General features: G+C 38.4%; 3 protein-coding genes across 4 annotated transcripts; 1 reads left to right on the top strand and 2 right to left on the bottom strand.

Annotated features, from left to right (window-relative positions):
* Positions 1 to 22,636: 22,636 nt before the first annotated feature.
* FGL1 (fibrinogen like 1) lies at positions 22,637 to 41,090 on the bottom strand (the record flags this gene model as incomplete). The annotated part of the gene is made up of 7 exons (XM_081999126.1): positions 22,637 to 22,796; positions 26,706 to 26,893; positions 27,459 to 27,547; positions 28,507 to 28,604; positions 31,256 to 31,415; positions 35,215 to 35,395; positions 41,025 to 41,090. The coding sequence occupies 7 exons, from the start codon at positions 41,088 to 41,090 to the stop codon at positions 22,637 to 22,639; spliced, it is 942 nt and encodes a 313-aa protein (XP_081855252.1).
* Positions 41,091 to 58,994: 17,904 nt separating this feature from the next.
* On the top strand, positions 58,995 to 98,030 carry PCM1 (pericentriolar material 1; the record flags this gene model as incomplete). Of its 2 annotated transcripts, XM_081999124.1 has the most annotated exons (34): positions 58,995 to 59,090; positions 59,696 to 59,941; positions 61,141 to 61,314; positions 65,602 to 65,779; positions 69,359 to 69,468; positions 69,895 to 70,111; positions 71,337 to 71,535; positions 71,818 to 71,994; positions 72,745 to 72,902; positions 73,109 to 73,320; positions 74,189 to 74,343; positions 74,425 to 74,558; positions 75,280 to 75,407; positions 76,923 to 77,113; positions 77,649 to 77,846; positions 78,800 to 79,022; positions 79,140 to 79,285; positions 80,249 to 80,442; positions 81,616 to 81,796; positions 82,462 to 82,817; positions 83,366 to 83,524; positions 85,610 to 85,782; positions 85,867 to 85,995; positions 86,590 to 86,710; positions 87,022 to 87,159; positions 87,407 to 87,540; positions 88,639 to 88,773; positions 89,398 to 89,595; positions 93,811 to 93,949; positions 94,684 to 94,832; positions 96,069 to 96,144; positions 97,137 to 97,390; positions 97,608 to 97,700; positions 97,819 to 98,030. In XM_081999124.1, the coding sequence occupies 34 exons, from the start codon at positions 58,995 to 58,997 to the stop codon at positions 98,023 to 98,025; spliced, it is 5,778 nt and encodes a 1,925-aa protein (XP_081855250.1). In that variant the 3' UTR covers positions 98,026 to 98,030. The 2 variants fall into 2 exon arrangements, with proteins under 2 accessions (XP_081855250.1, XP_081855251.1); XM_081999125.1 differs by lacking the exons at positions 71,818 to 71,994; positions 72,745 to 72,902; positions 73,109 to 73,320; ... (22 more) ...; positions 97,608 to 97,700; positions 97,819 to 98,030 and adding exons at positions 61,813 to 61,983; positions 62,158 to 62,274 and having other exon boundaries at positions 61,042 to 61,314; positions 71,352 to 71,699.
* Positions 98,031 to 101,753: 3,723 nt separating this feature from the next.
* Positions 101,754 to 104,932, bottom strand: LOC309404433 (general transcription factor IIE subunit 1-like; the record flags this gene model as incomplete). Its single annotated transcript, XM_081998904.1, has 4 exons — positions 104,453 to 104,932; positions 103,311 to 103,512; positions 102,556 to 102,782; positions 101,754 to 102,148 (listed from the first exon to the last, which is right to left on the bottom strand). The coding sequence occupies exons 1-4, from the start codon at positions 104,898 to 104,900 to the stop codon at positions 101,754 to 101,756; spliced, it is 1,272 nt and encodes a 423-aa protein (XP_081855030.1). The 5' UTR covers positions 104,901 to 104,932.
* Between the last annotated feature and the right edge of the window lie 9,066 nt (positions 104,933 to 113,998).

The raw sequence follows: 113,998 nt of genomic DNA, 5'->3' as shown, positions 1-113,998 counted from the left end.
CCAAGTTAAAAAGGTACATCATGTTCATTGTAAGAACGGGCACACAAACCATAGCTGATGGATAAGTTCATAGCCTTTCATGTTTCAGGGAAGTTTATTTACCAGCCCATACTCTTTCCCACAACTCTATCAGATTGTCTGTGGGCATACACATCCTTAGTTCCCAAACCTTCCTGGAATGATAGTGCAGCAAAACCCTCCTGTTTTCTAAATTCTTCAGACAAGATTATTCAGTCTGCTGCAATTCAACATCAGAGACATGACCAGTCAGCACCTCTCTCCAGTAGCCTCAGCTATGACTCCAACAGCAGATGAACAGAGGCAAAACAGAAGTCTGTAATACACCCAGCACCAAACACTCACGCTCAACCAAGAGTACAATCACACTCGTTCAGGAGCACGACAACTAAAAGCATTTCTTTTTTGGCCAGTTGCATAGCTTGACAGCTGATCTCACAAAGAAAAAGGAGCACCATTTCACAGGTCACTCCATTCAGACCTCACAGATGTCAGCTGATACTACCAAATTAAATTATCAAGTCCAGAACACACTATATGGACCTCATAGATTGCCAGGGGACCAGGGAGAAAACAGAGTTACTTAATATAGTGACAAATGCATTTTTCAAAGTAATGAGGCTTCCTCTTTCAATAATCCTGGTTTTGATTTAAAAAGGCCTGTCCACTTTCTTCACTGACACGAATGGGGCAAACACAGCAGGGAAACTGGCTCTGGAAGCAAGTTTTTCTTGTTTCTTCCCATTAGAGATAGTATATGGACCATACAGTAAAAGGTATTAGAGTTACTAGGATCACTAGCCATTGGAATAAAGTGATACACCACACATACTCGGGAGTTTGCTGATGACCACCGTCACTAGGCAGAAAGACAACCACCACATGCACATTCAGTGGGGTATGCGGTAGGAACTGGCTCATCAAAATCCAGTGTGGGTCACAACACCTCGACTCCCAGTGCTTTGAGTGCACTAGTTTCATTTCCTTGCAGGATTCCCATATGGTCTGTCCTATTCCCAAATGGACATGTACTATTGCATGGTAGTGTATATTCACATTTAGATTAAATGCAAAAATAAGTGTCCATTTTTTAGTAAGATATTTAAGATTGTAAAAAGAAAATGTAATTGTGAAATCTCTATATATTTGAGGAGTGCACATTGCAATGTAGCATTTAGATTTCAGTAAACTGGAAGAGCTAAAATAAATTTTATGATAAAGTCAAACAAAATGACAGACCTAAGGGAACCATCTGAAGAGGAATGACAACAGAGACTGGAGAGTTGATACAAGAGGGTGATGCACAGATCACATCATAGCCATCCACTAACAGCAGCTTTGGCTCTTCCTGATGCAAAAAATAAACAGAATACTAACTGAAGCAGTTTGAGGTAAGTAACTTATGTGGAAAAGTGCCAGAATCATTAAGGGTTAATGCAATTCATCCAAAGGAAGGAAAAGTCAATGAAATAAAACTGGAGTTAATATAGGTGCTAGGAATGGGGAAAAAAAGGAACATCATACTGTTCAGTGGAAAGGCAAGTCCTGGCACAACTTTCTGGTACTGGAAAAAGCCCACTAATGCAGAAAACTAGGACTCAGTATTATTTTGCCACTTAGAGGACAAAGAAAATGATGAAATAGTTGGGTTTGGTTTTTTTCAAGTAATACAGTATACCTATCCATAGCCAATGTACTTTGTGGAATAATCTCAGTGACAACAGAAAAAGCAGGAAAGCAGAAAACTCTTCCCATGGCTCTATCAGTGCAACTGCTGAGTCTAAAAACCTCTTCACACATGAACTGGGAAAAGGAAAAAAACTCCACAGTGCAAGTACTCCCTCAAAAAGAACTAGGCTGTTATCATTCTCACTTCCATGTTTGCTTAAAAGAAATTGTAGAAACAGCCAGTTACACTATACAAACACTGAAGAAACACTAACTCTTGTTTCCCTTTCCACAAGAAATCAAGCAAAGCAGAATAAAGAGCTTGTCCAGCTTTAACCCCAAACTACTCCACAGTCCGAGCGTTCCACAAACTCTCCAGGTAATCCTCCAAATTCATGGGATAAAGGCAACTTTAAAAGGGCTTTATTTTCCCAATTAAACAGTAAAACAGGATATACTGTGAAATCAAATGAAAAGAACAAAATTACCTAAACAGAGATAGGGATTTTGGGGCAGGCAACCACCTCAGCAGTTTCTGCTGGACCATTTATATATATATAATGTATATATTTATACATGTATAAAATGCATATATATGTATTAAAACATATGTATGGGGGCTTTTTTTATATATATATATATATATATATAAAAAATCAGTCCCACACCAGCTTGCTAATCTGCATTCCACAGTTCCTATTACAGGACTAATTATTTTGCTAGATTACCGACTTCATTAGTTACTTGACATGTTAGATTTCAACTCAATACTAAGTCCTATAATTTAAAAAAAAAAAAAATAAAGCCTCCTGACAGTTGACATTTTTCATAACAATCCACCTCTGTGCAAGAATCTTGGCTCTTCGTAAAAAAGAATCCCACTTCTTCCATACGTGATTGCAAACAAAAGTTTGAAACCACAAAATGCAAGAGTTAGAAATAGGAGCCCCAAATGCATTTAGAGTGTCATTACTCTGCCAATTCTTGACTTTGTAAAGGCCTTTACATTGCATTTTTGTAGACTTAGTCTTACAGCTGAAATCAATACCTCAGAAGTGACTCAGTAAAACACATGAAAATCAGGAACAGTTATGCATCCAGCAGTAAGGCTTGCTATTTACTGAATCTAATTTGCTCAAAAAGATACCAGGAAACCCATTTTAAGGTGCCAGCTACTAAAAGCTTAACATTTGTTCAAATATTTTCAACTTTTGGAATCTGTACACACAGAATCGTGTTTACCTTGGATGGAAAATTATGCTGGATAAAGTTTCAGCATCAGAGTGATCAGATTATTATCACTATTTTAGCCACAGTTCTGAAGCAGTCTGACCTCAGCCAGAAATCAGAACTCTGCAATAGTTTAAAAGTGACTATATGAATTTTAAATACAGCCTTGTATTTACCACATGTACAATTAAGCTCATATAAAAACAGAGCTCAAAAAGCAACCTATTGCTCACCCAGGATAATTAGCATTAGGAGAACTAAGTTAGCCCCAGTGGCTGGTATGCAGTCACGCGAGTCAGCCGCTACAATGCATCACTGTAGTTCCACTGGAGCATGGCGCACGTCACGAGGAATAAACAATTATTAATACCTGTCTTACTTAGTAATCCAGACAGTCAACTCCATCATACTGGTCACCACCATCCACTCTGAAAAATCTCAGTTATATCAATCAAGCTTTTCAGCTCCCACAAAAATAAGTTGCATTATGAAAAGCTTACCTCTCCTCACTTTAGAGAGCGCGGTATTACTGTGTATTGAGTTCATTTAGAAAAATGCAAAGGAAGAAAATTATTAACCATGAATATCTATTCAATAGCATAGGTATCACCTGATTTGTTAGGCTTAGTATTAACAATATTTTACACTACAGCTCCTTTTAGACTGTTACCAACCTTATAATGCATAGCCAATGACCAGTAATGATTTATTTTACCTAAGTGAAAGTCATGTACCTGCCACAGTGTGAGACTTCATCTTTTGGATAACTCCCTGGTGTGGTGTTTTAACCAGCTGTACTGTCCAGCACATCACAGGCATAAAGCAAACAAATGAAAAACCCCCACCAAAGCACAGCCTTAATCCTGGTGGCAGGCTGTCAGAGCCATGTCTGAAGACAGACCCTACACATCCCCAACGAGAAGGGGGATGCTCAGTTCTCTGCTTTGACCATAACCTAGAAAAACACAGGGGGTGAGGAAGAGTTGGGTTGTTTTGAGGGGGGAGTATTTGCTGGGGCTTTTTTTGGTTTGTTTCATTTTAAATATCCACACTCTCGCCTTGGCCTTGGAACAATGGTATCAAGTTTAAGCTCAATGTCCTTTTCAAACGCAGGCTCTCCTCTCCTCGCCAGCCTTGAGTGGTATAAATAGCAGCAAGCGGAGGAGCGAGCATTAAAGATACTCTTAAAATCTCAGGAGAGCTAGTGCTGCTACTGTGGGACCGAAGCAGTCCGGGTGCATGGGTGCAAGCTTTATCAGGTTTTAAACATTTCAAACATGATGTCAGCGTGCAACTAGCCAAGAAGCTACGCCAGCAATGTACAAGTTACGTATCGTCACGTTAAAAACAAACAAACAAACAAAAAACAAACCCCAAAACCCACACAACTAACCACCCCTGAAGCTTCCACTCCTCCACACAGGGGCAAGGCCCCGCCGAGCGGAGCTCAGGGCAGCGGCACCTGCGCTCCTCACCACGGCCCTGGAGCACACCGGAGCGCGGCAGGCGCCTAATCGCCAAGAACAGAAAAGAAAAGGGAAAAGAAAGTAAGAGAAGCACAGAGCGGCGGTCGTCGCCGGGCCGCAGCGCTGACCCGCTGCCACTGCCACGCACCTCAGCTCCCAGGCAGACCCGGCCCCGCTCCCCGTTATCCGGTCGCCCCGGAGAACCCGCGCTGGCGTACCGGGAGGGGAGGAACTAATAAGTTAAAAAAAAAAAAAAAAAAAAAAGTCGGTACTTACACGGGGCCCCTCACTTGTAGCCGGGTCGCACAGGAGAAAACTGCCCCGAACCGCCCTGCGGCCGCCCCTGCCGCCGGCACGGCGGCCCCCGCCGAGGCCCCGGCAGCGCCGCCCCCGCGCTCAGCCCGCTCGCTCCTCGCCAGCGCCGCGGCGGCGTGTGCGACTCCCCCTCCCGGGCTGTCCCTCTCCCGCCGCCTCGCCAGCGGTTCCGCTCCGCGCCCCGTCCCGGGCCGGATCGGGCCGTCCCGAGCGAGGCTCCGCGACCGCGCTCCGGCCGCACCTGCCCCACAGCAGGCCCCGCGCTCCGCTCCGCTCCCCTCACCTGGCTCCGGGCCGCGGGGCTGGGCCGCCCCTGGGCGGTGCTTTTGTCGGCGGGGTCTGCCGCCCTCCCCGGGGGGGGGGGCCCGGCCGTGCTGCGGTGGGCGGTGAGAGAGGCGCAGGTAGCTGAGCGGGGGAACTGGGTCAACGACTAAAAATACGGCGCGGGAGCAAGGAGAAGGACCTCTCCGCCGCGCCCGGGGAGGCTGCCGCCCCTCGCGGGGCTTGTCGGCGGTGCCGGCGCCTTCCCGGGCAGAGCGGGGCCCGGCGGACGGGGGGGCCGCCCCTCCCTCCCCGCAGCCGGGCGGCGGCAGGTGGTCGCGGGCAGCCGGTGACCTTGCCCCGGCCGGGCGAGGTGCGATAGTTGAAATTCGCAAACGGCGACGACCAAACCTCTCCTGGTTTTAATTTTTAAACCGCGTGTGGCTTCATAGACGGGCCTCTGCCTTCGAGCCCGGCGGCCGGGCCTGAGGTAAATCATCAGCCTCCGGGGGGCGGCCGGTCAGGACGGGCCGCATTCTCCCGGCAGGGGCCGGGCCGGGCCGCGCTCCCTCACGCCCCGGGCCGCCACGAGAGGTGGCGGGCTGGCACCGCCGTGCCCAGCGCTGCCGTCGCAAACGGGGGAGCGTGGAAAAGGCGGATTGTTCCTGCGAAGTCAGCTGAGCGCTGTCACGGGTCTGAGGTTAGCGTAATGGCGCGGGGCAACGCTGAGGTAATGTTTGGGTTACAACAACGAAAAATCCCAAGAGGTGCTGGCTTAACGTTCCCGATGGCCTAAGCTGCACAATGCCGGCCTTGTGCGAATCTTTGCATTTATGCAAAGCAGCGTACACATGCAAACCACATACAAAGCGTCTTGAGTTTAGTAGTGACTGGCCACAACTTCAACTCTGCCTCTTCTCACCCTGTCCGCGGTGTCACTTGCTGCCACTTCTTTGTACTTGACATCCTGGATTAGAGTGGTTGTAGAGCCAATGCTTCCCTCCGGGATCTGCGCTCTCGCGGCTTTTGGTGGGGAAGGTGCCTCTTGTGGCAGTCTCCCTGACCCCATGCAGCAGCCGCTGGGGATTCAGCTCCAAAGTGGTGTCTTCAGCTGGTGATGCTGCCCATAATGGGAGAGGGAAAATCTACTCATCTTTACAAAGCCCCCAAAAGTAAGTTTTGCCTATGCAATGTCTAAGGAGGAGCACCTTTCAAATGCCAGCAAGGTTGGAGACGCTTACCCGGCGTGTCTGGTGCACGAGGGCACAGCAGCCTTCAGGCTCACTTGTGGGCCCATGTAGGACTCTGTACCTGAGACAGAATTGGTGACTCCATAGGAAATGCTTTCTTGACAACAAGCTGATTCCCTGACCTCCTCCTCCACCCTCCGCTACTATATACAGTTGCTGGCTATTTATATATGTGATGAATGTGATTCAGAATTAAACATGCCAGGAAGACACTGAATCTTTCAACCTAATAATTAAAAAAGGAATATAGCATGATTGCTTTGTTTCATCACCACATGAAAGAGAACTATTTATTTTTATTGTGGTTAGCTTAGTAGTAACAAACAAAATATTCCCATCTGTGAAAAGCAATCTTGCCCATCTTTATGGGCTTCATCCAAAGCGTGCAGGAGTCAGTAGTGTTCTGCATGGGCTTTCGGTTAGCACATGACTGCTTATCTAGTAAGCTGGATTGGCGCAAGAGTGCTTTTGGGCTACAAGACTGAGCACTGTACAAGACTTGGGCACCCCAAGAGGGAATAATGCCGATCTTTAGTGAGGGTCTATAGGGTGCTCCAGACCTTGGGAGACAAACTCTTCAGTGGCCCAGCTGAAGCACCCTGGCAGGCGTCCGCTGCTGTGGCTGGACGTGTGGAGCGAGGGACATCGTGAAATCTTTGTGGTGTCATTAGATTACGGTTCATGTGAGACTGAGTGATAGATAGTTTACATAGCCAGCCTTTTAGGAAGTTCACAGGCATGGGTCCAATTGTATGTATCGAGGCTAATCTCAATTACAACTTAAAAATGCCTCTGTCTTTGTCACTGTGGGGATGGTCTGGAAAGTAACGACTGATTGCTATAGCTGAAAGCTTGTCATGTTGATCTTTGTCCCACCAAAGATCACAGTTCATTCAGTGTTTGCCACAACCATTCCACTCTGATGGCTCTTTTCATTTTTCCTGGTTTTGTTGTTTGTCTAGGCCTTTCATACAGCAGTAATCAAGGAAAAAAATCCATTTAAAAAACAGAGACTTGGATTCTTTTAAAATGAGACAATAATGAGGGAATTAAGGACAGTTGCACTGGCATGCCTTTAAAATCCTCCCACCTGGGAAAATGGTATTCTGGTTGATGGTGATAGTTGAAATCACTACATGGTGGAAAATTTTGTCAAATCTCATCAAGGAGGATTTCAAAGAGGCCAAGGACTCTCAGTGCAAGGAAGGAGAAGGAACTAGAGAGGCCACCGAGGTCTGTATAATTTCCATTTTCTGCACCATTTGTTCTTGGAAGTACCTTTCCAGGGATTCTAATCAAAAGCCATTGGAAAACAGTTGTTCTGATCAAAACCTCCTGCAGCCCTTTCTTCTCTTGCTAAGTAGCCATGAAATTACTTTTGCTTCTCTGCCTTTTTTTTTAGCTCCTCAGATCTTCTGATCCATGCATTTTGAGTTTCATAAATTTAGGAGAAAGGCTGCACTATCATGTCACTTAATGTTGAAAAAGGAGGGAAGGAAAAGAGAAGGATGAGGGAAGAAAGGCAAAAAAAAAACCTTACATAAGGAACAGAAATGGAAGACAAAGGATGAGGGTGAGGGAAGGAAGGTAACCAAGACCATAAAGAGGAATAAAGCACGGGAAAGAATTGGAGACACCAGAGCAAGGGGTGAATATCACAATAGGTGGGAAAGGGAAGAAATAGAGTAACAGACAGTTTTTCATAGCCTTTCCTTATTTCTTGTCAACAGGAGTTAGTCAGGAGTAGGCTCCACAAATGCCTCTGAAAGGACTGAGAAGAAAACCTACCCTGAGATGGGTGTCTATCTGTCTTTAATAATAGATATGATTGCAGCAGGTGTAAATAATTTGAAATAGTACCAGGTAACTTGAGTATCAAAAGCAGTAAAAATGCAGTAGCACAGGATGGCCAAGTCTGTGTCCTGTTGGTATCCAGAGTAATGGATGGGTTTGAATAGGTTATTAGGGAACTCAGTTTTTGCTCCTGACTCTTAATGGTTGCTTGTGTACTTTAATATCATATGGTAATTGGCTAGAAAAGCAGCCTTGTAACAGGGATTGAAATTCAAATTTCCCCATTCCTAGCTAGATACCTTAATTGTTGCATTGCAAAGTGATGCCTTGCTTCCCTGGCCCAATGAATGTGGATTAGTTTGTTCAGAATAACAGCCTTTCAGCAGGCACAATGAAAGGCATTCCTCCCAGCTAGCCTCTGGCCTGGTGACGAAGGGAATTTCCTGGGAAGTGCCAAACAGGGATGCAGTGTTGTCCTCAGGACTCTCCAGGTCTAAGCTCTACCTGTTGAGCTGCAGAGAGGACCTCTCTTTCCTGCTGTCGTGCTTTTGAAAGATGCCAAAGTCTAAGTGCAGACCCTGCTCCAGCGTAACTCAAGTATTAAATGCTTTAGATGCCAAGAAGGTTGTAGTTGCAGTGTCAGTAATTGGCAACCCAGGTGCTTCTCATGCTGGCTGTTAGATATTCTGGTCCAAGGTACAGACACTTGTGGTGTGGTGGGGAGTGGAGGCACCTGGCTAGGAAACTCTTACCAGAACTTGGGGATTGCAGCTCTTAACACTGCAACAGCTTGGCCTGCAGAAGATTTATAGTCTGTGATAAGTCTTGTCTTGGCTGTATTTGGGAAAACACCATGTTGTGGATTTGTTAATTTTACGCTGCAGTGTGTTCATGGGTAACACTCAACATCACCAGGCTGACTTCTGCCAGGTAAAATTCCAGCAGGCTGGAGGTTAATGTACTCTGTTGTGATTCTTTTTTTTTCAGGTGGGGAGGGGGCCAGTGGAGACATGTAGTGAATGTCGATAACTGTGTTTAATTTCTTTGGCAAGTGGTAAGTACTGTTTCCCTTTGTTTACTTGTGCAGACTACCTTTAAAGTACTGCATAATACAAAGCAAACCTTTCTGAAGGCCAGTGCCAATTTTGGTTGAAGAAAAGTACAGTACCACAGCTGAAAGTCTTCATTATCTTCTGAGGCTCAATTACTAATGAATATTCTTTAATTTTTGTTACCACACACTTCACATTCATATGACTTCTTTTCAGCCCAAGGCCTATTTGATTAAAATTGTGTACTTCATGCTTTGACAATGTACTGATGATGTATGCTAGAGAAAATCATTAGAAGTAGTCCTGCTGAAAGTGTCTTTGGATGGTAATTTGGGCTTGATTGTGTAATTTTACTGGTGATTCTACCTGTAATGGCTACAAGTGAAATCATTCTAAGAATCCTTAGTATTTCTCCCCCACAGTTCAGAAAAGAACTGGACAGACTGTGGGTATTACCACAAAAAGTATTGGTCAACAGATCATAGATCTCTGGGATAAATTAATCCCTTAAGTAATTTTTTTATATGCTTTTCACTAAAACAAGAATGAGTCCTCTTCTTACAAGCAGCACTGGTGGAGAACTAGAAAATACTCCTAATGCTTTAACCATTAGACTAATTGTAGTTCACTTGATTCCCTAATGTAATAAAACTCTTCCTTTTGTGGGCCATTATCTGTTAGATAAACCCCTACATTGTATGCGTTATTAATTATTTATTCCTTCCATTATAAGAAAAACTCTGTTCAATAATTTTTGAAAGCATTTTCTTATGGCAAATAAAAATAGTAAGGAAAACAGTAAGTTTCATCTTCTAGAGTTCAGATATCAGTTTAACTATTTTATTCCTATTAATATTTTGAGAAATCTAAATAGGAGTTTTTTTCTTCTTGATATTAGTGATTGAGAATTTGTAGACTCTCTTAATTACTTTTCTTTTTTTTCCAGTTGGAAAAAAAATTTCCTCATTTCCACCCCTTACTACTTTAGTGTCATTTCAATGAGCTGACATAGCCATATGACAACTTTACTGTTCTGTACCTACAGTTGTTACCCCTTGGTATTTTCCACAGATACTGCTTCCTAAGCAAACACACTTTCACATAAGTGGATTTATGCAAAAATATCAAATATGGCTATTTGTCTATTCTGAGAGGAAAAAAAGGAGATTGTATCGTGAATATGATGGCCCAGCAGTGTTATCTTTAAAACAGTATTTTCAATCCATGTGAGTACAATTGAGAATTTAATTGCCTTTGTCAAGGCAATGGGGGAGCGATATTACAGCGAGGGAGACAGCTAAACCTTGAAAACATATACTGGCTGGGAGGGTGGCTGCTAGGAAAGATGTTTGAGAGATTTGTATATTGACACAATGTGAAGATTTCCAGTCAAACCTGCCCACTTACTAAGAGAATAGTGGTATTCTTCGTAGATGTCAAGCAATGACTGAACAGAAAGCAAATTTAGAATCCTGGTTTTAAGTCATGCTGAACTGGAACTGATGTTTAAATAACCACAAGGGTACTAACTTGATGAATGACTTGGTGAGAGGAAAGAGAGAGGGAGGAAGAGACCTGTGGGAAAAAAGTGCCTAGAGATGGCTGGATCTCTTTGCAGGTGGGGCTATTAGATGTGATAAAGAGATGATGGTTGGCAACAAATTTCTGTGGCACCCCAAAACATATTAGAGGAGAAATTGAAGGACCTCTCCAAACAAGATGCTGACAGATGAGTCGGAGAAGCTGGAGCAGGAGTGGGAGATAATCTAGCTATTAGAGACAGTCAACAGGGAATGGAAACTTTCAGTCTTCAGTGCAGGATGAAGAGCAGCCAGCGCCACACATTCTTAGTTTTTTCTCTTACTGATTGATTGTTTCTTTGCTGCTTTTTTTTTTCTTTAAAGGAAAACACCTTTTGTTCTAAAAGTCCCCCTTAAGGCCTTTCTGTTCAAGGAACCATCTGCAGGAAAGAAATGAAAGTGAAGATAAAATTCCAAGAAGACACTTGCACAGACTATTTGAAAGTGTTTCTTGCCAGGAAACAAGTGCTCCTGAGCCTTTAAGGGCTATGCCTTTGCAACAGCTCCAAGATATTCTTGCCTTCAGCTATATAAACAGTGGTTAACAGGGGAAGAATTATTGGCACCAAGATTTATTTAAGGGAAACTAAGAGAAGGAAAAGGTTACACAATCAGTTTCTTTTCCTACTTTTCAGTGGTTCCATCACTAGCTCACCATAGACTTAATGATTTGAAGAAAAAATGGGATCAATTTTTCCTACTTTTCAGTGGTTCCATCACTAGCTCACCATAGACTTAATGATTTGAAGAAAAAATTTTGCTGAAGTAAAACCAATTGCATTCTTATCTGTAGCAGGTCAGCTGTTTAAATGGTGCTAAATATTATTTGTTTCTGTGACTCAAAAGTGATTAAGGAACAAATAAATCATATTGCTATTGCAGCATCTCCCCAGTGTGAGGCTTGGATGTGAGATTAAATTAGCAGGGTTTAGCAAATATTATTTGCACAGTGGTAAATGTGGACATGGGGATGAATAGGCTCTTAGCCAGCAGCAAATAGATGGTGATGTGACTTGTTCTGACAGGAGAGAAGGCTAAGCTAACTTGCACACAGTTTGCCTATAGCAAATGCAAAGTAATACATGCTGACAATTTCTGCAGACGAGCTGATGCATAGCAAGTTGTTAATAGGTGCTAACTTGATGGTGCGTCTGAGCTCACAAGACAATGTAATGTAGTGTACCACATTGCCCTTTGCTTAGACCCTGTTCTATCAGTAATGGGATTTTTCTGGTCTTCCAGTAGGCTTCTATGGGTTTCTATAGTTTCTATAGTTCTCCATGTATGCAAATGTGTATTGCATTAGACACACAATACCTTAATATTGCAAGTTATGCTAGTGCTCATACTGGCTGGAATAGTCCTATTCAGTAGTAGGTATGGTATATGTAACGGGACAGAAACAACAGAGAAATAGGAGTAATTGTGACAAAGTTAGTGGGTACTAAACAGAAACTTGCACCAACAAAATAGAGAGGAGAAGCTTGAAACCGGTTCTGCGTGTCAACAAGATGTCCCCATGTGAGCCTTACTGCGACAGGATGGAACGAAACAGTACTGTGAGGAAGCTGTGTTGCAGCAGCCTATGGCAGGATTTAGCACTGATTGCTCAAAAGGCAATTGCCAAAGGTGAAAAGTCAGATAAGAGGAAAGGCTTTCATTCTCCAGTTCTCTTTCCCCATCCTCTCTAATACGGACAGATGAATTCCAACATTAATGAAGGGACAGCATGTGCTTTTGATTTGCTGATTGAAACTGAATGGTGTTCTGTATGCACAGAAGGTTACTGAATGGACAATAAGAGACTGGGGGAAAACAAGTAAAGAAAACGCAGAACGAGCATTTTCAGCATGTCATTTTTAAGAAATTATATGCATCCAATGGGACCAAGAAAATGAATGTAAATTTAGGATTTTTTCCCTCCTGGGTGGTAACATAAGCCAAAGGGAAGAAGATGAGAAAACACACATGGGATTTAGAGTGAAAATAATCCAATGGGAAAAAAACCTAGACATTTTCGTATTTGCAGTGAATGTGTCCATGTGTTCTATTGCAGCATAGATCACTTAGAGGTCTTACATGAACTCATGTCTGAACCAATCCTTCTTTTCCTTAGAACAGGTCTGATGTATTATTTTTGCACTCCCAATACTTGTTCTAATTGACCAAAGGAACTTCGCTAGGGAAAAAACCCTACAACTTAAATGCAACAGCCTGGAAGACTGTTGTTCTTGGCATAGTTTTAATGGCTGGACAGGCCTTACATAAGAAAATGTAGTCCTGTCTAGGGCTCAAGCCACCTGACTTTACAAACTGGACAAGATTACTGTTGAATCAGGTGCATCTGAAATAAGAGCAACATTATGTCGTTGGCAAATTGCAGGTAAATGAGAAAGAACATGCATGTATTATGTGTCTACAGCACTCTTCACCTGGGATGCAGTAGGATTTATCTATGAAATTGTGTTGTTGATATTTCATGCTCTAAAGAAATCATAAACAAATGAAGTTATTAATAAACCATATAAATTTTAATGAATATTTTAGATGTGTTATTTTGCCTATTGTGCAGTCTTAAGGATTAACTGGAAGTATAATGCACTGTAACAAAAAAGAAAGTCAAACATACAAAGTTACAAAATCATTACCATTAACATTGTGTGGGCAATCTATTTTGTTCTTTGTTTTTTCTTCAGTTCCTTTTTCTGGTAGGCCAGAAGTCCTGGATAGTAGGATGAAAAGTTAAATTGGAGTAGCAACGAACATGTTAGTTTCTTCATTGCTAGCTATGTGCTTTCTCTTAGATGAACTTAAGGCTAGCATGTAGATAAGCCACCAAGATGCAATGTCGGAATCTTTTGAAGGCAGAAGTCAATTATTTGCACCAGGGATTATAAAAACATGTATGTTTTCTATTGTGACGAGCTTCTGAGTCAGAGCTGGAATGTGCAGCAGAAGAGTACTCATCCATACTGTCCCACATGGCGCCCTCCTTAACCACAATCTCTTGCTCAGCCTCCTATTAGTGGGCTTTTGTCAGTTTTTATAATTTTCCACAGTCTAAAATGCAAACTGGAGTAACAAATAGCATTTTCTAAGCCCCTATGTATTACTAGAATTCTCCAAAGGAATCCTTGTATGCCTGACTTTTTTTTCCCTGCTTCGTACGTATCACAGAAAGCTGACTGAAATACCATACCCTGCATGCTGACTTGTACTTGTCGGTTTCACTTGCCATTTATGATGAGCAGCTTGCAATGTGTTTAAAATGGCTATAACAGGCGGTGCTTTTATTAAGAGTTACTGATCCTGTCTCTGAATATTCTTACAATGGCTGGTGGTGCCAACTAGAGCTGATAACTTCCTGCTCTTCAGCGCTGCTGCCTCTGTGGAAGCTGAAGCTGCAGACTTCCTTAACTAATCATGCCACTCTAGAAACTGAAGACATTAAGGGCTAAGTATAGTGGAGCCTTCTGCTATAGTCAGCATTTCTTTCCTTTAAATGCACAGCTTGGATGTAAGCTAGCAAAGGTAATCTTTCAGGGAGAACTCTTGGCATTTTAAATATACTCTGAAATACTTGCACTGTACACCTCTCCCAGAGACTGAATTCATCGTTGTGGAAAATGCTTCTAAAATGGAGCCATTCTGCTACCTTAAACCAGTATGCAGACAGTGCACAGAAGCCTTAACCTTTCTTCCTATGGTGTATATAGTTTAGGAACTGCTGCTAGTAAGGTTTTATGCAAATGAAAAGTGTGAAGATTCCTGATTGGACAGGGATCAGACAGAACTACGAGCCTACGCTAATAATAGAATAAAATGTAGTCCTTGAATTACATGTTTCCTGAGGAGGTTTCAAGGTGCTCTGTAAAATGGTTAAATCATATTTCTCTCATACATGAGGAGAGTATCAACGAGTTCAGTGAGTTGCTACATGATACAGAAAAAAACGAGAGGTGATGGGGGAAGACATTTATTCTCACTCCTACATCTAAGAATTCTAGGTTTCACTTCTTAAACTGAAAATGCATATATTTGTTTTTTATTCTTCTTCATATTAAGAAAATGAGATCCATAGGTCAGGAGGGGTCCAGATTATCCCTGCCTTTCAAAATCCGTATGTCCCAAAGAAGGGATTTTAATTTTGGTCACTTGTTCTCTTCCCACTATGATTGGACTCCTTGATGGTAAAATAGGCAGTGAAATAAACAGTACTGCATTACTTTTTTCTTTCAGAGAATAATATAGGCTTTGATTAAACTACTTATTTTTATCAAATAATCTAAGAAATGCATTTGTAGATGAAGATTTATGTCACAACATTTTCAAGAAGCAGTCTGCTGAAACGTCTTTGTTTTTAATGAGTACGCATAAATACACCCCAGTGAAGGCTTTCTCTGGTATCACATCAGAGTCGCTTGCATTTAAATTAGTGGGTCAGCAAGAAAGGACAGTGGAACCTTTTATTAGCAGCTGACTTCTCTTGAGTCTCATTTTACATTTTTGGTTGCAGCACTATTCAGCTGAAAGGAAATACTGTAGGTAGAATAAAGGAGGTGAATAATAGAGACAAGGCAGCTGCCAGACATCAGCTTCCACTGTGTTCTTCAAAAATTTCTATATCCTCACTGATATTACAAAGAACCACAATGTGGCATGTTTCCTTGTGAATCAGGCAGTCTTTTGTATTTTTTGGTAAGAGCTTTTCATGAGCAAAGTCTAGGATACAGAGTTCAATATTTTTTTAAAGCCGTCTTAGATGAAGAGGCTGCCCATCAAGTAAGATACAAAGGTAAATATCCATGTAAATTATATTTCACCCGCTAAGATCATTATGCTATGTTCTCTAAGGAAGTCCATATTTTCCCTACAATCACTTTGTGATGCACCAGAAGACCTCAAAAGTGAATTTGGTAACATTGTTACTTCTTATCAGGAACTCTTCCCATGTTGGACATCCTGATGCTCAGTCCTCATCTTTAGTGATGGTGTTCTTTGAAAAGCCGCAGGCTGTCTTAATTTCTCTCAACTTTTGGTTTTGAGGGTTAATTACTGTACAAATGACAGAGACATTGTAAGACCTATATAGAGAACATCACATGCATCAATATGTAAGTCTGAGATTTCATGGGCAATCTCTTCCTTTCTCACTCTAGCTCTTTCCAGCTCTAGCTGGACATAAGTGCAGATATTTTTGTTGTTCTGGTAACACAGGAGAAGGTTGTTGATCATTAGTATATGATGAATTACAGAGCACATACAGACTTACAGGGCTACACTCCCTACAGAATGCTATGCATAATGAATATGGCGGATACGTTTTTAATGAGAAACTAGAATCAGAGAAATTATTTGTTGTTAAAGCTGTGTTTTCTTTGGGATACAATGTAAATGATCTGCTTGAGGAGCAGATGACAGGCCTAATTCATCCCCAGTGTAACTTTACTGGACTCAGTTGATTTGCACGAGATTAATTTTGTTCATTCTTTTGGGGAGAGAAAAAAAAAAGTTCAGAACTACATAGCTGGGAAGGTGTCCAGTTAGTATCTTATATATTAAACTTTTATGCCAGGTTTAGAGGCTCAAGTGCTTTAGTTTAATGTTGGGGAGTTAGAGAGAGATATAAAGTAGAATTTAAAGTAATTGTCATGGATTGCAAATATTAATTACTTTTTTTTGAAGTTGTGTAAACATAAAAAGGAAGCCCTTCCCTTCCTTCAATACTCTAGAACTTTTTGCTTAGAAACTTCAGGTTGAGTGACTTGTATTCTTCCAGATGGGTGTGATTTTTCTGTTTTTCTTTTTTTCTGTACTGAGTCAGAGGGGTAGTGAAACCAACTCAGAAGCTGCTAAGCCCCTTGTTAGGAAGAGTCAATAAGAGGAATAGGTGAAAACTGTGCTGAGATCTTTAATTAAGCACGCTGCATAACAGAGGTAAAGTGGATTCAGTGACAGAGGACTGGAACAATTTGAATTAGCACTATTTCAAGAACTTCCATGGGATATTTAAGAAAGTCATTCAAAGTTATTAGAAAATAAGAAACAGGAGATGCATACAACCTCTCAAATCCCCTTCATGACAAGATAAAATGTTTGTATATCTTGCAACTGTTAATAATTCAAACTTAGATACTAGCCTATAGAGTGAGACTTGCAAGACTTTCTAGCAATTACTTGCAGCATGAATTTTACATTTGCCGAGTGCCACATGAATAACCCACCGATTTCAGGGAGGGTGCTTTTCCCAGATGGGTGTATGGCGTCTTGGCAGGAGATGGATTTCCTGCTCTTCCTGCAGTGAATTCACCCCGGCATAAGCACCAATTCCATCATGCTGGTGCCACAAGTGTTCACAAAACCTGTCTCTTGATCATGAGAACATTCAGATTCTTTATTATTTGTGTTATGATATAAATGGGCCTCACTCCAGTAAAGTTCCCTTGAATTTCAGGGTAGCTGAGACATGAAAAATAGAAAGAGTTCACATCAGGGAAGAGCAGTAGAGGAATCATAGCAGGAATACAGTAGTGCAGATAGATACATTTATTCAGGTAGTGTTTGGAACTTGCACAGTTTTGTTTCTGTTTGCTAATCAGCAGAAGATACGAACTACTGCGGGAATGCAAGGCTTTTTAAATTAAAAAGACCACAATTAAACTGCCTAAATGTGCCATACCTCAAGATAATTAGATGCTGTGAATTTCCATAGGGTTTAGGTAACCTTAGGAACTCATGTATGATTTCCAAAGTGAATTAAGGACTAAATTTACTTATACATTTTTCACTTGTTTTCTATTATATAATAGTTAACTTAACCAGGAGAAATGTTCGTACTCATTTACAAATGTGGTATTGCCTAAGAAAATACATGTACAGAGCACCATCTAGTGCAGATATCGCTAACATAAAAGCCTTTCTGCTCTTATGTGACTTGTCTGTGTTTAGCTAATTTAGTATGAACTATCATGTTGCAGAAAGTGTCAGACCAGTGGCTCCTGTGGCAATATAATTTTGCAATTACATGAGAGACCATGGATTGAAAATTACTTGGGACCTTTTGCAAGGACAACAAAACTGGATGCACTGAAATTCAGGTAATCATTTGTGAGAACCATATACTTCTAAGAGGAATCTGCTTATCTTCCGGCCCAGAGTGTTGGGTGATATATTCATTAAATAATTCAATCCAATCTGTTTATAAACTAGGTTGGACACTGACTCTTACAATAGATTTAGAGACCCAACTGCCATTTTAGGTGCCTTAAGCACATCATTTAGCTCCTCAGAGACTTTGCTCAGCTTCTGCAGAACCTCAGAGCTACCCAAGTGCCTTACAGGCATGCAAACCACGACTAACAGGCAAGGTTAATGATCTGACTGTCATTAAGAAGGGAAGAAAAGAAGAAACGAAGGAAGCTTAGATTCCATAGGAGACAGGTAAAAGAAACTTATACATAGGTATTTACGAGTTGCTGAGGAAGGGTGGAAAAAAGTGAGCTACGGGTGTTTTTTGCAAAGGCCATATTTTGGTTCTTCTGCAAGCAAGCAAACATATGAATTTGGCCCCAGGGTTGTTTAATCAATGTTTGGATATCAACATTATGTTTCTGATGCCATCTATTTAGCATTAGGGTACGATTAAGAAGAACTGTCTTAGTTAACTGAAGATGTAGCAATGACAAGCGGGATTTCATCCTGCACTAAACAAAGGTTTTGTATTCAACAAAAAACTAGTTAAGCATCAAAGAGCCATTATCACTGTAATGTTTTACATTCTCTTTGAAACTAACAGAAAAGGGTAATTCCTCTCTCTCTGAGGATACATTGCATACAGATTTTGTCTGAATACTTGAAACCTTCCTGATTTCCAAATTCTCAGACCTACTCTGAGAAAATGGCAAGCATATGCTCATATTAATTTCAAAGTACTTCCTGGTTTTGAATTGCTCTGTTTTTTGCTTTCTAAGTTGATCTCTTAATAGACAATTTTAAAAAAAAAGAAATAAGTGGAAATTTTTGAAAATTTAGATGCAGGATACTTTCCTGGATACTTTTTCTGGTCTTTCTACCTCTTTTACAACTGCCAGAGAGAACCTACTACTGAAGAAAAGCTGAATTTTTGTTCTTTTTGAGCTAATGAGGCGTAAACTGAAGAAACATGACAGGAATGTTCACAGACCTGGCAAGCTGTGGTTCAATTCACCTTTCTGGGTATACCATTTTGCTAACAGCAAGGAGAAGTAGCTTTGATGGAACAAAATGTTATACTTACAAAAGGCATTCAATAATTGGTGTCAGGAGTAGCAGTTTTGAGAATGGTGGGGAGAGGTAGGCTCTAGCTAGGCAGTAGAGGCTGAAGAGAAGAGTCTCCACTGGAAAGAGATAGGCCAGACAGCAGTACCTCAACCCTGTCAATGCAAACTAGACATTCTAAGGAAAACAAATGTTGTGGCATATCAGGCTCTTTTATTGCTCATTTAGTTCACCTGAGCTTGTGGTTTTCATTCTTTTAATCTCCAATACGTTTAGCAAATGGACAAAACCAGAAATAGATAACAGAAAATATAAAGGTGTTTCTTTTGAACAAATATTACAAAAGATGCATTTTTGATTACACGTTGCTGGTAGCTATCATTATGCTATTTATTAAATCATGACTGACAAAACATTTTCCTTGTTATTTCCTTGATTATTGTTGTTCTTCTGTTGGGTTATGATTTGTATCAAATGGTATGTATTCGTTTTCAGCTCTTGGGGAGTTATGATGTTGTTCTGTCTAATGTCTGAACAAATAAACTGGCCTTTGTTCTGCTATCTTGTGAGAATAAAGACTACCTTAGAACATGTTCATACATGTTGAGGAAATAAATTAATACAAACAGGCAAGCCAGGCAGAGAAAGAATTCTCTTCCAAGCTGTACTCTCTTGTCTAGTAGCTATTTAAACTTGCCTTTTGGAAATAAACGGTTTCTTTAGTTGAAAACAATTATATGACCATTTTGAATTACAACAATTTCACATTTTTTATGTGCCAAAAGGATTTATTAAAAAAAGAAAGGCCATAGAAAGATGGTGGGAATTAAATACTGTATTTGCATATTGCTAGCAGTATGCTAGATGCTTTTCAAACAGCTAGGATATCAAAGTCCTTGTTCTGAAGAGCATTCAGTCCAAATAAACATATAAATGCATTGTAAGATGTACAAAGAAAGATTTGATCCTCCATTTTTTCCAATAGAGAAAGGGAATCAAATTTTACATCAGAATATGACAAAAGCACCCCAACTCAGCTGAAAGATTTAATTCGCATTCTCATAAGTAAAGAGGATGGATTTATGCTGCAGCAAGCAAAAAAATTACTGCAGACTTTATGAGCACAATCGGTACATGTTAAGAGTCTTTTTTGTGTGCTAGAGATCCAACTTTGCTGTACTGAAATCTTCCATGTCTTTTATTTAAATTATGTGGAATATGATCTGTCTTGATACTCTCCAAATACATGAGCTAATCTTTCCATTTTCCTGTGAAAAACTAAGGGTATTTTTACAATTTCTACGTAACGTCATCAATGTTTTTGCAAAAATTAAATCCTTTTCCTCTTAGAGTAGCAAAAGAATTTAAAAATCATGATGGGAAATACTGCACTTACAACATCTTTTTAAACTACTCCAAAACTTGTATTGTGTTATCAATGACCCATACCTACAGATCTGATCATAGAGTTACACAGGAACCCATTTTAAATTCTGTAATAAAACTGGATAAAAATACATAGCAGATGTTCTGTTTTAATGTTGAAAGCTAAATCTCTCTCTCTCTCTCTCTCTCTGTATGTAAGTATACACATACATACATACCCACACATACATAGGCTGATATGCCTTCCTGTTAGATACAGAATTTAATTTGGTTTAACTGATTAAACAACGTTCCAGATAAGCAGCTGTAGAGCCATCCATTGGTCCTCTCATGCAGGGTTACAGGGATGTGCTAAAGGCTAGAAATCTCTAGCACAGTATCTATTGATACATCAAGAAAAAGACTGGATTATCTAGAATACCTGCTATTACCACAAAAAGCACAGACCTCAAAATCCCTATACTGCAGATTTTTATCAGCACCATTTTTACATGATAATGTTCTTTTTAGTTGCCTGAACCCCTTTTTTTTTCTCTACTTAATTCCCCTTTTTTGTTTAGGTGTAGTCTGATATACCTTATTGAGTGAGATTGTTTCATATGAACCTCTTTTCCCTCCCCGCCTAGTTGTTCTACACATCCTCTCTCCCTTATTCCATGCAATTCTTCCAAGGATTCTTGCAAACTTCTGGTTTTGAAGGATGAAAATGGAAGGAAAAATGGCCATGCAGGGAGTTATCATTCAGCTGATGTGTATTCATATCAATGTAGTTATAAACTGACTGATAGATTGCCAAAAGTTAGTTTCAATTATGTTAAGCTTGATTGAAACTGGCTGCCACGTTCAAAAACTGTATTTGGACAGAGGGAGAGAGACTGACAGTCCAACCACAAAAGCAAAATTATTTTAGGAAAGCAGGGAAATAAAAGTGCCCAAGTTTGGCTCAGATCCATGTGTTTTTTAAAATCTTCATTTGCATGTTCAAAAAACGTGTGGATGTGGCACTTCAAGACATGGTTTAGGGGACATGGTGGCACTGGATTAATGGTTGGACTTGATGATCTTGAAGGTCCTTTTCCAACCTAGTGATTCTGTGATCTGCTCAGCAGAAACGAATTGCATTTCATCAGATGGCTTTCTACTGAGTGTTCCTATCCTCCCCATGGCGGCAAGCACTAAGCAATTCTTGTAATTACTGTCTGTTAGAGGCTATTGTAGTGCTAGGCACAATAGCCAGGGGTAGGCAGAGTCTCTCTTACGATTTTTCTTGTACAAGAAAAACATGGATCTGCAGCTTGAGAAGGGGAAAAGCCCAGGGAGCCAAGACAAGCACATAGGAAAAGGAGAAGATAAAAAGCTTAGAAGCAGAACCACTTTGAAGTGACTGAAGAGGACATTCGAATTTGGAGAGTTGTGGAGTCAAACAGATACATAAAGAAAGTAAAGATTTATAGAGTCAAGCACTAAGAACCTCTAAAATGCCAGATTTTAGTTGCACATGAAATACACTTTCCTCTACACAGGCATTATGTTCAAACTGCAGTTCACATTAAAATTAGTTGCAGCTTTTGTTATTTAGCCTTTTGGTAAACTCCAAATGTCAATACATTAAAGTCCAGGTTTTGTTACCAAATGTTACCAAAAAAAAGGAAGGTGTAATGGTTACCAAGAAGAAGGAGGGCATAATACCGACCATCTAAAAATGTTAGATTGAAATGATGTGACCAGCCCTCAAAATGCTTCAGCAACAACAGACAATCCACTTCCGTATGCTGAATTCAATTGATTCTAGCCTAGTAGCATTCCTTCTCTTCCTTCAGTTCCCTGCCTCATTCTTTATACTTTTTATGTATGCTATGTACACAACACATGCAACAAATAAATTGAAGGAATTTACAGGCAACTCACTTCTAAAGCCTTGAACCATTCCAAAGAAACTATGTTCCATCCACTGATTAAACCAGCCTTATGCTTGTATTTAAATAGTTTTTTGGTTGTAATAAGTACAATTCATTTTCATTTTTGAGACAACACAGTGACAATACTGTTTTTTTAAAAGGGGAAAGGATTTGTAGTTACTGCAGAAGCCAAAAATTCTCCATGTTGATAAAAACGTCCTCATTCCTAGGTGAACACCTCCCTTTTTACAAAAAATCCCATACACATACTAGCGCTAGTATTTGTATCTACAGACTATAGGCCAGATTGTCTTCTCATTTACATTTCATAAAACTACTGATTGCAGAGGAATTATTCCAGATTTATATATGTATTTAAGAAGAGCAAAAATCTGCCCATCTGTTTTAAATTCAGATTGATTTGCTAAAAGATTAACTCGATAAATCGTCTTAATAAAATACTTAAACAATATTAGGTTCAAAGGCTGCTGGTCTGACCTTCATGACAACAGATTTCAGGGAATACCACCACCCATGCCAAGTGTACCAAACAATCCCGTTGTCTGTCTTTGCAGTATAGGGGCCTTTGTAGTACAAACCGTTCAAGTTGGCAGAGTGACACCTGGTGGAAAAGTAAAGGAAAACAGAAATAAGGCTACTTGTGGAAAAGTCGCAAGCATTTCTAGTTTCTCTGTGAGTGAAAAGTTTCACCATGTTGATAACAGCCCAGTTTGACAGCTGCAAAAATTTGCATTTGTGGACTTAAGTGCGCCGAAACAATAACAGTTTAATTAGGGGACAACTGCAAGTGCTCTTAGCTTCTTTGAAACCAAAGTTCTTTTTTGTTCTTTCTACACATTTTCTGACATTACTAGCTCTCAGCATGCCTGCTTATCTGTTTCAGTGGAGAATTACTCCAGAGTTGTTCAGGTCATGTGTGACAGCAAGGCATACAACAAGCAAAACTCTGGGAAAGAAATACCGCTCTGCTTTTTATTGTTCCAGAGTAACCCCTATTAAGTTTTGCAGTTACCCCACGTAGTGTTTTGTATGACAAAACCTGAATACCACCATCAGTTTGCCTATTCAGCTGTGGAGTTCTATTTACAAGTAGATGAAATCTGACAGCTAATTAAACATATATGTACCAATTCACTGGATCGTTGGAGCTGGCATTTTATTTGACTAGATTAAGTACTTTTTTTGGTGGTGTTCTTTAACACACTGAAGCAGAAATGCTGCTGCAGTTTATTAAATACAGTGGTCAAAACAAGCAAACACCCCCTGCCCCCAGCAAAACCCAAAAGGCTTTAATAGGTACCAGCACAACCTCGATACTCATTTGGTTTCTAACAAGACAGACATTTAGATCCTTATGTGACCATATGGAGAGCAAAACGGTTGTTTCTCTTGCAGCACATTGTAATTCATCAGCTCGGTTTATCTGCCAATTCAGTATTCTGTTATAAGTGCTTGCTAATATCTAGCTGTTGAGCACCACGATGGATTTCAAAAACAGACTTCAGAAAATATGCAAACAGACAACAGTCCAAACGAACCTTATGGATATTATTACTGGCAAATCTTAGTCTCTTCAGCTTTGCTTACACTTCATTAACAACAGTTTTTGAGAACTGAAATAAAAACTGTGATAAAAGCGTCACAGGAGATTTCTCATATATATGCTTATTTATTGCTTAAAATTTTTAAGCTCAATTTTGGTGATGTGTTGGTTGAAAGCTTATAAACTGCAGATACCAAAAGTGATTTTGAGAACGACAAACTTGTATCAGAGCTGACATATCTTTCTAGCCACACAAATTCTGTGTTGAGCAGGCACCATCTACTTTGAGTCAAAACATTTCATTAGAAGAATCATAATTGCTAAAAAGTATCTAGATCAACTGAACCCCTTCTTTACTTCCTTTGATGGAAGCAGGCAAAACACAATTTTGTCAACAGCAACATGAGCCAGTGACAACTCTTAATTAGTGCTGGGAGGCACTAATAGCAAAAATATATACAGTATTCTGTAACCGACTGGATTCTGTCTGAAGTAACCAGACATACTAAAGAAACAACTGGTATGTGATCATTGATATGATATTCTGAAGCAACATTCATTATTCAAGTCAATAAACACCTTAAAGTTAGCCTATGTTCCTTCCTTTCTGTTAGGCTATTTTTTAAAGTAAAAAACGGCACTGCAATAGTTTCAGAAGTACAGTCAACTCTCAATTATCCGTAGATATTTTATCTGAAGTATATACTAACTGTACAACAGATGCAGAGAGATGCAGCTGGTTCCCTGAAGAACTGTTTGAATTCTGCCTGGACATACTGACTCCATTACAGCCAGGATGTAGCCATGCTGTCTGCAGGATGACTGGTGAGGCAGGAAGCCCAAGTTAGTGAGATACATGGCCCCAACTTGATGCCTGGCAGATCTACTGTGATCATCCCTGCGTGGTGTAACTAAAACAGGGAGTACTGGGGAGAGAATGAGCTCATGTCCAACTAGACTTGTTAGCTCTTCTTTTACAGTTATGAACCTATTGACCTTTGCAACACCCTGGATGCAGGAGAGCTTATGACCTGGGTGTAGTACCAGCGTGAACCCAGCTCTGTGGATTTGCATCCAAGCTGAAAATCCCTTCTACAGCTTTGCTCACAAAAGAAGGCAGAGAGGCCATTTTTCTGCAGAAGTCCAGGATAACAAGTGCTGAGCTGGAGCAAGACCAGTGGCTCTAAACTAGATCTGAGGTACTTCCATGTGGCCTCACTTGTGTCACATCCCTTGGTATTCATATTATCTGGGCGTTTCTGTATTTCATTAGTCCAGACAGCATAGAGCTGGCTATAAAAAATTCCTTCATAGCTGGGAGTTCAACCATAGCTGGGAGCAAACCAGCCAAGAGCACTAATTCCTTCTATGTTTGCTAATCTGTGCATGATAAATAAGTGTTCTGAGTGCTTTCATTTCTCTGCCAGTACTGTTCTTTCAGGCAGCATTTAAGGATACTGACATTTTCTAGTATTTTTCAGTATTCAGTTTTATGTTAAGCTTAACACTAAAAAGTCAGTAGCAAGGCAGTGGGAATAACACTATTAGTAACTCGTTTTCATTATCCAGATAGACTGTCACTTTAAGAGCATGAGCTACACAGCCATACTAGGAACTAGTCTGGTAGGAGTCAGCTATCTTTTGTAGCTACGTAGCACCAACAACAAGATATTAATAACTGTCAAGTTCTTACTTGACATACAGTTTTTTGACCAAAAAAAAAAAGTTTTTAAAAGACAAAAAATGTATGCAGTTGATGAAAAATAGTGATTCACTCTTAATGAACTCCATGACATGGTATCAGAGTTTCATGCTACTTGAGGACTAGATATTCCTCTAAATCCACAAAAGTTCTGATTTCAGCAGAAAAGGATCTCCGGCACAGTTGCCTTTCCCTTTTATATCTTAGCTTTTGTGAGAACTGCAAAAAACCTTTGTCTACATGTGATTTTTTCCATGTCTCAAACATTCTGCTGACCCCCTATCCATGCAAATATATTAAAATGTATTAAAATAAGTGATTAATTGTGAAACACTGAGTTAGTAGCTACATCATATCAGCTAAGGTGGCCACAGACTACTTAGGGAAACAGAATTTGGAAAACAAGGAGTTAAAAGACAGAAACAAAGGATGACACAACAGAGAGAAACAATGGAGTTGATCTAGCCTGGCAGCTCTTGCCAAGTGAACTGAGATCACAGTGAGAGAGTAGGATGCTTTCCCGAGTTGTATTTTAAACCTCTTTATTACACAGCTAGATTGCATAGTTTCTCTTCATGGCTATATTTATCTAATTAATTGAGGGAAAGAACATAGCTGCCTATAGAGATAGTGCTAAGGCTACCAGTTTTATCCTTTCTTTTTGAATTGGTGTTTTTGTATGTAAGCAGGATTTTACAATTCTTTTACTGAACCCTATTTTAAAAAGTCTTCCCCTCGGTCCAGCCATGTTTGCTGACAGGAGCTGAGTGGATGCATTCGCATCTCAGTATACAAGGAATAAGAAGAGTGAGAAGCTGTGAACTGAGGTGGAAAAAATGAGGCTTAATAACCTGGCACTAGCTTAACTTGTCAGATATTCTGCAGTACTGCCACATCTGGTCTAGTGCGATGCAGGAGAAATGCAAGAATGAAGTACAACAGGGATACATCTGCAAACTCTGCATGACCTACTTGTGTAAGAACTGGTTACCTTAAAGGGGCAGAAATATCTTCTCCTTACTGTCTGATAACAAGGATGACCAAACCCTGTGGCAAATACCATTATCACAGAGCAGCTTGATCTGTGCAGTAGGTGCTGTCCCTTCTAAGGTAAGTCTTAGTCTTACTAGCACTGAGATCTCTGGTAGGTGTCAAGGGCAGGTTGCAAATATAATAATGCCAATCCTATCTTCTACCATATGTTATTATTGTATGAACACATATGAAGCAGAATAGTTGACAATACTGATATAAAATCAAAATACCTATTAAACCACCAGCCAGCCTTTTCCTCTTCAGCACAGTTCCCTTCATAGTTGTCATTGTCCCTGTCTCTAGTACTGAATTTCATTCCTTGATGATCAGCCCACCATTTTACTTCAGGATGAAATCCACCAGTAAGGGAATCACCAGCTGTACCAGAGTATTCACCACAACTCATCTCATAAGAATGCTAATGAAAAATGTGAAGAAAGGAAATAAAAAAGAAAAAAATTTCCAATATGTCTTTAACCTTTAGCATGTCAGAGAGTGAAACCAAAAAGAGCAAACTAAACTGTTCCATTTACTACTATTTTTATGCTCAGAAATATCATGCCACTTAAACATTGTGTACTAGATAATGAAAGGGTGTAAAGATGCTTACCAGGTGTAAAATTTGTCAATAACCTTATGTACAAATGATATAATAAAAACAATATTAGAGTTAGTTTGCAGTACATATTAACAAATCAGAAAAACATGTACTGTTAATGTTGGTAATTCCAACAAAAATAGAAAAACTGCTTTTATCCATTGCTGCTAAACCAAATGATTCGTACACCTTACAGACAGTGTGACATTGATATATCAATGTAAACCACTATTATTATATATTTGAAAATTCCAAGCATTTGTAAGAAAGAAAATATTATAATAAGGTTCTACATAAACCTTTATAAAAACCTGTATGTTTATTGCCTGTCCACAGAATCCACATTTTCATTAAAACCTCTAGTCATTATTTAATATTTTATTACCTCTTCATCTGCAACACTGAATCTTGCATATTGTGCAAAACGCCGTTCTCCTTCAAAATCAGTTAGATCAATTCTTAAAGTATAGTTCCCTTAAGAAATAACACCACAAATTATTTTGGTTAAACTAGCCTATCTCAATACTTTTCAGAACAGAGTATTATAGTAGAAGATTAAAATACTAACTATGTTTTTATCATGAACCTCATCTCTAAGATCACAGCATATTTTATGTATTTTTATCTTATTTCTTTACCCATATTAAAGCATATCTTGCTATTTTTTATCTTTATTCACCTGATTCAGCTTAAAAACATTTTAGAATTATTCCAATACAGATTTTCAAGTGTAGACAAAAAAAAAAAAAAATTTTAAAAAAAGGTCTTATGGGCTTTATGTTTTAGTAAGGTATTTGAGGTGGTAATGAAAGGATAGTGAGAATCACTCAATAAGCATACACCTAAGAAAATTAGATTTTTATACTCTGAAGATAGAAGAGTTAATCTAGGACCACATCTTGGTGGCACTGATTTCCAGCTAATTAGCTGGCTAAGTCAATGGGTAAGTTTTGTATAAGCAGCATTCTACAGCAAAGCAGAAGTTATCTTAGATTGAGTGACTATTAGAAAGATGGAAATAGCTTTCTAAGTCTAGCCTAATCAACAGGACAGGCCTACATTTACTTTCATGTAATAGCCCATGCAGCCATGTAAAACCCTGATTAAATGAATTGGTATAGCATAGTATCTGACTCTGGACTGTTAGTGATGCTGGCTGTGAAATGGGCAGACACAATTCTTTTAAGGTATACTCCTGTCTACTGTTCCCTGTTTTGCAGGGGCTCCCTGCATGCCATTGGCCCAATGGCACTTTTGAACCTTTTGTTAGAAAACATATATTCAACTGTGTTTTGTTCTGAAACTTGGAGAAGTCCATGCAGACTAACAACAGAACTCAGGATTTATGCTAACAAAAAGGGTAACAAAAAATGGCCTGGAAAGAGCAAAGAAACAGAAACAATAGAAAACTATCATTACAATACAAATCTTACCTTGATTAGTCAAATAATGAAGATTTTTATTTCCAAGCCAATATTCACCATTTGTCAAAACGAAATTTCCAAAGCCTTCTTCATAGTCAGTCCAGACTCTGAAAAGAGTACAAATTATTAATTTATCAAAAAATCAAGTTTGCTTGGATGTTTATTTTATCATACAATCATAGATCACAGAATAATTCAAAATGGAAAGAACCTCAGGAGGTAATCTAGTCCAATGTCCTGCTCAAGGCAGTCAGCCACGAGATCAGAGGAGGTTGCTCAGGGCTTGTCCAGTTGGATCTTGAAAAACTCCAAGGATGGTGACTGCACATCCTGTTTGGGCAACCTGATGACTATTCTCACAGTGAAAAGGTTTTTCCTTATATCCAGTCTGAACCTCTCTTGTTTCAACTTACGTACTTTGTCTCTCATACTCCCACCAGACAACACTGTGAAGAGCCTGTTTACTCAGTGAGGTCTCAAACTGCTCTGTTTTCCTCTGACCTCCTTGTAGGCACAGGCAGGCTACTATTAGGCTCTGCTGAAGCCATCTCTTCTCTGAGCTGAACAAGCCTTAGCCCGTCCTCATAGGGCAAGTGCTCCAGCCCTTGATTGTCTTTGTAGTCCTCTGCTGAGCTCTTTGTAAGTTCACAGAATCACAGAATCATTAGGGTTGGAAAAGACCTTTCAGATCATCAAGTCCAACCATCAATCCAACACCACCATGCCCACTAAACCATGTCCTGACATGCCACATTCACATGTTTTTTGAACACTTCCAGTGATGGTGACTCCACCACACCCCTGGGCATCCTGTTCCAATGCTTGACTACTCTCTCCGTAAAGAAATTTTTCCTAGTATCTAGTCTAAACCTCCCATGGTGCAACTTGAGGCCATTTCCTCTCATCCTATCGATAGTTACTTGGGAGAAGAGACCAATGCCCTCCTCACCACAACCCCCTTTCAGGTAGTTTTAGAGAGCGATGAGGTCTCCCCTCAGCCTCCTCTTCTCCAGCCTGAACAACCGCAGTTCCCTCAGTCGCTCCTCATAACACTTGTGCTCCAGACCCCTCACCAGCTTCACTGCCCTTCTTTGGACACACTCCAGCACCTCAATGTCCTTCTTGTAGTGAGGTGCCCAAAACCGAACACAGTATTCGAGGTGCGGCCTCACCAGTGCCTAGTACAGGGGCCCAATCACTTCCCCATTCATTATATATCAGAACATTAATAAACAAATACTTTAGACTTTATTATCTTATTTACATTGTTGATCTTCACAGAATTCTTTCTATTTCTCACATGTGAAAGGCTGAATCCCATACTACACTGGTCACTGAATCCCAGTCCAAAGAGTAGTCCTAAGAGGTACATTCAAAGTGGTTTAAGATTAACAGATTTTAAGACCAGAAGAAGACACATTAGCTCAGTCCAATCTCTGGTATAGCACAATTTACCCAAAGTTGAAAAATTTTTCCTGGCTAAATGCAGGGGATCTAAGTGAATGTGCAGGTATATCACAAGCACTGTTTCTTTACTTTGTATGGTTTGATTAAGCTGTGAAACTTCTGCAGCTGGATATATAATTTTGTAAACTGAGGTAGTAGCTAGCCATTTCCAGCTTTGACTTATTAACTGATTCTAACAGATTTTCAACTCATACTGGTGCATAGTTTCAAGAATTAATGTATACACTGAAAGCATTGAATCTTTTCCCTGTCTACAGTGGCTTTGAAACACTTTATCAGTAGTTTTGGTTTCATGACGTGTTCTAATGGCAACAAAAATATGATCTACTTCCTTGGTGAGAAGAAACCATACTTCAATCAATGGATGAAAGTATTAGGCTGTGGACTGGCAGTCATAAGAGAAAGCAGCCTCTGTGAATTAAGTAGCTGGTTGTCTCCAGCAAGGGAGAAGAACAGGTGGTGTGTGGTGGTTAACAACTGTAAAATGCCACAGGTTGTTTCTGTAAGTTTTCTTGGCTGGACTGCAGTTTTTCATCCTCTCTGGGGGTCACTTCTTTATTTCATAAGGGTATTGTAAAGTTAGTTACAGAAATTATAAACACAGGTAAGACATAAAACCACAGAAGGATGCAGATATGTGGAAAGCAAATTGGGCAAAGCAGATGTTCTAAAAACCTTCTTGTTGCTTCTAATATCTGTAAATATTTGTGGTTTTTTATATTCAAGTCTCACAGCACAAAAAAATTTCACTTCTGGATGTTTCCCAAAAAATGCTTGAGTCTTGGCAAAGGTGAGGAGGTTAGGTGTCCACAAATCAAGCTCTCACCCGTCTTATCTTTCCTGGAGGCATTTTACCATAAGCTACAAATTGCAAATTACAAAAAGTGGGTTTCTCTCATACTTGTTTGCTGATGGTATTTTGGTTCAAGCAGATTGCTTACTTTTGCTTTTACTTTTTTAGATTTTTACTATTTGCAAAAGACAAGGTAGTCCTTTACTTGTCATTAAGAGTTCTTGCTCCAACAATTGTTAATGCATTTGACATTGAAGTGTCCTTATGTAAAATGCACAAGATGTCAGAGAAAGACTAGAAGAGATGTCTCCCAGAGAAGACAGCCAGAGCCAGAAGTGGTATCTCATCTGGAGGCTGTCCCACAGAGTAACCATTCCTCCCTTTTATGGGGATAACAACTTATTCATATAATTCTAAAATTAAGATTTAACTTAGATCCATCTGGTTTAATGTTTCTCCACTTTGGTTCCAACTTTAATGACTAAGTCTAGTACCTACCTATCAAAATTCTGGCTGCCATCAGAACGTCTCTGAAAAACAGTCCAACCACCCCCTTCAGACATGTCACAGAAGGCAAGGAATTCAGTAGGACTCTGGATAGGTTTCATCTTATAAAATCCACTTTGTTTATGGCCATCGTTGTAGATGTCTGCACAATCTGTTCACAAAACATTCATTGGACACAGTTTTTTTAGTCCTATACTTACTGGCAAAATCAGAAATCAAGGCAATAACAGAAATCAAGTCATGTCATGAGAGAGTCACATATGAACCAGGCTAATACAAAGGAAAAACATCTGCAAACACATTTCTATGACTTTCGGGCATTTTCTTCTATTTGTGTTGCTTTAAAACTTTATTGAGCTGTAATTATTTTGACATTTCTTTAAAAGAATCTTTTTTCCACCATAAATGGCACATGGAGGACATGGAGATGATTCAAGACTGCCAGCTTCACCAAGGGCAAGTCCTGCCTGACCAACATAGTGGCCTTCTAGGACAGAGTCACCACATCAGTGAACAAGGGAAGAGCTACTGATGTCGTCTATCTGGACTTCTGTAAGGCCTTTGACTCAGTCCCCCCAACATCCTTCCCTCTAAATTGGAGAGAGATGTATTTGATGTTCAGGCCCTGAGCAACCTGGTCTAGTTGAAGATGTCCCTGCTCATTGCAAGGGGGGTTGGACTAGATGATCTTAAAAGGTCTCTTCAACCCAAAGATTCTATGATTGTGGACTGTTGGATGGATGAGGAATTGGTTGGATGGTTGCATCCAGAGGGTAGTGGTCAACAGCTCGATGTCCAGATGGGGATCAGTGACGAGTAGTGTCCCTCAGGGGTCCATATGGGGACCAGTACTCTTTAATATCTTCATCAGTGACATAGACAGTGGAATTGAGTGCACCCTCAGCAAGTTTGCCGATAACAAGCTGAGTGATGCGGCTGACACACCTGAGGGATGGGATGCCATCCAGAGGGACCTGGACAAGCTCAAGGAATGGGCCCATGTGAACCTAATGAGGTTCAACAAGGCCAAGTGCAGGGTCCTGCACCTGGGTCGAGGCAACCCTTGGTATCCATACAGGCTGGGGGATGAAGGGATTGAGAGCAGCCCTGCTGAGAAGGACTTGGGGGTACTGGTGGATGAAAAGCTGGACATGAGCCGGCAACGTGCACTCATAGCCCAGAAGGCAAACAACACCCTGGGCTGCATCAAAAGAAGCGTGGCCAGCAGGTCAAGGGAGGTGATTCTGCCCCTCTACTCTGCTCTGGTGAGGCCCCACCTAGAGTCCTATGTCAGCTCTGGAGCCCTTAGCACAGGAAAGACATGGACCTGTGGGAGCGGGTCAAGAGGAGGGCCACAAAAATGATCAGAGGGATGGTGCACCTCTCCTATGAAGAAAGGCTGAGACAGTTGGGGTTTTTCATCCTGGAGAAGAGAAGGCTCTGGGGAGACCTTATTGCAGCCTTCCAGTACTTCAAGGAGGCTTATAAGAAAGATGGGGACAGACATTTTAGCAGGGCCTGTAGCAATAGGACAAGGGGTAATGATTTTAAACTAAAAGAGGGTACATTTAGACTAGATCTATGGAAGAAATTTTTCCCAGTTAGGGTGCTGAAACACTGGCAGAGGTTGCCCAGAGAGGTGGTAAATGCCCCATCCCTGGAAACATTCCAGGTCAGGTTGGATGGGGCTCTGAGCAACCTGATCTAGTTGAAGATGTCCCTGCTCATTGAAGGGGGTTGGACTAGATGACCTTAAAAGGTCCCTTCCAACCCAAAGATTCTATGATTCTACAAAATATTATCATTTTTGTTTTCATTTGCCTACCAAAATAATTTCTCTGGTTTAAGTGGTGTCACTTTTAATTTACAATGGTATCATCCACATTAGAATCCTGTTACAATCATATAATTTCTCTACATATAAAACACGCGGTAACCTTTAAAAACAAACATGTACTTCTATGTCCAGAAAGTCCACAGGAGAACTGCCAAAAACAAGAGTATGGAATTATGAGTGTTAAAAAAGGGAAACAAATGCTGGACCTGATACTCTTGTCCCTTCTACCAAACAGATCCAAAACTATATAGAAGACAACCTCCAAAAAGCGCAGTGTATGTGTAAAATGATACCACTTCAGCTTGATACCATTTACAGTCTGGTCTGCATTGGTGTTACGCAGCATTTACAGCAATGACAAAATTCAGAGCTCATGAAAATATAACAGCAATGTAACTGTATAATCTTATCAATTCTTCCTCCAGGAGTTAAGAAATTAGAGGAGTTCTTTGTTTATATGTAATCTACCATGAAGCAGTCATACAGGAAAGATGTATAATTTTCAGCATTTCTGTTTTTCCTGGCAAAGGTAGGGCTGATTAACTGTAAAATTTTTCCTGAAAGATTTATGAACATGTTGGCTGAACTTCCAGACCAGCTTGGAACTTTCTGAACTATTATATTTCTTCTCAGTGAAAGTGTCAGTGAAGATTACACATCAAAAATAAACAGTTTACACTGAAAACAAATAGCTATGCCAGGATTTGCATAAATTCTAATAGAAAACATGATTTAAATAACAGCTAAATTGTCTTTCTAGAGAATGTTTGATTGGCTTATAGAAAATAGCTTTTTTTGTCCATTATTTTCTTAGTATGTTAGCAAAACACTTCAGCATATTTTAATTTTTAGCAGATGTATATAGTGTGGAATTTCTCCCTCACTATCTAACTGTAAATTATCCTGCTCTGTTGATGTTAAAATGCTAGAGGAGTTTGAATGAAATAATGCAGTATCAACAGAGAAACACATTTTCCAAGCTACAGGGAAAGTGAAAAAATAATGGAAAAAAACCTCATCAGAAACCAGAACAACTTAGTTCTGTTATTTAGAATCACGTTTTAAGAAAATAAACTAGGCATATGCTAAGAAAGGACAAATACTTTTCAGCTAAATGTGGTTTTAATAATCTTTTTTCCAGTTACTAATGAGTCAGCCACAATAATAAAAAAAGTATTCCAGGATGCTGACTACATAAATACAGCTAAAATATTAAGTCAGACTTACAATTGCTTTTAATTTCATTTTAACAGTGCTTTATTGTATTTGATGCTTTGTTATATGTTGTCATTTCTTCCAGCAGCATAAACACTACAAACGTATTCAAACCTATTAAAAATTATAGAAGTTTAGACTCTCTAGCACTGGACAACTAGAAACGAACACCATCCAAGAATCAAACCCCCAAGTTGTATTTTCAATCCAATTATTGGTTTGGATAGTGTTTTATTATTTTAAGAGTTTGGGCCTCACTCCAACTACTACAGGCTGACACACTTAGTCTTCCTCCACTGCAGAGGGACCAGATCATCACCAGTATTTTAGAAGCTGCAATGTCCTAAGCTGAACCTCACTCATTCAAAATGGTGCAACATACAGAATAATATTAAAGTGAAACGCAGATATCAGTATGCCAGGCTTATGTGTGTAAATATGGATGTCTCAGGGACTTTACAGATTGGAACAGAGTCAGTGTGTGCTTGAAACCCATGTGACCCTGTGAGTGTGTGAATGTGAACTGATCCTTTTTGAGGTTAGTCAAAGACAGTGTTTAGAAATCTGTAACTGTTTAGTAATATTTTGTAAATGTCTATTATTGGCTTTTATCTGCTGTATTGCTGATATTTATTCTGAATTTATTGTTCACTGATTGTTTTTTAATTATGTGCTATTAGTAAATCAATAAACCGCTGCAATCCTGATTTGATTCATACCATGTGAGATTAACAATTTTTCCCTACAGCACCAGGCCTAGGTAAAAGGTGAACATTCAGTTTTAAACAAACAATTTTCTATGAGCTTTTAAAACAATAAGTCAATGGGCCCCTTTGTGCTAAGGCTTCTGGGTATCATTACAATGAATGGTAATGAAGAGAATAGCTTCATTTCTAACCTGAATACTGTCTTTTTCCTCCCAAGTCAATGACACTGTTTTCATCTCCTCTGTCACTGTACTGAATCTCTTTCTTCTCTAAAAGTTGTGTAATTTTTAACTGCTGCTGTTTCACACGATGTTCCAGAAGCCTCACCTGGCCCTGAAGTTGTATCTGCTCTTGAAAACAGTTCTGTAGATCCTAGAGAGAAAAATACATATTATTGTAAAATCAACATTTTTTGGTCACATTTAACTTGGGACATAAAACACCAAGAAAACAAACCATAAATAAACTGAATAAAACATTTTGGTCACAATTTCTTACAGTCACTATGGTGTCTTCCACCTCAGTTGCCACCTCTATTTAAAATTATTTCATATATTACAGTGTCCAAACATATCCCTGCTTCGCAAAAAGACCTTCTCTTTAGTGGCTATAACCACCAGCTCTCACTGCAAACATGCAGAAGGGACTTTAGGGAAAAACACTACAGTATAGGCCCTATCAGAAAGATTACCTATTCTCTATCACCTGCCCTGTACAGAGCTTTACTATCCAGTGAGGCCTGCTACTAACATTATGAAGGTTCTAAAATTCCAGAGTTTTAAAGAAATATAATCCACACTAACATGTTTTCAACTTCATTGTGCATGTTTCAAATGCTTTGATATTACACAGTTGTTATGATAAGCATCCCAACATTGCCAACATAAATACTGTAAAGTTTCAAGCTAATTTTTGGCATGCTAAAATAAATAGTCCCTAGGAAGCTACAAATATGCATGAAAAATAAAAGTTAAAAACTTAAAAGTCAATATTGTGCTGTGACTTGTACACAAATTTTGCCATATGCAGAGTGGGTGAGAAATGTGGCGATTCTGATATGGCAATACCTAGCACTCATTTCACTCTGGTGCAAATACTGATACGTGACAAGGGAGCTGGAATAACTGTTCCAAATTCTGACATGCTGAATGTACACATAGCAATAAATAATTGTTTTTAGATTAATGGCTATGGCAAAATAGCCAAAGTGAACAGAACCCAGTCCAGGGAGCTTAAATTGAAACAGCCTGTACAGTTTCAAATAGATATTAAACAAATTTGATTTCAGCATGAGGAAAAAAGCTTTTGGGGTTTTAGGATACATTTTACAAATGTGATATGAGGTTTTGCATCTGCAGTTTTCTATGAGCAAACAGAGTTTAGTAGCTATGGTGCTTGCACAAGAGCACAACTAGCATTGTGAAAGCAAAATCGGAGGGCAACCTTTTGGAAATCTGATATGCAAGATCAAATATGCAGTAGTCCTAAATTGGTGCAACCTTATTCATAGGGCAACATTATTTGCATGTTCTAAGCGTGTAGATCTGTAACATTTGCCATCCATATGGAAGAGCTGATATCTTAGAACATTGCCCTATCACACTGAACTATAGAGAGATCTGAAGTAGCATACTGATGTGCACCTCCAGTGGCATCTGCATACTTTCATTTGTATCAGGCCCAGGCTTCACGTCTTTTCCAAGAACACTCCCACCAAAACATTTCTTGTCACTTTCTTTCTGCAGTGTATTTTTTTTTCTTCTAGCTGAAAAGCTGATACCATTCTGTAAGTTTCTATGCAGCACAAACACGGTTCTGGTTAGACTGACATCCTTGCAGTACCATTCACCACAGTTCCAAGAATAGACTTTATGAATAATATTAACAGTATTAATTAGAATCTGCATTTTATGACTCTCCTACATGCAGATTTTTTTCATAATTCATTTGTGGTACTAGTTAAAAAGCAGAGGAAATTCTGCCACTGTCAAGGAACATCCATATAAACTGTGTCGTGACCATGACCTGTTATTTCTGATAGAACTAGGTGTTGCAGATGTCCATGCCCCTTTGCTTTTGCACTAGAGAGGATGCAATTTACTTTCAACAAATAGACAAATGAACTAGAGACATTCCAAGAGAGTATTTGAAGATAAAGGAATCTATGTCCTTGAGTTCAGTAAGATGGTTCCTAGCCATCATGTTCCATTTGCCTGAAGTATTTAGTCACCCTGAAAAGTCTGATGATCAGGCATGCTGATTTTGCAGAACATTCCTGAATATAGGCCTCTGCTCTAAGTATTTCTGAAGTGTATCCGATGCTTGCTTTAATCCATACTTAACTGCAATCTAATATACATGGTGGAATAAAAGAATGGGGAATACACATGTGGCAGGACTAGGCAATTTGTCAGTGACCTGTCTGAGAGGAGAAGGTTCAACTGCCTCTCTGGGTTTGGGCTGCCCATGTCAGGCTGCTTTGACAGGAAGTGTGTCTGCAGGCACTAACTGTCTGCTTGCTACTAGGTCCTGACATGAAGATGCTTGATCACAAGGAGGAGCTGTAAAATGAGAGGCATGTTTACCAAACACTAACATTTTTAGAAGAATAAACAAAGCAGCCAATGACCTAATATCCCTAGAGTCCCATCCTATTTAAGAATACTCCCTTGAAAATCTTTTCCAGTTGTTGATACCTATACGAGATCCATAGCATACCCTCCTTTTCTTCCAGCAGGAAACAAGAGAAGAAAATACTTAAAATACACACACATACAGAGACAAACTTGCTACAGGGGCATAGAGGGATGTTATTTGACCATAAGCACTGGTTAATGTGTGACATGCTGCATGTTACAAGGAAAGCATGCACTATTATGCAGTCTTTCCAAGGTGATTGTCTCAACTTATACCTGCAGCTTCATATAAACCTTTCACAAAAGCTGAGTTAAATTGGGAAATTCGCAAGAGGCTTCCTTGAAAGGTCTCTGCAAATTCTTAGGCTCGTCCCAAGTGCATACAGAAAATTATGGAGAACTGGAGAGCTACATAGGTGAGTTGATAAATAGTTCCTGGCTTACCCTGATGAGCTAATGCTAACTATAGAAGTAAAGGTGTCAAAAAACCATCTTAACAGTCAGACCAAATATTAATCCAAATCATATTATGTTAAGAGTGATAAAGGAGCCACTATGCCACACTTAACCAGTTTTCCTGCAGTCTTTGTTTATTGAGAAGGTTAGCCTGGACCAGTCTTAACTCAGTACTTGCAACCTTGGAGAACATGGTAAAATACAATAGGAAAGGCCTGGGTGATCCTGGAAAGGGTGGCCCCTATCTGCCAGGCCCTTGCAATTTCATAGGCAAGACTTCAGGTGGGTAGTCTCTTCAACACACAGCAAGGTCTGATCCATGAAGAGCTACTTTCAGTTCTGGACAGAGTAGGAGTCTGCACATAAATGTGCAGCTACAGGCAGCTAGGTGTGTTTCTTGCAGGTGTAGTGAAAATGCATCTCTCATTTCACCTAGTTGTACTGCTAAAAGGCATTCTCCTACTGTGATTAAATTACATAGTAAAAGTACAAAACTTCTCAAAAAATATTATCGTAACTTACAAAAACTTGGTATCTAAATTCAGTATGACAATACTTCATACACCATCATATACGTGGTCCTTTCCTTTGAAGCAAATTAAACACAAGTCTGCAACAGGCTATGTCTCTAAATATTATTCTTAACTTTGCATTTTAAATTTATATTATCTTTTTGTTTACTGAAAATTGTGAATTAATTAATGAAAATGAAAAACTAACACTGAGCTGATTCTCATCTGCTTTACAGACAATACACTCACTACAGGGTGAACAGTAATATATCTACATTACACATAGCAATCTCCTGATGAAAAGGATTTATGCTCACAATGCTGGTAAATAGTAGGCAACAATCAAGAAATCACCAGCCATACTGAATAACTACACCATAAGAAACTAAGCAGAATTGGAGTTCTGAAAGCAACATACATATGAAAAGTACTGGTATCTGATACTTTGCTTTCTCTCCTTGACTCCAGCCTCCTCACTGATGTCTCGTTCTGTCAACTTCAGACAAATCCCATTACACTTTGCTGCTACACAGCAAAACCACAATTCTCATATTTGGAATTCCACACCTGTTTTTCCCATGGTACAATCACAAGTGGATCAATGTGGCTTTTGAATCTACAGGTTACCAGACTGTTCTTTTAATGTACTACTACACTCTTTCACAGGATAACTTCTAAAATCATTGGAGTTAAACCAGTGCACAGCTAGAGTAATATAGAAGCAACATGTAACCTAGAGTTATAAGTCAGCAGCTACAACGTATTCCAATTCTTTTTGTTAAATATGGACCAAAGTCAAACTATTACAATGCTTAAGTACTCAAAAAATGTGAATTTGATTGTGCCTGTCTCCAGCGAACAGTAGCGCCCACTGACTGAAACGAGAATGAACATAACGTACTGTTTCAGTGAAGCAACTCTTTGTACTACGCATTGAGAAGCAATTATCTAACAACTGCTGACAGCTCTGCTCTTGGACATGCGGTCCCATATTTAACCAGCTGCTTCAATTAATGTGCATTCAGAATCTTAATTTCATTATTGTGTGAATTATTTAGCAGCTAGTGACCTTCCATTAAAATTGATACTATAAATTAGACTCAGAATACTTTAGGAAAACTATAAAAATAAAAAAAATTACTTGAGGTGTTATTTCCTTTATTTTTAGAATTTAAATTAGCTCCAAAAAATCTCTATTGACATTTGTGTTTTAATGAGATTAAAATGTGAAAACTTAGAGATAAATTTCAGAATGCTCCCAGTTTTTAGGTACAGGATCAGCTGAAGTCCATAATATTCCAGATGAAAAATCAAAAGAAAGAAAATGTGCTTCATTGTAATGCCTTTTTCTCAGTAGGCTTCTATAAAAATTAGTAATATTTTTCTCCACAGAGCAGAAGTGATTAGAGAGGCAGGTGCTTCCTATTCTGCCCCTATAAGGCTACTATCTGAGCAAAGGGCTTCCATAAGATAACGTAAGCCACAAACAATGATGCTCACCTAGTTGTAAATTCAGCAACCACTTCCACCTAGGCAAGTAGGAATCAATAATTCAATCTCCCAGGTCCCTGCTAGTTAGGACCTGAACATCAAACTAGGAAGGACAGCCAAGTCAGGCAGTACAGGACTGGTGAGGTTAGAAGTATTTTAAGCAGTGGAGTAAGTGTGGTTGGTGTAGGGTTTTTGTTGGAGAGGTAGAATATATAGCAGAAGGTTTTGCGAGCTACAAGTGAAGGAGCTTTGATCATTCTTGCTGAGTGTGAATTATAACAAAGTAACATGGGAACAAGCATAAATATGAAGCTGTGGACCTTATTTGAGAACAAGTTGTATGGCAAGTGGACAAGGTAGAAAAGCATAGAAACAGTCTTCATCCTGAGTGTCAATGACGAGAAATACTACTGCTGCAGCCAGCGCTTTAGGAGTTCCTGGGTTTTGCCTTTCTGTAAGTATGCTGCTCAAAACTAAAGGTGTTATTCTGAGTTAGCATTACCCCAGAATGGTAGTATAACTGTCTTATATGCCTTCTGTACAATGTCCCTGCTAATGCATCATATGATACCTTTTTTAGCAAAGGTATTCTATTGCCTTCTATTTCATGTTGTATCCAATAACAAACTGACTGGATTACTTTATTCAGTGCTGTTGCCCAGACATTTATCTTCCATTGTATATTTATGCACTTGTTTCCTTCCTTTCTCCGTATTGGAAACTTGTCTCCATTGAATACCATTCGAGGTTACTTCCCCAGTCTTTCAGTTTTGTTCTGAATTCTAATCTTTTCCACCAAAGGTTCTGCCATCCTGTGTAGTTGAGATACATTGTAAACACTATGGAGGACAAAGTATGAAATATTTAGAAGAAACTCTATAGGCAAATTTAATTACTAGAACTTACAGAGCTGCCAATGGCATCCATCAAGCTAGCAGCAAGGACAAAATCAATCATTATCAAGATCTTCATTCTTTGGGAGCTGTGGAGGAACAAATGAAACACTAGTTAACTTAAACATTAAAACTTGACATCTTAAATTTTTTTTGAAATAATATATTTAACCTATAATAATTTTCTTATGTATTGTAAATATAATGTATATTTATGCTTCATTACAAATGTGTAAAATGGTCTGATCAAGTACAGCTCCACAAATTTATCCTTTTAGGCCACTTTGTATAAGAACTCTCCATAGCTGTTAAAGATTCAAACCCACACATTTTATTGTGAAACGAGACAAAAGCAAAATAGTATCTTAAAATGCTCTGAAAAGCAGGGCAATATTCTTTGTTGGTCCTCTAAAGTTGGGAGAAAGCTCTCTGTTATATTCAAGTGATTAAAATCTGAATTGGGCTAGTTGTCCTTGAACTAAAGAAGATTTGTGCAACTTCTCTGTGCCAGGAGAGGATGTAGATAATTTTACTGTTACAGAATAATTTTTGGGAAAAATGTGTAATAGTTATCAGCTTTTATTCTAATAGTTATCAGCTTTTATTCTAATGATGACATCCTTCCACTGACAGTTATGCATATTTTGTACTGTATGACCCATAGTGTTTTAAATCCCATTATTTCATATGAAAATTATTTTATACGCCAAAATGATCACCATTGTATCTCACTGCCTTGCAAACATTAGCTGATATAACTTCACAATTTTCCATAAGGTAGATGTGTGCTTTTCAGATCACAGATGAGAAACCAAGGCCTCCAATTACTAAAATATTTACCTAGATTATACACGAACCAATTATAAATTGACTAGTTAAACTGCTCCAAGCTATCACTTTTTTGAATTTTTTTGAATTTTAAGTTTTAAGTTGTTCTTCATGCTAACCAAATCATATGAATGTATCATATGAATGAGAAGCTTCACCACAATTCAATGCAACAAGATCTGCTACTGTCTGAAGTGGTGAATCCTATGAATTTCAGGCTTAAAAAAAGGAGGGAGGGGGAAAGCTGCAAGAATTGTCTGGCATTGAATTCTGCTATTAATTTAGGTTTCGGAGGTTTCTGCCATGATAAAACATGCACTTTCACCTTACAACAGTAGTAATTATGGCTATTGCAGTGACTACTGTTTTGAAAACAGCTGTTGCCATCTGTTGCAATGACACTGTCTGTGAGAGGAGTGACCAAAGAGTACGTTAGCTATCGGGACAATCTGCAAATGATCTATCTATGATAACTGCTGTCCTGACTCCATGCATACCTTAAATACGTTATCTTGGAGAGAAGGGACTATATTTTTTTCACTGGAAGATTCATATTTAGCTGTTCTGCTTCACTCTCTGTTATTTTCATTATAAAAGCACACTGTTCTCCCTCACATTTGTCTTAATATTCAAACTGTTCTATCATGATTTCACTAACTGTGAATGCCTGAATACCGCAATCAGTCTTAAAAGGGTTGCATATCTTTACAACTACAGTATTCTTATTTTTTTAAAAAAGACTATCAAGTAAATCTTGCATACTGTTCAGAGAAATTTATGTTAGTAAAAAAAATAATAGAAGACTATCAGGCACAATCAAGGCAGATCGCGTCCCTTACAGCATGTGTGAGCTACTAAGAGCAAGCTGCACAAGAGGGATAAAGAGCTGAAGAGTGTAGAGTCTGTGCAGTTGGTTTGGTTTGTCATCTTCAGACGAAGTCACGCTTCTATTTAAAGGGTGTCTCTTTCTAAAGCATGTTCCTGTTGTGGGGAACTTCATATGGGCAGCACTTGGAAGACAACTTTGCCCGTATCAGCTTTAGCACTGAACTAAAATATGCTCAAAAGACATAATTGAAATATAGGAATAGTCTCATAAATAAAATTATAAATGTGATGATCTAAATATATTGCTCAAGATATTTTAATCCTGGAAGTTAATCTTTAATACAGGAAGTTGGATGGTAAACCCAAGACGGATTATTGATCCTATAGTCACTCACAATATGAACTCACTATGATTGTAAGAGAATTAAGAGGCGTATAAAGGAGCAACTGAGAGCTCCATTTGGCAGACTTGTCAATCAGAAACAGGGAAGACCTTGAAACAGAGAGGACACAGCAGAAAAACTACAGAGTGGACCTGAAGTAGGAACAAGGCTTGAGGGAACCAAAGTCTTTGTACTGTTGTCCTCCCAAAAAAGGAGAAAGGTCAAGAAGACTAGGAAGAGACATGAAAACTCAAGCTCTGAAAGGGAATGGCTGACCTAATGTCATTTTTCTGCTTCAGTCGCCCAGCAAGGAGACCCAGACAAGGTAGAGGACAGTGAGCAGTGCTGATCCTGGAAGGGGCAGTACCTTGTACCTTTAAGCCAATTTCTCAGCAGGTATAAATTCCCATAGTTTATCTGATCCCACAGTTGCAGTCACATGACATTCACTCCATGGTCAAACTTACAGTGATAAGAAAAGTGGTAAATAGGGTCAAGCCCCATGTATGTTCAAAGTGCTTTGCATATACTAACTGAATCAACAGCTTCAGTCTTGGAATTAATGTCAGTAACTGTTTATTAGTTTCTCAGATTTCTACAAGAAGTTTCAGAAAAGGTTGTATTAGTAACAGTTCTCTGAAAGTGTACATCCATGCTCTTTGGTAATATCTAAAGTTAAAGTTCTGTTCAAGGGAAGCTTAAAATCTTGCTCTAGGAAGACTGCTTTGCAAGTTAGTTTCTTAAACTAATTGCTCCACTCATCTAAATAATTACCCTGGTTGTTACATATATATTTATTATCCAGAAATGCACATGGAGGTTAAAATAATTAAAAATGTAGGGAGAGAATACAACTGCTGATAAACATTCACACACAGTGCAATAAAAACATTAACTCCAAAAACTGCAAAAAAATTACAAACCTTAATCCATGACACAGATGAAAACAATTGCATAACTTAGCAAGTATTTTTGTGTTGCTAGCGAATCCAAAGAGTTAGTATGTGCTGAGAGACTTCCAAGACTTGTGCTATAACACCTGTGTTGGTTTTACAAAAACAAAGAACTAAATTTGTACAGGAGAGATCCCTTTCCAGGAAAATCTTAATCTCGGACAGTAGATATGTGGATTGATTATCACACATCATGATAGAGTGAGAAAAACTTAGTGTAGTATTTTCAAGCTGAAAGCACAAGCCCTTAACAGTTGGCTGAAAAAAAAAATCACTTTCTGTTTTAATAAAATAGAAGTTTAAGGCAACTCTTGTGAAACCTTGAAATTTTATCCATATGAGAGTACTCCTTTACTATTCAAAGATTACACCTGGAATGTGCTCTGCCACAGCTGTGCAGAAAGATTTCTCCAAAGCTGCAGAATGAAAATTCTACAAAGGTACCTTTTTCCTTCTCTGTGCCTGGGCTTTCTTCACAGGTTACTTAGACAATCAATCCTATGTTCAAATTTCCCCTAAATTTGTTGTTTTTCCAATCATTCAATAACAAGCTACTAAATAGATTTGACGACATTAGAGAAACTCTGTCCTAAGAAAATTTTGAACTCTCAGCTTGTTTTCTTGTTCTTGAATTCTGAAGACAGCAAACTAGATTAAATTCAGATGCCTATTTCTGTTTGTACAGCGTCAATAAGAATTGCATTGCAAATAAATACAGTAAGACAGAATCTGCTAAAAGGACAGATAATGACTTGAAAGATTTTTGCTGGCTTTCTTAGAATTCAAAATGGTTTTAATGATTAAACTCATGCTCAAATTTTGCTTTGTTTTAATTAGGTAGTGTTACAAAAATTGCCCCATTTTCCTCATCTGAAAAATGAACAATAATTCATTATTTGATCTCCTTTTAGGCTTAAAAAGCAGCCTTGTTCATACAGCCATACATTTTTATACATTTAGAAACTACAGATTTGAATATGAGGTTTATTAACTAACTAGATATAGCAGCAAAATAGCTAGATACTGCCAAAACATTCATACATCGTTAGCAATGTTGCACCAGTTATACAGCCTTCAAAAACATTACTTTTAAACTATAGCAATTACCACAAATTCTTCCTTCTTCCCTCACAGGTAACTAAAATGTTTACCTTTACCCTCTGGACAGAACTCAAAGTTGTTAAATCTTCTTAAGCTGATGCAAAGAATTCCACAGCCCTTCCCAGGCTGCGATTGTTTTTGCTATTAAAATCTGTAGAGTTGAGACTTACATCTGCCATGAGTCACTGGGCAGGAATGTTACTGAGAAATTGCAGTTATCAAGACTAAATTGCAACATAAGAAGGAAGAAGACAGTAATTCTGTGCCTAACATAACACTTCTGAAATAAAAACAGACCAAAAATAACAAAGGATAATCCATTCCCTTTCATTGCTGTGATCCAGGAAATTGCTCTCAGCATCACATTCAGCTATATACTCCAGTGGTCTCCTGAATCAGAACCTAAATCTTTTAGGCTTTAGACGTATATAGACAGCATAACTGACTCAACTTTTAAAACATAATCACTCAAGACTAGAAGTTACATGCTAGAGGTGTAAAATAAAAAGAAATCTACTTAAAAAAAAACAACAAAAAAACAAGTGACAATGATAGTACAGACAAAGCCAAAGGGAACAAGGAAAAAAGGACAAAGAATCTTGTTTGATGTAAGTCAGTATTTTTTAGCTAAATTGGAAGGCACTCAAAAGCACATGATCTCAGTGACTTGGTTAGACAAAATCACTTTCTATATAAGCTTTTTAGAGCCAGATGAATACAAGAAATAATGTTTTAAAATGCAATTTGTTTTGAGTGTTTGCCCTCCTTCTATGTTGGCTCTTCCCAAAAAGTTTAATAAATGAGTATGCTTAAAGGAATGCTTCTGGAAGAAGTGAACTCTTAAGGAAATATTGAACAAAAGAAGTAAGAGGAGTTTTACACTCCACAATATAAATATTCACACCATCAGCTTCCTTGTGAAGACTAATACTTGTTTCACACTTCCTTTGAATAATTTTTGGTGTATTACTTGGAATTTGGCAGTATTTCTATTTACTAATTACATTACATCAACTAACTAACTTCATATTCTGAATTTCAAATAATTGCAATAAATTTCTCATAAGTAGCCTGCTCTAAGAATCATTCAAAAATTCAAAATCATTCAGCAAGTCATTTTTACTGGGAATCTTACTACGTCTAATGACTTGCAAGGAGGGAGATACCTGTTCATACCATGACTCTTAATGATCGTTACTCAGTGGATGGGTTCTGAATCTAGAAAGTGGAAAAAAGGCATGGCATTTTAAACTTGGATTTATTAACCATTTAAACAATTTATTGAGGGTTACAAGCAGATTCTCCATCACTTGAAGTTTTTAAACAAAGACTAGATGGCTAAAATGTATGGCTGTGGTTCAGTTACACAAGAATTGTTTATTTATTTTACAATTACAGCATCATCAGAGATTTGTGTTATTCAAGAAGTCTATAGGCTACCCATCATCAGAATGATTTTGCAAGAATTAACATATTAAATACAAGCCTCTCAAAGAGTATACAGGTGGAAGTCATATAAGCACAAAAGGAAGAGAGAAAGTTCTTTGTTAGACGTATTGGATACATCCAATACCAAAAACTGACAAATGTCATAAACCTTGACATGGCCAGTAAATACCCATCGTATTCAGATTTGCTGCTCTTGGGAGAGTTTGCACAGAAGTGAAGCAAAATATGGCAAGGATCATTAATTAGTCTTTTTATCAGGTTTTTGACAAAAGTATGTATGAAGAATAAAATGCTGTTCCTCACTTCACTAAATCAACATGTTTATTACTTCCTATAAGCAAGGTAAAAACAGCCAGTTGTATTAAATCCATCTTGTATCTTTTGTAGTTGTTTAAAAGAAATAGTACAAGAAATCAGTGGTTTTTGTTCCCATTGTATTAGCACTTTCAGCTGAGTATCTCCCCAAGTATTTTATCTTACAGAAGTTTAACAGCTTTGGGCAATCCCAGACACGGATACAGGCTGGACAATGAATGGGTTGAGAACAGCACTGCCAAGAAGGACTTGGTGGATGAAAAACTGAGTGTGAGTCGGCACTGTGCGCTCACAGACCAGAACGCCAACTGTGTCCTGGGTTGCATCAAAAGCAGTGTGACCAGCAGGTCAAGGGAGGTCATTTTGCCCCTCTACTCTGCTCTGGTGAGACCCCATCTGGAGTACTGCATCCAGCTCTGGAGCCCTCAGCACAGGAAAGACATGGACGTGCTGGAGTGGGTCCAGAGGAGGGCCACAGAAATTATCAGAGGTATGGAACACCGCTGCTATGAAGAAAGGCTGAGAAAGTTGGGGTTGTTCAGCCTGGAGAAGAGAAGGCTTCAGGGAGACCTTATAGTGGCCTTTCCGTACTTAAGGTGTAGTACTTAGGTGTAGGCCCCCTACAGGAAGGATGGGGAGAGATTCTTTATCAAGGAGCATAGTGCTAGGATGAGGGATAATCGTTTTAAACTGAAAGAGGGTAGATTTAGACTAGATTTAAGGAAGAAATTCTTTACTGTGAGGATGGCAAGACACTGAACAGGTTTCTCAGAGAAATTGTAGATGCTCCCTCCTTGGAAGTGTTCAAGGCCAGGTTGGATGGGGTTTGAGCAATGGTCCCTCCCCATGGCAGGAGGGGTTGGAACTAGATGATCTTTAAGGTCCCCTCCAACCCAAACCGTTCTATGATTCTATGATTCTAATATCAGCAAACCCAAGACAATGCATTCATAATATCATCCTTTTATCGTTCAGACTCAAAAGTAGTTGCAAGCACACAAGAAGCTTTGATAGTACAAGGAATCACTCTCTTTTCCCTGATAAACTGCGATGCAGGTGTTAAGCACCATTTATAAAATATAAAACTTTACTTTTTCTCATGTGTATGATTTTTTTAACCAACAACAAACCTCCATTCTAGGATTGGCTGAAATCATATCTGAAAATGTGCATTCAGCATTGTATATCCAACAAGATGATAATTAAATGGTCTTTCACATATGCTAAACAGTAACAATAATACATTGAAAATACTTTTAAATGGAATACGCTGCTTGGTTTTGCAACTTACACACTAGGCTTTTTTTTCTGAGCAAAAACAACAACAACAAACTCCAACAAAAAACCCTACCCAAAACCCAACTTGACTAGCACCATCAAAATTATGATGTCTGAGTAAATTTAACTTTGGGGTTTTTTTATTTTTTAACGCATAAAGTAGTAGCAATGTGTTACTTCCATAATAATATTTTGTTACTGAAACACAACAGAGATGAAATCAAAGATAAGCCAAACTCATCTTTATGACTAAAAATTTCTGTATGTCCATGTTTTTAAAGGTAGCCTTGTTTCCAATAGTAAGTGTATTTTCTTTTGTATAGGTTGACTTAAGAATTGCATGGTATGTTTACAAGAAAATCTACTTAAGTAGTTACCGTAACTGACATTGTGCCAGTTATCAGAATACTATTATATCTCCCCATTATAAGTGTATTCCACAAATAAAAGCATTGCATAAGAGCTTCACACACATAACGCTGTGGGTGTTTGCATAGCTTACTGACATGTTAAATGGCTTCCAATGTTGAGGGCAGACTACTGATGAAAGCAAGTACAACTCTATCTGCTTGAGTGGAGTTACTTTAGATTGTTCAACAGTTCACTTTAACTATATTTAGATAAGAGATGGCCCACATATTCAAGAGAATAAAATGATCAAAAAGCTACACTAGATTTAGTCAACAGTTTGGACTGCTACAAAAAATTATATCCACTAAGCTTTTGGAAGTTAAATATAGTTATATTTAGTTGGAGACACATATCAAAAAACAGAGTATGTTGTACTTACTTCTGCATTAATAGATTATCAAGGTTCCTTCTTGCTAAAGCAATTTGGCATTTCAGGATTCTGGTGGAATAATCTATACCAGTTTAACATGAGTCCTGCTTAGTTAAATGACAACACTCTCTTTCATGGACCGTCTCATTTATATACAAGAAATTTGCACCCAAGTATTAAAATGGCAATAAAACAAGATCAAATTAAAGTGACATGCTCTTGGCAGTTCAAATCCCTAAAGTTCATGAGATGTTGACGATGGACCTCCTGGATGAAATTCTGGTTATTCACAGGGGAGTATATGAAGTAGTCCTGTTGTACCAAACACAACAGAAACCAACAAAAGGAAGCAGCATGATTGTTCACTATTCCAATTCTCCACTTACTCAGTACTACCTTTTTCTGAGGGTTACTGATTTTTTTGTCTCTCTCTAGGACATTGTTGCCTTCTTTATTTCAGCTTTCTGCTTCTTTCACTCCACTGACATGCAAAGTTACATGAGGTAATATCCAGTGTCACTGCAGTAGTCTTCAGGCATGCTAGCTTAGTGTACATGATCCACCACAGGCTTCAGTCTTTGAAGTAGACAGTGGCCATTATTGCTTCACTTGCCCATTCCTTCAAGGAATATTGTGCACTTGCTTATGCATGAGAGTTAGCCATCTCTCTCATACAACTTATTAGTAATGTTTTACTTTTCCAGTGTTGGATGATTTAGAGTGCTACAAGCCAATACTTTGCTTACTTTTGGACAAATAAGAAACTTTTTTTGGACAAATAAGAAACTTCAGACTATTTTAAAGCTTTTGATTCTTTTAACATGCTGTCTTCAAAATGCTTGCTTCCTTCTAATGAAAGCAGTGGTAGAAACAAATTACACCAAAACCACAGAAGTCCATCTATAAACTTATCAAGATTTCACTTACTATATAAATACATTGCACCAAGCAACCAGGGCCTATGACTGCAACCTGAAGCATATGAATAATAGACATCTAAAACTTGCATAATCACATGATGAATTTGAAATGTTAAGGCAATAAATGTAATTCCCTGATAACGCCAAGAGATAAACAGAAAAGAACCTCCTACTTATTCTGAAATGACAGAAAAGACACTTTATTTTTTGGTGAATGGATATAATATCACAGAATCACTAGGTTGGAAAGGACCTTCAAGATCATCAAGTCCAACCATTAGTCCAGCGCCACCATGTTCCCAACAATGAAATCCAGTTTTTAAATAATTCACGTCATTTTTGTGTAGTATTCTAAGAAATAGGTGTATAATTTAATAATTTCAGTCATTACATAACCTGTCATTTCAGCTACAGAAATCAGCAACACACCTTCATTATCATGGATGATAAGATCAGCAAATTCAACACATTTAGACATTATTCTATCACACTCCAAATGTGGCAGTCCCATATTTTTCAATAGACAGTAGCAAAGAAAGTATTGCTAGCATTGATGGAATACAACACAGAAGTTAAAGATCTAACACGCATCTAGAGCTGTACACATCTCCTTTGCAGAATATAGAAAAATGGTGGACTTGCTGAAGGCCCAGAGTAATTTAAAAAAAAAAAAAAAATCACAAAAAGTTCATTGCTGGTGTTTCTATTCATTAACCCCAAGATCATAACACACATGAATTAAGCTATGTTATGAGGAAATGTATATGGCAGACAAGTGACTTGCTCAACAGCTTAGTGTGAGAGCCAAGAAGAGAATATAATCCATAACCTTCTGCCTTACAAAAACAGCTTACAAACCCTGCCTTCTCCTGCCTGCCTCCTTCACGCACAGAGTTTCCTGCTGGCCACAACTTTCCTTTTGTTCTCTCCAAAGACATGCCTCTCCTATACTCTACTTTGCGAAATGTATGTAATCTCTTTGTAAAGGTGCACCAACTAATCTCTCTTAGAATCACAGGACCTTTGGGTTGGAAGGGACCATTAAAGGTTATCGAGTCCAACCCCCCTGCAATAAGCAGGGATATCTTCAGCTAAATCAGGATGCTCAGAGCCCCATCCAACCTGACCTGGAATGTTTCCAGGGAGGGGGCATCTACCACCTCTCTGGGCAACCTGTGCCAGAGGTTGGTTTCACCACCCTCATTGGGAAAAATATCTTCCTTTGATCTAGTCTAAATCTACCCTCTTTTGGTTTAAAACCATTACCCTTTGTCCAATCACTACAGGACCTGCTAAAAAGTCTGTCCCCATCTTTCTCATAAGCCCCCTTGAAGTACTGGAAAGCTGCAATAAGGTGTCCTCGCAGCCTTCTCTTCTCCAGGCTGAACAACCCCAACTTTCTCAGCCTGTCCTCATAGGAGAGGTGTTCCACCCCTCTGATCAGTTTTGTGGCCCTCCTCTGGACCCTCTCCAACAAGTCCAATAGTATAACTGAAACCAGTTAGCACCAAATCTCTATCACCCCTCTTATCATCGGGGGGGGGAAAAAAAAAGAAAAAGGAACCACAACAGCAATTTTATTAGAAATGTGACAGAAAGATTTAGATCCATAGGGATAAGTGGACACTTTATCTTCCTGTATAAATCAACTCAAAACTCTTTGCTAATGCCTTAAAAGATCTTTCCAATCTGATGTTACAGAAAGAAAGAAAAACTACATTTAATATAGTAGCCTGATAGTCACTGTGTAGCCATATTATGGTAGACTAATCAGTTCTGGCCAGTTTCATTTTTGCAGCAAAAACCCCTTTGTCACAAAATCAGCAAAAATCTGGACAACTACTATTTGAACCAAATGCCCTATTCATTACTGCCTTTGTTTCAAGGCCTTTAAAAATATCTCTCCCCAACTACTCCTCACACCTCCTCTGTCTCAGTAAAACTTTAATCCTTCACTTCTTCTTGTCTCTAGTCCTTACATGCCTGAACTTTGTTTGCTTTCTTTCCTTTCACTCTGGAATAACGAAGTAAAATTAACCAGATACAGCCAGCAGATGGGCAAGGAAAAAATCATCACAAGTCTCTGACATAGCTTTCAATCCTAATTAAATTGGGCTATCTCAAAGATAATCCATACAGTTTCTGTGAGGGTGCATTCATTAGCATGTCTGTTGATGGAAACACTTATTAACAGAGATCTTTGTAGGAGGAATTAGTTACTGTCAATCTAGAGGCTCATTAGTGTTGATATAGGACTTCCCCAAAATATTTTTTTTTAATTATTTTAAGCCATGTTAGTTTTGGCTCACAGTCATTCCCAAATCCCGAGATGTTATATTACAACAGTAGTGGAGAACCACCCACTGGAAATAATGCTCCTTGCAGTGCAATCCAGGATACCCTAATGCTTATTGTACCTTTTTTCAGTTCCTGTCCCCAATGAAAAATGGCTCTGAGGAGCTGGCACTGTTTTATTTCTTTGGAGCACTTTAAAAAAAAAAAAAAAAAAAAAGAAAAAAACAAGTCTGCAGCCAATTCCAGAAGAGGTACAGAAAATAAGAAAAGAAAAATCATCCTGCAATTGTCAAGCAGGAATCAGAGTAATGATGCTGTAAGCTCCTATGAGAGATATACTACCAATATATCAATATATGACTTGCTGTGGTGAGGAAAATATGCAGTTATGACATATAGGCAACTACAGTAAAGGCATTGTTACTAAAACATACTCAAATCTATTTAATTTATTGTTTTTCCTTAACAGTGTATTATATTTTTGCATAAGATTTTTTTTCCTGCAGGAAATGGTAGGAATGAGGAAGCTGTATTTCAAGAATATACCACAGCAACAAAAATAATGACAGTCATTGTATTAAGGCACTATTTTCTCTTAAATTCTGCCTCCACCTGCTGGGCAGTGGGAGGTATGCCACTATGACAACATAAAGCGTCTTGCCAACAGCAACATTGCCAATATTGTGCTGAATATCCAACATGGTACCTGAGGCCAGGATAAAAGGACATTAGTTAAAAGCACCATAGAAAAAAGCTGATAAATGAACTTCTTTATTAGCTGCAGAACTGCAATACAGATTAATAATATAAATTCATTACATAGAGAGCTTCCAACAAGTTGTTGCAGATTCTTTTAAAAGTGATTTCAGTTACGGATATACAGTCATGTAGCCCATGGTAGAAAAATGCTGCTGTAAACAGGCAGTCCTACACTTACCTCTTTCATGCACTACGTATTGTCCAGACTTATTCCTTTGATACGGGGCACCTGCTGGAGAAAACAATGATATTTTTATTGAATCATTTTTATTTCACAGGTTTTCCAATCATAGAATCATAGAACCATTAAGGTTGGAAAAGACCTTTAAGATCATCAAGTCCAACCATCAACCCAACACCATCATGCCCATTAAGCCATATCCTGAAGTGCCACGTCTGCACGTTCTTTGAACACCTCCAGTGACGGTGACTCCATCATCTCCCTGGGCAGCCTGTTCCAATGTTTGACCACTCAGTAGAGAAATTTTCCTAATATCTAGTCCAAACCTCTCCTGGTGCAACTTGAGGCCATTTCCTCTCGTTCCATTGCTAGTTACTTGGGAGAAGAGACCAACACCCACCTCACCACAACCCTCTTTCAGGTACTTGTAGAGAGCGATAAGGTCTCCCCTCAGCCTCCTCTTCTCCAGACTAAACAACCCCAGTTCCCTCAACCGCTCCTCATAAGAACTTGTTTGCCAGACCCCTCATCAGATTTGTTGCCCTTCTCTGGACACGCTCCAGCACCTCAACGTCCTTCTTGTAGTCAGGGGCCCAAATAATTTAGTTCCTTTTCTAAATTACATATAGATTAACATGTCATTGAAAAGGATTCATGTGTCATTTAGTTTTTGGTGGAGCAAAATACATCGGTGTAAGTACTAATATGGGAGAGAGTGTGGGTTAACTACATTTCCATGTAGCATCAGTAGAATTTTTCTCGCCCAGGATGAACTGTGAGGCCTATTTACATATTTAATGCTTCTACTTTAGAAACTCAGTGTAATGGAAATGCTGAAAACAGGAACTCATTTTTTTCCATTCTGACGAGGGTCAAGCCTCTCACATGAGAGAAATATAAACGATATCAGCTTTACTGAAATAGAAAACAAAAATCCTGAGTATATTATGCAACTCCACCACCTCAAGGACTAACAAGAACTTCTGCTTAAATACAAGTTCATCTACCTGAAAATCAGGGTGATCAGAGCATAACAATAAAGCACAGCATTACTATTATCCACAACTATTTTTTAAACACTAAATCCTTCTACCTTTTTCTGTATTTTTTTTTCCAAAGGAAATTTAAGGAACTCGGAGTCCTAAAGCAAGTAGCAAAACACAAATAATGGCATTGCAGAAAAAGAAGGAAAATAGGTAGAACAGACTACAATGATTTCCACCTTTTCACCGCTGAATTTTCAGCTGCGACTTCTTACAGGAAACCAAATGCAGACAGAAACAGACTGTGCAAGTTGATACTGCTCCAAATGAGGACAGGATCGGATCCTTGTCCACTCTCGGCGTTTTGATGTGATTTTACTGATCTTCCAGCCAGGTAAAGTCATTTCTAGAGTTCGCAAGCGTTTCCGTATTTTATTTTACGAGCAAAAGGAGGCCGCCACTCGGCCCGCCGCAGGCCAGCGGGGTACACTCGCTAACCCTCTCACGGGGCTGGGCGGTGTCCTGACTGGAAAACTACCGGTCCCAGGAGGCACTGCCCCCCAGTCGGGGAGGTGCGAACACACTCCTCACGCAGTGCACGCTGGGATTTGGAGTTTAGGCCGCTCCCGACTGCCGCGGCGGTGCGCAGTGATCCTGTGCCAACGGGCGCCCAGAAGCGCGGGAAGGGTCGCCCTCGCGGCCTTGCCGTCACGTGATCCGGGGGGGCGGTGCTTGCGCAGCGTGCAAGGGCAACGCTGGGCGGAGGTTACTAGGTAACGGTGTGTATCCGGCTGCTGGGGTCCGCCTCCCGCACCCCTCGCCGAGTGGCGGCCAAGATGGCGGCGGTGGCCGTTGAGGCAGGGTTGTGAGTTTCTCCGCCAGCGCTGTTCCGCGGCGTTGAGCGAAGCGGGGGCGCTGCTCTTCTCTGCTACCGGAAGGCGAAACGCTCCGCCGGGCAGCTCGGGCCCCGCGGGTAGTGCACGGCGGTGGAGGAGAAACCAGGCCTAGCTGACCTCCCCTCCGCCGCGGGGTGAGCCGCCCTCTCCTCCCCTCGCGGGCTGCCCCCCTTCTGCCGCTGGCAGCGGAGCGCGGGGAGAGGCGGGGGCCGCCGCTGGTGGGGCAGGGCCGCCTGGCCCGGCCTTTGCGCCCCTGCGGGCCCGCGTTGGGGCGCGATCGGCCGGCGTGGAGAGGGGGTTAGGTTCGCCGCCCAAGGCGGCGGGGGGGCCGGGACCGGCAGGCCCAGGGAAGCCTTGGGGTGCCAGCAGGTTGGGCGGGTCGCTCTCTGCCGCCCCGGGGACGGGTGCGTTACCCGCTCTCCAAGGAGACGCCGGCGGGGCCGTGGCAACGGCCGCGCTTTTGCCTGAGGCGCTTTGAGCAGAGCTCGCTTATCGCCACCCCCCGCCCCACTGCCCTGGGTTTTGGCGCCGCGGAGGAGCGGGCTCTCCGCGCGCCTGCTGGCGGCCCGCGGCCGGGGGAGCGCTGCGCTGGCCTCTGCAGCTCGGCGGGCAGAGCTGCCGGGGGATCACTTGATCTGCCGGCCCCGTCGGCGGCGGCGAGACCCGCCGGGCCTGGGCTCGGCGCCCCGCCGTGGAAGTGGACCAGGCCGGGACGGCGGTCTACGGGGCGCTGGCAAGGGCTGAGGTGTGCGCCTCGGCCCCGACTCTGCAGGCTGGTAGTGTTGGGCATCCCTCGGCCCGGGTGTTTGAGTTTGCAGTTCTCCTAGCGCGTTGCTCGTGTGAGGGCTGTCCGGTGCAACAAGAGGGGACTTGCTCCCTTGTCTCCTGTTTGATGCTACTGCATGGTTGGCGATACTCTGTAGGTACTTAATGAGTTAATGCTAAATTAATGCTCAGTGAGGAGCACATATCTTAAAAGGCTAAAATTAAAGGAACGTTTGATACCATTTTCAGTCTTTATGGCTCTATGATGGCTACTTTCAACTTCATTTTCCATTTAATTATTTTCAAAAGGTTCTATGTGTAGAATTAAGTGATTTTCAGAGCTCTTGCAGTTCATATGAACACTATAGGGAAAAAAATGTCAAAATCAACTCTTGTAGAAAAAAAGCCATTTAAAATATGTATCTTTTACTTGTTAGCCTGTTTTGTAGTGATACTTTTGAGCAATTTGCGTATTGCTGTTACATGTGCAAAATGTGTTTTGACTACAGTCTTACATGTTTTGACTATAATCTTACATGTTATCTTAAGTTATTATTTCTGTAGGAAATATACTTGAACGACTTTTTGCTTTTCAAGTCCCGAGTAGACTATGTAAGGCAGTATGCACATGCTCAGATAGAGCTTTTATACAGATTCTCTAGTGTATAAGAAGCTGAGATTGCTAATGGGTTGCTGGATGCAGAAATAGCATAATGGGAGGATACCAAAGCTCTTATAAGAGGATTTCTTCTGGAACTGTCTGGTAAAATGAAGAGTAAGAAAAAATACAAATTAGTGAAATGTGTGTGGGGAGGTGAAAAACACAGCTTCATAAGGGAGAGTTTCATCTCTAAGAAAAAAGCTGGATTGTCTTTTGAAACAGAGTTGAAGGGATAAAATATCAGCATAGCTCTGTGATCATAAGCCCCCTTGAATATAACTCATTTGGAAATACCAAAGACTATAATATGAATGTTTAGAGACTTGCTCGCTGGGAAGGACAGAGTTCTGTTAGAACACTTTAAAATCTGCTTGCTGGAAGTAATCAGGATATAGTTATTTTTGAGCTGTACTTAGCAGGGTGCATTGGTGTGTGCCTGGTGTCCTTGTTTGAGAATATTAGTCACAATATTCCATCTGTGGCAGTGAATTTACTTCAGAGATAATCAGAGACTCCTACAGCAAAGACAGTTGAAGATAGGTTTTGTGAAAGTTTGAAATGAAATAAATCTGAATAGTTATTTGTATTATGTAAAGATGGATACTGCCTGTTCTTGTTTTACAGTGGGAGGTAGGGAAAAACTTCTTTTGCTATAGTTTCAGTAGAATTATATAACATGATGATGAGGAAGGAGCTTACTGAATTGGACTGTAAACCCAGATGGCCTCTAATCTTGTCAAGATGAAGTCACTATGTTGGTGGCGTAGGTCAGGACAGAGTGCCAGTTGAAATGTTGGGTCTTGCACATCTACAAAGTTGAACAGTTTATCTGTAACTGAAGAAAGTTCTTGTAAAACATAGGTGTTTTCTAAAATAAACTAAACTGGATGCTTGTGCTTCTACATGAAAACAAAGAAGATGTGCGAGGGCATTGTGTTCTTACTTTCTAAATAAATCTGACAGTTTACCTGGTGAAAGTTGCACAGAAGGTGTGGTTTTACAGTTGATCTGACTGGGTTTCGCTCCTCCTGATGACATGGCTTTTATTTGCCTTCCTTGAGCCTACAGATAGTTCTTACATAGTCATAAGGTTAGGCAGATCAGGGAGCTTATCCAGTTGAGAAGTCATCTGTTTTGTGTTTTGGGGGTTTTTTGTATTTTTGGTTTTGTTAGGTGGATAGCTAGTTTATAGATGGTACCCTCTGATTGCATGGCCTAGTGGACGCTTCTCTTGGGACAAAGAAGGGAGTATGAATGAATGTGCAAGAACAAGTTCCCAAAGTAGCAGGCACTTAATTATATCTGTGTTACAATTCTGATTGTGAGATGCAGAATCTGAATTACTCTTAACTGTGTAAGCATGACTTAAGTTGGTACACTGACAAGTGGAGATGTGGTTATGGTATAATGAGCATACCTGGTAGATCCCATTTCCTTAGTGGTATAGTAATAGGCTGTGTTTGCATAAAAGTACTGCTTTGTGCAAGTACAGCTACTGACAGGCTGTACTGTGTGATTTTGATTGAATACTATACCTAAGCAAGATAGCTGTACTAATACAGCTTTTAAACTTAGTTCAGGATTTTTTTTTTCCCCTCCCTGGAACTGATTATAAAAAAAAACACCCTTTGACACTTCTTAATCTTGAGTTTTAGGTGACTTCTTCACCTGCACTGTGTTAAATCATGGTGTGAAAATCAATAGTAGATAAGTTGCAGTAAAATGTTGAGCAATAAATGGTCCTTTTAAATTTTTTTTCAGTTAAAGATACAGCTAGGATCATGTCTTACCATAGCAGTTAAAACTAACTGGAAAAAGGAATTCTTTGCAAGGCTGTGTTTCTTTACATCTGTAACAGAACTTTATAGCTGTTATAAAGAAAAAGTTTGTAGCTTTGTGCAGTGGAACGGTGCCAGCAGCACTTAGGCTACACAGGTTTTACTGCAGCCTGAGAGTATATACCATTATGTGTTCTTCACCTTTTTGAAGAGGCTAATCTAATTTTACTGCTATAAATGAATACTTTGTTTCTGATCTTTCAGGAAGTTTATTACTAATGTCAAAACTAGAAGTGAAAGTGAAAACTTTTAGCGTATAGATTGCTTTATACTGCATAGAATGACACTATTAGAGAGCAGCAAAGCTCTAGGAAATCCAAGTTACTTTGTTTTTGCTAGAAACTAGTGGCATAGCATTCACTGCTTAAAAAACTTAACCTGTAGTAAAGAAAATTAAAATCCTTTTATTTATCTGTTTTCCATGCATTGTATCAAGTATTGCCTTCAGTGCTCTGTTGTCAACATCTTAGTATTGAAATAAATGTGAGAGTTTGACATACTGAGTCTCCAAAGTCACTTATTGTATTGAATAGACATCACCCTGGACCTGAAAGGGCAGGCTTTATGAATTACAAAGCGTTCTTTCCAAGCACTGTATAGTGTATTTCAAAGTGAGGAATATTGAGAGCCCCCCCCCCCCAAAAAAAGAAGTTTACTTTCTTTGTTGTCATCTCAGATTATGAATCTTTAAAATACTCTACGTAAACTGATTTTAACACAGCAGATTTCTTTCAACTTTCTTTTAGATTCTTTTTATTGGTTGCTTGTCATGGCAACAGGAGGTGGTCCCTTTGAAGAAGGCATGAATGATCAGGACTTGCCTAGCTGGAGCAATGAGAGCCTTGATGACCGGCTGAACAACACGGTATAATTAATCTTATCTTTCAGTTGCCATTTTATGCTGTACACTAAAATTACCAGGTAGATTCTGTTAGTGGCAGGTAACAATGCAAAACCCTAAGCCTTGTCAGTACAGGTTTACAGGTAAGTATGTGTGAAACCAACAGAAATAATTGAGGTAGATATAAGCAAGCAATGAGTGTAATTCAGAGGTCAGGAAGTCTGTAGACTTACAAATAAATAAATGGGAAATGTTTGGGGTAAATAAAGTAGCTAGACACAAAAGCATTGTAGGTGTCATGACAGAGAAAATTCTAATTTTAAAAGTTCTGAACTGCTGAACAGTCTTCATCAAGGAAGAAAAATACAATTTTAGCTTCATTTGAAATGAATTTAATGCACTGTAGAATGAAATGAGTTTAAAATTTCATGATAAGGTATTTTAAATTTATGCAGTGGAGAAAATTATATTTTGTAATGTGGTGTTTGCTCTAGAAAACTTAGAGCATATTTTTATATTGCTTTTTATTTTTACTTTTAAAATGGAAGTAAACTCACTGAATTAAAACATTTACTTTTTATCTATGTGGATAACAAAGACAACCTTTTTCCTTCTTTCTTCCCTTTAAGGACTGGGGAGGTCAACAGAAGAAAGCAAACAAATCTTCAGAAAAAAACAAGAAAAAGCTTGGTGGGGAAGCTGAAACGAGGCTTACTAATGCCATATCGCCAGAATCCTCACCTGGAATGGGACGACGGAAGACCAGAACTCCTCATAGTTTTCCTCATGCTCGATACATGACCCAGATGTCTGTTCCAGAGCAGGCTGAGCTAGAAAGGCTTAAACAAAGAATAAATTTCAGTGATCTGGATCAGGTTTGTGTGAATACTAGCTCCCACTATAAATGGGACTACAAAATTTATTCATCTCTTTCTTAATAATTTGACAGATGAATAAGCTTTCATAAGTGATTAAGATTTAAACAAGGTTACAGGTGCTATGGGAGCCAATTCAAAAATCTGGTTCTGAAATTGAGAAAATTGTGGAAAGTTCAGGACCATGGCTTTCCTATTCTTGAGAGTATGCTAGCTGTCTTCACTTTCTGCCTCTCAATCGTTAACAAATTCCTATGTCCGTAAATCAGTACTTCTTACTCATCATACTTGTCTGCCACTTGAAAATATGCTACCTTATTTTGAAAGTCTGTTCTTGAAGTGCCAGTTTGTGATTCTGAACATTGTTATCCTTGTACATTAAGCAGAACAAGTGGCATTAAAAACTGTTCCTCAGTGGAGCATGGAGGAATGTATGGCATGACTTCTTGAGCCGTATCTGCTTCCTTGGGAGTGTGGCACATTCATCTTTCCTTTGTCCAAAACAATGAAAAGTATGAGGGATTAATTCTTTGGTAACAAGGCATAAGTTTGTGCTAACAATTTCAGAATAGAGGCTTGTTAATCTTTGCCAAAGTTTTTTGTTAACTTGTTTGGGTTGTGAAGGTTCTTTCAAATGTGATTCATAGCTTTGGCTTAGAATATAAAGACTGGACATAACTTCCTCCCTAAATGTACATTACAGCTATTCAGAAGGTTGTAAAGAAAAAAGATGAGGTATTGTATTCTGCAAGTGATTATGTTGCTCTATTATTATTCTCTCAAATGTACCTAGAGAAGTAGAATGCCTTTCACTATAGTAAAGGTGGAGGCCACAGCAATGATGAGGAGCTTAGCTCTGAGGAGCTGTAGAACCCTTTTGCTTCTCAGCTGTCCTGGGACTTGCTTTCCAAAAATTGTATGGCAAAATTTACTGGCACTGTCTTTAGCTAGCTTTTGGCTAGTCAGTGACTAATAACGTAACTTTGAAATCAGTCTAATAATACTGCAGAACTGGTAATCCTAGCAATGAAACTAATCAATGTTGAGAATATATTGGAGGAAAAAAATAAAGCAATTGTTCTTTCTTTGTTTATTTATAGAGAAGCATTGGAAGTGATTCTCAAGGCAGGGCAACGGCTGCTAACAACAAACGTCAACTTAATGAAAACAAAAAACCATTCAACTTCCTGTCACTGCAGATAAACACTAATAAAAGCAAAGATCCTGCCTCAGGTTCCCAAAAAAAGGAAAGTAGTGTATCAGTACAATGTAAAGAGTTGTTTGGAGCTGCTCTAAGCAAGGATTTCTTGCAAAATTGTCAAATCTCTGCTCAAGAAGATGGAAGGGGAGAACCAGCTATGGATAGTAGTCAGGTATTTACATAGCCTATAAAGTCTACAGAATATCGACTCTTAGAAAGGTTTTAATTACCTTGTTACTTTTCAGTGCATCTTTCTAAATTTCCGAAAAGTATAACTGTTAAGTCTTTATTGGAAATACTTATCTTCACGCTGTTCTAAAAGATAACTTGAGGAAAATATGAAACCAAACTTAATCATGTATTGTTCTTTAGAAATCTACTTACTACTAACAGAAGCAGTTTAATATTTTCATATGTTAATGAGCTCAATTTTGGTTTAGCCTATGTTGACAAGAAGCCCTGTGCTTCAGCCTCACAACTGCATGCATGCATAAATCTGTCCTTAAAAGCTGTTGACTTTTAACCACTTGCAAAAGTGTGCTTATAGGATTGAGAGTACTAGTATGTCACCCCTTTAATTACTACTTTGCTGTTTTTATCACCATGTCTTGTGCGTTACATATGTTAAAGCTGTAGCTGAATGCATTCAGTAACTTCAGTGTCTTTACAGATTGTGAGCAGACTAGTTCAAATTCGCGACTATATTGCTAAGGCCAGCTCCATGCGGGATGATCTTGTAGAGAAAAATGAAAGATCGGCCAATGTTGAGCGTTTATCACACCTTATAGATCACCTTAAAGAGCAGGAGAAATCCTATCTGAAATTTTTGCAAAAGATGCTTGTAAGTTTGAGAACATAATACATTTATTTCTGCACTGTAAGCTTTTTTAGGAGTTGACCATTGATGTTTTGATGGTGCTACTGAGTGTGTTGGTTTTGCTATGTAGTACCTTCCATAATTCATTTTTACTGCCCCCTTATATAGCTTTTGATTTATGCCAATGAAATATTTCAGGCTAGAGAAAATGAGGATGATGATATTCGGACTGTAGATTCAGCTGTGGGATCTGGTTCTGTAGGTGAGAGCACATCGCTAAACATTGATGTGCAGTCTGAGGCTTCAGATACCACGGTAAGCTGCCTTTTAGTAATTAAGGTCCTAAAAATGAAGACTTTGTTTTGGTTTGTCATGATTGTTATGATAGTGTCATAATCTGCAGTTCAATTTAAAAACAAAGTAAATCCCCAAACACTGTTCAGGAGGTGTTCATGCATGTGTGGATATTTTTTATTTTCTTTTTTTAACACGGGAGAAAAAAATTAATGATTCTGTCACAACAACAATATGTCTTGATTAGTTTTTTAAAAAATCTTTAGTCTTTCTTCAAAGTAGAATGAAGGGTTAAATGTTTACTTTAGCAGAGTATGCACTGGATCGAGGTAGGAAGGAATAGTTTTCTATATAATTTGTCATTTATAAGTTTGTTTCTGTTAGTGGTAAAAACTTGCTGGTGTTGGGTGAGGAGAGGGTTGGAAATGAGTCATTAATGCACCATTGCCCAAGCATCGTTCTAGAGATTTGATAGAAGTATTGACCTAACGCGGAATTTCTTTTAGAAAACGTGCTCTGAATTTAATTCTGGGATACACAGACAATCTTACTTTCTATCTATAAAAGCTTTTATATTACATGGTAGACAATTCTTGTAGTAGATAGAAAAGCATTTTAATAACAACTTATGTTTTACATCTTCCAGTACTACTATACTGAGGAAAAGTACTAGAGAGCTGGTACTTTTTTGGCCAGTTAGTACACTGCATGTCCTACAGATGAGGAGAATTTATGTGCTTGGAAGTAAAACAGCAGTTAAAGCATTAAGAAGTTTTGTAATTATTTTTATCTGTGTAAGAACTTTTTCTATCCCCATAAAGAAATAAAATGATAGACATGGAAGATGTACTTTTAACTTTAAAAAAAAATAAATTGAAAGATGCAGAAAAAGACCAGTACAGTTTTTAAGATGTATGCCTGTAAACTTGCGGGTTTTTTCATCTTTGCAAAATGGGTTTTAGTTTTATGTTGGGCCCTTCATTTTGCATCTAATTTCTCTTTACATGCAGCTTGAATATATTACATACAGAATGAATACTTGTAATCTTATAAGGTTGGTTACTATATGGAGCCTTATTGTTATGAAAATTCTAAGAATGACTAAAAATGTCTTTGCTTTTTGGTAGATTTTATTTGATACTAGTTTTCATTATTTGACAAGATAAAAGTAGGTAGCTTGAGTTTTATAACTTAAAAATGCATGCAAAGTTGGAACACGTGTTCAAAATCTAATATACTAAACTATTTAATGAAGGAGGTATCTTTTAGTTTGAGCGTTCGGCCGCGCATTGAGGACAAACTAGGGAATTCAGCTTCACAAGAACAGGTTACAGACATTGATGTTACAGCAAGCCCTAAAGGGAAAAGTGACAGAGCTGCTCTGAATGACAGGGAAATCTGGCCTTGTAGGATTAATAGCCAAGAACATGGATTGCCTTCAAAGGTACACTTCAAAATATTATTTTAGCCTCAAATAGGGTTTATACATGCTGATTTGTGGGTTTTTTCCCTCCTGTTAACTGCTTCAAATGTATTTGCTACTTACAGTGAATGTTCCCCTTTGGCCTGCTTACCTGTATCCAGCTGTACTTTCATGTGAATCTTCTTTGCCTAGAGGTTTTTTTTTCTTCAGAGGTGTTTGACAACTCTTTTCTGAAGTGTCAACATTGACAAAGTAGTACATGTAACTCTGTATGGCAGGTGTTCTAAGTTTATGTAGATTATCCTTCCAGTTTTGCTGTTCTCTTTCTGGGAAAGCATATTGTAAATGTGACTTTCAGACACTTTTCGTGTTTACACCAATAGTCTGCCAATGCAAATTTAAGCTAATACCATACAGAGAAAATAAATTAGAGAATAGTAGCCTTAACGTGTTCCACAAATGTTGTTGTATAGCTGTCTATATAAATACTCTGTTGGAAGGGGAAAGACTAAGGGGCTTGCAGTCTAAAACTTCTTTTTGTTATCTGTTACCAGCTTTTCTATGGCTTTGTCTTTTACTCCGATATTAAAAAAAAAGGAAAAAAGTCTGATTATTTTTTTCCATAAAATAAAAGGCTTAAATATTTTGTCAAGCTTATTAGTCTAAATGTAGAACTAAGCTTGAAAAATTTATTATGTGATTTTAATAAACTCAGGCAAATCTGGTATTTTATCTAAAGCTTGGATTATTTAATAGGTGAGCAAGACTGAGACACATCCCCTTTTTCGCTTTCTTCCCCTTGTCCCTTCCTGTGTTGATTTCGTTTTGCCTCTACTCTGGTTTTTATATATAAGATGAGAGTTTAATGGGAATGATCAATGCCAATTGCAGTGCATGTTTTAGTGACACTTTGAGAAGTTTAGAATTTTGGATGTGTTCTCCTTTCTCTCCTGGTAAGTTGATCATTCCCTGGTACCCAGAACTAGTTAATAAGATGCCGGCTTCTATTCTGACATTGGTGCAGAATTTTTGGACTAAGAGAATTTTGTACTTCAGGAACTCAGCACTATGAGGAGAGATGATGATGCTTTTAAGTTAGTAATGTTCTTGTCGACTTCTAACAAAAAGGAGGGAATTTTTTCCATGGTTTCATCTGCATAAAGTGATAATCCAACCTCAGACAGGATCAGAATCTTAACTATGGTTGTCTCATTAAAAAATTTAATTTGCTGATAGTCCTTGAACAAAAGTCTTGAGGCAAATCTCCAGCTCTTCGTTAGGGTAGGATGAGAAAAATAATTTAGTTTTTAATATGTTTTAACTGCTTAACATGCTTTCATTCCTTCATATTTATTTCCATGTGTTTGAAAATATGGTATGGGAGGGTTCTGTGCATGTTTTTGTTTGAAATTGGTTTACCTAAAATCTGGTCTATTCTAGTATCTAATGCATAAATATAGCATACAAAACTAAACACATTATAGGTTAGAGAAGAATAACTGCCTAAACGTTCTGCTGAAAATTTAGAGATTTTAGGCCAATAAATCAATCTAGATCTTGTATTATATGTAGCTCCATGATACTATGCCATATCTTGCTTAGCGTTACCAGTCTCACAGCTTAATGCCCTCTTTTATGATTCAAAAGACAGAGAGATGCTTGGGTTAGTCTCTGGGACATGTTAGGCCGTCTGACTGGATTTCTAAAGAAAGCTTAACCCTCAGGAATTGTAAGCGTATCTTGGTGGTACAGGCTTCTCCCTATTGGGTGTCTAAAATTTTTACGCTAAAAAGGGCTACTGGAAAGGTGAAGACATTTGAAGTCTGTTTGATTCTATTAAAGTTCTGCTTGTTTTGACACTTCTGTCACTAGTACTCAACAAATAAATTGTTGTGATTATGGTAATGTTCTTCCATATCTTGCAGGCCAGAGATCCTCAACAGGAAGCTAAAGAGGAGTTGGAGAACTTGAAGAAGCAGCATGATTTATTGAAAAGGATGCTGCAACAGCAGGAGCAATTGAAGGCTCTTCAAGGAAGACAGGCAGCTCTTCTTGCTTTGCAGCATAAAGCAGAGCAAGCAATTGCTGTCATGGATGATTCTGGTATGTGGAATGATGGTATCTTTGATAGCATGTTAGCATGCTGATTGAATGATTAAAGCTGGAATTGTGGCATGCACATTAAAAAGTTTTGTGGGATTTTTTTTAATATAACGCACTTTTAAAAAGTTTTACTGCAAGACTTCTATTTCTGAAAAGAGCTGACAATGTAACGTTGTAAAATGATGTGTCAGTTAAAAAACGCACACTTCTGTGGTTTACTTGTCAAATCCTAAAAGGCGGTGTTTGTCTCCTAAAAATTGGTCTACCATGTCAGATTAGGAGTCTGTCTCTGATCTCCATCATTGTATCAGGCCTTTGAAGGAAAGAATCGGAGTGGGGATACACAGTGTTTTCTCCCTTTCTGCATTCTTATGGCTCTAGGCAGTTGGTAGTTTTGAGGTTTTATTTGCTTTTTCATGGAATTTTTCTTTTTTTGGTGGCTGGTTGCTTGACAGTTTAGTAGCCATTGGTAGACTAATGGTTTATCCAGTAAAAGGAAGGAGGAAGTTGCTAAAGCAGTTACATAAAAGTAAATATGAAACTACAACTCTGAAATTTTATGGCATGTAAACTGGGGGCATGGTTCTGATAATAGAGCACTACCATTATGTTATAACCTTCAGTTTAAAAGCATTCTTCTGATTCATTTTCATATATTCTCAACTTTTCAAAAATTATCTCTGGACAAACACTTCTTTTTGATATCTGCTTAAAGGTCAGCAGAGTTGTTTTCTCAAGAGTTCAGTCATAAAAGAGAGACAGTTGTCCTTGATTTGTGCACTGTTGATGTGTGAATGCATGGGTTCATGAAAGGCAAGTCCTGCTTGACCAACCTGATTTCCTTCTATGGCCAGGTGACCCACCTAGTGGATGAGGGAAAGACTGTGGACGTTGTCTACCTGGACTTTAGTAAAGCCTTTGACAGCGTCTCCCACAGCATTCTCCTGGAGAAACTGGCAGCTCGTGGCTTAGACAGATTTACTCTTCGCTGGGTAAAGAACTGGCTGGATGGCCGAGCCCAGAGAGTTGTGGTGAATGGTGTTAAATCCGGCTGGCGGCCAGTCACAAGCGGTGTTCCCCAGGGCTTGGTTCTGGGGCCGGTCTTGTTCAATATCTTTATTGATGATCTGGATCAGGGGATTGAGTGCTCCCTCAGTAGGTTTGCAGATGACACCAAGTTGGGTGGGAGTGTTGATCTGCTGGAGGGTAGGAGGGCTCTGCAGAGGGATCTGGAGAGGCTGGATCGATGGGCAGAGGTCAACTGTATGAGGTTTAATAAGGCCAAGTGCCGGGTCCTGCACTTGGGTCACAACAACCCCATGCAACGCTACAGGCTTGGGGAGGAGTGGCTGGAGAGCTGCCCCGGCAGAAAAGGACCTGGGGGTGCTGCTTGCCAGCCGCTGAATGTGAGCCAGCAGTGTGCCCAGGTGGCCAAGAAGGCTAACAGCATCCTGGCCTGTATCAGAAATAGTGTGGCCAGCAGGAGGAGGGAAGTGGTTGTGCCCCTGTACTTGGTGCTGGTGAGGCCGCATCTCAAATCCTGTGTTCAGTTTTGGTCCCCTCGCTACAAGAAGGACGTTGAGGTGCTTGAGTGTGTCCAAAGAAGGGCAACGAAGCTGGTGAGGGGTCTGGAGCACAGGTCTTATGAGGAGTGGCTGAGGGAACTGGGGTTGTTTAGTCTGGAGAAAAGGAGGCTGTGGGGAGACCTTATCGCTCTCTACAACTACCTGAAAGGGGATTGTAGCGGCGTGGGTGTTACTCTCTTCTCCCAAGTAACTAGTGATAGGACGAGAGGAAATGGCCTCAAGTTGTGCCAGGGGAGCTTTAGATTGGATATTCGGAAAAATTTCTTCACCGAGAAGGTGGTCAAGCATTGGAACAGGCTGCCCAGGGAGGTGGTGGAGTTACCATCACCGGAGGTGTTCGAAAAACGTGTGGATGTGGCGCTTCAGGACATGGTTTAGGGGGCACGGTGGCACTGGATTAATGGTTGGGCTGGATGATCTTGAAGGTCCTTTCCAACCTTAGTGATTCTGTCGTTCTCTGAATTACCTGTTTTTTTCTTGGGAACTCATCCTGCCTCCCTCCCCTGCCCAAATCTTGTTCAGTTTTCTTTGGAAAGGGCATACAGTTATGTGTGCAGTCATAGGGAATGACGTTTTTGCACTGAGCAAGTTCAGATTCAGTCTGTGTTACTGTTCCATGACTCTTCCCCATAAGAGTTGTCATTAGGCTCGATTAGAGGGTATATGGCATAGCAGTTCTTAGTACAGTTAGTTTTTGTATTTAAATTGGCTGAAATTGTAGAAATATAAGGATTGGTTTCTACATTTTACAAAACATTTCACTTTAAGGTTCCTTGCTCTGATGAGCTCCTCTCTCTGCTTTTTCTCCTGTCCTTGATTTGGTAGACCATAGGAAAGAAGGTGGAACCAGTTAAGAATACTCTAGGTTTTACTATAGGAGAAGAGGTCAAGAAGTTGGTAGGTAGAGCTTTAGAAAGCTACCACAGGAGCAAAACAAGCAAGTGCCTTCAGAAGGTGTTCCTTGTTTCTTAAATGGTTTTCAGTAGTTTCTTTTCTCCTATCTGCTCTGCAGCAGTAGACCTGTGATGAAATCTGCTTTCTCTTCTTTCCTCAAATGTACAAAACTCCATCTTGATGAGGAGTTGGGTAGATGAAGTGTGTAGAAAATAGGATTACTTATGATAAACTAGAACTTAATTGTTTTTTAATTCTTTGGTGTTTTTGTCTCACATTTTCACTTGTGTCACTCTTAGAGTTTCTTACTGCTGTTTTTGTTGACTTACTTAAAGATGTGGTATGTGCCAGAACTGTAGGGCAGGAAGTATAAAGATTCAAATTCCACCTACAGCAAAATAAACGTTTTTAGATTTGAAAATATTAAAACTTCATTTTAAAGGTAACAAAGTCATGATCTGTGGAGGAAATAAATAATATTTGTGCTTGATTTTTGTTCTGAAGTGTTGGTTCATATTTGGGGAAAAAGAGTGAGTTATTTGTATCTCTCAACTGCCAGTTCTGTGTCTTAGTACTGTTTGAATCTGAGCTTTCAGGGGGGGGAAAAAGCCTTCTTTTTAATGTGTTCCTCTCTCAAAGCTTTTTGAAGGACAAACACCCAAGACTCTGTTTGCAGCTGTAAAGATTACAACTTATACCAAGATGAAAGGAAGTAAAATTACATGCACTGTTCTTACTTTGGCTATACTAAGTAATAACAATTTTGATTGTAACAAGCAAAATGCTTCCATCAACCCTAGACAACTTGGTGGTTTTCATTTTGCTCTGACCTTTTTAGCAAAACACAGAACAAACTTATAAAGTCCTTTTGTGTGGTCCTTCACAGGGGAGCTGTGAGTTGGCTTGTTAGTATTGCTGTACTGGAAGTAATCTTTCAAGAGTAAAGTTGGTGGGAAGGACACAACATGAAAAATAATTGCTGTATTTTAAGAGGTGCAGATATTGATGCTCTTGTTAAACCAAACATTTTCATCAAATAGCCTTTATTTCATCGTTGTGGAAAAGTATTTACATTTTTCTTCTCCTTCCGCATGCCCAGTTGTAACAGAGACTACAGGTAGTGTTTCAGGAGTAAGCCTTACCTCAGAACTGAATGAAGAATTGAATGACTTAATTCAGCGCTTTCACAACCAACTTCATGATTCTCAGGTCAGTCTTCAGATTGCCCTGTGTAAGTTTTACCATTGTCTGTTTTTCTTACTTTTTTGAACAGTGCAGTTAAATGTTTCTCTTGCTTATTTGTGTGCATTTGCAAGTGAAGTAATTAGGGTTCCCACAAACTTGAAAGCTTGGCATCTTTGTGTTCTTAAGAGTTATTAACTGACTGATAGGTGCGTTCTGTCTCACAGTTTTCCATGAAAGTCCAGAGAAGTAGTTTCTATGTTGCAGTATAATTATGTAACAACTCAATACATAGTTGGGATATCATGAGGGTGTTTTCAGTATCAGTTTCCCTTTATAATGTTCTTTGTTGTGGTGTTCAGCCTAGCAAGCCTGTAAGAGGGCTTTTTGTTTCTTACAATTTATTTGGCTTTTTTCATAGTACTGTGAATAAAATAAAATTACTCCTTTTAGACGCAGTCTGTGCCAGACAATAGAAGGCAAGCAGAAAGTCTTTCACTCACCAGAGAGATTTCACAAAGCAGAAACTCTTCAGTGTCTGAACACCTGTCAGATGAGAAGGCGCAGCTTTTTAACCAGATGCGAATGTTGCAGGGTAAAAAGCAAAAAATGGACAAACTATTAGGAGAACTTCATACACTTCGTGACCAACATCTAAATAACTCCTCCTGTAAGTAAATATAGGCAGAATTGTATCTTTTCAAGAATACAATTTTTTAATGCGCGTGTTTGTAACATGGTCTTACAACTTGCAACTGGTTAATGAAATGCAAGTGATAAAGCTGGGCTGGGGCAATATTCTGTAAATGTTTTTTAATGCTGTATAAGTTTCTGGCTTAATGGATAGCTCTACAAGTAATGATGATGAGTGTTTTTGCTAGTAGCACTTTGGTTTATAACATCATCAAAGATGTCTAATGTAAGGATGTGCTGATGGGATTTTTGTTTCAAGGCTTGTCTGTGACACATCTGACTTGTGGAGTGTACCTTATGAATGTGAGCTTTCAGTATTCTTATCACAGTAAATCTGTATTCATGTACTCAGCACTTCAGATGTTAGTAGCTCTATGGTGTTGTGGGGTTTGCTTGTGAAATGACTAATCTCAGGAACTTTGATCATAGGCCATACCAGAGGAACTGAACTGTCTGAATGGACTAGAGTTTTGGCCTGTTCCTTAGATGCCTTTTTCTTCTTAAAGTCTTGATGTGGGCCTACTTGCTGCTCTTACTTTCTATTTCTAGAAATACATTTGTACTGGTGAAGTTTGTCCTATAGCTGGAAACTTCTGAAGGGCGATCACAGCATATTCTAGGTAACATTAAGAAATGAGGCACTTGAGGTATGCTCCTGGAGAAGGACAGACTGATTTAATAGTTACATTACTATACTCCTGTCTTCCTATATGTCCTTAATACATGCAATATGAACATATTTGGATATGATTTCATGTAGCTGGAAAAAGCAAACATCAAATCTCAACTATATGTTCTACAGCATACAGACAAAAGAGCTTAGCAGAGGGGAAAAAAACTGATAGAGTTTTTTTTTTCATGTTGAAATGTTAAATTTTAAAAAAATGTACTTCAGCTGTAAATAAACCCTTAAAAGAACTCTTTGGGCAGATTCACAGCATGAAAGCTTCCACCTCTGAAGTTTGACAAAGCTAAAATGGACTGACTGAAGTCTTGTTTGTAGAATCTACTTATTACTCTCTGCCTATTGGAATTGCATGCCATGGAACTTAAGACAAAAGCTTTTGTTCTTCTAAGAAAAGAAATTATTAACTGCTGTTTTGTATGTTGGTAATATTTTATGTAGTTATATTTTAATATAATTCAGTTAAGTGAGTTCCTTTTTGCAAGTTGTTCTTATGAGCTGTATTTCTTTTCTGTAGTTTTTCCTGCTTCAGGTTCTCCTCAAAGGAGTATTGATCAAAGAAGTACAACTTCAGCTGCTTCTGGTCCCGTAGGCATAGTAACTGTTGTCAATGGCGAATCAAATACCCTGGCATCTGCTCCTTATCCTCCTGATTCCCTGGTTTCTCAGAATGACAGTGAAGAGGATGACAATCTAAATCCAACAGAAAAGCTTCAGTAAAAGTTCTTTAATTTTTTTTTTCATAATATGCTTTAGTTATTTTGATTGTTACTTTTTAAATAAGTTTTGTGTCATACCATTTCATATTTTAGTCTACTTAATTTAGCATTTAGTAAATGGTCCAAGAGTTAAATGAGATCAGAGCTTCAAGCAGAAGTTTCTTACAGTAAGGGAAATGGCAGTAAAATTTAGGAACTATTAATTATATGTATACTTTTGAACTCTGGGTAGATTTGATTAATGTGACAAAACACAGCGTATTCTTTTTTTCTACTCAGGAAGCTAAATGAAGTTCGTAAGAGGCTGAATGAGTTACGCGAGTTAGTTCACTACTATGAGCAAACATCTGATATGATGACAGATGCTGTGAATGAAAACACTAAGGAAGAGGACGAAACAGAAGAATCAGAAAGTGATTCTGAACATGAAGATCCACAGCCTGTTACAAATATTAGGTTGTTATACTTTTTGTCATCCTAAATCTTTGTAGCTAAGTTGTTACAGGTTTCCTGAAGCAATACATTATTTCGGTCAACCAGAAGTAACTTAATTCTGAGATTACATTAACTTTCCAAAATTTTTAATTTGAAGTAGCTTTCTTACACCGATGATTAAAAATAATCTTGTCCTTTGTAACTTAGTTATATAGCAAATGTAAATGAGATTGGACAGTTAGAAAATCACTATAAGAGACTTCAAAATCTTTAGTTCCTTTGGGCTTAAGCACTGAATTATGAGTATGGAATTTCACTAGAAGGTTAATAGGCCTAGACTAGAGAACTGGAATTAAAACAAACTTGAGTTTAGAGGGGCATTTAGAGCTGTAGTCTAACAGAGCAACTGTGTGCATTAAGGATCTTCACTGTGCAGAAATGAATACTAATTTAGATATGAATCATATAAAACTTTTATAATATAGATATATACCTTGAAAGCCTCTTGTATTTTTGTAGATATAGCAGGCAATAATTGATAGCTGATTCTGATTGCTGAAAAATAATTTTAAAAAATCTATTGGAGAGATGGATATTGAGACATTCCAAATGTGTGGACTGATTTTTATATGGGGTTGATTTTTTTTTTTTTTTTTTTTTAAAAAGGGTGAGGACACCTTCCCATAAAAGCCAGTTAATAAAATGGCTGAAGTAAAATTCCATCGATACCAGTTCCTAAGAAGTTAACATGACTAATGCATTTTACCCTAGAAACCCTCAAGGAATCAGTAGTTGGAGTGAAATAAATAGCAACTCAAATGTACAATGTGGAACTAATAACAGAGATGGAAGACATCTTAATACAGACTGTGAAATAAATAACAGATCCGCTGCTAATATAAGGAGTCTAAAAATGTCTTCTACTCTAGGTATGTTCTAAAATCTTCTAATAATTTTAAGTCTTAGTGCAAATGATTTTGATAGATGCACAGAATTTGGGAGTACTTTGATGAGCAAAATGTTCAAGAGTCTAATCATTACGCTGATCTCTTTCTGAAGTCCAGTAATTACAGTGGACTTTAGAAGTTCAATGTGTCATTGGTACTGTTTTGTTTCCTCCTCTCCCCGCCTCCAGACTGTCATAATAGGGAGGATGACAAAGATATCGACCTACCCCAAGGTGAAGATGAAGTGGAAGAAGATAGAGTTAGTGAAGATTCCATATCTAGTCACAGAAGCAGCCTTGGTGATGCTGCTGGAGATGCTGAGTTTGAGCAGAAGATCAATAGGCTTATAGCTGCAAAACAGAAACTTAGAGAATTACAAAACCTTGCTGCTATGGTGCAGGTATTTTATGAATATAAATCTGTGCACAAAAATGTAGCATTCGTTATTTCATGTAATGTATAACTTTTAATAGGGAAAAACACTCTGCTTAGTGTAACACTTAAAATGCTCATTTTTAGGCTGGGAAAAAAGAGATACTGTTTCATTTTTCTGAAGTGAAGGGTGATACTTCCTGAAGTTCAAATTGAAACTAACCTAATGCTAACCTAATGGCCTTAATACTTAATCTTAGCATGGAGTTACAAAATATGAACCAAATAATATTGGTCTACGTTTTTAAGCTTACAATGAATATTCATCAGTTTTAGTTTTTGAATCCTAGGCTTTGCAACATGGCTCAATGAGTGAGGAATAATTACTTGTTTTATATTAAAATTTTTGGATGTTGCAACATGTTCAAGTTGGGGTATTTTGGTTTGGTTGCTGTTTGGTTTTAAGCTGTTAATAGTAATATTTAACTTCATGACTACAGTAATGAAGATCTTTCCCCAAATAAGTAGACCTCAGTCATCTTCTCTTCCTCTTTTTGCCTCCCCCTTTGTTTCTTGACATACCTGTGTGTTTCTGTCCACTCAGTCATAGGCACAAAATACAATTCAAGTGGTTTATGCTTCCAGAATTAGACAAGTTATCCTGCATTTATAGTGTTTCAGTGGTGTGAGCTTTATAACTTCAAATTTTGTCATTAACTTAATTTATCTTAAAGTCATGATGCCATGAAGATGATGACTTCTCAGTTTATGATCTGAACTAAAGATAAAGCTATTCAGACTGTTTAGTTCTGAAAAAGTAGTTTGACAAACTAAACTTGTTACATTTTGTCTATTAACCTGAAAATAGCATAACTGCCTTTCTGACATCCTTTCAGGATGATGATCCAGAACCTCAAGCGACAATTGTAAATGCGTCTACTATTGGTGACTTGTTTTTGGGTGAGATAGAAGAGACAAAGCAACAACCAAACAATGTCCGAGCTAGTACCAACAAGTTAAAAAAAGATGTAGGACTGAATGAAAAAGCAAGGTATGCCTTTGTGAAGGGATAGTAGAATCATGGTTTAGGCAACTTCTTGCCAAGTAATACGTGGATAACTTATTTACACAGAGAGAAATTTTATGAAGCTAAACTTCAGCAGCAGCAACAGGAACTTAAGCAGTTAGAAGAAGAAAGAAGAAAACTGATTGAAATTCAAGAAAAAATTCAAGTGTTACAGAAAGCTTGTCCTGACCTTCAAGTAGGTAGAATGTATTGCTTGCTTAAGCTGTTCAGCAATGAAACATAAAATATCTTTCACACCATTTTTTCACTATTAAAATTGGAAAACACTTAAAATCAGTAATACTTGTATACTGTTAGCAGCTGGACTTCTAAGCCTAGAGAAGAGCTCTGGTTATCTCATTCCACTGTAGGCTCTTGCTCAGTGATGTATCAAGCTCTAATTTCACTGTAGTTTGTCCTCAAACGCCTTAATTTAAAGTCTTCAAAGATAGAGAACCTTCTGTCTTACTTTTAGCCTGAAATTTGTCTATCCATACCTGCTAGTCACTGCATCTTCACTTGTGCTCTTAATTGTGATTTGCAGGATCTGGTATTTTGAAACAAAAAATTTTTTGTCTTGTAAGCATGATCAACGCTTTGCTGTATTCAAACTTAACTCACAGTGCTGTGCTGTTTCTCATACTCCTTGAAGATGAACTTTTTTCCTATGAATTGAGCAGTAAATTGTCAATACTGTGCATCTACAGCATTACATAATACTATATTACATAAAAATAAGTTTTGTTGATTCCTGGGTAAGTTCTGAAATAAGTATTTAGCCTTGATTCGACAATCCTTTTTCCCTGAATACTAATTCTGCTATCTCATAAAACCTGAACTGTGCTGGGTGTTAACACTACATAAGTTTTAGAAAGCTACTGTGCTCTATTTTGCTGTTTTGGTTTCTCCTTCAGTTATCAGCTGGCGTGGGTAACTGCCCAGCAAATAGACAGACTTCACCAGCAACCTCAACTCCAGCCATGAATGACTGTAACACAGCTGGCAAGCCTTTACTTGAATTTGATGAATCTGTACCAGTAGGCAATGAGGTATTTCATACTTGACATTCTATGACTTAAAAAAGGTTTTAAAAAGAAAAAAGTTCCAGGTAACTTGGACACATTTTTAAGTACTTGGCATGGGGAGTGGAGTAGTAGCCACTTCAGCAAGAGTGTGTGCAACTTCTTTGTTTCATTTCTGGAAAGAAGTAAATAGGCAGAAGATCTTTCCCCAAATAAGAGTTGTTGCCAAACACTAATGTGGAAGTTGAATGGATTTTTAATTTATACTGTGAACATTTGATAGCGTATACCACAGGCAAGTCATCCATGAAGAAAATGATGGCGCTATTTGAAATGTAGTTTATCCTCTGTGCATCTTTCTTCCCCTTTTCCCCTAAAATTCATATCTTAATGATCTGGATATTACTTAGTCTTTCTGCAAATTATGGTAGCTTTTGTAGGGGTGGAGGGATATGTGATAAAAAGTATTTTCTGGCTTGACTAGACATCAGAAACAAATACCTGAAAAACACCTTTTCTGATAGACTTTTTCTGTGAGTTGCATCAGCATTCTTGTAAATTTTCCTTTAGCAGTTGAGGTGAGGCTGCTTGGGCAATGCCTGTACTGTTGTCATTAAAAGCCAAATTTTCCTTCTCCAAGAAGAGAATTTCAGAACTTTGGCATCTTCCAAATAAGCATTATAGGACAACTTCTCTCTTTTCATGAAATAGAAGGTCTGAATTCTTCCTGCTAAAAAGAAGCTGTCTCTAAAATGAATGTGCTGATGCAATTGCTAACACTCTACAAACAGGTTGGCATATTAATTATCAAAACATGTATGGATTTTTGTTGGAAAAAAAAACTAGCTCCAGCACCGCCAGCTAGTTCAGTTGCTTTCAGGCTTGAGTATGTTTGTCACCTGCCTGTCTCTCCTAAGTCTGCATTTTCCAGTTTAGTTCACTTACACAATTGTTGTTGTATGTTATACCTGTTTACGTGCTTGTAAAAGTACCTTGCCATTTATGCTTTCACTGTATCTAATTTAAGGTAGATAAAGACCTCTTTCTACTTGTACCTTTCCCTTTATGTGCTCTTCATTGTGAGTCATGGCTTCCTTAAGTCTTGTTCAAACATATACTGCAACTTGAAGTTTCTGCAGGTTGCAGAAAATCTTTTTGTTGTATCTTCTGCCTTATCAAAGCAGTACTCAGCACAATTTTCATATTTCTCTGGAGGGTAGTATGCTGCCATGCTAAACTAAAGAGTTTAACTAATGTGTAAATTATGTGATAAAAACAGTGTTGAGTGAAACGTGCTGTTTTTCTTTAAAAATTCTGTCCTATAATGTTTAATTACCTTAGATCTTGCAGTATTTGGGATAAATAGCAAATACTGGATGTATTTTGCAGCTTTCTGTGGTGTGACTTCAGTTACCTTTTTGTTTAGGCATTGGTATTATACTGTTATCAGTGTAGTATCAAATATTGAAATTTTAACATGCTTTAGTTTAGATTGTATTTGTTTTGTTTATATTCTAATGTCTTCCATTTTACTGCAAACAGTTATGGTCTGAGATGAGAAGACATGAGATTTTAAGAGAAGAATTGCGACAGAGAAGAAAGCAACTTGAAGCTTTAATGGCTGAACATCAGAGGAGGAGAGAGCTCACAGAAACAATATCTACTGTTGCTGCATCTGTTAAAAGTGAAGCATCAGAAGCTCAGTGTACTCCACAGCAGTGTCGGACTGAAAAGTAAGAACATGAGTCACTGTGTGTTAGTCAGTGGGAACTTCTGTTTAGTGAGATGTCAGTCTTGGGGCAGTTTCCTGTTTTCATCTGAGCACTGAATGTGATGATATAACAGAGCAGTAAATTAATGTCTTGACTACCTAAAGTGACTGTTGGCAACTTGCCAATTTTATGGATCTTCCCCACATATTTAGTCTCCCCTGCTCCGAAAATGGTGAAAAATCACCTAAGGAGAGGATAACGTGTGGAAAATGCCAAATGCTCAGAGTAATTTTCTTCATGTCTACACCACTTATAACAATAGTAAAGTAATAATTTTCCAAAACAGTAAGTCATTTTATTTAATTGTCCCAGTATCAGACGAATACTAGTTTCATTTTACATTGGTGAGATAATGTTTAATTTCAGTGCAGCTTGTTTAATTGTAGATAGACAGACTTATAATTTTCAACAGATTGTTTTAATAATTTGTCATAAACTAAAATATCGAAGTACTCCTCCCTTCCCAAACACCCCTCTTCCTCCCAATGTTCACTAGGACAATGGCTACCTGGGGAGGTTCTACCCAGTGTGCACTAGATGAAGAGGATGGAGATGAAGATGGTTATCTCTCTGATGGAGTTGGTCAGGCAGAAGAAGAGGAAGAAGATGCATCAAGTTTGAATGACAGTTTCTCTATTTATCCCAATAACAACATACCAGAAAATGCGTATTTTGTTAAAGAAAACAAGGATAGGTTAGTGGCATTACTTGTTGATCTGATGCTCATCAGAGTATATTTGTAAGAGGTGGAAGAAGCACTGCATTAACTACAAAACATCCTTTTACAGCAAAGTGAAATCGCTTTCTGCTTACTAGAGAGCTGTGTGCAGTGGGGCACTCTTGTCTGAGTCTCTAGCTGCAATGTGTTGTTATAACTAATTTTATTATTTCTTCTGTTTTCAGTCAGATTAAATGTCTGCCATTGAGCTCTCCAGTTCTGCTGCAGTAGCTCCTTATGTTCCCATGTTCTTTTAACAGGCTTAAAAGATAACCTGTATGAAATTTTTGCCGTGATATTGATCAGTCTCTTTGAAAAAAGTAATTCAGAGAATTAAACTAACTCTGAATTTTTTGCTTTCAAATTGTTGTCTTTTGCAGCTTTGAAAACTGTTTCTTACTACATTTTTTAATTAACATGAATATTTTTAACACTTGCTTACCTGATTTAATTTTCTTAATAAACTTTTTGTGACTAAATGAAAATGCCATGTTAAAAGTAATGTGTCCTTTCTTCAAATGATTTTCTCTGGTTTTGATACCAAAATAATTTTGGTATATAATGGTCTTCTAGTCAGGAACTGGGCCTTTTAATTCTTAGCATATTATGCTTGGTGGCTTCTGTTTTCGTCTTAGTATGCATTATATATCAGTAATGGATAATACCCAAAGCAAGATCCAGAAACATCCTTAGCAATTATTTTTTGACAGTGGTTGTCAGTTGGGTGGCTGTTAATTTCCATTTGTTCAGGATAATGTTGGATTGACATAATCACATGGGTGATTATCTGGCACGTTGAAATGGCCTGTGCCAGGTGAGTTGTTGACACACAACTGAAATATAATTTAAATAATGGAAGTATCATTAGAAAAAGTTGTTTGAAATGTCAGCTTTTGTGCTTATTCTCCCTTTTATTTTTCCCCACCCAGGTGGAAAAATTGCCGTCCTCTTTCAGCAGATGGGAATTACCGTCCATTGTCTAAGGCCAGGCAACAGCAAAACATAAGTATGCGACGTCAGGAGAACCTTCAGTGGATGTCTGAACTTTCATATGTTGAAGAAAAGGAGCAATGGCAAGAGCAAATCAATCAGTTGAAGAAACAGCATGAGTTTAGTGTCAGCATTTGTCAAACTTTGATGCAGGATCAGCAGGTAGATATGAAGAGCAGTTATTTTGCTGTTCTTACTTTGTCTTTTTTTTTTTTCTCTTTCCAGCAATAACTTCTAGTATTGACAATTTGGTCACTGTCATGTATTTTCTTTCCACAGACCCTCTCTTGTCTTCTACAGACTTTGCTTACAGGCCCCTACAGTATGATGTCCAATAATGTTGCATCTTCACAAGTACATCTTATTATGCATCAATTAAACCAGTGTTACACTCAACTGACTTGGCAGCAGAATAATGTCCAAAGGTTTGTTGACTGTATTAGTGTTTGACTGTGGAATTTTAAATGTTTCAGTAACAGAGAACATGGTTATGTGAATAAAAGATTGCAGATACTGGTTAAATATGACACTATTGAACTTCTGAGTTGATTCAAGCTTTTGACATTGTATACAGCATTTTTGGTTATTTTTTTCACCACTGCTTTAATGCTTTTGAGATAGTTCTTCTTGGGTAATCTTTAGTGAAGAGAACCAAAAGTTGGCATCTCTTCCAAAAATCTGTTGCAGTTAGCTTTTTGTGGCTTTTTTGGTTTAGACTTGCTTTCCTTGAATATGTTTTTATGTCTGTAGTCTTTGTTAGACTACCTGGCAAGATTCTGGATTCTAAGGGTTATGGAAAGATGGTGGAAAACCTTTTTGTCCTTTCTTAGTGTTGTCAGTCAGAATTTATGTTTACTTAAGCTCCACTTGGATGTACTACTTTTACCTTCTGAACTATGATCTTTTTTTAAAAAAGATGTAACAGTCACTTTAATTTATGGCATGAAAGCTAAAATTTGTCATCTCTGTTTTGTATTCGGTAAGTGGTATAGAGTTACTGGCCTCTTATGTAATATTTTAAAGTAGTTAATGCCACTTTTGCAAATATTTTGCGTCTTCAGTTGTTTCTGTTTCAGTTTCCTTTTCAGCCAGCTTATTTTTTTTAGTATCTAGTCAATTTTTTCTTGTTCTTGCCAAGATGTTTAACTTCTGTAAACATGACCCATAGTAAAGAGCAGTTGATTTTAAAACTGTTCCTGTCTGTCACTCAGGATTAAATACAAATTGCTTTTTTCTTGAGATTTTTTTTTTTTTACTAGCTAAATGGAGCAGTTCTTTACATGGGGCAGATGAAATAATATGAATCTCAAATTACTTGAGTATTAATTTACAGCTTTCCCTTAGCATTCTTTTTTTTTCCCAAGTGCTTCTTTTTCCCTGTTTTCAAGGTTGAAACAAATGTTAAATGATCTTATGCGCCAGCAAGAACAGCAGGAATGTCAAGAAAAGCCATCAAGAAAGGAGAGAGGCAGTAGTGCACCACCACCTCCATCTCCTGTTTTCTGTCCATTCAGCTTTCCTCCACAACCTGTGAACCTGTTTAATGTACCAGGATTTACTAATTTTTCTTCCTTCACTCCAGGTGAGTATCAGTACAGGTGTGAAAAGTAATATGAATTTCAAAAATTTCCATTCCGTCATTTAATTGAAATCTTAATATGAGCTTGCTGAAACTCTGTGACTTCTTCCTTAATATTGAAATGGTCTTAAATGGTATTTGAATGAATCCGTATTATCCTAGCAGAAGTTTGTTGATGTTTATTGCTGAACAATTGTATATTTTTACTTCCATATGGAAAGCAAGACTTTCTCAATAAGCATTTGGTTATAGTTGAAAAAACCCACCCCATAAAGCTGACATTTTAAACATTCTTCATCCAACATGTAGAAAACAATGTTTGAAGCTTTTACATAGCGTTAGCAATATAGTGTTCTAAGTGAACCCTGTAAGGTGGCACTTGGTAAGTATTTCTCTTTTTCTTAGAACTTCCAGCACTCATTTTTGTCTGAAATGCTTGTAAATGGAGCATGTTACTAATGTTTCTTCCCATCAGAGGTATAGAGTAACTGTTGACTTGGATACAGGGTTTCTAATTTCATTATCAAATCTACTTTTACTGTTAAATTTGAAATTGGAAAAAAAGTAGGTGTTTCACTGTATCATTAAAAGTTGTTAAAGATGTCTTAATATATTTCAGTCTTTTCAGGAAATCAGGAAATAGGCATAGACCTAGGTTGTAGCTTTCAGGTTCTAAAGTCCATTTTCTGTTTAGGATTATGTTATACAGAACCTGCACAGAATAGTTATGTTCAATTTGCCACTACTAGAAGGATTCAAAAGTTAAAATAAGGGTTATGAATTTATGACTTTTTTGGCCTAATGAATGCTTGTACCGTTGTACTTGTCAGTTTGATGGTAGATGAAATATTGATAAAGTCTTCACACAGACAGAACTCTGCCTTTTTTGGAACTGATGTCATTTTTACCTTCACTTGCAGGCGCTCTTCACTGGCGTTTCTTGAAGTACCTTCATCTGTCTGCTGATGTGATTGTAGTGGCATGTGTAGTATCCAGTAATGTTAGAAACGTGCATTTAAAATAAATTCTGATTATTGCAGCGCTTTCAGGGCAAAACCAGTTTTTGCTTACTTCCCCACTGTATTTTTGCTTCATAATTTTATGTTGTCTCAAATTTGACTTTTCTCACACAGGTAAATGAGGTAGTATCTTCTGACTCTCTTGTTTACTTTGTAGGTATTAACTATAATCCAGTGTTCCCTTCTGGTTTTGGAGATTTTGCACACAATATTTCCCCACACAACAGTGAGCAGCAGCAGCAACATCCTCTAGATCATAATGCGTCTGGGAAAACTGAGTACATGGCATTCCCCAAACCTTTTGAAAGCAGTTCCTCTAATGGGCCAGAAAAACAAAGGTATTTAATGTCACAGTGCAACTCTCCTTTAATTGTTTTTTCCTTCCTCTCCTTCATTTTCTGGGGCTTGTGGGAATTCATCATTCTTTTAGGGAATTTATTGTAATAGAATTACAAGGTGAGCTTTACTTTTGCAGTTTCCATTTTTAATTATTTTTCCTTTTTTTCAGTAAATTATTCTGCTTTTCTGTATATTAACTAAAGTATTGTTTCATGAATATTTTAAGGTCAAATATAGTGTTGGGGTGGTTTTGTGATATGTTTTGTAAGTGGAGGAAGATTTCATTTCCTTGTTTTTTGAAATTGTGCTGTTTGAATAAATAGAGGATATAATTTCAGTGAATGCTTATATTTTGTGCTACAGTAGACTATAGTGAATATTGTTTTAAGAAATGTTTTGTCCTGTAGTACTATTTGAGTGCAGCAATAGCTGCATAAGTATATTCAGGTTGAAATCAATGAGAAATGTGAATTTCTTCAGATGTTTTCCGTTTAGAAGGGTTCTCACTAGATTATTTTTTTATTTTTCAGTTGATGACTAAGTGACTAGGGCCAGATAACTTGCATTATCAATAAAGCTATTTGCCTGGTAATACATGCTGTTTCTATCTGATAAACTAGGTTATAACATATTGTGGCCGGTCGGTTTGTCTTTCTGACAGGAGGAGCCATAGACAACCTGAAGAGGAAATGGAAAAAAGATCAACTTGGCTTAATGATAGCCAGGAATTGAAAAAAGATGATCAGTCTCAGCTGAAAGCAAGTTTTGCAGTTTCAGTACAAAACGTTGCTTCTGGTCATAAAAATCAGTCTGATATGAGCAGGAGAAGAGAATTTGATGAAGAGTCTGTAGAGAGTTTTAGTAGCATGCCTGATCCAGTAGACCCAACTACTGTGACAAAGACATTTAAGTCTAGAAAAGCATCAGCACAAGCAAGCTTGGCATCAAAAGATAAAACACCCAAATCGAAGAATAAGAGGAAGAGTTCCTCTCAGCTAAAAGGCAGAATTAAAAATACTGGTAGGTTGTAAAGAAATCTTAGATACAGTGGCAAACTCAACTTGGATTATAATCATTACATTCCAGAGAATGTACTCTCCTTAAATGGTACCTATAATAATGAAAATAAATTATTGAAATGTTAATTCATTTTACATATAATGTAACCGCATAAGGCTTTTTAGTATTTCAGTAAATAAAAAGCATAACCGATGAAGACATTATGATTTGAATGGATAATATATGCAGCTACACTGAGATTTGGAATAAGCCAAAAGAGTCTTCCTCTTGATTATGACTTCGTGTTCAAACTGGAAGACTTGCTGAAAGATGTGCTTCAGTAAAACACTGAATGAAAAGAGAGGGGCAGTACTAGCGTGTATAGTACTGTTGCAGTCACTGAGGATTTAGTGCTACTGTATGGCTTCAGTGTACAGAGGAAAATTTTTGGCTGGGAAACATCATTGGTGTTTTGCATCTTTGAGATTGCCCTCAAACAAATTTTTTTAGAAGTAGAAACATTTTGTAAGCTATTGTTTTATTTCTTCCTTTTCATTCCCTCCCATAAGGTTATGAAAGTGCAAGTGCTTCTAGTGCGTGTGAACCCTGCAAGAGCAATAAAAGCAGACACTCTGAAGAGGTTGTTCATGCAAAGGTGTTCAGCAAAAGGAATCGGGAGCAATTGGAAAAAATAATTAAATACAGTAGATCTACAGAAATGTCTTCAGGTATTCTTTTTTGAATGTCAGTAATTATTTTTGTGAACATCTCTGAGTAAAGGACCTCCATACTTAGTTGCTAGCATGTTATTTAAAAGCAGTGTATTATGACAGGATGACAATAAATTTTTAGCCTGTATTTTTAGCATGTGGATTTTGCTTTTTCATTTCGAAGGATGCTGTAAGCATAAAAGTGTGTAAAAGAATTGGGTATTGATTGCTTTTGGGTGTTTTCTATAGATTAGGTACTTGATTAAAATAATTTAGAAACAAGCGTGTTACTGTAAAACAACCAAAAACCTAGCCAACCAAAAACCTCACCCATTTGTTGGTGTTTTTATGGAAAGTAACTGCACAACAGATGAAACTTTGTTGGGTATTTAAACTACATCCTGTACTGCATACATGTTTTCTTTATATTCATGCTTAAAGGAGCTCTATCAAATATCATTCAAATTCATTCTTATAACATCACATAAACCCTTACATTTTTGCCATCTGCACTGCTTTTCTTGCATCTAGATCATAAAAATACTCTCTTCTGTGTCTTTTTAGGTTCTGCAAGTATCTTTGTTCTGTTTGAAAGATGCAGATATTTTGGTCATTGTAGCACAATGTACAGCTTTGTCAATGTAGCTGTGTCCACACTAAGAGCTGTTTATTGGTATACATAATAAACCTTTACTAGTCAAATTCTCACAATAAGCAGCTTTGATGTGGTTTGGATGACTAAGCAGTCTTCCTCCTGCTGTTTTGTATAGACCCTGTCTTTATTTCTGGTGCGCATTTTTGTGTTTATCACTGTCTATCCCCACTTTCCTACAGCGCATGCTAGGAGAATTCTGCAGCAGTCTAACAGAAATGCATGCATTGAAGCTCCAGGTAATGCATTCACTGCTTAGCTTCAACAATGTCCTATTACTTTTTTTTTCTCTTAGCTTTGGTTCTATAACTCAGACTGTTTAGCAGATGTTCAAACTTAGTACTATTGCAGCACCTTTTCTATAAACAAGGCAAGAGAAGTTACTTGTAACTTGCAGGAAATGCAATGATATGAACTACTTTGAATTATAGTTGTGGAGAATGTATTTACCAGGTTCTTGGTTAGTCACAGTTACAAATAGAAAATATACAGGTAGATACTACAGCAAAAAAACTAATTTTAGTAGGCATTTCTAGTGTGTTTAAAAGCTACTATTACATTTTATTACTGGGGGAAGGAAGTGATTTCTTTTTAAAGCTTATTAAAGGTTGAAAAAGCTTGCCTCTGCTTAAAAATACTGGTAAACTATTTGCAGATAATCAAATTGCACAGTAACATTTGCTGTATTGCTAATCACTTCATTAACTTGAATACTAACAAATATGCATCTGTTAAACTAAGCTGAGTTTTCCAAATTTAGCTTTTTTTTCCATTCAACACTTGCCAAAATATGTATGTAATAATATAACTGTTGTGATGTGAGGGTAATCCTTCATTTTCAAAGGAATACGAGACTTATTAGGGAACATATTGTCTTCTCATACTTTTGTAATAGGGTTTAAGGCTAAGAGGTTTTATGTGAGCCTCAGAAGTGATATTAGACATGTATAAGAATGTTGCATTTATGCTTGTGTGGGAAGGAGTGGCTTTCTCTAATTCAGTCTAGACCTTTCTTGATGTTGCTACTTCTGTTGCAAAAGTGTCAACTATGTGTATTATATAAACTTGAGACCTTTAGCTACCTTGTTTGGAATATCTTCAAACTTCATTTTCAGCGTTGAATACCGATTCTGAAAGCAACATTGTGTGTACAGTCTTCTCTTTATTAAAGAATACTTTCTAAAGATACTGTTCAGAATTGTAAAGAAAATTATTCCTATGAATGCTTTATATTTTATTTCATATGTAAAGTATTGCATAAGGTATTATTTCAGAATGTTTAAGTCTTTGTTGCCCTTCAGGAAATGAGTAAGCTTTAAGAAAGCAGCTATATAATGGAGTCCACAGTGATTGAGAGATAGTTTGTGTACATGTAACTCACATACCTAGTAGGCAGTTTTCTTTCAACTGGATGCATGTCAAGGACTTAATGAGTTCCCTTTTTTCTGCAGAAACTGGTAGTGATCTCTCTATGTTTGAAGCTTTGCGAGACACGATTTATTCTGAAGTGGCAACACTTATTTCTCAAAATGAGTCTCGTCCCCACTTTCTTATTGAACTCTTCCACGAGCTTCAGCTGCTAAATACAGATTACCTGAGGCAAAGGGCTTTATATGCTTTGCAGGTATGCACAAAATTTTTGATCTTGTGTATGAATCAAACAAATCTTAGATCCTTTTTTACAGTATAGATTTATTATCTTTTCCAGGATATAGTGACCAGACATTTATCTGAGAACAATGAAAAAGGGAAGGGCACAAAATCACTGAATTCTGCAGCATGGATGGCATCGAATTCTGAACTCACTCCCAGTGAAAGCCTTGCTTCTACAGATGACGTAGGTTTTCAAGTTCAGAAGCTACTTTACTGTCAGCTTCTCCTATCTTTTCAATTTACGTGCATGTTTGTGTACTGAAATATTCATACTAGCAATTGAATTTTTCTAAAATTTGTACCAACTTACACAGATTTTTCTAAACAAAGAAATGCAACAAAATCTTAATGCAAAAGTGATTAAACGTAGTGGGATTCTTGATGCTGGAAATGAGTGATGTGTCAGGAAGGAAAAGAACATGCAGAGGGGCACAAATTAGAAACGGATACTCAAAAACAGCCAAAATGCTCTTGTGAGTAAGGTCAGGGCAAGTACTGATCACAAGATTGCCAAGGAATTTTTGCTTTTTTGTATTTAAGAAATCACTGATGCCTCTGTACAGTTTCTTATGTATTTTATAGCTAAAGTATTTGAAACAAAGATGGTAGAATCACATGATGGATTTATATCCTGAAAGTAAGGTTGTTCCCCAGTCAAGCAGCCTGGTGACAGGCCTTGATACCACAGTATGTGGCTGAAAAGAATTGCTGGCTTGTTGACACATCTGTGAGATGATGGTGCATTCCTGCTTTGTATTCAGTTCTTGGTGTTTTTTAGGAAACTTTTGTCAAGAACTTTTCTACAGAAGCATGTCAAGATGGTGAACAAAATGATGCAGACAATGGGAGTACTATGTCTACATCTTCAAATTTTGAACCCTTTGCCACTGATGACCTTGGTAAGAATGATGTGATTTACAGTGTTCTAAGTGTTCCTTCCTCCCTTCTGAAATGCCTGCAATTGTCTACTCCTAAATAATACACTGTTCTTTGCTTTTTAGTGTGTAACCACGTTTTGTAAAACACTAAGAGAAATTAGCCACTTGTGAAAAACTTTGAGTTGATCAAAGTGTGTAATATTATAACTCAACTACAGTTATATGTAGATGTTGAAACTTGTGGCTTTTAATTAATTTTTATCATTGTTTACTTGTTTATCGATTTGAAAACTTTTTATTTAGATTAAAAGGTGTTTTTATTCTAAATATAGGCAACACAGTGATTCATTTAGATCAAGCTTTGGCTAGGATGAGGGAATATGAGCGTATGAAAATTGAAGCTGAAAGTACACTTGACTCTGAGGGCTGCTCTAGTAATTTTCAGGGTGCTTCTGCTGCTAAATTAGAAGGTATGCACTTATATACATATTTTGCTTAGTTTTAGAAAATAATTATTCTAAATATGAAGAATCATTTAATTGGCTGACTTGCTTTCCTCTTCATTTATATTGAAAACTTAGTAAAGTTTCAAAGGATCTTTACATACTTAAGTAAATATGGTTTATTTTTTTAAAAGGGAAAATATATGTTTTTGAAATTAGTATTTCTTTAATAGTAACGTTGAATAACTTAAATGTGCATTTTTTATTAATTGAGGTCCAAGTACCAGTGAACGTCTTCCGGTGCCACAGTCAAGTGAAGTTTCTGCTGTTCCATGTCCTTGTATAGATACTCAGCAGCTTGACCGGCAGATTAAAGCAATTATGAAAGAGGTCATTCCTTTTCTGAAGGTAAGAACTCTTTTCAGTAATGTGTGCATTAGGAGACTAGGAAAAGGGCCTGCATAAATGCATAGAACATCATTATTTAAAATTGATAATTTGCATCTTGGCAACAGCTGTCAATAAATATGTGTTAAGTTGCAGACCTTGCTGAGGATGACATAAGGATTAAATAGTCCAACAGAAAGATTCTGTGGAGTTTTTAATAGGAGAAAGAAATGGTAAGGTGTCTGGATTGCATAGGGCTGGTGGACTTGACATCAAGAGAAATGGAGGTTTCTTGGTTTGGAGCTGACCAAATCAAATAGAAATGTTTGAGAATGTACCTCTGAAATATTTGCTGCCTTTTAGCAAAGAGAACTGAGGTGATTTTAATTAAAACTGTTACATATGATGTAACCTGAAATATTGTTGAAGAATAGCTCTGTGAGTTCTTGAATTATTTTTCTCCTGTTTACAAATACCTTTAAAGTTGCTGAGAGCTTGTAAACTTCTTTGAACACAGAGGAGAAATGCACTACTTTAAAGAAGGAGAAATAGTCACAGTTCACTCTTTGCAAGGTTAAAGAGCAGAGAAGATTGTGTTGTAAGATGCTTAAGTAATCTCCCTGGTCCCTTTTACAGCATGTGCAGTATATAAGCTTAGGTTTGTTTAATAAGGTACTTAGTTGATACTAGTTTTAAAAACTGTGTATATTGTTGACATGCCACAGTCTCAGTGCCTGAAGACTTACGTTTTGTTTGCAGTTTTAAGGAAGCTTACAACAGTAGATATCTTAACATAAGTTTTAATATATTTGAGTACACAGCCACAATATATGAAGATTCTTAACTTTGTCCAAGCATTAAAAGATGGCATGTTCTAATGTATGGAAAAGTGAGATAAAGTTTTGTGTGTCATGGCCAATCAGTCATTAATGAAGTAGGGTATCTGCTGTAACTGTGTTCCAGTTAGTTTGTTTTGCGAGATGGGTTAGGACCTGTTCATGTTGTTCCTTCAGTGGACAGGTGATTTCTTTTTTATAAATGAATTTCAGTATTTGAGTTGATGGCTAATTTTTTTTTTTTCCAAGTGGTAACTAAGCTCATTGTGTAATACTTGCTTAGGAACACATGGATGAAGTATGCTCTTCTCAATTACTGACATCAGTAAGACGTATGGTCTTGACTCTTACACAACAAAATGATGAAAGTAAAGAATTTGTGAAGTTCTTTCATAAGCAGCTTGGCAGTATACTTCAGGTTAGTAGTTTTTCAGTGGTGTTTTGCAACACTATTGCAACTTAGATAATGAGCAACAGATGAACCAGCTTCCCTGAAGTTGTATTTTACAACTTCAGTAGCATAGCTGCTGCTGTTCTTCTTCAGCTTTGATACAGCAATAAGGTATTTACTTTGTTTCCTAAAATTAAAGCTTTACCGTGCACAGAACTTTTCCACTGCTGCCAGGTAGTGAGAGGTGTATGCACTGCCTGTGGCTGTCTTCAAGGAGAGCTCTGGTGATGCTCTTTGTGGGCATTTTGTGTAAATTCCTGATAATGAATAGACCCCTCTTTCCCCCTTGCGTGCTTTGTCGCGCTCTCTCTTTCGCTCTCTTTTGCGCTCTCCCCCTCGCACACGCTCTCGAGCGTGCTCTCTCTCTCCCTCTCTCCAAGTATAGAGTTTAAATCAGTAACTTGGTAAGTTCTGTGTTATGTGACTAGAGGTTCTATTTAAAATCTGTTTAAGACACTAAACCATTTTTTTTTTAAATGTAGGAACTATTATATACGTAACTAATTTTGAGTTATGAGGAACATGACAAATACTTAGTCTTTGAGGTTTGAAAGCCTGTTCCAAAAACTGAAGAATTATTTCTCTTCACAGGATTCACTGGCAAAATTTGCTGGTAGAAAATTAAAAGATTGTGGGGAGGATCTTCTTGTGGAGATCTCTGAAGTGTTATTCAATGAATTAGCCTTTTTCAAACTCATGCAAGACTTGGACAACAACAGTATTTCTGTAAAGCAGAGATGCAAAAGAAAAATAGAAACTACTGAAGTGATGCAGTCTTATGCTAAAGAGGTTTGTTTTTTTTAGACTTTTGAAAAATACAGCTTTTTCTGAGTTTCCTAAATATCTGTACTTCCTAAACTACTTTGATTACCATAGTTCATACATTGGTTTTTGTTTGTTTGTTTACAAATTAGGGCTGTGTAGTCACAGTTTTGCTTTATAGAAGCATGAACTTGTTTTCCTCAGTAAGGGAGATGTCCTGTATTATAGATGAATGTCTGTTACAGATAGCTAATTGTGTAGACTCTGGTAATTTGGAGGAAATGTGTTTTAATGGTTACATACGCACATAGGAGGAATAGTCAAGTGTTGAAATAGTATTAACATCTGAGGCCATTGAGTGGTGGTTGTCGTTTAACCCCAGCTGGCAGCTGAGCACCACACAGCCACTCGCTTACTGCCCTCTGGTGGGATGGGGGAAGAGAATCAGAAAAGTAAAAGTGAGAAAACTTGTGGGTTCAGATAAACACAGTTGAACAGGTAAAGCAAAAGCCACGCATACAAGCAAACCAAAACAAGGAATTCATTCACTGTTTCCTATTGGCAGGCAGGTGTTCACCCGTGTCCAGGAAAGCAGGGCTCCATCACATGTAGCAGTTACTTGGGAAGACAAACACTATAACTCTGAACATTCCCCCCTTCCTCCTTCTTCCCCCAGCTCTTATTGCTGAGCATGACATCATATGGTATGGAGTATTCCTTTGGTCAATTGGGGTCAGCTGTCCCAGCTGTGTCCCTTCCCAGCTTCTTGTGCACCCCCAGCCTACTTGCTGGTGGGGTGGTGTGAGGCACAGAAGAGGCCCTGATTCTCTGTAAGCACTGCTCAGCAATAGCTAAAACATCCCTCTGTTATCAACACTGCTGTCATCACAGGTCCAATACATAGCCTCATATTAGCTCTTACGAAGAAATTTAACTCTATCTGAGCTAAATATTTTGGCATATGGGGATCCCAGTTCATAATCTCTCCGCTTATGCTTACAGCTTGCTTTGCAGTATCTTAGCCAGGCACAATCTTTACCTAACTTGAATAAGTCCTATGAAGTCCTCAAATAGTTGGCTTGTTGGCATATGTAGAAAGTATCACTTTCTAGACTTGGAGTGTAAAATATATATATAAACTTTTCAGAAATATTTGATAGTGTAGTACATACTCTGTTCTAAAAAAGCAAGTTTTGGTTGGTTTTTGCACCACTTTATTAAAGATGTTGCATCACCATTTTTAATTTTAGTATTCCAGTTTTTAGGAACGTAGCTTTTTTTAGTTATATGAACTGTTTACAAAACAAACACTAAACCAGATCACATTCATATACTTAATTCAGTCAGGTATCTACCTCAGTGTTTTTTCTTGTATATTATAGTTACGACTTCAGTATCCTTTCAGCTTTTTTTAGAAGCACAAACACCAAAGCAAACCCTTAACTCATTCTTATTTTAAAATATCAGTGAAAGTTATTTTGTGAGTCTGTCATAAAGTCGTATAAGTAGTTTTAAGTATATCATCAGCTATGTTTCAAGATAGTTCAACATAGATATATCAGTAATATGGCTAGTGTGAGAGAGACTGCGGAGTGCCTTGTAAAGAGGCCAGAGAAACACTCTGAACCCATAAGGATTTGGACATTACTTCCAATTTTATCTGAAGATACTCATTGGGCCTTTGTTACATAAAGGATTGGTTTATGCACTGCTATGAGAATGTGTAGAGCTGATTCAGAACTGGCATTTCTTCGCTCCTGGAAGACCGAGAATTAAGGTTACAGTTAATGTTTGCCTTGTTGCTGTGGCAGCAGTTCAGATTCAACAGAGCCAGACATGAGCCAGAACTAGTAGGTCCTGGTTACTTTGTACAGACCTGCACAGTTATCTCTATATGGTCTTCTCACAGCTTTCAGATCTGGGATCCTGATGCAGACACATCTGAGTTTGCTCGAATTTGTGGCTGTCTTGAGTCCAGTAAGCAGACTGGTTTTAGATTCCAGACTGAAAAACACAGCGCTCTGTCTTGACCAGAGCTGGTATATCTAATTTTATATGTTAAATAAGACTTAACCACAGACTGGAGAATTAGCCCATGTAAACATAGTTGTTTAAATAAAAAGGGCTAGCACAGTTTTTTGTAACGTTTTGCAACTCCAAAATTTTGAAGACATCTGTGTAAACATCTCTTGTAGTATAGAAGTCCCTGTGGCTTACTGCTATCTACTGAGATAGCAATTCCTGGTAAGATTGGCATTTCAGCCAGGCTTTCATGAAGCCTTAGTTTGGTTCAGTATTTCAAGGTTATTTCAGTTTAGAATTGAAGACAGTTTGTGTTTCTTCTAGGCAAAAAAAGGTCTCCAGGTGGATGTTTGTTCATCTGCTGAAGATGTCGATGAGGACAAAGTATGTTTATGCTTCTCAACTGTCTTTATTCCTCAGATAATTTCACAGATCACTTAGTCTTAATGTTTTCTGTCATATAAATCCAGTATCTGTAAGCAGCCCGTTTCCTAGTGTTTATAAATTCGTTAAACATTATGGCTTTTATCTCCTTTCTGTTACTTTCAGCGATGTACTTCATCAAAGTAACAAAGTAAATTATAATTCCCTTTTTTTTTTTAATTTGAGTTGACAGTCTGGAAATGACTACCAAAAATCTGCCTTCATCAATAAGTCTTTTGTTATTAAATGCATTCAGTAAACATGACTTGGATATCAGTTCCTTGGTTGCTCTTGTTTTTATTCCTGTTTCTACTGCAGAGCCATTACCAGTGTAAAGATGGTTTGATGCATTTCTTGTAAAACATTATCTTTTTACCTTTCAAGAAGTGCACTCAGATCAACAAAGATAGTATTGAAGATGCTTTTCTATGTATTGTTGGTGACCTTTATATTGAATGAGCCTTGCTTTTAGGATTGACAATTTGAAAGTCTAAAAAGAGCAGAGTTTATGTTAAAGGCTATGCAACTGAAATGGAATAATTTGTGATACTTGCTGAGCAGCTTTAGGGTAGGATCTTGTTTTTCCTTTTTTCTTTAAAACACAGAAAATTAATACTAAAAGACCTGTTCCGAAGGTGTTTACTGTGGGGTTTGGTCTGGGGCTGTTGCCTGGATTTTCAGCTCAGAGCATTGAGAATGTAGTCATTCCTTGAAGAATTAAATAACAAGGACAGTAAATACAGATGGTATTTCATTATTTTTAGCAATTAACTTTTTTAATGGTACAGAATAAGTTGTTTTACTTTTCATCTTAAGGAGAAGGCAGATGTTCTGATTTGGGACAAATGGTACTTGAGGTCCTCAAAGTCAAAGTCTGTGTGTGCTCTGAAATATTAAATGTTAGGGCCCCAAACGTCTCCCTTTTCTCTTTAAGTTTGTTTTGAAAACCACTAAAATCATTGTCTTTGGGGAGAGGGGTGTATATGAAGTTTTGTATTTTCCGCTGGAATGTTCAGCTTTTTCCAAACAAGGGAAAGATAAGTAATGTACTAAGTAGAATGTCGAATGCTTTCCTAAATGGGCGTAGGCATATGTATAGGCATGTATGGGCATAGGGCATAAAGCCAGTGCTTTCTTCTAGGGCTTAGAGCTTTTGTCACACTGCTTTGGAAGTGAAAGTGGGAATCTGCATATCACTTCTTATGGGTGCCGTAGTGTAGAAAAGTCCTTTCAAAATTTGAAGCCAAACTCAGGGCTTTACTTGGGGTTCATATAGACTGAGCAGAATTCTCTCACCCAAGGCATTTAGCAAAACATTCAGTGGAAAAGCTGCTGAGTAGCTATTGCCAAGGAAATGAGAAGTAGCAGTTAAGAATATTCCTAATTTTTACTAGAGGTTGTTTAGGAAAGGCAAGGAAGTCGCTAGAAGGTAATAATGCAAATGCGTCTGTCTTCCTCGTGATAATGACAAATCTAATTTAAAGAAATCTTTTTTTTTAAAGGTAATATGAAGCTAGCATGCTGATCAGTGTGAACCTTTTCAAATAATTAAATACTCAGTTACGATGTACATGATAGCTATGTGTGAGCAGTGCATGATCTCTTATAATAGATTCTGATGCTCTGTTTCAGGAGTAGCATTGCAGTATTTATTTCAAGGCCTGAAGGACTTCTTAAACATTAGTTTTTTAGTCTGTAGATTTTTGAGAAACAGAGGTGACTCCTTGGTGTAAGAAACCATAACTTCAAATATAGATAAACAAACATGAAATCGCACAGTATGCCTTGTTTTCCTAGGACAAGCATGAGACTGAAACTGTTAAACCGGTACAGGACTCAGAAATGTATGATGGTAATGGAGTTACTGGAAGTATTAGGTCTGATGCGTCTGATCAAGAGGAAGATGAGGAAAGTGAAAGTGGTCCAGTGGCAATAAGTAAGTGATTTTTATAGCTCATTATTCGATGCTTTCACTGTAGTTTTGACCAACCAATTTTACAACAGGATTTGCGTGAAGTATGGCTGTGTAATACCTTCCCTCACAGATCTTCTAGTCAGGTCTTTTACAGTGAAAGTTTTCCGGTACTCTATTTACTAGTATCATGTCAAGGGTTAAATATCCCAATTAGAGGAGCTTTTGTTCTTTGTAATCAGTAGGTCTGTAGAAACACATATTGGAATCAGATTCATTGTTTAAGTTACATACCCTGTCTCAGCTAAACTTAGAAATTTCTCAAGCAAAGGATGTGAAAGCTGCTGAATTTTTTTGCAGTTTTGCATTTAAATAGTGATTTTTTTAAATATGCTTCTCTTTAGGCTTGCATATTTTTAATTTTTTTTCTTGTCCTGTTTGTGATCTTACACTAACTACTCATGGCTTTGTTTCCCTTGCATTTACATTCTTCACATCAACTTGTTTAATAACACAGGTATTTCACACCAACACAATGGTGTTTGTGGTAATATAGCTTATGTGGAGCATATGGATCTTTGAAAATAAGTCATCACTGTATCTTAATTTCAAAGAATGTTTTGAAGTATGAGTTATAACTGCTAGCTGCAGTAAATTCCCAAAAGGGATTTGGATTTTGCAGCCTGACTTTTACTCTGTCAGGCTCTGTCAATATGTAAATCCAATATGAAGGTGGTTTTACATTGATTTGCTTTCAGGTTTATCAAAGGCAGAAACCCAAGCTCTGACTAACTATGGCAGTGGAGAAGATGAGAATGAAGATGAAGAAATAGAATTTGAGGAAGGACCTGTTGATGTACAGACATCACTACAAGCCAGCAGTGAAACAACAACTGAAAATGAACAGGTATCACCGAAGTTATAAACACAGAACAAACCTAAGCCATTGCATAGCGTTTTCAGACAAATATCTGTATATAACATTTCAGTTTTTCTTGTTGCACTGTTTTCACACTAACAAAAATAGAAGAATGATACAGGAAATTACATTAAAGCAATAGCTGCTAAGTAAAAAATATCTACTGCTCATTCCCCACCTCAATTTATTATTGGTATGGCTGATGCCAAAACGGATGGGTGGACACACACAAAACTATTGTTTAAATCTGCTATCAGAGAGAGGAAATGTTAAGCTGCAGTAGAAGAGATGAACTTTAAAAAAAAGCATTAAGTTTTAAACCATTAACTGGTTCTTCCTCTGTGTTTGCTGACATCAAGTTCTAATTGGGCTTTCCTTTGCAGAAGCCATTGACTCTTGTATTCTAGCATGTCTTTGATTTGTCTTTCTTCTTCATCATATAATACATTTTTCTAGAACAACAGTGGTTACTGGTTTCTATTGTCATTTTACTGTTAGCTTCCTTAAAAACATTTGGATGTTTGTGTCTTGATTCTGGAGATTTGTCAATTCTTTACATTTCAGTAACTAATATTGACTTCTGAGTCTTTTGAAACTTTGGTTTACTCAACAGAATCATTAAGGTTCGAAAAGACCTTTCAGATCATCAGGTCCAACCATCAACCCAACACCACCATGCCCACTAAACCATGTCCTGAAGTGCCACGTCCACACGTTTTTTGAACATTTCCAGTGGTGGTGACTCCACCACTTCCCTGGGAAGCCTGTTCCAATGTTTGACCACTCTCTCAATAATGAAATTTTTCCTAATATCTAGTCTTAACCTCCCTTGGTGCAACTTGAGGCCTTTTCCTACTAACAGCTACTAACATTTAGGCAAGGATGTAACTGGAGCATTTTACTTCAAAACAATAGATTTTTTCAGTGGAACTAGAGAGTTTACCTGGGAGCTACTATAGTGAAACGAAAATTAAATGCTTAGATAAAACACACATATCAGTGTTAATAGTTTCTTAAAGTGTGGTTGACCATCTGATGAATAGAGAGTAGAACTTGCTATCTTTATTTCATTTCTTATATGTTAAAAGACAGAGATGTGGAGTAAGTGTACAAGTGTATTTATAGTTTGTCAAGGAAGAGTAAAAGTAGCAATAAAGTAAAGCCAATAAGCTATGAAGTTGATTAGTAGAATTTGTTCTAACTTATTTTCATCTTCCCCATTAGACTTCGAACCAAGAATTGAGTAAGACAAAAAGCAGTGAGATTTTTTCATCAGAACAAGAATCTGTTAATGTTAAAGGTAAGCCCAGTACGCAGTAACAGGGAGATTAAGACTTCTATCTGAATTTGCATATTGTGAGAATTGTCTTGGACAGTGCCTGTGATATATGCAATTAAGAGGAAGAAAATCAATTTTGCAAGAGTTTACTGGGCTATTTGTTTTTTTTTCATGGTATCATATCAGTTGATTAGATATATCTGTGTTGATACAGACAAAGCAAACCTTTTAAAGAGGAAACCTGGAATAATCCTGTGTAGGTAGATGCGGTATTGACAATACTGTGAATTTCAGTTGATTGTTGCAGCCTTTGGCACACAAGAGTAGCAGAGTTAATTTGTCTCTTACAATATTTTGATGTTTAGATTTGTCTAGTACTTGCTTTTTCCACTACACCACTTACTAGCAATTGAAATCACTTTATATTTTAAAGATTTACTGCTGTGAACAATATTGTGTTGTAACTGATTAAGAACCAAGAAAGCATTTTCTGTAAAAAGACAGAAACACTACCAAGGGGTATGAATGTTACTTATAATCTAACTGTTGTTAATGCCTTCTTTTCTTGTGTTTTTCTGTTGCAAAAACTGGTTTTGTTCTTGGTCTTTTTTCATAGACTAAAAGCAGTATTTGAGTAGGTCCTCTGTTGCCTCAAGCATGTAGCAAAATGTTAAGGAATTTATTGTTCTGTATTGTATCTCCTTATAGCTACAATGAATATTTTACAGTACATCATATAGTTCTGGAAGCTATTTTTTGTTGGTTTGGTGGTTTTTTTGTTGTGTTGTTTTTTTTTAAAGCTGTATCAAGTTATAAATTTTTATTTGCTGATACTTCAGTCTATGAAAGTACAAGTAATGGAAGTTTTATTTCAATCAGACTAATATATTTTCATTGCTCATCCGTAGTTTTGAATAATAATTTGTGAAAAAAATAATAATAACCTAGTATTTTTATATGCTCTAAATCTTTTACTATCTCTACCTAGTTAAAATGTAGTTTTGTGGTTTTAGGTGAACAAGATGTGGCTACACTTTTGCCTCATTACCTCAGTGTCGTGGAGGATACACCACCTTTAACAGTCAATAGCCCAGAATCCTTTGTAACAGCCAGTATGAAAACAGAAGAATCGAGCTCATCTTTACCAGTAAATGACACTCAAACACTAGATACAATGTGTGTAGGAAACAAATCATCTGCTGCAAGTTCTGAAAGCTCCATGGCTGGCAGCCCTGATACAGAGTCACCTGTGTTAGTGAATGAATATGTGCGTATATTTCAGTTAAGATACATCCAAGAGAAAATAGAAGCTTTCTTCTATTTCAGTGTTATTTCTAGTTTCCAGTCTTGTTGAGTTTTCATCTGCAAATTTGATAGGGGTTTTGGGTTTATGTACTTTATTATAGTAGTAAAAAAACTAGTTTTGGAGTGAAAATAAAACAAAGTAGCACTTTTCTCCTAAAAGTCACTATTTTTATTAACAGGAAGCTGGTTCTGGAAATGTGAGTCAAAAATCTGATGAAGATGACTTTGTGAAAGTTGAAGACTTGCCCCTTAAACTTGCAGTGTATTCAGAGGTATTTTGCTATTGCTTGTGGGGTGATTGTTTAGAAGTGTACACCCTAAATGTCTTAATTTTTTAGACAGTAATAAGAATTATCCAGAATTTTGAGTTTTACTTTATCTGTTACAAAGGCAGATTTAGTGAAGAAAATGGCAACAGAGGCCCAAACCAACAGTTTGTCTGATGAATTACTGGATGGAGGTGGAGCTCAAGATCAAGAATTAGTAGGAGATGCCCAAACTCTGAAAGAACCTGGTAAATTTTCTAAATGCTCTAGACCTTTTGGGAAAACACTCTGGAATGGCCTAGAATTGAAATACCCTGTTATTACTGATTGAAGTAAGCTGTTATCGTGGTGCTGAAAGAATATAATTTTTTATTATCATGCATTTGAAAATGATTTATTTATATGAAGGGATTTTGCCTTCCTGGTCCCTTCTACATACTTCAGTTAGATTCTGTGGCTAATAAAATTATAAAAATTAACATATTTAAAATGCATGTTATAACTTAATGGTTTTGAACTCTATTTTTGTAATAGAAAAGTCCAAGAGACTTTTCAGAGTAGTAAAATATCTCTTCAGGGGAAAGAAAATTATTTTTTATATGAAGCATACCATGAAGTAGAATAAACTTTCAGTGTGTATGACAGCAATAAAGATTTGTCACTTTCATGAAGATGTACTTATGCAGCAACAAAAACTTAAATGGTAATGCAGGTCAAAAACTTTTCTTTTTTTAACATAATGTTGATATTGTGACACAAATTATGGTGTTTTTGAGGTTTCTGTTCTATTGTTAAGCTTGTGGTTCTCCAGTGGAGAATATAGTAATGGCATATATCAATACATGAAGCAGGTATTCTGATGGTGGTAGTTTCCTGCTAGTGTAGCTAGTTCTAATTCCTCAAACAGTATAAGCTGATTGAAAATGCTTATTTTTTTAATGCAGCTGTAGTGACAGCATAGGATTTTCCAGAATAGCATGGGAAGGAAAATGCCTCTCTCCTTCCATTTCATTCACTGCCCATTCTACTTGTCCTAGCTGTGCTAGCAGAAGTCTGTTGTGTCAGTTTGGTGAATACTGATGCATATACCTGGCATGGGAACAGTCTGGCTACGAATGCCATGCCACACAAAATTAGTAGCTAGCAACTAAGCCATTCTTCATGTCTGTATGTTCAAGTAAGTCATGGCTCAAAAGGCTTGTGGAAAAAAAGGTGAGGATGCAATATTCATCAAGGTGCTTTAATGGATAATTACAAGGAGTTGAAATGTGGTCAAGAGCTGTGTTTGATGCCTTGTGGCTGTTAGAAAATAATGAGTATGCTCTTATTTTTACAGAAACTTTTGGAGCTCAAAGTGCATGAGAATAACCTGAAGATACCTGCATTTATAAACTCCATGTATACAAATGCATATAGAAGATCAGCACTAATCACCCAGAATTCTGGAAGTGTATAAAAATGTAAAATTTTTGACACACTGCCTCTTAGGATAGGTATGCTAACTTCTGCCTGTGGCAGTTTAAACAGCTGGAACTGAATCATCTTCCATTCAGTTTTGCTGCACTGTTATTTTTCCTCTCTTAATCTTTTTTTTATTTTTTATTGTGACTTGTTTAGTAATTTTAAAATTGTTCAAAATGGTAGTTTTAAATAAAGTTTGGACTTGTCTGTAAATTTGTCTTTTGAAAAATTTTCCTCTGGCTTACAAAATGGTATACAGAGTGTGTTGTTGGAAGTTAACTGACTTTAAGTGTTGGCATGCTTGTAGCCAGCTGTTTGTTACCCCTCTTCAGAGAAACACTGCTAATTTTCCTGGGACAAGTGACTCTTGTCCCACTAAGTTTCAACAGCTTCTACAACTATGAGGTATAGACACAGTATGTACCTACAGGTTGCCTCTATAGCCTAAGTGTAGCTGGGCTACACTTGTAAAAAAAGTTCCTGTTCATGGCCTATGGAATTCATTTCTATCAGCACATTTATCTGAGGTGAAGTAAATACCCTGGTTTTGTAGTTAACTGCAGAAACCATCTGTATTTTCTGTTTTGTGCTTTCAAGGACAATCCTGTCTGAAAACTTCAGTATTCTTTCACATGTAACACTTAAAATTGCTGCAATTGAAAGCCTGTAAGAATTGTTCCTAAAGTATTTGACTTTGTAAAGGGTTTTCATGTAGAAAAGAAGAAATTTAGGAAATTACAGTTAAATGTTTCAAAAACCAGTTAAAGGCAGCTCCTAATGAAGTCTCATGGCAAATGTGAAATTAGGATTGTAGAAAAGTAGAGTAGAAAACTTGAACCCAAACAAAAATTTTTCTTCACTTTCTCAGTTCAGAGTTGCTGATTACATGAAGTCATAAAATTGAGCTCAGAATAGCTTATTCAGCATATCTGCTGCATTGTAGAGGTCCTGCTTACCTTAAAAAATACAAGGCTTTTCTCAAAGTAGTTAAAAAGCAGTGGTCATCTTTAATTCAGGATTTTCTTCCTTTTGAGGTTAGTATAATAATATGGCTAGATGCTGTGGGAGACAGTCTAGTGACAGTGAAGCCTAAATATGCCTGAAGTTTGAATAAAATGAGTGTGATTCTACTCTGATTTCTTTCTTTAGTTTGTTTGTTTTGAGTGTCTCCAGGTTTTATGAGTAAATTTTGAAATGGCAAATAATAATCATATGCTTCTCATCTCCAAAGACTAAAGTATATGTTTGATGACAGCTTGCTTAATTACAGCAAAGACTTTACAATTTTGAGGACAGAGGAAATACTTTGTCACAAAGGTAAAGCTCTGAAAGTGAAACAAAATGAAAGTGTTTAATCACAAGAATCATTCTGTAGACCTAAAAGAGGTTATTTTCATAACATAGAACAAGAAGGTTTGTGCATATGAGACAAATTCAGTTTATATGGTAAATCTCATTAAACTCAAAGCTCAAGACAGAATGAACACACACTGTTCTTGCCCTGGACTGGTGTGTATGAACAGTGCACTGAAATGGTGTTTCTTTGGTCATACTTTCTCTCTACCCTTTCTTCACAGAACCACAGAACAGGTGAGGTTGGCAGGGAGCTCTGGCGATCATCTTGTCCAACCCTCCCTGCTCAAGCAGAGCTACTCAGAGCTGGTTGCCCAGGACTATGCCCAGGTAGCTTTTGAATATCTCCAAGGTGGGAGGCTCTACAACTTCTCTGGGCAAGCTGTACCAGTGCTTGGTCACCCTTACAGTAAAAAAAAAAAAAACATTTCCTACCATTCAGAGGGATAATGAAAGCAGACTACAAGGGCACAAATAGAATTGCTAATTAAGTTAAGCTCTCTCTTATATTCTGATGCTAGTCCTATTCATACATAGTTCAGTTCAAGTAGAATGTACATTGCTTGCTTCCTCACCAATCTGAACCAAAATTAATTTTACATTTAATGTCCAGTGTTCACTTTAGAGACAATTCTGTACAGCAATGAGTACAAAGAATTCAGATAATTTTTTTAATATTTAAGTTAAGAGGCCAGAGCCAGCTCTCTTATAACCCAATTTAGTAACAGCTCTTCCTTGGGAGGGAGGTTGCTGTATACCACCTGTCTGTTACTCTTGTGTAGGGAATGACCTAACAAAATAGACCAGGGGTATGGAGTGAAACTAAATCACATTGGAGTTTTACTCACTTTCACCACTGGAAATATCTGCTATTTCTGGGAGGAAGGTAGAGTTACTAATTTCTTACTGTAGTTGCAACACTGCTTTTGAAACCTTTACTCAGGTCCTTATATCCCATTGTAATCTGAAATGATTCATGCTCCAAAACTAACTATAGCATTCACAAAGTCTAAGCATTAAGACAATAGAAAACCCATAGGCACTTTGGGTTGCTTTTGCTGCAGTGCTAGTATTTTGAACTGTGACTTACTGCAGGATTACTATCTTGCATAACAGCAAGGAGTTCAAAGAAAACTTAATGCCTCAGTGGTAAACTTTGAAGAACATAAAACTAATAAACTGTCTTATTTCAAATGAAACCTTCATCCATTCTATACAAGTTTTTATATTCATACAGTTGTGTATTTATCCAAAGACAGACTGGAACATTTCTTGTCCTACTTTTATATAAGCTTCTCTCTCTTCATTTGTCATGAGGGACACAAGCTCTGGATTTTCACTAACTTCACCGTACAAATGAGGCTGACCAGCTACCATTAAAATAGGACCTTGTGTTTCCTGTTCCTCCTCTTGTTTAAAGGTGCTGCTAGCTGCTTTCATTCCTGCTTTTCTTGAGCACTCAGCATCTTCTTCAGACTCGCTAGTATCACCACCTGAGTCAGATATTTTGCTTTTGACAACAGGAGCCTGGTCTGTGTTAGACAATGACTTGGATTCATGAATCAGGAGAGTCTTGATGATTTCATTATCAGTGACAGTTTCTTTAACACTTTCTTCAGTTTCCTCAGAAGCATTTACTGCTAATATACAATACCAAGTGTTAGAGGTAATCCGTAGTTTACAGTTACTACCTACATCCTATGTAAATGATTTTTTCTACTCTGGATCTTCTTTACCCACACTTCATAAGTCTCTTGAAAGTACAGGCATTTCCAAGAGCTTTCCACTTTAAAGACTACCACAAACACTACTGCATGGTTAGAGCCAAAAACTTTAGGACCTGGTACCTGACCTCTGGCTTCAGGAATACTACCTAAACATCAGACTAAAGACTAGTTTTTAGAAACCAAGGTCTGATAGCCACTAGTGCAGAATTGAAGCATTACTCTATATTCTAAACCAAGCTCACTACATTTTCAATAGGAAAGCTATATTTAAAGGCAGTAAGGCTGCTGAGTTTAAGTATTTGCTAATGCTTTAAACTTACCAACACTATTGTTTGTGACAGTTGTTGCTCCTTCCACAGTGCTCTGTGACATCCAGACAGGTTGCTCTTTAGTTGCTTTTTCTCTTGTTTTCTTTTTGGGTTCAGAGTCTTGAACATCAATAACTAAGTTTTGGGTGTATATATTGCCAAAAGAGGAACTTCTGTTGGCCCATTTTTCAGGTCGGCTGCAGGATTCCAGCACCATTGAGCCCACCTTCTGATCAAAGCTGAATGAAATGTCATACATTTTGGACAGGTTAAATACAGGCAAGACCCCCTCCCCTCCAATTCTCAGTCAAAAAAGACCAAAAAAAGTATGTTCTGTCCACAGACTAGCTTTAACAAGTGCTCTATATTAAAACAATTTGCATTCCCCATTACCTCATTACAGAGGCAAGTGATTCTTAACCACTGGTTTTTGCATCGTCTCTTCAGTTAGTGCATCCCTTGATGAAGCACACTGATACAGAAACATTACTTTCTCACAGGAAGGGCTATGTACTTATTAGCCAAAAGAGAAGCCTGTAAAATTACTCCTTAAAACAAAAAAGGCAGCAAAAATAAGACTGTAAATGCATAACAATAATTAAGAATTTCTTAGCTGTTACAGGCTTCTTCATTAAGCAGCTGACTACTGAACAAAGCAAAATACTAGTAGGAAGTAGGTTGTTAGATCAGCATTTCAAAGATGTTACAACTGGAAAGTTGTTGGGGGGTGTTTGTATCAATCGGAAGTTCTAGGGTTATGTTGATACCTTTCTGATAATCCTGGTATTTCCGTTGGCTCAGGCTCCAGCAAGTCATACGGCAGAACAATATCTTCAGTCTCCCGCAGTAGCACGAATACAGGTTCAATCTGCTCATTGAATTTTGCTAGCAAGGTTCGAGCATCACACTTCGGAAGTGCTGAGGCATCTTCCTCTACTTCAGTGTTGCAGTAAGTGCAGCGGAAAGTCTCTGCAACATTATCCAAATTGGAAATTCTCATGTTCATAGGGTGCAAAAGATGCAAACACTAACTTCATCTTTGACATTTCAAGTTAGTCACATAAAGTTCATAGTCCCTGGCTCTGGCATCCTTTCCAGGTACTGTGACCCAGATGTTAACACAGTAGCTGTGCTTTGAGTAATGTATTGCAATATGATGCCATTTTAACTCATTTTGAAAGAGTACTCTCTACTTCTCAGAGGAGAGGAGAGAGAACCCGCAAGCTCTGATGCCACTTCTGCTGTGGGTGCATTCTGTTGCCCTGAGAGGAGCCCGAACTTCCCCATTTCCAGCACGTGAGTGACAGAACACCTCTCCTCTGCTGCTGAGCTGCAATACACTTACTACAGTAGATGGCTGCAAACAGTTTTCTCCATCTTGTCCAACTCCTCCATCAGAGAATTGAACACACAAATGGATTAACAAACGAATTCAAAACTGAGTAAAAGGAGTACTGTGTTATCGTTTCCATATGAGGAAGTGGGACTCAAAAGACTTGGATGAGTAATCTTAACCCAGGTTAAGCATCTTGTTCCTAGCAAAGCTGAGACCTGGAATCCAGTTCCCAACCCCAGCTCAGAATCAGAATAGTTTGGGTTGGAAGGGACCTTTAAAGGTCATCTAGTCCAGCCCCGCTTGCAATGAGCAGGAACATCTTCAACTATTATCAGGGTGCTCAGCTCTTTTATTCAAGATTATTCTTCCTCTTGCTTGGCCTGTTCCACAGAGAAGGCTTTTTCCTCTTACTGTCACCTCCCAGCTTCTCCTGTCCCAGGCCCTTGTCCACCAGCCAACAAGAAGCATATCCTAAAAAACATGCTTATATTGCAAAGTTCACACAGGATCCAATTTTGTGCTATCGGAGTTATTCTTTAAGATAAGAGCAAATAAGCAATATAAGCAACATACCTGTAAATACATCAAAGAGCTGATTGACTTCCAGGTCTGTGTAAGTGCTGGAGCAAGATGGACATTTAAAGGAGGACCTGGTAGTTGAATCACGCTCATCCGCTTCTATTTTCCGGCGTACATGATCCAGTTTGTATTTTACCACATCCACCAGCACCTTGTAATTGATGTAGTAGTAATTGTGCCTTGTGCTCTTCCCGTTAGGCCCTGTTTCAACTCGCATACGCAGCTTCACAAACTTGTCTGCCTTGAGTGTGTTGAGGATAGTACGCAGTTGTTTACGTTCATACTTGAGCAACTGTAACAAGTCATCTTCTTTCACGCAGGGGTAGCGGATCAGTATATCGAGGGCCAGGGAGTACTCTACACCATAGAAACCACGCACTATGTATTTTGCCAGGCGCTTTAGGGCTGCCGGGACCTCTGTGATAACATTTTGATCTTCCATCAGGAGCTGAAACACCGTCAGAAAGAGAAGTGCTGTACAAGAAACAGAAGGGAGGTGAGCTGTAGTGAACCTTTCTTAGAGATCATAGGCAGGTGTAAAGCAGGCCATTCACTGCACTGCACCTCTGCAAGAGGCTGCACCGAGTAGCTTAATGTAAAATCCTTAACCTGCACTTGATGATGGGGAAGGCATCCATAGATATCAAAGATTACCTAATCTTCAGGTACAATGATTACACCTGAAATATTCATGTCCTCTTGTGTAAAAAAACACAGAAGACATCTAGGAAAAGGGGTTACAGAAAGTTCATAATAATCCTGTCTTTCTTCCTCTTTCTGGCCTCACAAATTTGGAATTTGTTTTGTGCAGTGGCTTATACTCAGCAGGAAGGAAGGACAGGCAGTGTCCTTAGCCAGCCCCAGCTCCAAAAATCAGGAGCATGGCTTTGAGTCTCCTCAGGCTCTGGAGAACACTGAGCCTTGTCCTTCTACACTGTGGGAAAGTAGCCCGGAGAACAGAGGCACCATAGCCTCCAGTACGTGCCCAAAGGAAAGTGGCCATCATGTATTTCTGTCACCCAGTCCAGCCCCTCTGAGGAGCACTAAGTGCAGCCCCAGCACCTATATCAGATACGGTACCAGTCACATGCCTTAGTTTGGGCTAGCACCTCAGAAAGCACCAAGGTGCCCTTCATGTGGATTCATTTTATGTGAATGCCAGTTGGATTCTGGCACTATTAAGGAAAAAAAAAAGGAACAAAACCACTTCTGCATCTAGTCCTTGGCTAATGGGGGTAGAACCCTGACACTTAAAGGACTTGTATTAGGAGCAGGTCTCATGACTGTTTTTTCTTACCCAAAGTCAAATACAGAATGAAATCATTTCAAAGGGAGTGTGATAAGTAGATGAAATCATTAAGGAAGAAGTTGGACCTGAACTGTAAGCTTGATATTTGCTGACCTATCAATTCTCTGGATGACTCCTTATCCCAGACCGGCACTGAGTACTTGCATCTCTGAAGCCAGTAGTACTCTGAAGTGCTTCCGAGCGCCTTGATGTTAAGAAGTTCTTCAGGTCCAGAGTCTTACAACCATGTATTCAGGGAAAGAAAAGGAAAAAAAAAAACAAACCCAAACCAAAAATCCACAACCAAAAACCACCCACAAAAAAAACCCCACCACATCCACACAACAGACACCCACTGCCCCCCCATACATACATAGTGTAAATACCATGAATATATCCTGGGAGAAGAGTGAAAAGCGATTTTCAACAACAAATCCATAGGGGCCACTGTCCATTTGCCATGGAAATTCAGATATGCAAACCTTTGATTCAATGTAAAAGGAAATGGCTTTCTTTTACAAAAATGGCTGAATTTGCCCTCAATAAAGAACATTAATGGAATATACAAACCCTTCAAGAAGCATTCCTTTAAGCTACAAAAGAACCAAAACTTTTTATAGTAAAAACTACCTAAAATATAAGTGCAGGGGTCAGTGCTTTGGCATATTTGAGGTTGTATTTCTCCAGTTCATTTTGAAAAACCTCTCCAACTTATAATCACCAAATCCAAAGTCTTGCAATTCAGGAAAACTGCTGTTTTTAAAAAGCTGTTATGTAGTTTTCAGTCCACAGGCAGCAGTTCTCCTTTAAGAGGAGCATGAGACCACCCTTATCAAGGAAAGGAGGAGGAGGAGAAGGAAGAGGACCAGCTCCCTGCAGCTAGAGAAGGGCTTTCAATGGGAATTTGTTCTGCAGCTGAGCTACAGTCTGCATTAAGGAGACAGGTATTTTGCTACTTATGTAGATTTTTTTTTCTTCTCATTTTTCCAGCTGATGGCATGTATGGACAAGGTAACTTACAAGTCACATTCTAGCTTCTACCTTTAGCTGATTTTAAAGTACTTAGTTTTATGAGAGTGGGAGCTACCTTTTTACTACATTGATTATCTTTAGGATTATTCAGTAACTTAGATGCCCGAGAGGCCCTTCTGCTTATAGTTAATATGCAGCCATTATAAACTTAATCAAGGAGAGAGGAACACAATACTTTGTTTTCCCTGTAAGTGGGGACTACCTTTTGGATTCTCTTTTTGCTTTGGGAAGCCTACACAGAGTTGCTTGTGTTGGCAGGCAACTATCAAAAGCAGAATTTCAAGTTAACAGGCATCATACAGGGCAAGTTCTGCAAGGTTTCTCTGAAGCCAGTTGCTTAATTAACATGTTACTTGAGCTGCCTGAGAAAGCAAACTATCTCACATTTTAAAAGACACTAAACTAGAAAGATTTATTAAAGTAGTCTTTTGTCACACTTCACATAACACTATAACTTGCAAATAAGTTAAAAACCTTATCATTACCTCTCTTGTATAGGCAGGAAATTTCAGGCTGGTATTGTAGAAGAATCACTCCTTTCCTAAGAGCCCAAAGTACTTGCAAAACAAGCTTAAGTATTTCCCAGCCTTTTCCTAGACCTATCTGTGATAAGCCCCAATTATCACCCAGCTGGAGCAAGTGCTTCCCCAAATCACATTTCATTAGCAGCTGAATGAATTCAGCCTTATACACATTGCATCATGATGAAGTTATAAATCTTATTGCTCAATGAAATCCACCTACAACAGGCCAGGACTGAAAATGTAAATGACTGCAGTCTTTGATTAGTGTTTCCATTAGCATGACTTTAGAAGACAAAAAGTAGTATAATAATTAACTCTTTTCCTTCTGTTGCAAACCACATATTTAGCATAGGTAATTTATATAATTCGCATTTGGAAGATTTCATAACCAAACAAACCTGGACACTTGAATATCTTGTGAAGAAAAAAGCTGGAATTAATATGTTTACTAGTTTTTGCATTTTTACTTATTAATCTTTTTAGGTGGCTTATGTCTTCGAAAGGAAACAGTAATTTTTCACTGTATTTCTCTAGAAGATAAAGTTATGAATACTATTATGTCCTTTTATAGGTTAGACATCCGTGTTTAAAAGTGACATTGAAAGCAGGTTGCCAGACACGGTACAGTCCAGGGTTAAAATGCTGAATTCTATTAGGATTGCAATCGTTGTATCCCATCTCAAATCCATCTTTCATGTGTTTTTTTACATATGCACAGTGGAGGCTGGTGTTTTGCAGCAATGTGACTTAAGTCTTCTTGGTATGTGTTGCAGCATGTATTGTGCTTTTGCTACTGCTGTTTGTTGCTGGAGCTCTGACTTCCCAACTTACCTGGCATGTGGGTCCATGGAGAGCCCCAAAGGTGTGGGAGCTTGTCTGCAAGGGACAGGTTGTGGGATCGGCATCTGTAAATGTCACTACAGAAAGTAGTGCCTCTGAGAAATATCCAATACCAGAAAAGAAACCTTGTATTTTAGTAGCTGTAGCAAGGATTTAGATTTCAAAATACTGCAAATGTTTGAAACTGTAGTTTAGAAACTGCAGGAACAGGCAACGATAAAAAAAAATATCCCTGAAATTAGCTCTGCTCTGGCTTGTGGTTTGTAGCAGCAGGGATCAGTTTCATGCCTTGTGCTGGGAAAAGCCCTGCTACTACACTTTTTTGTTCCATTAAATAAGAAACTATTTGGCAGATAGCCACAACTGAGAAGTATAACTGGCATAAACCTTCAACTGCAAATTTAAAATATTCACACAGGCAAAATTAAGCAGATATACCTCATTCCATATAGTAGTTCTTGAGTATGCTCCTTTGTTGTCGTGTTACGCTAGAAAATGCAAAAGAGCAAGACTACTTGTTGGTACCTGTTGTGTTTAGTCTGTGGGAAATGTTTACTATGAATAATACCCGTGGGTTTCCTCGCTGAGTATTTTCAACAGGGAAAGTGTCGTGTAGCCTCAGCGCTGTTATTCATGAGACAGCCCTCAGCCTGCGTTTGGAGGTGTGGAACTGGATCAGAAGAAAACATGAAACAGCTTTCTAAATTAAGGAGAGCGATGCTCTGGCTGGTATCGCCGCTTTCAGAAACGGGAAATCACAAGTGCCTGTGCAAGCTGCGGCTGACACCACCAGGGTTGTCTGGAAAAGACAGTTAACCTCCCCATAGCAGAGGTAAATCTCCATTTAGCAAAGGTACTGCTCAGCCAGGTGTCTGCCTGTTTGGTGGCTGGGAGGCAATTCTGTATGGGCCTGTGCTGTGCTGCCTTTGTCCTGCACGCTCAGAGCAGGAGTGAAAATTGCAAGCCAAAAAATAAAAAAAAAAAAGAAAAAAGAAAAATGCATGGTTTTGAGCAGGTACTTCCGACTGCGGGTAGCCCTGGCACTGAGGGCCGTGGGAAGCGGGATTCGTGCCGGTATGTTGTTGCGATGTTGTGTAACAGAGACGCTATTGAAAGCGGGAGCTTGAGATGAGCATAGGCAAAGTCGCCTGGCTTCGTTTCAAACCTGTTTGGGTGGCTGGGACGTTTATCTAGAACGATATGGGCACGCACTGCACTCGCAGGCTGCTTGAGGACAAGGAGGCAGATAACCAGCTGAGCAGTCTTAGGTGGGAGAAATAAATGCAGTTTGACCAGAGGTTGGAGGAGAAAATTAGTCAGTTGCTGCTTTGGGGGACAAAGGTGTAATGAAGATCCTCACAGAGCAAATGCAGTATGCTTCACCTGTTGGCAGAGCAGAGGTTGCTGTAGATGGTCTGGTGGGAGGTTGTGATGTGCACCTTAGGCAAATGGGAGCTCTTGTAGGTTGCTTTATTATCCTCTCCAGGCCCAACAGCTGCTCTTCTGCCTCTCCCCAGCCAGGCACATGGAAGCTACGTTCTGCCGTATCTTATATTCTCCACACCAACTGATATCCAGCCCTCAGTTTAAAAAATATAATCTCTTGTTACATACAAAATAGAATCTAGCTCGTACATTCAAGCACTGGAAAATAAGAATAATGCCAGGATCCTAGCAACTGCCCGTATGTGACCAGCTCCCCTGCACACGCAGGGCTCTTCGTCGCACAATTGCACTTCTCCTCTTTCTCCCCTTTATGGCCCTTTCACAAAGTCCCTGACTCAGCCAACACGTGGGGTGTTAATGTTGAGCACTCAGTGTGTGGCCCTCAGCCCTGCTTATTTTGTGAACCATACAAACTTTGCATTGAGGTGCTTCGTTTTCCAATCAGTTTTCCTATGGTGCTCTCCCTCTATTACCTAATTCCACTATCCTTGGTGGTATCAAACTATATCAACTTTGAGGGCTTTAGACCTCTTTTCAGATTAGTTTCTGTTGTAATCTCATGCTATTTAGAAAGGGAGAGGATATTGTGCCTGTGTTACATATGGAACTCTGAGAATCTGAAACCCAGATGCCGGATAATTTTGAGAACCTGAACTGAGATGTAAAAAAACAGGATATGTTTTACAGTTCTTTATGAGATTACAGCATAGCTCCCTCTGTCTTGATTGCCATTATGATTAGTACTTCCAAAACATGACCACCGGTATCACAGATAGGGTACTCGCAGAACAACACAACCCACTGGGCTGCCTGTGCAGTACCTGGCAGAAATGGGGAGAGACTTCAGTTGTCCCAGTAGGTACTTGGACCTGCCTGGTCTGTAACATCATCCTTTCTCTTGCAAGGCATTATCTTTTTTTTTACTGTCTTGAAAGCTGGACAAAACAGAAACCGTCCTCTTTTATTATGCCACCCTCATTCATTGCAAGAGTGCAGCCTGTCCCGTGCAGTGAGAGAAACAAGGGACCTCTGTAAAAGGAATTTTGGAATCCAAAAGGAAGGGGAATGAGTGGCTGCTATGCTTGTTGGCTTCTGGGCACTTCACAGCCTCAGTATACTTGTTTTTAAATCTAAAGAATGGCTGCTTGGGATAATGTGTATTTTTAATTTCAGTGGTTTTTTTCTTAGAGGGTATGTTTAGATCTACTGTCTCAGCAGAATTTGAAAAACTGTGGTAGCAGCAAGTTACTAACGACACAGGCTGCTGCGGGTGGGGAGGCACTTTTTGGTTAGGGTTTTGGGTGACAGCACAGGAATGCTTAATTTAGGGCATAATGGGGTCAGTAGAGGAGTACATTGCAGCTGCTAGACCCTCATAGCTTGCGATTCTCTGCTGTCTCTCTTTCCTCTGACATCTCCTGACACTCTGGCTCCTGCTCCTCTCTCTCTTTATTTTTTTCTCTCCTCCTGCCCCTCACCAGCCCCAGTCACTTCTACTTCTTTCTCCCCCTTGGTTCATGCAGAAGGCATACCATCTGTAGCTGGATGTGGCCATCTTAACAGAACGGTTTCCAGCTCTCAGGGGATGGTGCATGTACACCTCTTGCAGGAATGCAGATGTAGTGTTTTGGGAACTCAGTTGATGCGAATTATGCAAACTACTCAAAGGTTTAAATACTGGTGCAATTCAGATGGTGGGTGTAGCCTGAGAAAAGGCTATGTCTAATGCAAACAGCTCCAGGTACCTGAATTAAAGCTCCGCTTTAAAAACAAGATGGCACTTCATCACTTTGCTATAACTCGATGCTCATGATCTTTTTTTTTTTACTATAGGCAAATTTTTGTTTGTTTGTTTATCTTTCTCAGAGATATGAATCATTTTCATTGAAATATAAAGAGGGAAAAGTCTAGGTATGAATTTTTTTCTACATTAGGTATCTGCCTAATTGAGAAAGCTTAGCAAATTTAAAAGACAGACAAGACTAACAGTGGAAAACCTTAAGCAAGCCTTATGACTGGAGTTACCTTAAATACAGAATACCCAACAGAGGCAGCCTCACTACTGGGATTCTTCTATTGCTCATGCGCAACCCTTGACTAGGAGAACAAACTTTGCAAAACAAATTAGATGGAGAGAAGTTGTCCCATATACAATTAATATGTCACAGCTGATTCACTGTAGATCAGAAAGTGTCCTGAGTACGCTGTTTCTCAGGATGCAGACAGCCTAACTCCTTTATAATTATTGTCCTCTCTTCTAACTAGTGTGGGAGCAGACTGAGCTACAAAAGACCTTTAAAATCTTTGCTACTGCAAGTTATGGTGCTCTGAAAAACTGCTAGGATACAACTGCATGGTCTGCTTCCTCCTTGATCACAGTATTTGGCCAATCGGTATGTTGTATTTCCAGACTCTTAACAGTCAAAAGCAGCAGCATATAAAATGCATAAGTATCTGGAGATTTCTTCCAAGGCAAATTGTGGTTTCTGTCACTGCTTTGAGCATTATTCTTTCTGGCTCATCTTGTTCTTCAGGTGTGAAGGACAAGAGGTTTTGCTGCTCAGAGAGCTTGGGTGTGCCTTTCTCACCAACATGTCTGGTCCTCCAAAAGCAGATGAGAGTCCATCTGATGATCCATGGCATAAGCAGGTCATTTGCCTGCTGTTGCCACTAAGATGAAATCCAAGCTTTTGAGCTCTTTGTTCCTGTTTCTTTCTCCTTCCACCTGTACCTGGCTGTGTGAAGGTGGGACAGGTGTTCGTGCCGCGAGGGAGGAGTATTCTGTTTAGCTGTGGTGCCTGCATAAAGCTCTCAGCTGCTCCCTGTCAGTCCACAGTCCATCCATCCTGCCAGCTTGCACCAGCTCAAGTCTTCTATTTACTCTCGCTGCTTTCCTTGCAGATACTTTCCAGGACATCTGTGGGCGCTGCTGTGGAGTTTTGCTTCTAAGCAAAGCCTTAACTTGTAACTGATTCTAATGCAAACTCACTTACATGTGTGTCCCAAAACTACTGCTTGAGTTTGACTGATAGAATCAAATTCCTTTCCTGGGTTCTCCTGTCCTCACTAGCTGCCAACATTTTGCTTTTTGACATGGGAGATGTCATTCTTCCTTCCTCTGAAATGGTATGGGGCTTCACTGCATGGGTTTCTTAAGTCATAGAAGTATAAAATTTTCTTGGCAAACAGACATTTTTTGCATTTAAATGCCAGCACCCAAACAAATGCTTTGCCTTTCCTATAATGCCTCATTTAATCAAGTTCAGAATAAACTGGATTAACTCTTGGTATTTACATTAACAGTAAAAATCTGCTGGAAGCTAAAATACTGAGGCTGTTCTTCATAGCACTAGACCATGCAATGATAATAAAAAAATGTTTGTCTTCTTGCTTAGCTTTTTTTTTTTTTTTTTTTGCAACCATTTGATGATTTTTCATGACGGAACTAGGGAAGCTGAGTCAATCTCTTACTTAAAATTAAAAGAGAAAATACATATGGTTGCTTACTTGAATTCAGGAAAAAACAAACCAAAACCAAAAAAATCAGACCACCCTCTCAGTGTTTGTGAGGTACCTCAACTATGTTTACAGCAAATGAATATGAAGAAACATACCCATTTTTGTTCTTTGTGTCCTTCTGTTGTGTTTTTTTTTTTAAAGATAAATTAAATCCCAAAGTTGCAAGTAGTTGTATACATTTCTTCAGTGAAATGGTTTTGGCTTCCATTACAATGCCTAGGGCAGCAGAAGCTGGGGCGGGGGCACACTAAACTGATGTTAAAAATAGATGTCTCTACATGTAACAAGAGCAAATTAAACTTTCTGTTGGGCTTGAGAAAACCTTCAGAACAAGTGCTTTCAGAGTTGACAAATAAAGGTTGAATCAATAAGCAATTAATCACATTCATCACTTTTTCTATATTAAGGCAGACACAGTAAGACATAGTTGTTGGGGTTTTTGTTTTTAAATAGCTTTACTTCAGTCAATAGCAGACACAGGCAGTCAGGCTCTGGACAGACATCCATGGGATTCAGCTGTGCTTTTGCAATTGTAAAGCAATTTCTAATGTGGAAATGTGGATTGTCTTGCACAAGGGACATACCGAAAGCTCATTAGTTAATGACTGCAAATAGTTTACACTGCCTTGCTCCACATATGTTAAAGTGGGACAGGACTAATTAAGCAAGTAAACTTACTACTTATTTTTAAATGACAAAGTAATTTGATTATGGCTGTTATGCAACTAAATCCAAATAAATCTGAACAACCCCCTACCAGATTAAGGTGCCAACTCAGCAGTGCGTGATGTGCCCTTCATGGTACAGACTGCAACACCCGATTTAGTTTAACTGGTTTATATGACTCCAACGTCCCAGAAGCTGCATTTCACACTATACATGCGTTTTTCC

Source organism: Phaethon aethereus (genome assembly GCF_964289735.1).
Source record: "Phaethon aethereus genome assembly, chromosome: 4".
In the NCBI taxonomy this organism is placed as follows: Eukaryota; Metazoa; Chordata; class Aves; order Phaethontiformes; family Phaethontidae; genus Phaethon; species Phaethon aethereus.
Note: the sequence above shows the minus strand (reverse complement) of the source record. Positions and strands in the feature narration are given on the sequence as shown.